This window comes from Delphinus delphis, chromosome 15 (assembly GCF_949987515.2).
Source record: "Delphinus delphis chromosome 15, mDelDel1.2, whole genome shotgun sequence".
NCBI lineage: Eukaryota > Metazoa > Chordata > Mammalia > Artiodactyla > Delphinidae > Delphinus > Delphinus delphis.
This window is the reverse complement of record NC_082697.1, coordinates 51,559,918-51,686,047: the sequence shown is the minus strand read 5'-3', so window position 1 is coordinate 51,686,047 and position 126,130 is coordinate 51,559,918. Positions and strand designations below refer to the sequence as shown.

General features: G+C 44.7%; 5 protein-coding genes and 1 long non-coding RNA gene across 11 annotated transcripts in view; 2 read left to right on the top strand and 4 right to left on the bottom strand.

The window, feature by feature from the left end:
* Positions 1–7,203: 7,203 nt before the first annotated feature.
* Positions 7,204–21,220, bottom strand: LOC132437953 (zinc finger protein 75A-like). Its single transcript, XM_060031620.1, has 7 exons — positions 21,031–21,220; positions 19,038–19,166; positions 17,030–17,225; positions 15,925–16,016; positions 15,513–15,639; positions 12,371–12,481; positions 7,204–12,192 (listed from the first exon to the last, which is right to left on the bottom strand). The coding sequence occupies exons 2-7, from the start codon at positions 19,056–19,058 to the stop codon at positions 11,594–11,596; spliced, it is 1,146 nt and encodes a 381-aa protein (XP_059887603.1). The 5' UTR covers positions 19,059–19,166; positions 21,031–21,220; the 3' UTR covers positions 7,204–11,593.
* Positions 17,118–54,123, bottom strand: LOC132437949 (zinc finger protein 75D-like). 4 transcript variants are annotated; one of them, XM_060031610.1, is made up of 9 exons: positions 52,899–54,123; positions 51,710–52,228; positions 49,981–50,176; positions 49,139–49,296; positions 48,735–48,861; positions 47,135–47,286; positions 46,720–46,846; positions 44,913–45,023; positions 32,376–44,733 (listed from the first exon to the last, which is right to left on the bottom strand). In XM_060031610.1, exons 1-9 carry the CDS (start codon positions 53,031–53,033, stop codon positions 44,051–44,053), a joined length of 2,208 nt encoding a protein of 735 aa, XP_059887593.1. In that variant the 5' UTR covers positions 53,034–54,123; the 3' UTR covers positions 32,376–44,050. The 4 variants fall into 4 exon arrangements, with proteins under 4 accessions (XP_059887596.1, XP_059887593.1, XP_059887595.1 ...); XM_060031612.1 differs by having other exon boundaries at positions 32,376–43,044; XM_060031613.1 differs by lacking the exons at positions 32,376–44,733; positions 44,913–45,023 and adding an exon at positions 17,118–17,225.
* Positions 54,124–67,048: 12,925 nt separating this feature from the next.
* On the bottom strand, positions 67,049–73,866 carry ZNF263 (zinc finger protein 263). Of its 2 annotated transcripts, XM_060031614.1 has the most exons (6): positions 73,183–73,866; positions 72,136–72,316; positions 71,614–71,687; positions 71,239–71,365; positions 69,581–69,697; positions 67,049–69,066 (listed from the first exon to the last, which is right to left on the bottom strand). In XM_060031614.1, exons 1-6 carry the CDS (start codon positions 73,567–73,569, stop codon positions 67,898–67,900), a joined length of 2,055 nt encoding a protein of 684 aa, XP_059887597.1. In that variant the 5' UTR covers positions 73,570–73,866; the 3' UTR covers positions 67,049–67,897. The 2 variants fall into 2 exon arrangements, with proteins under 2 accessions (XP_059887597.1, XP_059887598.1); XM_060031615.1 differs by lacking the exons at positions 71,614–71,687; positions 72,136–72,316.
* Positions 73,867–80,638: 6,772 nt separating this feature from the next.
* On the bottom strand, positions 80,639–89,857 carry LOC132438746 (uncharacterized). Its single transcript, XR_009522217.1, has 3 exons — positions 89,492–89,857; positions 83,706–83,813; positions 80,639–80,812 (listed from the first exon to the last, which is right to left on the bottom strand). It is a non-coding gene; the product is annotated as an uncharacterized lncRNA (long non-coding RNA).
* Positions 89,858–94,821: 4,964 nt separating this feature from the next.
* On the top strand, positions 94,822–108,458 carry MEFV (MEFV innate immunity regulator, pyrin). Its single transcript, XM_060033016.1, is given in 13 exon segments — positions 94,822–95,136; positions 97,431–98,249; positions 100,209–100,398; positions 100,432–100,588; positions 101,014–101,109; positions 104,177–104,407; positions 104,824–104,846; positions 106,693–106,808; positions 106,985–107,017; positions 107,373–107,405; positions 107,553–107,599; positions 107,601–107,636; positions 107,638–108,458. Coding segments are annotated over 13 exon segments (2,526 nt in total). The 5' UTR covers positions 94,822–94,859; the 3' UTR covers positions 108,106–108,458.
* Positions 108,459–117,878: 9,420 nt separating this feature from the next.
* The window catches only part of ZNF200 (zinc finger protein 200), a 13,133-nt gene continuing 4,881 nt past the window's right edge, over positions 117,879–126,130 (top strand). The window contains exons 1-4 of one of the 2 annotated variants that reach the window (XM_060033014.1): positions 117,879–118,017; positions 118,735–119,061; positions 119,692–119,783; positions 120,082–120,205. In XM_060033014.1, the coding sequence (XP_059888997.1) occupies positions 118,815–119,061; positions 119,692–119,783; positions 120,082–120,205 (463 nt within the window). In that variant the 5' untranslated portion in view covers positions 117,879–118,017; positions 118,735–118,814. Of the gene's footprint in view, positions 118,018–118,653; positions 119,062–119,691; positions 119,784–120,081; positions 120,206–126,130 lie in introns of both variants that reach the window. The other variant, XM_060033015.1, reaches the window with a different exon arrangement.

Here is a 126,130-nt window from a genome sequence, read left to right as displayed (position 1 = left end):
CAGGCTCTGGATGCGCAGGCTCAGCGGCCATGGCTCATGGGCCTAGCTGCTCCGTGGCATGTGGGATCTTCCCAGACCGGGGCACAAACCCGTGTCCCCTGCATCGGCAGGTGGACTCTCAACCACTTCGCCACCAGGGAAGCCCTATAGAGCTTTTTTAATAGATGCTCTTTTACAGGTTGAAGAAGTTCCATTCTATTCCTAGTTTCCTGGGAGTTTTTGTCATAAGTAAATGTTGTATTTTGCCTCCATCTTCACCACAGTGCTCACTTCTAGGTTTCTAGTTGTGCTGAGCTGAGGTAAAGGGATATCAGAGAACATAAATTGTAAACTCACCATCAGTTCAGTGGTACTTTGAACTCTGGTGTTCTTCTCCAAATCACAAACTGCTATTAATGCTTTGACGTTCTCGAATAGCTGCTCCGTACATTCTATCCAGGTTTTAGAGTTGTTTTCTATGTGAGAGAAAAGGTGAAGCATGCTTACTTCATCTTATCCAGAGATGGAACCCCAATACTTAGTTTTCCTTGTGCCTTTCCAACATCTATACATTTTCTTTCTTTTCCTGTATTACTGGTTCTCCACTCTGATACCTAATCCCTGCCTCCACCGAGGTCTTCCCAAATTAGTTCACTTCTTTTCAAAAGCTTTACTTAATCTTTTTTCTTGTCCACAATCTTCCTCCCTGTCCCACCTGCTACTATTAGTTACCTGGAAGCCAACTTGTCACTCTCTGTTTTAGTCCCTTCTAAGTCAGGTTTTTAAAATTCAGATATAAGACACATATCATAAAATTCACCACTTTGAAATTTTTAATTCAGTAGTTTTATTACCATACTTACATTTCATTATCACTATTTAATTCCAGAATATTTTCATCACCCCAAAAGAAACCCTGTATCTTTAGCAGTCAACCTCCACCTGCTGCAGCTTCCAGTCCCTGGAAACCACTAATCCACTTTCTGTCTCTATAGATTTGTCTGTTCTGGATATTTCATACAACATGTGACCTTTTGTGTCTGACTCCTTTCACTTAGAATGTTTTCAATGTTCATCTATGTTGTAGCATATATCAGAATTTCCTTTCCTTTTATTGCTAAACAACATTCCATTGTATGGATATACCACATTTTATTTACCCATTTATTAGTTGATGGACGTTTGGGTTGTTTCTAGTTTGGGGCTATTGTGAATAATGCTGCTATGTACATTCATATATAAGTTTTCTGTGGACACAAGTTTTCTATTCTCTTGGGTCTATATGTAGCAGTGGAATTGCTGGGACAAATGGTAATTCGATGTTTAACTTTTGAAGTTAGTGCCCAAGTGTTTTCTACAGTGGCTGAACAATTTAAATTCCCACCAGCAGTGTATGAGGGTTCTAAATTTTCCACATCCTCAATAACACGTTCTTATCTATTATCCACATGCTAGTGGATAGTATCTCATTGTGGTTTTGATTTCCATTTCCATGATGGCTAATGATGTTGAGTGCCTTTTTATGTGCTGACTGGCCATTTGTATATCTTATTGTGAGAAACGTCTATTCAAATCCTTTGCCCTTTTCAATATTAAATTCTCTACTACTGAGTTTCTTTCATGTAGTGTTAAATAATGCTGCTTGAGGTGAAGTTTCTGACCACTTGGGGGTTGATGGTTGTGAAAAGTTGAGACATAGACCAAAAAACCAAAAACCAAAAACAAACAAACCCTTTTAGCAAGTAGAATTGCTTATATACTAAAGTGCCTAAATTTTCGTAGGTGTTTTCTTTGTGTCTGAATGTATCTAGACTTCTTGTCTCCGCCTTTAGTGCTCTAATCATGTCATTCATAAGAATTTTAAAACTTAAAATAAAAATATCAAAATTAGAGGCTTCCCTGGTGGCACAGTGGTTGAGAGTCCGCCTGCCAATGCAGGGGACACGGGTTCATGCCCTGGTCCGGGAAGATCCCACATGCCGCGGAGCAACTGAGCCCGTGCGCCACAACTACTGAGCCTGAACTCTAGAGCCCGCTAGCCACAACTACTAAAGCTCGCACGCCTACAGCCTGTGCTCTACAACAAGAGAAGCACGCGCACCGCAACAAAGAGTAGCCCCTGCTAGCCGCAACTAGAGAAAGCCTGCACACAGCAACGAAGACCCAACGAAGCCAAAAGTAATTAATTAAAAGCTTAGGGCTTCCCTGGTGGCGCAGTGGTTGAGAGTCCGCCTGCCGATGCAGGGGACACGGGTTCGTGCCCCGGTCCGGTAAGATCCCACATGCCGCAGAGTGGCTGGGCCCGTGAGCCATGGCCACTGAGCCTGAGCGTCCGGAGCCTGTGCTGCACAACGGAAGAGGCCACAACAGTGAGAGACCCACGTACCGCGCAAAAAAATAAAATAAAAATTAAAAAAAAGAACTTATACAAAATTAATTAATGTAATCCATCACATCAACAGGCTAAAGAATAAAAATCAATACTGTCAAGATGGTAATTCTTCCCAACTTGATCTACAGGTTCAATGGAATCCCAATAAAATCCCAGCAAGGGCTTTCCTGGTGGCACAGTGGTTAAGAATCCGCCTGCCAATGCAGGGAACACGGGTTCGAGCACTGGTCTAGGAAGACCCCACATGCCGCGGAGCAACTAAGCCCGTGTGCCACAACTACTGAGCCTGCGCTCTAGAGCCCAGGAGCCACAACTACTGAAGCCTGCACGCCCTACAGCCCATGCTCCGCAACAAGAGAAGTCACTGCAATGAGAAGCCCGCACACTGCAACGAAGAGTAGCCCCTGCTCGTTGCAACTAGAGAAAGCCTGCGCACAGCAACGAAGACCCAATGCAGCCAAAAATAAATAAATAAAATAAATTTATTTTTTAAAAAATCCCAGCGAGTTATTTTCTGGATATTGACAAATTGATTTTTAAATATACATGGAGAGGCACAAGACCCAGAATAGCCACCACGATACTGAAGGAGAAGAAAAAATTAGTGGACTGACATTACTCAACACTGACTTACTGTAAAGCTACAATAATCAAGACAGTGTGGTGTAGGTGAAGGAATAGACAAATAGATCAATGGAACAGAACAGAGAGCCCAGAAATAGACCAACATAAATATGGACGGCTGACTGTTGACAAAAGGGCAAAGGCAATAAAATGGAGGAAAGACAGTCTTTTTAACAAATGGTCCTAGAACAACTGGACACACACATGCGAAAAAAAAAGAGAAGAATCTACATGCAGATTTTACACCCCTCACAAAAATAATTCAAAATGGATTCTAGATCTAAATGTAAACCAAAATAATAAAACTCCAGAAGATAAAACATAGGAGAAAACCTACATGACTTTGGGTTTGGTGATGACTTCATACAGTAGATACAACACTAAAGGCATGCTCCAGGAAAGAAATGATTGATAAGTTGGACTTCATTAAAATTAAAAACTTTTGCTCTGCAAAGACACTGTCAAAAGAATAAGACAAGCCACAGACTGGGAGAAAACATTTGCAAAATACTTATCTGATAAAGGAATTTTATATAACTTATGCAAAGAACTCTTAAAATTCAACAATAAGAAAATGATCAACTTGATTAAGAAAGGGGCAGAAGATATGAACAGACACTTCACCAAACAATGTACACAGATGGTAAAAAAACATGAAAAGATGCTCCATATCATGTCATTAGGGAACTGTAAATTAAAGCAATGAGACACCACTATACAACTATCAGAATGGTGAAAATCCAAAAACACTGAGAACTACAAATACTCATAAGAATATGGAAAAACAGAAACTCTTATTCATTACTGATGGGAATGCAAAATGGCACAGCTTCTCCTGTTATTCTTCTGCAAATCCCAGACCACTTTGTGCCTGCAAATGGTTAGAGGACAGACTGCTTCCAGGTCCCAGATGGTGTACAGGACAAGAAGTAATTTGGGAGGTCATAGTACCCAGGTTAACTGCAAGGGACTAGCCAAAGAGAAAACAGGGTTCTTTCTGAGAAAAAGAGACCATACTTAAGAAGGGATTCCTGTCACTTGTGGAGACAGGTGAGAGATCATGATTTAGTTGAGAGTGATGATACTTCCTGAGATGTCCGTGCCCTGGTCTCTCCTTTTCCTCCTTCTAAGACAGTGAGGGCTGATGTGAGTGGTCAGGATGGTGGTGGAATGGAGCCCTAGCAGGCTGTCTCAGACAGCCTAAGGAGAAGAATGTGTAATAAGGAATCAGTCAGGAGCCCTGACTCCTAAATCCTGCTCCACAACATGCATGGACAAAAATTTACTTTCTTCCTAGAACTCTTGTGGTATCTAAACTGGGAACCAGGAAATCTCAATTCTCTCCCTGCATCTTCTGCAACACATCTTAAGGCAACCACTTCCTGAAATTTGTCTTATATACCTGATGTCTCAAGTGGGACTGATGGTCCTTGTCCTTCACCCCTCCTGGGGAGTAGATGAGTTTTGAAGTTGAAAGATCTTATACTGGGTTGTCAGCTTTGTAAAAGTGAAGTGCCATTTTCCAAACCCTTGCGTGTAAAACACTCGTTGCATAGCAGACGCTAGAAGCAATTGAGAATGTTGTTGCTAAAACGTTTGGATCTTCTACTAGATACAGAAGATGCCAAACACAATTGCTTGCATTGACCTATGAGAAACAAATTCTTTGGCTGGGGCCCTTGCAAGAGAGGTCTCCAAGTTCTCTCCTAGAAAGAGAATGCACGGGTACTAGTTCTACTCTGCCCGCAATATCTAACCATGGGATCTGAAGCTTCACCTTCCTAATGTTTAATGGTGGTGCCTGTCCCCCTACCCAAGAGGCTGTGTGGTGTAGAGGAAGGGGCATTTAATTGCTAGTCAGGTGGCGTGGGATCTAATTTTGTTCCACTAATTCAGATACTCTCTCAAGTTTCCATAATGGTGAAAGGATTAACTAGGTCAGCGTTTCCCAAACTGGTATTCCACAAAACTATCTGAGAGATGGATGTTAGGTGTGAATGTCACACACCCACCACCACCACCACCACGATCAAAAAAGGCTGGCAATCACTGCATGCTTATACTCCTCTCCTTTGACCCGGAGTTTACACTGTACATTTAATTTTTTTAAATAAATTTACCTATCTATTTATGGCTGCGTTAGGTCTTCGTTGCTGCGCCTGGGCTTTCTTTAATTGTGTCGAGCGGGGGTTACTCTTCCTTGCGGTGCACGAGCTTCTCATTGCGGTGGCTTCTCCTGTTGTGGAGCATGGGCTCTAGGTACGCGGGCTCAGGAGTTGTAGTACGAGGGCTCTAGAGTGCAGGCTCAGTAGTTGTCGCACACAGGCTTAGTTGCTCAGTGGCATGTGGGATCTTCTTGGACCAGGGCTCAAACACGTGTCCCCTGCATTGGCAGGCGGATCCTTAACCACTGTGCCACTAGGGAAGCCCTGCAGTGTACATTTAAACATAAGCACTGAGAAGTCCTCCTATAACAAAACATTGACTTTAACCCACTGCCCCCAGATTTACTTGGGTGCATAATACTTTTTTCATGGAATAGCTCTGCATAGCTCACATTGTTCTCTACCTACGTTTGGTACCCACTGACAGAACAGATTTCCAAGGCCCCTTCCAGGTCCTTCTATACACCTCGGTGTTGAGACAGTCCTTGGGAAGAGATGTGCTGAGTGCCTGCAAGACCCCTAGGTCTGTGTGGGTATTCAGGCGCTTACTAATGGCAAGTGTTGGAGAGCAGACATGGTGGGGGTGGGTGCTGAGAGGACAGGCAACCTGAGTGGAGGTGCTTTCCTTGGGGTGCACATGGAATCCAGTCTTCTTATTCCAGGGTGAAGTTCCCTGAGCTCCAAGCTACAGCATTCATTCAGATAGAATGATAGCCTCACACATTCCAACGTCCCCAACATAGGAATCCTCTGTGCATTCCTTCAGAGGGCCTGCATGCTCTTCTCTTCCATCTCTCCTGATAAAGAACAAGACCAGGACTCATGACCATCACACATTTGTCAAGCACTCAATACCTGAAGAAAGGAGAACACTGGGCCAGGGGGTGCTCTGAGTAACCAAAGCTAATGTTCAGGTGGCTGTGGCAGTTTTTTTCTGTTTGATATAAGTGGACCCTTGAAGAACATGTGTTTGAACTGCAAGGCTCCACTTACATGTGGACTTTTTTCAATAAATAGGTACCGCAGCACATGATCCATGGTTGGTTGAAGCTGCAGATGCAGAGGGCCAACTGTAAAGTTATACATGGATTTTCAACTGTGTAGGAGTTGGCGCAACTAACCTACCCTGCGCGTTGTTGAAGAATCAACTGTATTTTCATCCTTGTATTTATATTATGTCAGTTTTGTGCCCAACACTGAAGTCTACACAAGACAGACAAAACCCCTGCCCTCCTGATGCTTATATTCTAATGGGTTAAGACAGACAAAAGCAACCAAACCAAATAACTCTGCCTTGTGATACTTCCTATGAAGGGAATAAACACAATACTCAGAATGGTTAAGTGCAGACATGACTGACTGGTATAAGAGTGAAGGTCAAGGGAAGACAGAGCCCTTGTGCAAGCTTGGATTTCAAACTGTGGGAGCTGTGGAGAGATCCAAGAGGAGAATACTGTAGAAGCGCCTCTTAACTCAAAGAAGAGTAAGACTGGAAATATGAGCTCCTCCTTTAAGGATGATGAATAGCTTTGATGCTGGGTAATGCTTACTCAACAGGAAGTTACAGGAAGAAGGAAACATTAAAACACATTTCCATAACTCCTCTGTGTGAGAAACTATTGTTCCTTAAGCTACTAACATTTTAAAAAGATTGTTCTGAAGCTTAAAATATCTCTTCTCTTTGTGAACATTAAAGATCCTCCACTTTTTCATTTTTTCACATGCTTTGAAACTGTTCTGTTTGTACAAGTCATGGACAAATGCTTAGTGTGAAAATCATGATGCTGGAAATATTATATTCATTGGTTAAAAACATTCAACAGAAAGATTTCTTACCAAGTTTTTCCTTGAAGGTTCAGGGTATTCAAATACTATAAACCTTATTTTTGTATTAGTGCTTAGATCTGTGCAATTCAAGATTCATAATCCTACTGTGGTGGAAATGAAAAGCGATTCTGATAGTTTTCCTAAATCTGAAACTGAGTGAAAGACAAGAGCTTGCTTGCATAATTCCTCTCACAAGAGCCAGATGGGAGAACTGCTTTGAGTGAAGTGCAGGCATTATCAGATATGGATGATTTATACAGAAGGAAAGCCTTATAGACGCTTGACTGCGGAAAGAACTTCAGTACAGCCCAGTACCCTTGTCCACTGGAGAATTCATACACAAAGAAACCCTACACATACATTGGGTTCGGTAGATGCTTTCAACAGTGCTCCAGCCTTGCTCTCCATTGAACCCACACAAGGAAGAAACTATAAAAGTGACAAGTGTGGAATAGATTCAGCAACAAATTGCTTCTGTACTTGTTTGGAAAGAACCCTAGAAACAGAATGTGGGTAAAGCTTCAGCACTTCCTACTCAGGGCACTTCAGAGACTGTACAGGAGATAACCCACAGAAAGAACGTGAGGCCTTCAGCAAATAATCCACTGTAAGCACTAGAGGGAAAGCTCCTGAGAGAAAAGTAATGGGCAGCCTTGATCCATTACACATGAGTGGGAAGGAGCCAGGAAATGCACAAGATGCTCGGTAAACACTTGTCTGTGGAGTGGTTCAACGAATGTCTGGAAAATCCTTTATGGTGTTCAAAGCTTTTTATTATCCCAACTGTCCAGCTGGATAGAAAAGCCTGCTTAGCATTCTTCCTCTAAAAATCTCCAGCACAATTAAACAGTTCTGTTTCAAAAGCTGATCGAAACCCTAGCAGTTTGTTTTATCCAAGCTCTCCTCCTGTACTTCCCCTCCAGTTAAAAGATAGTTGAGATTCTCAAGATGAGCTTGAGGTTACAGTCAGCTTAATGGCGAGAACTCTCGGTATACAATGGTCACAGGACCGTGTCCACTGGGACCCATGCAGAGAAGGGGTCGAGGATTTGGGGACAAGGCTAGGTCAGTGATCCAATTCTCAGAACCAACCTTGGAGCCACTATAAGGCTGTTAACTGGACACACAAAAACGAAGCACCTTCTGGTTTGTCCTAGAAATCATCTGATTTTGCAGGTCATATTAGTGAGAACTTTAACACTGTCTGAGGCTGAACCTAGGGTTGTGTCTGATTTTTTAAACGAAGCCTCACAGTTTTAGTTTTACCTTGCTGTTTTACTAATCGGCTCTCATCGCTGTGATGAGGTATAGAATGCCTTCTTCCAACCTGAATACATCCAACCCAAATTCCAAAACATACGTAGTAGTAAAACACTGTGCTGATTAGTGGCTAAGTTAGAACTTTCCCACTGGAAGTTTCTCATTCCCCAGCTGGAGTGCCCTGCTCCTGTTTTCCTGTCCAAGCTTCTTCCCAACTGTTACCTTTCAGTCCAGGAAAAGAAGCCACCTTCCTCTTTACAACAATCTGGGAAAACTTGGTGATCTCCTTCCCATTTTCTAAGGCACAATTCAAAGAAGGTACAACAGAGCTATTTACCAAACCATTCCTTGAAGTCTACTGCACTCACTTAGAATGGAAAGGAACCCCTAACCTCTCCCTAGCCCACTGATCAACAGAAGCCCTTCCTGTGCATGCAGGGCTGTGGAGCAGTGGAACAGAGGGCAGACAAAGACAACGAAATGGAATAAGGCCAGAGAGAGAGACAGATGGTTGCCTCATCCACTTCAACAACTGACCTCTACAGGATTTGTCCCTGGTAAGCAAGCAAGCAGTCTGTCTTTCCCATCACCTATAGTCTTATAAGCTCCTAAGTGTTCCCATCAGTGTTACACCAGCTCAGTGGAGCATCTAGAGGAAACTAGATCTCTTCCAAGGACCAAAGACCAGGTGGAATGACAAAGAAGTTTCCTGAGCTCTAGCAGAAGACGGTCTTACTGACAGGCCAGGTTATGCTGCAGAAACACATAGCACCAACATCCCATTGACTTAACACAACAAAAGTTTATTTCTCATTCCTACAGTCCATTATAGGTCTGGGGGACTCTCCAGAACAGATACTCCTCCCCAATGTGGGGGGCTCGGCATTCCAGACTGTTCTGATCTTGTGACTCCTCTCTATGTGCTTATATGACTGAGGCAGGAAAAGACACCACTAGAGAGTCCTGCAGCAACAAACAAATGCTACAGCCGAGAAGGGAAACTTTTGCTCACACCCATTGCTCAAAACTATCTCAGGATGCTAACTGCAAGGAGAAAAAAGTCTAACCACTCCCTTCTTACTGTTCACTAGGATACAAGCTCCATGAGGATATGCATTTTGTCTCCTTGTCCACTACTATATCCTTAGTTTAAAAGACTACCTGGGTACATAATAGCCCCTCATCAAATTGAATGAATGAATGCAGTGTCAGCAAGAAATCCACATGTATATCTTGGGAGAAAAAACAGAGTCCCAGGGGTGTAAGGCTGAGACTGTTGGGTAAGATCTATGCAGACCAGAGCTACAGAGCTGGCCGAGCTTAAAAAATAAGCACACTGGTATACTGGTACAGTTATCTTAAGAGAAGAAAATGAAATCCTGCTGACAGCAGCAGAAAAACCTCAGGTGACTTACACCATTAGGCACTGAAGCCAAGGACCAAATCAACCGAGCAAACCACCACCACGAGTGCTCAGCTCCTGGAAGGAGCTGCAACAGCCACAAATGCATCTGCTCCTTTAATGTAGTCAGTCCACCCAACATACCACTGGGGACCAGGGGAAAGGGAAGGACACGCACACTGACTGAGACCCTGCTATTTCCCAGGCCGATAGGTGTTTTTCCTTCATCAACCCCTCTCATCCCCAGAAAAACCCTGAGTTGAGTGTTATCTCTATTTCATATGGAAACTGGAGATTTAAGAGTGTTTCAGTAACCAATCAAGAAACAGGAATGTGTTACAAGCTAGAAATAGAAATAGATACAATACAGTGTCATCCAGGCTGGCTGGGCAGGGACAACATACAGATCAGTCCTGCTAATCCTGCCCTCAGGCCTGACTGATGCAGCTAAGTGACAGCCAACAGACCCACTAGCTATGGGGTCTTAACAAGCCTCTGGATCTCTTTGAACCTAACTTCCCTTTTTATAAGAGATTTGTAAGAGATCATTTAACCTCTTTCCTAATACTACCTGAAAGCTCTAACAGGAACACATCTGAATCACTGCTGTAGGTGTTATAAGAAAATCCACAGCCCATAGCTTTTTGGCATTCTATGCTATGCTGGAGAAAACAGAAACTGGAAGACCCTGCCTGTTTAACAGTTTACAGTGTAAGTCAACCAAGGCAGATGCAGGTTCACCTAGCCTTGCCTGCCACTCAACATCAGTTCCCAAACCTTTCCTTTTGGGAACTTGGTCTCCTGCTCACTGAATTCCCAGAGCACCATTCCCAGTGACCCACAGGATCCTCCCTACTGCATACAGTCCAGTTCCCAGACAAACATAACTTTCTTGTTGTTCTTAGTAACAAACAAAAGCCACGTTAAAATACAAACAGACAAAAACCTAAGAAGTTGATCCTGAATTCCCATTAATTTCCATGAGCTTCAGAAAAGTGCTCATGTTTATGGCTGTTTTATCCTATTGGCATTGTGAGGTAAGGAGTCCAGTTAATTGCAGAAAATTCTTCTTTTCATCTAAAACATACCAAATGGCTAAAAATTCCAACCCATGTCCACATGATCTCATTAGATATTCTTTTTTCCAACACCACAAATGAGAGGCAATGATAGTGCATTATTAGTTCACCTGGCAGATTCTCTAACAGTGAAGTAAATGACTGCATCACAGTAAAAACTGTGCTAACAGGACTAAAGAGATATAGTTGCTAAAATGTTCAAGAAGGAACTCAGAACCAGGTCAACTTTGTGAACACTGTCCAATGACAAAACAGAGTAAGAAAATCCAATTTGGTTCTTGGAAAACTTTATATTAGAATTCATTTCTACCTCATGAGACTACTGAAATTCATAAGTCTGCTAACTGGAAGACAATGGTATGCAATGAAACATGTATATTACTGCTTTTTGTTTTGGAAGACCATGCTACAAATGTTTCTATCATATGTGCTTAAGAGTGGCTGGGGAGGTCATTCTGTGACCAAAGAAGACTGATGATTCATGACTGCATCTGCTATTTTGAAGCTGATCTTGCTATTTTGCCAGGTACAATCCCAAAGCAGCTTTTTCCCTTACTCAGAATATTCTTAGAACACTATTTTTGCTAAAGAATTCAGTGAAAGTTCTAAGTAAAAACAGTAAGTAGTACAACTATTAACGTTTCCCCTCCACAGTCAACCCTGATTTCTTTCTGTGAAACATGACGTTTACATCTCCAAATTTTCCACTGGTGAAAAATTCTTCATGCTTCTTAATTTTGCATTTTTTCATAAACTTTAGGGTCAAGTGCCGCTTGGTATATGTCTGTAGGCTGAGGACACTGAACAAGCTTTCCTTCACTGGTGTCAAAGTCTTGAGCACTTATTGAAGATTCTCCTGCATGTGCTACAGGTGGGTTCTCCGGTGTTTAATAAGGTGGGAATTTTGACTGAATTTTTTTCCACATTGATGACATGTAAAGGGCTTCTCTCCAGTGTGAGTTCTTTGGTGTGTGTGGAGATGTGAATTTTGACTGAAGCTTTTCCCACACCATGAGCATTTATATGGCTTTACTCCTTGGTGTGTTGTTAAGTGCTTATTGAGATCTGACCTCCATCTAAACCTCTTATCACACTGTTCACATTTATATGGTTTCTCTTCAGTGTGAATTCTTTGGTGCTTAATAAGGTCAGAACTAACTCTGAAGCTTTTCCCACATTCCTGACATTTAAAAGGCTTCTCTCCTGCACGTTCTTTCTCATGAAGCTCGATAAGTTTCAGCAGCTCTTCTTCCCACCAGTTTGAAAATTTAATTCCTTCCTTCACTGGAAAATCTTGGTGCCATTTCCCCACCCTATGTGTATCACCATGATTTTCTTTGCCCATTGTTTTCTGATGAACATTCACACTGGCTTTTTTTGATACTATGTCTCCTGGTGCTTGTATTTCTAAGTCAGAAAAACATATAGGTTGATGATTTTCAGTGTCATTTTTCATCTTTATCTCTGTTGGAATAAACATAAGAATCAGCCAACTGTATGTCAGAGCAAGAAAACCATGGGAATAGAAAAAAACGCAATATTCACTGATTTAAAAAAAATAGGGAAGTAGAATCTTAAAATGTTAAGCCCTTGTAAAGGTTCCTACCAAGGCACATTTCTCCTCTTCCCATGGTATATTTACCTGAAAACAGCTCTTCGGGACTGTCTTTGAATATTGGGGGTCCTTGAACCCATGGCTCTTCCCCTTGCTCTAAGCAGCAGATCACTTTAGTTTTGGGGAGCACAAATAATGCTGTGAAATAAAAAACTGAAGTCAGTGACTGGAACTAACAATGGTTCACTAATTCCAGACTACTTCAGGAAGTGCAAAAGATACTTTAACAGTTTCTTATCCTGAATGGTTAAATGGAGTGTCTCATATCCAATATTAAGTTTACACTATACTGCATTTGTGAGTGGGTATGTAAAGACTGGGAAATAAATCTAAGCTAGATCTATGAAAAGGGTATGCGAATTCATTGCATGTTCCCCATCTTCTGAAACCAATACTCCATATTCAACTAAGCTGTAACCAAACTCCAGAGGCTACAGGAAATACAGGCTGGTCCTATTACCTCTTTAGGAAGACTCATACTGGATAAGGCCAGGTCTAGGGGAGTCAATGTGAAGGTCAGTGGGCTGGGTATCATAAATACAAGTGATTCCTGTTATATTATAGCAAGTTTCAATTGAGTTCTCAGGTACCAGACACTGGACCAGGAAAGATTTCTACTACTCCTATAGCTCACTGGTTCACATCCAGGTGGAGGAAACAGACCAGAATTACTTAGTGGACTTTCTTTAAATCATATTGCCAAGTATGGAAAGCATTCATCACTCAGTCATTCAATACATATGTGCTGAGTGGCTATGGTGCACCAGGCACCCTCTATGTGCTAGGGATACAGTGGTGAATAAGCCAAGCCCCTTGATCTCAGAGAGCTTATCTTCTAGCGCAGAGTGAGACAGTCTAATGTCAATAAACACGCAAATAAAATATCAGGAAGTGATAAACGTTTTGAAGAAAACTAGAGCAGGGTGAGAGAACACTTAAGATTCTGCTTCTGTGAAGGTATTTTAAATAAGGCTATGTGAAAAGCCTCTCTTAGTGATATTTGAAGGACTTCCTTGGTGGTCCAGTGGTTAAGACCCATGCTCCCAATGCAGTGGGTCCGGGTTCGATCCGTGGTTGGGGAGCTAAGATGCTGCAACTAAGAGTTCGCATGCTGCAACTAAAAATCCCGCATGCTGCAACTAAAGATCCAGAGTGCCAAACTAAGACCCTGCACAGCCACATAAATATATATTTAAAAAAAAAGGAAAAAAAGTGATATTTTGAGCAGAACCCTAAACTGAGTTTTGTCATATGGCAGAAAAGTGTGCCAGGCACAGGGAAGGAGAAAGAAATGAGCACACCAAGCCCATGAAACAACAAGATGAGCAGTGTGAATAAAGAGGCCAGAGCAAGGGCACGAGTGGCAGGAGACGACAGCAGGGAGATGAGGAGGGGCCAGATCGTGGAGGAAGCCTTGGTAAGGAATTTGGTTCTTATATTGAATGTGATGAGAAGTTATCGTAAGGTTTTTAAGCAGAAAATGTCATCATCTGATTAGGTTTGGTTTTTTTGGCCACACCCTGCAGCTTCCAGGATCTTACTTCCCCAACCAGGGATTGAACCTACACCCTTCACACTGAAAGTGCAGAGTCCTAACCACTGGACCACCAGGGAATTCCCCGTGATTAGGGGTGTTTTTTTTGTTTTTTGTTTTTTTAAATACCTTTATTTTATTTATTTATTTTTGGCTGTGTTGGGTATTCGTTGCTGTACGCGGGCTTTCTCTAGTTGCAGTGAGCAAGTGGGGGCTACTCTTTGTTGCAGTGTGTGGGCTTCTCATTGTTATGTCTTCCCTTGTTGCAGAGCACAGGCTCTAGACGAGTGCGCTTCAGTAGTTGTGGTACACAGGCTCAGTAGTTGTGGCGCACAGGCTGAGTTGCTCTGCAGCATGTGGGAACTTCCTGGAGCAGGGCTCAAACTCGTGTCCCCTGCATTGGCAGGCGGATTCTTAACCACTGCGCCACCAGGGAAGCCCCCCATGATTAGGTTTTTAAAAGACTCTGGCTGCTGTGTGGAAAACTGATTGTGGGAGGGCAGGAGTGGTGGCAGTTAGAAAGTATTGAGTGAATCTTGTGGCTGAGACAAGGATGGTAACAGCACAAGAGGCTGAGACATGATCTGATTCAAGCTACACTGTGAGGGTGGAGCCAAGCTGATTAGCGATGACCTAGTAGTGGGGTAGGATGGCAAGATCACAGTGAAGAATGATCCATAGGTTTTCTGGCCTGAAATACTGGGTGAATGGTAGTGTCCTTTAGGGAGACAGGAAAGAGAAGAGCAAAGCAAATTTGGACGGAAGGGAACAAAAATTCTGGATAAGGAATGAGCATGTGAACATGGCAAAAGCTCCCAGGTAAACTGGTTACACCTTTTCCCTGCCGAACCACTATCTGAGAATCAAAAAGCAACTGGTAAATATATCTGTGTATATAAAAAAGAAAAAAAAAAAAAAAGCAACTGGAAAAGAGACTCTCTCACAGAGAAAGCCAAGAATATGACAGATTACTCAACTCCTATGCAAAGGGAAGGGCAAAGAACTTCCCTGGTGGTTTAGTAGTCAAGAATCCACCTTCCAATGCAGCAGACGGGGGTTCAACCCCTGGTCAGGGAACTAAAATCCCACATGCCGCGGGGCAATGAAGCCCGCGCCAAAACTACAGAGCCCGCGCGCTCTAGAGCCTGTGTGCCACAACTAGAGAGAAGCCCACGTGCCGCAACGAAACATCTCGCATGCCACATCGAAGATCTCGCATGCCACAACTAAGGTCTGACGCAGCCAAATAAATAATTTTTTTAAAAAAAGATTCAGGACTTCCCTGGTGGCGCAGTGGTTAAGAATCCGCCTGCCAGTGCAGGGGACACAAGTTTGAGCCCTGGTCAGGGAAGATCCCACATGCCGCGGAGCAACTAAGCCCATGTGCCACAACTACTAAGCCTGCACTCTAGAGCCCACGAGCCACAATTGCTGAAGCCCACGTGCCTAGAGCCCGTGCTCTGCAACGAGAAGCCACTGCAATGAGAAGCCCATGCACCACAACAAAGAGTAGGCCCTGCTCGCCGCAACTAGAGAAAGCCCGCGTGCAGCAACGAAGACCCAACACAGCCAAAACGATAAATTAAAAAAATTTAAAAAAAAAAGATTCAATGAAGGGAAGGGGAGAATCTTTACCTAGAGAGATGACAGTCTCATAGTTTTCTTGCATTACATCATTGTAGAGGGCCTTCTGAGTAGGATCCAGTAACTCCCATTCTTCCTGGGAAAAATATATGGCCACTTCTTCAAATGTCAACAAGCTCTAAAAAGAGAATACGCTTTAGCTAAGTATTTGCCACTTCAAAAGCAGCCCAACCATCTGACCCATGATTTGTATATTAGGCCAGGAACTAAAGGAACAGCACATGATACTTTTTAAAGTGAGGAGGCAGAAATGGAAGAGGCAAGGGATCAGCAAACAGTCTGGGAGGTGTCCAGTTCCCCAGCAGGATCATCTGAGTTAACACGCCTCTAAGCACGTGCTGGGCAGTGTAGGTCAAGGGCAGCAGGGAGAGGCAGCCCTAAGAAGCTGGAAAGCACAGCTCACCTGGGACTCAGGCAAGATAGGCTCAGGTGCCACTGGCCAGTCTTTGGTGTTTGTCTGTTCAGGAAAGGCTAGGATCCGGTGAGCAGGCACCGCTGTGGGTGAAAGATAGCAGAGGTAATTTCTCTCACTTCTGTTTCTGAACGTGGTAGCCTCTTTTCTAAAATACAGAAGACCCCGATTTTTTTAGTATTGATGAGATACCTTTACAAGTACGTGTGCTGGACTTCCCTGGTGGCGCAGTGGTTAAGAATCCGCCTGCCAATGCAGGGGACATGGGTTCAAGCCCTGGTCCAGGAAGATCCTACATGCCATGGAGCAACTAAGCCCGTGCACCCCCGATACTGAACCTGTGCTCTAGAGCCCAAGAGCCACAACTACTGAAGCCCGCGCACCCAGAGCCCATGCTCTGCAACAAGAAAAGCCACCACAATGAGAAGCCCACGCACCACCTCGCTCACCGCAACTAGAGAAAGCCCACGTGCAGCAACGAAGACCCAAAACAGCCAAAAATAAATAAATACATAAATTTATTTATTAAAAAAAAAAGTGTGTGTGTTCAGAAATGCCTCTCTCATTATAAATGAAAACCATGGAACTACCAGCCTCTAAAACAGGTTCCCTAGTTTTCATGAGCAAATTAATGAAACGAAAAAAATTTTTATTACCTTCTCGTGACATAAGTTGAAAACAAAATACTCAGGGAATCCAGTGTACAGTAAGAGATGTAGTTTTTTTCTTTTTTTATCATTTATTACTTTTTTTCTGGTACAAATAGTGTTCACATTCTGCCACTAACCACCCATTCTGATCCCAATTCCTTCCATATTTTCAGCATGAGGTGAGACTGACCCTCTCTGCTTTTCTAAAAACAGAATTCCTGATGTTATTACCAGGGTTCTGTGGTTTGGAGATTTCTGAATCTTAGGCCAACCCCCACCTTCAACCACACCTGGTCTGCTCTACCATAAGCTGGGGGGCATCCTAATTGCTAACGTGGCTACATTAGTAGATCCACAGGGCAAGAAAGAAAATGGTAACAACATTCTGGCTTAACAAATTACTATCCCAGCTCCCAGGAGAAGGCAAGTAACGTGAAGCTCCTTACCCCTCTCACATACGGGCTCAGTTTCTTTGTGGGTATTCCTGATCAGCAGCTCTTGTAGACTCTGGTGTGTATTCCAAAATTCTTCATCCTGGGACATGCCCACTTGCTGGGCCTCTGCTGGCTTCAGCTTGAAGCCTAGGGCCTCTGCTGTCTCTCCCAAGAGCACTGCCTCCTTTCCCAGCTCATGGTCTGCAACCTAGAAATAATGCCCATCCTTGTTACCATGGAACTTACTTTTCGTTTGGGAGTTGGTGGGAGAGGGAGGAAAAAGCAGAGTGCAAACTGTGGGAAGAAGGAGACACTAAAGGAAATGTCACAAAGACTTAAGAGAGATACGGGACCACCAATTTCCCACAAGAACTATACACAAAATATAGGAAAATTGGCAGAAGAGGAAAAAAGGTGTGGTTACTGTCAGCCCTCCAAGACAGCAGCCCCCATCCTCTGCAACCAGCCCAGCTCAGACCACTAACAGGGCTGCACAGGCCACCTGTTCTCATGCTGCCTTGACAGACTTTCTCTCCCAACTTAGATTCTTGCCTTAGTGGTTTCCTGTCCTCTAACTCTCTCAAAAGATAAAGGAATTGAATTTAAAAGTTGTCCTGTCGGGCTTCCCTGGTGGCGCAGTGGTTGAGAGTCCGCCTGCTGATGCAGGGGACATGGGTTCGTGCCCCGGTCCAGGAAGATCCCACATGCTGCGGAGCGGCTGGGCCTGTGAGCCATGGCCGCTGAACCTGCACGTCCAGAGCCTGTGCTCCACAACTGGAGAGGCCACAACAGTGAGAGGCCCGTGTACGCCAAAAAAAAAAAAAAAAAAAAAAAGTTGTCCTGTCAACCAGATTTTCCACATTGCCAGGGAAGAGTCTCACAGAGGATTGGGATGAAATGGAGAAAAAAGTGGGAGGAAAGAGTCAAGGCTCCAACCTATCCCCAAATGATTTTGACACAAAACGTGTGCCCTCCCGGTATTCTCAGCAGGCCTGTGAAGCCAGCTGGTATGCTGCCACCTGCCCAAGGGCATGCCCTGGATCCCCACTCACAGCACAGCCAAGGAACAACCACTGAGGGAGGGCAGTGGAGGCCCTTGTCTACGGTACAGAGGACACTATCCCTCACGCTCTTTCTTCTCTCAGCTACTCTGTTGGGATTTCCAAATCTTTCTTTCCCTGTTTTCTTTCTACTTTTTCTCTTCCTGGGCAGTCTTCCTCTAGTTGTTTGGTTTCTCCCTCTCTTTCCTATCTTCACTCTCCTTTGGTCTCTGAGAATTACTGCTTTTTGGATCTGTCCCTTCCTCTCCAACTCCTTATTGCCTTTTGTTTGTTTCTAAGAACTTGAGGCTCATCTCTTTTGCCAAGCCAGACTAGGCTCATTACCCTCAACACACCCTTGCTCCAAAGAGGGCAAAAAGCAACTCTCCCTAAGGCCAGGGAAGTCTGCCAGGATCTCTGAAACCTGTGGACTGACTATGGCTGTGGGTCTGTGCTTTCACGTCCTGCTTTACATGTCCTAAAGGAACAACAGAACTGAGACTTAATTCATCTTATTTCCCAATTAACTGCCCCCAATACATCCACCTTCACCCTGTTTTACTGCACACATGAAGAATCTTTCTTCTCACCCCATTCCTCATTTGACCAGATTCCCTCTGTAAGTGTTCTACCAGGACCACAGCCTCCTCAATGCTCTGTAGATGGTGCTTCTTTATGCAAGTCTGGGTGTCCCTGGGCAGAATGGTCAGGAACTACTCTAGGACCACAAGTTCCAAGATCTGCACTTCTGACTGAATCTCTGGCCTCAGCCACCATGGGCTTAATTTCTGAAGCTGGTCAACAGCCTCCCTGGGTCCAGCTGCATCATGACAGAGGAAGCTCTAGAAGTGCTGGTGAAACCTCTTGGGACTGAGACTGTCCATTTGGGGGGCATATTTCTTATGCTGACTGGAGCTGTCTGTCACAGGTCCCTTGGTCTCCCACAGAGTCCTGATCTGAGGGTTCAAGTACTTACCCACCTTCAGATCTACTGTCATCATTCTGATCTAGGAACAATTTGGCTCCTGTGTTGGACACACCACCAGCACCATCTTTGACAACTGAGGCCCAGTCTGATCTGGAACAAAACCAACAGAAGGTTCTTCTTTCTAAGGCATTAAAGTGAGAAAAAAAAAAGTGCATGTCAATAAAAAAGTCACACGAACTTTACTACTTGTTACTTATTATAAGAGAAAAATGAACTTTAAAAATCAACTGCCAAGCCTTTGTTTCTCTCCTTTTCTTTCTATTATTCAACGGAATACAGCACGACTTATTGAAGACAAATGTAAATAAATTACTTTGCCTTAAAAAAAAAAAAAATAGGGCTTCCCTGGTGGCGCAGTGGTTGAGAATCTGCCTGCCAATGCAGGGGACACGGGTTCGAGCCCTGGTCTAGGAAGATCCCACATGCCGCAGAGCAATTCGGCCCGTGAGCCACAATTACTGAGCCTGCGTGTCTGGAGCCTGTGCTCCGCAACAAGAGAGGCCACGGCAGGACTTCCCTGGTGGTGCAGTGGTTGAGAGTCCGCCTGCCGATGCACGGGACACGGGTTCGTGTCCCGGTCTGGGAAGATCCCACATGCCGCGGAGCAGCTGGGCCCATGAGCCATGGCCACTGAGCCTGTGCGTCCGGAGCCTATGCTCCGCAACGGGAGAGGCCACCACAGTGAGAGGCCCGCATACCGCAAAAAAAAAACAAAACAAAGAGAGGCCATGACAGTGAGGGGCCCGCACACCACGATGAAGAATGGCCCCCGCTCACCCCAACTAGAGAAAGCCCTCACACAGAAACGAAGACCCAACACAGCCAATAAATAAATAAATAATTTTTTTAAATACATTAATTTTTTTAAATAAATTAATTAATTAAATCAGGAGAGGTTGGTGGGTGAAAAAACTAGTACCCACTGGCTCCAAGGAGTTTGGGGATTATCCAAAGATTTAATTGATGCACTTCCTATGCCATCCTCTCCGTGTAAAGGAAAGATCAGGAGAATATTCTGAGTTTCTCTTAAATTTCAACATATCGTCCTAGTCTGTCTTCAGTAAGAGGGTACAACTTCTATGACCTTTGCTCTTTTGGGAAGATGAAAGACTTCACTTCCTGGACCATTTGAGGTGCTCCTTTGCATTGTATGAAAACTGGCAGAAGAGCTGGAACAATGAGACCAGAGTGGAAGAACAGTAATTCAGAAAAATGGAGCCTTACTCTTCTCAAAAGCATCTCCCAATTAAGTAACTAGTTGCTCTACATTCATCTTGGCATTTCTTTGTAAGATATATAAAGAGCACCATGCAGAAGATTTATACCTGAATTTTTAATTTTCATTACTTGACTTAGGAAAAATTACAGCTGATCCTTGTTCACAAAATGTGTATCCAAATGTCAGTTGGGAAAAAGGACAGCATGTTAGTTGGTGATGATTACATTCAGCTGCTACATTTCTCCAGGGCTCATTTAGACCTCTAAGCGAGGCTGAGGAGGAGTGCCTCGTGAGCCTCACTTTTCCTGAGGTGATCCAGCGGAAAGGGCACCGAAATTCTGCCCAGGAAGCCACGGTGTTCACAAACGGCCGGCTCCCGATGCCCACCTGGCTCTGAGGAGCAGGGACACTTCCCAGGCTTTCGCATCAGAGGAAGCTGATCTCTCTGAGGCTGGACCACCCGTTTCTCCCACAGTAACATCAACCGGTAAAGGAAACGCCGGCGGAGGCGGGAAAGTGGACACGACCGCCCGGGCGCGCCCGCGAGCACTGTGCCTGCGGGCAGTGTCCGAATGGACTCCCGCAGCGCGGCCCCGGGCGCCACCCGCACAAACGTTGGAGAGAGCGGCCTCACGAGCCTGACGGCGGGCCTCGCCCTAGACAGTCCAGCCGCCCGGCTCGGAAATACCCCCGGCCGCCTTGCAGCGGCCGGCGTCTCTCGGGGGCTCCGGAGCCTGCGCTGAAGCGGAAGCCGCTTCTAGGTTACCTCGGATGGCTTGGCTTCGTGGAGGCCGCTCCCTCCTCCCGGGGCTCTACCGCAAGTCGCCGCCGGTCCGGCCACCGCTCTAAGGAGGACAGCTCCCCGCCCCGCGCCACTCAGAGGTGGGTTCCGAGGCTCAGGCCCGGAACCACTTAGGTTCGCCTGCCCCGGACGGTCCGCCCGGAGCAGTTCCTGCGCCGCGGGCTTACCCACCCCCACCCCTCACTCTATCCAACCGGAAGGGGAAGTGACGTACCTCCGGAGAGAGGCTCCTCGCAGGTCACTGTGTCTTCACCGCCGCGAACTGGCGTTTGCCAGGCGGCGAGAGTTGATGTCACGAAATCTCAGGCCCGCGGAGCCTGAGGGCCCTGCACAGTGGCTGTCCTCTCGCGGCCATTACTTCCTTCGTCGTTGTGAGTGGGTGGCGACTGGTAACCCGGAGTCCCACCGCGTGACGTCCCCGCCCCTGCCAGTGCCCGAGCTGTCCTCCCGCCGCTTCTCACAACCTCTTCCGGTACCTGGTGTTGACTTAAAACAATAAAATAGCCAGTTATTTTATCAGCAAAATGAGTTAATTTGGGGACAATAAAGAGTTGCTATTTGGAATATGCAAACCCTGGCAACCATAAGCAAGTCTGGAGAACATGGTTCTTGTACACAGGAGACCTGAGGAGTTCGGAGCGACTGTTGTAACCCAAGAATCCACTGGAGCAAAATGGGAGTGTAGTGGCTTGTCATTGGCTGAATTTTGACAGTCTCTCATTGGCTCACCTGTTGCTAGGTCAGGAGAAAATCTTCCTCCTGGTGGGTAGTAAAGTAGTAACCTGTTGCTAATGCAATTGATGTCTAGTGGTTGGGCGTGAGATCAACCCCTTTGAGCTCTGATTCCATTTTAAATGAGGTACCGTTTATAATTTTCACAAAGGCAGTTTCGTCTAACTAATCTGGCTTGTGATAGGTGTGACCCAGACACATGCAACCAAAGTTCCTACAGCTGGCTGAGCACGGCAATCCCTCTGTCTTACAACAGGCGTGTCAACAACCAAAAGATTCTCACTAATTAGAGAAATTAGAGAAATGCAAATGCAAATCAAAACTACCTCACAGCGTCAGAATGGGCATCATTAAAAAGTCTACAAATAACAAATACTGGAGAGGGTGTGGAGAAAAAAGAACCCTCCTACACTGTTGGTGGGAATGTAAGTTGGTGCGGCCACTATGGAAAACAGTGTGGAGGTTCCTCAGAAAACTTAAAATAGAATTACTATATGGTCCAGCAATCCCACTCCTGCACATATACCTAGACAAAACTATAATTCAAAAAGATACATGCACCCCTCTGTTCATAGCAGCACTATTCACAATAGCCAACACATGTAAACAACCTAAATGTCCATCAACAGATGAATGGATAAAGATGTGCTATATATATACAATGGAATACTACTCAACCATAAAAAAGAATGAAATAACATGGATACAACCAGACATTATCATACTAAGTGAAGTCAGACAAAGATAAATACTATATAATATCACTTATATGTAGGATCTAAAATGGCATAAATGAACTTATCTACAAAACAAACAGACTCACAGACATAGAGAACAGGCTTGTGGGTGCCAAGGGGAAGCAGGGTGGGGGAGGGAAGGACTGGGAGTTTGGAATTAGCAGATATAAACTATTATATATAAGATGAATTAAGTAACAAGGTCCTACTGTATAGCACAGGGAACAATATTCAATATCCTATGATAAACCATAATGGAAAAGAATGTTTAAAAAAAGAATGTATATATGTGTATAACTGAGTCACTTTGCTGTGCAGCACAGATGGGCACAACATTGTAAATCAATTTCAATTAAAAAAACAGAAAATTCTTGTTTACAGAACTGGCTCAGGTACTTACAACATGCAGAGGAGAAATCTTGTGTTCTACAGGGAAAAATACCTCCCTTCCTTTATTCTTGGCAGACAAGACCTACTGAAAACTCTCTACCCACCCTCCTTCCTTCAGTGGGGAAAGAAAATGTCTTCTTAAAAGTTGCCATGGACACCAATGAGAAAAACAAACATGTACTTAAGAAGCAGTAATTAAATCAAGTTTCTCCACCTTGTTTCAACTTCCTGTTCCCTTACCCAGGCCCTCTCCAATCTGATTTCCATTCTCTTTCCATACTCCCCTTCTCATCATTGCCTTCGTCTCCTGGGTTCTCACTCTAAATGCTGCACCAAGGTCACTGCCTTCTCAATGCTTCCTGGATGATGCGCCCTCACCCAGGCTTGGATCTCCCTGTGCAGAATGATCAGGAATTGCTTCAGCTCCAGGATCCTATACTTGAATGCAGCTTGGGCTGCAATGATCATGAGCAGAGCTCCCAGAGCTGGCTGAAAGCTTGTGAGTGAGGCTCAGCAGTTGCTGATAATGGGAGAGTCTGAAGAGCTGGTGGGAGATCTCCAAGTTGCCAGCCTCTCTGAGAGGTCAGAATCAGCCACCTGAGAGAATGTGAGCAATAAAGGGGAATTCAAATCGAACTGAGGCTGATCTTTGGCCCAAAATTCAATCCCTACAATGTGGGGATAATCAACCTGGTATATGAGACAGGAAATGGAAGTTGTTACCTGTTACCTAATGGAAATTGCACAGACTTCGACCATCAGGTGGATCCAGTTTCCAGTCCCAGCTGAACTCCACACTAACTGATGTGAGGCAAAATATTCAACCTCTCTTAGCCTCTTTTTCTCATCTGAGCATAACAATACGTACCATGCAGCAAAGAGAAAAAGATTAGAAATGCTATTTGTATAGCATCTGGCCCAGTGCTTCCCACTTAGAAGGTGCAGAGTAAATGGTCTGGGGTGGTATAAGAGAAGCTCCATCTTACAGGAATTTCAAGCATATCTCACTACTTAACATATATTAATTTGTTTAATGTCTGTCATCCCCACAAAAATGTAAGGTTCTTGGAGAGCAGGTAATTTGTTTTATTGTTGAAACACAGCTCCTCGAGAAGTGTCTGGTCCTAAAATAAATATTTGGCAAATGAATGGGTGAAAAAAGACAAGGAAGACTGGGGTCTTCAGACCTCATTAATTGCCTGGGTGTCCAGTACTTAAGCATTATAAACAGTATGAAAGGAGATGAAGACTGGTCTCTAGCTTAGATGTCTCTGAGATCTGTCTCCCCTTCGTTTCCACTCCTGTAGCTCTAGAGTGGGATTTCTGAACTTCAGAACTATTGACATTTGGGGCTGGACAGGTCTTTGTTGTCTGTGTGCGTGGGTGGGTATCCTATACACTGTAGGATGTTTAGCTGTACCCCTGGCCTCCACCCACTAGATGTCAGGAGCACCCACCAGTCCCGACAAGACTGACTCCAGACTTTGTCAAATGTATTTGGGCGGCAATCGGCCCCGATTGAGAACACCTGGTCTAGGCACATATCATTAGGCCAGACTGGTAGATGAGTCTCCCATCTGTTCACCTGGTCTTTGTACAGAGCAGATCTGGACTTCTTGACTTTCTAATAATCTAATTGCTCAAAAGCCTTTAAGACTTCCTAATGCCACTGAAATAAGCCAAGATCTCCTAACTCGCAAGGCTCCCCCTAGCATTCAAGGCCCAACCTACCCCTCCAGCCTTGTTGCACACTCTCCTATGCACAGTCTACAAACCAGCACAGGTGAACTGGTCTCACATCCTGGAACAGGATCTGTGCCTTCCAGCCTTAGTGCCTTTTCCCAAGGCCTGATTCATCCTTTCCATAGAAACTGAACACTAGCGGTACCAGTTTGCACTCCTTCCAATCAAGGGAGAAAGGGCAACTTTGTTTAGAAATTAGACATGTGGAAATAAGGAAAAAATTTCAAGGAGTGCACCATCAGAGAAGGCAAGAAACCCAGAGAATGAGGACTGGTAACACCACCACTATCACCTTCTTGGAAGCTCCTAACACTTTGAAGTCCTCAGTCCCGTCTTTAACTCTCTCTCAGAGTGCCTTCTCTTACTGAAAATGAGTCCCCCTAAAACTGAGTTTCCCTATTGAGTTTATGATTAATCACTCTACCCAAAATTTTTATTACCTTTCTTGTACCCTCTGACCTCAGTTTGTAATAGGGGTGGGGCGGGGCGGGAGCACAGCCATTAGTGCAAGGCTGTTAGTGGCCTTGCTATACTAATGGTCAGCATCATGGTAGTCCCGGTGGTGGCACTCTCCCTGGGTTGCAGTCCACAGGACCTGACCCCTCTTTGCAGGGCCTGAGGAGCCTGAGGGCCAGCTAGGTCCTGGGTGCCTTCCTCCCTCAGTGATGATGGCTGGGTAGGGTCTGGGGACCTGGCCTGGAGGGCGCCACCAGCTGAGATCTGCCTCTTCAGCTGGGCCTGGGCATTGGCGGGAGGACACAGGCTGGGTGCTGGATGAATGCTCCCCAGCAGGGTAACTGGCCCGCACAGGGACCCTCTCCTATTAGCCAGGGCCTAGACTTAAGAGAGCAAAAGTTGATCCTTGGGACCTTGAACAAGTAAAATGAGGGGTAATGATTTAGCTTTGCTTATGGGATTTGTAAAGTGTTAGTGAGGCCAAACAATTCAAAAATGTCGGAGTTTGGAGCAGAGAAAGGTTTACTGCAGGGTCATGCAAGGAGACGGGTGACTCATGCCTTGAGAAACCTCCAACTCCTCAAAGGCTTTCAGCAAAGCCCTTTAACAAGAAAGGTGAGGGAAGGGCGTGGTTAGTTGTCAACTTCTTGGTGTCAATCCTTTGTTCTTAATGTCCATGTGGGTCAGGTCACAGGTTCCAGCTACAGCATCTTCAAGTGGCCTTTCATGCCAGTGGAGGGTCACCCTAATTCACAGTCAGAGCGTCGCCATCTCCCCAGCCTGCAGGTCTACCTGTCAGTGCTCCTGCCCGGCCAGAGATACCCCAGACTCGCCCAAAGCCAGAAGCTGCAACGTGTGCACGCACCTGACTCTGCCGCAGCCTTCCCCTTAAGTCTCCCTCCTCTGGCACCACTCTGCCAGGCCTGGCGCCACGAATGCTCCGGAAGGGGGCGAGAGCGCAAACGTCGGCCACATCCCGGGGACTGCGACCTAGGGAGACTGCCACCGCGGGGACCACTGCGGCGCTGACCATTGGTGGAGCGGGGCCTCTAAGGCCTCACGCGCCTCGCCGCCCGTTACACTGCAAATACCTGCTATCGGCGTTTGGCTTCCTGCGCCGCAGGCACACAGCCCTTGCTCAGTTACATTACCCCAACTAACACCAGAACTTGTTTCTGCGGGTTTATCTACTCCACAGTTTGGGAGCTCTCTATGAGCGCAAGGAGCATGTCTGAGCTGTCTTCGTGTCCCCACCGCCCAGCACAAGGGCTCACAAGGACGCTCTAAGCTCTCCGTGAACCAGTGTTTTATTCGTGTAAAACACAAAGGTAAGAGGCTCAGGGCCTTTGAAAGCACACTTCACGGGGACACTGAGCGGACAGGGTGAAGGGCGACAGGCCCCGAACCCCAGGTACATCGCCCCTACACCTCTCTAAACAAAAGAAGGATGTCCCGGCTCACAGCCACTGAGAGACTTCCCGTCACGGGACCCAGGACAAAACAAGAACCTCAGAGAAGAGGGCGGGGCCGCGGAGTTAGGGCCCGCCCCCCGGGAAAACCCTACCTCAAACACACCACTCACCCGCCAGGCTGTCTTTTCCAGCGCGTGCGGCCGGAAGCTGCCGCGGGGCGAGCCGGGACTTCCAGAAGGCCTGACGCATGAGCAAGGGCTAAGCCGGAAAACAGCGTCGCCGGACACGGAGGCGGTGAGCTACAGGACAACCCTCCCCGCCATGGTTCCGCCCTCCGCTAATCGACAGCAGTGTTCCCCAATGAGAAGACGGGATCCTCCTTGCGTCATAACCTGGACCACTGAAGTGGCTCGAGAGCAGGGGGCCTTAGATCTGGGCGTTTGTTGATGCCTCCTATTGGTTACTGCTGTTCTGCTTGACAGGCGCTTCAGCTTCTCTTTTTTCGAAGGGTCTTTGCACCAGCACCATCTGGGCTCATACCCTGTTTGTAGATGTGACAACGACAGCAGTGCTACTCTGCTGTCGAAGCACTGTCAACGAAGCACTGCTCTTCCTTTGCTTCTTCCCACAATCAGACTCTGCTATGTTCCTCTCTCTCTTTCCTGTCAATGTAGCCATCCAGTTAACCTGCCCTCTAAAAAGGGAGGCAGCAAGAACGGTCATATACCTTAGAATGGTCATAACACTAGGACCCTAGAGACTTGAGCACCCTGGTTTACTCTGCAGATAGTCAGCTGTGGTAGCCAGTGGATCTCTCTAGTACTTCGTTACATCATCTATAAAATAAATATAATAGCTGGCAGGAACAATGTAAGGCTCAAGATAGACAATGTATGTGCCAGTGCTTAGAGAAAACTGCTCAGTGTTATCACTGATACTGGAGGTTCTATAGAGAGTACGTAGACAAGAAAAAGAATAAAAGGCCTTCAAATAGGAAAGGAAGAAATAAATCTTCCTCTATTCAGAGATGACATGATCCTACATATAGAAAACCCCAGGCACTTCCCTGGCAATGCACTGGTTAGGTCTCCACACTCTCACTGTCAAGGGTCGGGGTGTGATCCCTGGTGGGGGAACTAAGATCCTGCATGCTGCGCTGTGGGGCAAAAAAACAAAACAAAACAAAAAACAATTCATATAAAAACTACAAAAGATAATAAACAAATTCAGTAAGTTGCAGGACAAGATCAATATAGAAAATCAGTTGTGTTTCTGTACAGCAGCAATGAATAATATGAAAGAGAAATAAAGAAAAATATTCCATTTACAACAGCATCCAAAAGAATAAAGTACCCGGGTACAAATTTAACCAAGGGAATGAAAGATTTCTACGTTGAAAACTATAAAACATTGTTAAAATAAATTAAAGAAGACATATATAAAAGGAAAGACACCTCGTGTTCAAGGATTGGAAGACTTAACATTGTTAATATTGCAATTCTCCCAAAGTGATCTACAGATTCAATGCAATCCATATCAAAATTTCAATAATCTTTTACAATATAAATTAATATGGGATTGCAAGGGACGTTGATTAACCAAAACAGTCTTGAAAAAGAGAACAAAGTTCGAGGAGAAACACTACCCAATTACAAAAAATAATACAAATCTATAGTAATAAAAATAATGTGGCACTGACATAAGGACAGATATACAGACAAACAGAATAGAATTAAAACTCCAAAAATAAACCAATATATCTATGGCCAAACAATTTTCAATATGGGCTACAAGAACATTCCAAGCAGGAAAGAATAGTCTCAACAAATGGTGCTGGCACAAGTGGACAGCCATATGCAAAAGAAACAAGTTGGACCCCTACCTCACGCCAAACACAAAAATTCATGAGGGACTTCTTTGGAGGTTCAGTGGGTAAAGGCTCTGTGCTTCCACTGCACGGGGCACGGGTTCGATCCCTGTTTGGGGAACTAAGATCCCACATGCTGTGTGGCAAGGCCAAAAAATATATCATGAAAATGGATCCAGGACCTAAATATAAGAGCTAAAACTATAAAATTTCCAAAGAAAATATATGAGAAAATCTTAATGAAATTGGATTTGATAATGTCTTTTTTAAAATTTATTATTTTAATTTTGGCTGTGTTGGGTCTTCACTGCTGTGCACAGGCTTTCTCTAGTTGTGGTGAGTGGGGGCCACTCTTCGTTGTGGTGCACGGGCTTCTCATTGTAGTGGCTTCTCTTGTTGCGGAGCACGGGCTCTAGGAACGTGGGCTTCAGTAGTTGTGGTACGTGGGCTCAGCAGTTGTGGCTTGCGGGCTCTAGAGCACAGGCTAAGTAGTTGTGGCGCACGGGCTTAGTTGCTCCGTGGCATGTGGGATCTTCCCAGACTGGGGCTTGAACGCATGTCCCTGGCATTGGCAGACAGATTCTTAACCACTGCACCACCAGGGAAGTCCGATAATGGCTTTTTATATATGACACCAAAAGCAAAAATCAACAAAAGAAAAAAATAGATAAATTGGACATCACCAAAATGTAAATATTTTGTGTATCAAAGGACATTATCAGAAAAGTGAAAAGAAAATGTGTAAAAGGGTGGAGAATACTTACAAATCATACATAGGATAAGGGTTTAATATCCAGAATATATAAAGAATTCCTACAACTCAAAATCAAAAAGACAAACAACCCAATTTTGAAATGGCCAAAAAACTTGAATAGGCATTTCTCCAAAGAAGAGAAATGGCCAAGAAGAATCTGAAACATCAACATCATTAGTCACTGGGAAAATGCTAATCAAAACCACAATAAAATACCACTTCACACTCATTTAGATGGCAAAAATAATAATAATAAAACAGAAAATAGCAAGTGTTGTCAAGGATGTAGAGTTATTGGATACCCTGTACAAGGCTGGTGGGAATGTAAAACAGTTCAGCAACTATAGAAAGGTTTGACTGTTCCTCAAAAATTAAACATAGGATTACCACATGACCCTACAGTTCCACTTCTGGGTATAAACACAATAGAGCTGGAAACAGGTACCCCAGAAAATACTTGTACATGTATGTTTACAGAGGAACTATCACAATACCCAAAAACTACAAACAACTTAGATGTCTATCAACAGATGAATGGATAAACAAATTGTAATAAATCAATACTATTGAATATTATTCAGCCAAAAAAGGAATGAAGTGCTGATTGATACATGCTATAATGTGAATGAACTTCAAAAGCATTATGCTAGTGAAAGAAATTCAGGCCCAATAATAAATGTATGATACCATTTATATTAAATATTCAGAATAGATAAATCCAGAGGGGCAAAAAGCAGGTTTGTAATTTTCCAGGCACTGTGGGGAAATGGAAATGGGGAGTAACTGCCTAATGGATATGGGGTTTATCGGGAGGGGTGTGATGAAAATATTTTGGAACTAGATAGACGTGTAAAACATTGTGAATGTACTCAGTGTTACTCAATTGTTCACTTTAAAATGGTTAATTTTATTTTATATAATTGTTTATAAATTGCATATGATGGGAATTCCCTGGTGGTCCAATGGTTAGGACTCTGTGCTTTCACTGCCGGGGCCCAGGTTCAATGCATGTTTGGGGAACTACGATCCTGCAAGCAGGGCAGTACAGCCAAACAAAAACAAAAACAAACAAAAAAAAATTGCATATGAAAATTAACTTGCTGTATTTATGTGGTCTACTTCTGGACTTTTTATTCTATGCCATTGACCTGTGGGTCTATCCTTTTATCAAGACCACACTCTCTTTTTGAAAAAAGTATTTATTTATTTGGCTGCACAGGGTCTTAGTTGTGGCACACAGGACTTTTGTTGCCATGTGATCCTCACTGAGGCATGCAGGATATAGTTTCCTGACCAGGGATCGAACCCAGGCCCCCTGCATTGGGAGCGTGGAGTCTTAGCCACTAGAACACCAGGGAAGTCCCCAAGACCACACTCTTTTGATTAATGTAGCTTTAGAGAAAGTCTTATAATCAAGTGTTGTAATTCCTTCAAATTTTTTTCTTATTTTTCAGAACTATTTAGGCTCTTCGAATTCGTTTATCTTTCCACATTGCATTAAATCTATTGATCAGTCTGGGGAATTGATATCTTTACTATGTTGAGTCTTTCCAAACTATGAACATGGTATGTCTTCCCATTTACTTAGGACTTATTTCACCAGTGGTTTATAGTTCTCAGCATACATATCCTGTACATGTTTTGTTAGATTTATAACTAAATATTTCATTTTTTGAAGCTATTGTAAATTATATTGTTTCCAGTGTATAGAAATGGAATTTGTTTTATTTGCTTACTTTGTATCCTGTGATCTTACTAAATTTACTTATTCTAGAAACTTTGGTAGCATCTTAGGATTTTCCACAATAAAAATCATGTCATCTGAGTAGACAGTTTTGTTTTTCCTTTCAAATCTGGATGTTTTATATTTCCTTTTCTTTCATTATTGGACTAGCCAAGCCTTACAGTACAATGCTAAACAGGAGTGGCAGAAGTGGGTATTCTTGTTTTGTTCCTTATCTCAGAGGGAAAGCATTCAGTCTTTGCAATTAAATGTGATATGGACTATAGGTTTTTAAAATATAGATACTCTTTCGGAGTTCCCTGGTAAACTAGTGATTAGGATTTGGTGCTTTCACTGCCGTGGCATGGGTTCAATCCCTGGTCAGGGAACTGAGATCCCACAAGCCACACAGTACAACCAAAATAAAAATAAATAAATTAACTTAAAAGAACAGGTGCTCTTTTACCGGTTGAAGAAGTTCCATTCTACTCCTAGTTTTCTTAGAATTTTTGTCATAAATAAATGTTGTACTTTGTCTCCATCTTCGCTACAGTGCTCACTTCCAGGTTTCTAGTTGTGCTAAGTTGAGGTAAAGGAATATCAGAGAATATAACTTGTAAACTCACCATTATGCGAGCCACAACTACTAAGCCCGTGTGCCACAACTACTGAAGCCTGCGCACCTAGAGCCTGTACTCCGCAACAGAAGTCACTGCAATGAGAAGCCCACACACTACAAAAAAGAGTAGCCCCCGTTCGACGCAACTAGAGAAAAGCCCGCGTGCAGCAACAAAGGCCCAATGCAGACAAAAATTAATTTTTTAAAAATCCTATATAAACTCAGCATCAGTTCAGTGGTACTGTGAATTCTACTGTTGTTCTCCAAATCACCTGCTGCTATTGACGCTTTGAAGTTCTCAAATAGCTGCTCCATGCATTCTATCCAGGTTTTAGACTTGTTTTCTATGTGAGAGAAAAGGTGAAGCATGCTTATTACAACTTACCCAGAGCTGGAACCCCAATACTAAGTTTTTCTCGAGCCTTTCCTATCTTTATACATTTTTTTTCCTGTATTACTGGTTCTCAACTCTGCCACCTAACCCCTGCCTCCACAAAAGTCTTCCTAAATTAGTTTACTCCTTCTCAAAGCTTTTACGTAATCTTTCATTTTTTCTTGTCCACAGTCTTCTTCCCTGTCCCACCTGCTACTATTAGTTACCTGCAAGCCTACTTGTTTTTTTTTCTTAATTTTATTATCTATTTATATTTTATTTTTGGCTGCACTGAGTCTTCGTTGCCGCCCGCGGGCTTTCTCTAGTTGCAGCAAGCAGGGGTTACTCTTCGTTCCCGTGCACGGGCTTCTCATTGCGGTGGCTTCTATTTTTGTGGAGCATGGGTTCTAGGCGCGTAGGCTTTGGTAGTTGTGTCATGTGGGCTCAGTAGTTGTGGCTCGCAGGCTCTAGAGCACAGGCTCAGTAGTTGAGGTGCACGGGCTTCGTTACTCTGCGGCATGTGGGATCTTCCCCGACCAAGGTTGGAACCCGTGTCCCCTGCATTGGCGGGTTCCTAACGACTGTGTCACCATGGAAGTCCCTGGAAGCCTACTTGTAATTGGGGAAATGCAAATCAAAACCACAATAGAAAACAAGAAAAAAACAAACAAACAAAACAAAAAAACACAATAAAATACCTGCTTAGGTCCCTGCCAATTTTTAAACTGCAATATAAGACACATATAATAAAACTCACCTGTTTAAAGTGTTTAATTCAGTGGTTTATTAGTATATTTACATATCATCATCAGTATATAATTCCAGAACATTTTCATCACCCCAAAAGAAACTCTGTATCTTTAACAGTCAACCTCCACCCCCTGACGCTTCCAGTCCCGGAAAACACTAATCCACTTTGTCTCTATAGATTTGTCTGTTCTGGATATTTCATACAACATGTGACTTTTATGTCTAACTCCTTTCACTTAGCATGTTTCAACATTCATCCATGTTGTGGCATATATCAGAATTTCATTTGTTATAGCTAATAATATTCCATTGTATGGATATACCACTTTTTATTCATCCATATAACAGTTGATGGACATCTGGGTTCTTTCTACTTTGGGGCTATTGCGAATAAGGCTGCTATGTACATTCATATGTAAGGTTTTTTGTGGGCACAAGATTTCTATTCTCTTGGGTATATACTTAGCAGTGGAATTGTTGGGCCAAATGGTAATGTTTAAATTTTACAGTTACTGACAGAGTGTATTCTACAGTGACTGAACAATTTAAATTCCCATCAGCAGTGTATGATGGTTCTAATTTCTCCACATCCTTGATAACACGTGTTATTATCTTTTTTATTATAGCCATGCTAGGGGAGATAAATGGTATCTCAATGTGCTTTGTTTGGTTGATTTTTTGTTTTGTTTTCTTGGTGGCTTGTAGGATCTTAGTTTCCCAACCAGGGATCAAACCCAGGCCCTCGGCAGTGAGAGCACAGAATCCTAACCACTGGACCACCAGGGAACCAGCTTTTAGTTTTATTGATCTTTGCTATTGTTTTCTTTGTTTCTATTTCATTTATTTCTGCTCTGATCTTTCTTTCCTTCTACTAACTTTGGGTTTTGTTTTTCTTTTTCTAGTTCCTTTAGGTGTACGGTTAGATTGTTTGAGATTCTTCTTGTTTCTTAAAGTAGGAGATTGTATTGCTATAAACTTCCCTCTTAGAACTGCTTTTGCTGCATCCCATAGGTTTGGGATCGTCGTGTTTTCATTGTCATTTGCCTCTAGGTATTTTTTGATTTCTTCTTTGATTTCTTCAGTGATCTCTTGGTTATTTAGTAACATATTGTTTAGCCTCCACGTGTTTGTGTTTTATATGTTTTTTCCCCTGTAAATGATTTCTAATCTCATAGCATTGTGGTTAGAAAAGTTGCTTGATATGATTTCAATTTTCTTAAATTTACTGAGGTTTGATTTGTGACCCAAGATGTGATCTATCCTGGAAAATGTTTTGTGTGTACTTAAGAAAGTGTAATTGCTGTTTTCGGATGGAATGTCCTATAAATATCAATTAAATCTATCTGGTCTATTGTGTCATTTAAAGCTTGTTTCCTTATTAATTTTCTGGCTGGATGATCTGTCCATTGGTGTATATGAGGTGTTAAAGTCCTCCACTATTATTGTGTTACTGTAGATTTCCTCTTTTATAGCTGTAAGCATTTGCCTTATGTATTGAGGTGCTCCTATGTTGGGGGCATATATAATTTTTATATCTTCTTGGATTGATGTCTTGATCATTATGTAGTGTCCTTCCTTGTCTCTCGTAACATTCTTATTTTAAAGTTTATTTTACCTGATATCAGTATTGTGACTCCAGCTTTCTTTAGATTTCCATTTGCATGGAATATCTTTTTCCATCCCCTCACTTTCAGTCTGTATGTGTCCCTAGGTCTAAAGTGGGTCTCTTGTAGATAGCATATATATGGGTCTTGTTTTTGTATCCATGCAGCGAGCTTGTGTCTTTTGCTTGGAGCATTTCCCTCAATGTGGTTTTGATTTGAATTTCTGTGATGGCTAATGATGTTGATTGCCTTTTTATATGCTGACTGGCCATTTGTATATCTTATTGGGAGAAATGTCTATTCAAATCCTTCAATATTAAATTCTCTACTATTGAGTATCTTTCATGTAGTGTTAAGTAATACTTCTTTAAAAAAAATTTTTTTTAATAGTTTTTTTTTTTTTTTAATTTTTGGCTGTGTTGGGTCTTCGTTGTGCACGGGCTATTGCTAGTTGCAGCGAACGGGGGCTACTCTTCGTTGCAGCTCACAGGCTTATCATTGCAGAGGCTTCTCTTGTTGCGGAGCACGGGCTATAGGCATGCAGGCTTCAGTAGTTGTGGCATGTGGGCTCAGTAGTTGTGGCTCGCGGGCTCTAGAGCACAGGCTCAGTAGTCGTGGCACATGGGCTTAGTTGATCCATGGCATGTGGGATCTTCCCGGACCACGGATCCAACCCATGTCCCCTGCATTGGCAGGTGGATTCTTAACCACTGCGCCACCAGGGAAGTCCCCAAGTAATGCTGAAATGAAGTTGCTGATTGTTTGGGGGTTGATGGTTATAAAAATTTGAAAACAGGCTTAAAAAAAAAAAACGCCGGGTCTTCCCTGGTGGCGCAGTGGTTAAGAAACTGCCTGCCAATGCAGAGGACACGGGGTCGAGCCCTGGTCCAGGAAGATCCCACATGCTGTGGAACAACTAAGCCCGTGTTTCAAAACTACTGAGCCTGAGCTCTAGAGCCCACGTGCTGCAACTACTGAAGTCCATGCGCCTAGAGCCCATGCTCTGAAACAAGAGAAGGCATCACAATGAGAAAACTGTACACTGCAATGAAGAGTAGCCCCTCGCTCACTGCACCTAGAGAAAGCCCACGCACAGCAACGAATACCCAAGGCAGCCAAAAAAAAAAAAAAAAAAAACCTTTTGGAACTTCCATGGTGGTCCAGTGGTCGACTCCACGTGTACACTGCAGGAGGCACAGGTTTGATCCCTGTTCAGGGAACTAAGATCCCACATGTCATGTGACACAGCCAAAACAACAAACAAACAAACAAACAAAACTCTTTGGCAAATAGGATATAATTGCTTATATACTAAAGTGCCTAAATTTTCATAGGAGTTTGCTTTGTCTCAATATCTTACTGAGAATGTATCTAGGACTTACCTGGGGACGCAGTGATTAAGAATCCGCCTGCCAATTCAGAGGACATGGGTTCAAACTCTGGTCTGGGAAGATCCCACATGCTGCAGAGCACCTAAGCCCGTGCGCCACAACTACTGAGCCTGCGCTGTAGAGCCTGCAAACCACAACTACTGAGCCCACATGCCACAACTACTGAAGCCCGCGCACCTAGAGCCTGTGCTCCGCAATAAGAGAAGCCAACCCAATGAGAAGTCCGTGCACAGCAGCGAAGAGTAGCCCCCGCTCACCGCACCAGAGGAAGCCTGTGTGCAGCAACGAAGACCCAGTGCAGCCAAAAATAAGATAAAATAAAATAAAATAAAATAAATTTATATATATATAAAAAAGATAAGATGGAGTGGGAAACTGACCATGGAAAGCCAAACTGCTAAACAAATGAATAACAAAAATACACAAATTGTTTAAATGATGTACAGGAGCCTAGAAAATGCCCACTTCATCCTCAGTCCAGCTTTATTTATTTATTTATGTTTGGATGTGCTGCACAGTTTGCGGGAATGCCCGACCAGGGATGGAACCCTGTGCCCTCCTTCAGTGGAAGCGTGGCGTCTTAACCATTGGACCATGAGGGAAGGTTCCTCCTCCTTCTAACCCCAGCATTCTTTAGAAGCAAAAAGGCTAAGTGAAAATCTCAGCACGTAAAAGAATGCCTGGCACATAGAAAGTGCCCAATAAACATTTGCCCAATGTTGAATGAAAAAATGAACATTCCCAGTGCATATCTCTCCGAAAGTTTTAGGAAGCAAACATCCACAGGTAGAGATAAAGATGGAACCAGTTTTTGGCAGCAGGTTAATGTGTCAATTTGGGAACTGCAGGTGATAAACACTAGTTTATGGCACCAAGAATACTGGTTGCAAATACACTTTGTTGATTAAGTCGATATTTATAAATGATAAAGTATGGTAAGTTAAATTGGCCATAAAGGGATCTTTCAAAGCAGGTTATACCACACTTCTAGACTATTAGAGCACTGGGTATTGAAGCACAAAATAATTACCTTAGAAAAACACCAGAAGAGGATCAAGGTAAGGGGTGGACACCAACCAAAAAAAAGAAGAGAAAATTCCTCATGAAGAGGAAGTATGGCACCAAATGAGGAAGGAAATAGAAAAGGAGTATTAAATTTCCACTTCATTTTTCATCTTAGCAGTTAGTTAAATGTGATGGGTAGGTAAATGTGATGGGTAATACTAAGAAAAAAATATGATCAAGCAGGAATGCTTAGAGGGAAGTGAATTACAATAAATTCTAATTTTTTAGTATTCATTTACACATTATTTCAAGAAAAATAAAGATGAAAACCAATGAAAGTAGGTAAATGAGGGCACTTTGAGCTCCTGGGGAAATGTCCTATATGAACATGTTAGAGAGTACTTACTATTATTATTTTGTTCTTCAGTAGCTTCCAGAAAACCAACAATTAACTACTACCACTGAACTCTTAATGCATGAATCACTCTGATGTTTGTTAAAAGTTAGCAGTTGATCATGTAGTTTCAGCTTACTAATAAGTTGGTCTGATCATTACAGGCATCTAGTATTCCTTCTGGACCACCCTCATTATGAAGTATTTGGGTTGCCTGTTGTTCTCATAAATGAATACCCCAGTGGGGAGACCAAGAGGGTCCTCTTACAAGGTCACCTTGAGAAGTTGTTGGTCAAGTTCTGGTTGCCCTCTGAGGGAGGGAAAGGAAGCTCCCACGTTCTCTATTAAGCTTGCCTCTTGTGGAGAGAAGGCCTCCATAAGAGGGAGAATTCTTCTTTGAGAATTCGTTCTCAAATATGATTTAGGGCAGAGACTGTCAAGAATTGTTTATCTCTTATAATGAAACTATTCATGCATGAAATGTCATAATGTCTGAGATTGGCTTTAAATATTCCAAAACAACCAACTCACTCTCTCCAAGCAAAATAAAAAACAAAAAACTGGAGTTCCTCCCATCAGGAAACTTATGCAAGCCTCTTAGATAGACTCATCCACCAGAGGGCAGACAGCAGAAGCAAGAGGAACTACAATCCTGAAGCCTGTGGAACAAAAACCACATTCAGAAAGACAGACAAGATGAAAAGGCAGAGGGCTATGTACCAGATGAAGGAACAAGATAAAACCCCAGAAAAACAACTAAATGAAGTGGAGATAGGCAACATTCCAGAAAAAGAATTCAGAATAATGATAGTAAAGATGATCCAGGACCTCGGAAAAAGAATGGAGGCAAAGATCGAGAAGATGCAAGAAATGTTTAACAAAGACCTAGAAGAATTAAAGAACAAACAAACAGAGATGAACAATACAATAACTGAAATGAAAACTACACTAGAAGGAATCAATAGCAGAATAACTGAGGCAGAAGAACGGATAAGTGACCTGGAAGACAGAATGGTGGAATTCACTGCTGCAGAACAGAATAAAGAAAAAAGAATGAAAAGAAATGAAGACAGCCTAAGAGACCTCTGGGACAACATTAAACGCAGAAGCACTCACATTATAGGAGTCCCAGAAGGAGAAGAGAGAGAGAAAGGACCTGAGAAAATATTTGAGGAGATTATAGTCGAAAACTTCCCTAACATGGGAAAGGAAATAGCCACTCAAGTCCAGGAAGCGCAGAGAGTCCCATACAGGATAAATCCAAGGGGAAACATGCTGAGACACATAGTAATCAAACTGGCAAAAATTAAAGACACAGAAAAATTATTGAAAGCAGCAAGGGAAAAATGACAACATACAAGGGAACTCCCATAAGGTTAACAGCTGATTTCTCAGCAGAAACTCGACAAGCCAGAAGGCAGTAGCATGATATACTTAAAGTGATGAAAGGGAAAAACCTACAACCAAGATTACTCTACCTGGCAAGGATCTCATTCAGATTCGATGGAGAAATCAAAACCTTTAGAGACAAGCAAAAGCTAAGAGAATTCAGCACTACTAAACCAGCTCTATAACAAATGTTAAAGGAACTTTTCTAAGTGGGAAACACAAGAGAAGAAAAGGACCTACAAAAACAAACCCAAAACAATTAAGAAAATGGTCATAGTAACATACATATTGATAATTACCTTAAACATGTATGGATTAAATGCTCCAACCAAAAGACACAGGCTTGCTGAACGCATACAAAATCAAGAGCCATATATATGCTGTCTACAAGCGACCCACTTCAGACCTAGGGGCACATACAGACTGAAAGTGAGGGGATGGAAAAAGATATTCCATGCAAATGGAAATCAAAAGAAAGCTGGAGTAGCAATACTCATATCCGATAAAATAGACTTTAAAATAAAGAATGTTACAAGAGACAAGGAAGGACACTACATAATGATCAAGACATCAATCCAAGAAGAAGATAAAACAATTATAAATATATATGCACCCAACATAGGAGCACCTCAATACATAAGGCAACTACTAACAGCTATAAAAGAGGAAATCGACAGTAACACAATAATAGTGGAGGACTTTAACACCTCACTTACACCAATGGACAGATCATCCAAAATGAAAATAAATACGGAAAAGAAGCTTTAAATGACACAATAGACCAGATAGATTTAATTGATATTTATAGGACATTCCATCCAAAAACAGCAGATTACACTTTCTTCTCAAGTGCACACGGAACATTCTCCAGGATAGATCACATCTTGGGTCATAAATCAAGCCTCAGTAAATTTAAGAAAATTGAAATCATATCAAGCCATCTTTTCTGACCACTATGCTATGAGATTAGAAATCAATTACAGGGAAAAAAACGTAAAAAATACAACAAACACATGGAGGCTAAACAATATGTTACTAAACAACCAAGAGATCACTGAAGAAATTAAAGAGGAAATCGAAAAATACCTAGAGACAAATGACAATGAAAACACGACGATCCCAAACCTATGGGATGCAGCATAAGCAGTTCTAAGAGGGAAGTTTATAGCTATACAAGCCTACTTCAAGAAACAAGAAAAATCTCAAATAAACAATCTAAACTTACACCTAAAGGAACAAGAGAAAGAAGAACAAACAAAACCCAAAGTTAGCAGAAGGAAAGAAATCATAAAGATCAGAGCAGAAATAAATGAAATAGAAACAAAGAAAACAATAGCAAAGATCAATAAAACTAAAAGCTGGTTCTTTGAGAAGATAAACAAACTTGATAAACCATTAGCCAGACTCATCAAGAAAAAGAGGGAGAGGACTCAAATCAATAAAATTAGAAATGAAAAAGGAGAAGTTACAACAGACACAGAAATACAAAACATCCTAAGAGACTACTACAAGCAACTCTATGCCAATAAAATGGACAACCTAGAAAAAATGGACAAATTCTTAGAAAGGTATAACCTTCCACGACTGAACCAGGAACAAATAGAAACTATGAACAGACCAATCACAAGTAATGAAATTGAAACTGTGATTAAAAATCTTCCAACACACAAAAGTCCAGGACCAGATGGCTTCACAGGTGAATTCTATCAAACATTTAGAGAAGAGCTAACACCCATCCTTCTCAACTCCTCCAAAAAATTGCAGAGGAACACTCCCAAACTCATTCTATGAAGTCACCATCACCCTGATACCAAAACCAGACAAAAATACTACAAAAAAAAGAAAATTACAGACCAATATCACTGATGAATATAGGTGCAAAAATCCTCAACAAAATACTAGCAAACAGAATCCAACAACACACTGAAAGGATCATACACCATGATCAAGTGGGATTTATCCCAGGGATGCAAGGATTCTTCAATGTATGCAAATCAGTCAATGCGATACACCATATTATCAAATTGATGAATAGAAACCATATGATCAACTCAATAGATGCAAAAAAAAAAAAACTGGAGGGGATAAATGACAAAAGTTAGCAAAATTGTTAAAGCCTATATAGGGGCTTGTCATTTTACTTTATTTTAAATATGTTGATAATTTCTGTAATGAGTTTTTTTTAACTAATTAATTCATTAATTTTTGGCTGCATTGTTGCTCGCAGGCTTTCTCTAGCTGCGGCGAGTGGGGGCAACTCTTTGTTGTAGTGCGCAAGCTTGTCATTGCGGTAGCTTCTCTTGTTGCGGAGCATGGGCTCTAGGCACGCTGGCTTCAGTAGTTGTGGCGCTCAGGCTTAGATGCTCCGCAGCATGTGGGATTTTCCCCAACCAGGGCTTGAACCCGTGTCCCCTGCGTTGGCAGGTAGATTCTTAACCACTGCGCAACCAGGGAAGCCCCATAATGAAAGCTTTTAAATAGGCATATATAAGAACACTGTTTCTCTCCTACATATATTACCTTAAATCAGTTATTGTTCTATGTATTAGAATGATTTCTGTTACAATGAACAGAAACCCCAATCACTCTGGTTTAAACAATAAGAGGAAACATATAGATTTGTGTCGCTAAAAAGTCCTGGGCAATTCTAGGTGTCAGGTGATTCTTGATCCTACCGCTCAGTGGTGTCTCTAAAACCTGAGTATTTATCACTCTGCTCTGCCTTCTATGGTGTTAGTTTCATCCTAAGGTTCACATCTCTCCTATTTCAAGAAGACTGTCAACATCTGCTGGGTTACATATGTCATCCAGCAAGTGCTGGATCTGTTCTAGCATTTCCAACAAGACAGGCCACGTTATGCTGCAGAAACACACAGCACCAACATCCCAGTGATTTAACGCAACAAAAGTTGACTTCTTATTCCTACAGAGTCCATTATAGGTCTGGGAGACTCTCTAGAACAGATACCCCTCCACAATGTGGGGGGCTCGGCATTCCAGACTGTTCTGACTTGTGACCCCTCTCTCTGTATGTGCTTATATGACTGAGGCAGGAAAAGACAGCATTAGAGAGTCCTGCACCAAAAAATAAATGCTTAAGCTGAGAAGTGAGAGTTCTGCAGACAACCTACTGCTCAAAACTATCTCAGGATCCTGTGTAACTGCAAGGAGAAAAATGTCTAACCACTCCCTTCTTACTGTTCACTAGGATACAAGCTCCATGAGGATATGCATTTTGTCTCCTTGTCCACTACTATATCCTTAGTTTAGAAGACTACCTGGGTACATAATAGGCCCTCATTAAATTGAATGAATGAATGTAATGTCAGCAAGAAATCCATATGTATAACTTGGGAGAAGAAACAGAGTCCCAGGGGTGTAAGGCTGAGAAGACTGTTGGGTAAGATCTATGCAGACCAGAGCTGCAGAGCTGGCCGAGCTTAAAAAATAAGCACACTGGTATACTGGTACAGTTATCTTAAGAGAAGAAAATGAAATCCTGCTGAAAGCGGCAGACCAAAACCTCAGGTGACTTACACCATAAAGCACTGAAGCCAAGGACCAAATCAACCGAGCAAACCACCACCACGAGTGCTCAGCTCCTGGAAGGAGCTGCAACAGCCACAAATGCATCTGCTCCTTTAATGTAGTCAGTCCACCCAACATACCACTGGGGACCAGGGGAAAGGGAAGGACACGCACACTGACTGAGACCCTGCTATTTCCCAGGCCGATAGGTGCTTTTCCTTCATCACCCCTCTAATCCCCAGAAAAACCCTGAGTTGAGTGTTATCTCTATTTCATATGGAAACTGGAGATTTAAGAGTGTTTTAGTAACCAATCAAGAAACAGGAATGTTTTACAAGCTAGAAATAGAAATAGACACAATACAATGTCATCCAGGCTGGCTGGGCAGGAACAACATACAGATCAGTCCTGCTAATCCTGCCCTCAGGCCTGACTGATGCAGCTAAGTGACAGCCAACAGACCCACTAGCTATGGGGTCTTAACAAGCCTCTGGATCTCTTATTTCCTTGTTTAACTCCTTTCCTGATTACACCTAGATGCTCTATCAGGAACACATCTGCATCACTGTTGTAGATAAAAGGTGGAGCTACAAGAAAATCCACAGCCTACAGAGATTTTCTGCAATCTATCAAATGTGTACACTAAGGCTGTTACATGATACGATGGAGAAAACAGAAGGATGACCCTTCCTGTTTAACAGGTACAATGTAAGTCAACCAACATACATGTGTATTTGTCCGTCCTTGTCTACCACTCAGCATCCTCTCCCAAATCTTTGCTTTTGGGAACTGGTCTCCTGCTCACTGGATTCCCAGAGTAACATGCTCTGTGACCCATAGGATCCTGGTGCAGTAAACACTCCAGTTCCCAGACAAATATAACCCTCTCCTTGTTCTTTTTTTGTTTGTTTGTTTTGCGGTATGCCGGCCTCTCACTGTTGTGGCCTCTCCCGTTGCGGAGCTCCGGACACGCAGGCTCAGCGGCCATGGCTCACGGGCCCAGCTGCTCTGCGGCATGTGGGATCTTCCCGGACCGGAGCACGAACCCGTGTCCCCCTGCATCGGCAGGCAGACTCTCATCCACTGCGCCACCAGGGAAGCCCTCCTTGTTCTTAATGACATACAAAAGCCAAGTTAAAATGCAAACAGATAAAAACCTGAGAAGGTGATCCTGAATTGCCATTAATTTCCATTTAGACCTCGGAAAAGTGCTCATTTTTATGGCTGTTTTATCCTATTGATATTGTGACGTAAGTAAACAGTCTAGTTTCTTTTACTCGAGAAAATTCTTCTTTACATGGCTAAAGATTCCAACCCGTTTCCATATTATCTCCTTCTTAGAGGTGTTCTCCCTTTTCCATCCACCACCAGAGAGGCATACAATAGTGATTAGTTCACCTGGGCAGATTCCCTATTGGTGAAGTAAATATGATTTCATCACAGTAAAAACTGTACTAATAGTATTCCAGAGCTGAATTTGCTAAAAAGTTAAAAAAGGAACTCAAACAATGTCCAAATTTGTGAACAGTACCCGACGATGGGACAGTTAAGAAAATCCAATTTGGTTCTTCAAAAATTTTACATTAGAATTCATTTCTGCCCATGAGATTACTGAAATTGGTAAACCTGGAAGACAATGGTATGCAATTAAACATCATATTATTGCTTTCTGTTTTGGAAGACCATGCTACAAATGTTTCTAACATGTATGTTTAAGAGTGGCTGGGGAAATCAATGCAAACCAACAATATTCACCTCTGTGACCACAGAAGAATTCATGGCTGCATCCACTAGTTGAAGCTGCATTTGCTATTCTGCCAAATACAGTCCCAAAACAGCTTTTCCCTTTACTCTGAATGTTCTTAGAACACCTCTCCTGCTAAGGAAATCCCTGAAAGTTTTAGTAAAAACAGCAAGTAGTACAACTACTAACACATTCCCTGCAGACTCAACCTTGATTCCTTCTGTGAAACATGTTTATTTCCCAAAGTTTCCTGATGAAAAATTCCACTGATGAAAAATTCTTCATGCTTCATAATTTTGTACTTTTCATAACTTTAAGGTCCAGCTCCACTTGGTGAATTTCTTCAGACTGAGGACACTGAACAAGCTTCCCTTTACTGGTGGAGTTTCTGGTGTCTAAGAAGGCTTGAGCGTCTGCTGAAGTTTCTCCTGCATGTGCTACAGGTATAAGGCTGCTCACCTGTGTGAGTTCTCCGGTGTTTAATAAGGTGGGAATTTTGACTGAATTTTTTTCCACATTCATGACATGTAAAGGGCTTCTCTCCAGTGTGAGTTCTTTGGTGTGTGTGGAGATTTGTATTTTGACTGAAGCTTTTCCCACACCATGAGCATTTATATGGTTTTATTCCTTGGTGTGTCGTTAAGTGCTTATTAAGATCTGAACTCCACCTAAACCTCTTATCACACTGCTGACATTTATATGGTTTCTCTTCAGTGTGAATTCTTTGGTGCTTAATAAGGTCAGAGCTAACTCTGAAGCTTTTCCCACATTCCTGGCATTTAAAAGGCTTCTCTCCTGCACGTTCTTTTTTGTGAAGATCCATAAGTTTCAGCAGCTCTTGTTTCCAGGTTGAAAGTTTCTTTTTTTTCTTCACTGGAAAATCTCGGTGCCATTTCCCCACCCTATGCATATCACCATGATTTTCTTTGCCCATTGTTTTCTGGGGGACTTTCAATCTGGCCTTTTTTGATGCTATATCTACTGGTACTTGTATTTCTAAGTCAGAAAGACATAGAGGCTGAAGATTTTCAGTGTCATTTTTGAGCTTTAGCCCTGCTGGAATAAACATAAGAAACAGCTAACTATATGACAGAGCAAGAAAGCCACAGTAATGAAGAGAAAAACTGGATGAACACTAATTTTTTAAAAAAACAGATAAGCAGAAGTGTAAAATGTTAAGCCCTTGTAAAAGTTCCTATTAAGGCACATTTCCTTTCTTCCCATGGTGTACTTACCTGTAGGCAGCTCTCCAGAATTGTCCGTGAACTCCAGGGATCTTTGAACCCACGGCTCTTCCCCCTGCTCTAGACAGGAGATCACTTTAGGTTTGGGGAGCACAAATAATGCTGTGAAATGGAAAAACTGAGATCAAGGATTGGTAACAACAATAGTCCACTAATTCCAGACTATTTCAGGAAGAGCAAAGGATACTTTAACAGTTTGCAACACCAGATGGTTAAATGGATAGACTCATATCTGGTATCAGGTTCATAACATACTTCATTTGTGGGTGGATATGCAAAGTAGAGAGTGAGAAATAAACCTAAGCTGGACCAATGAAAAGGATATAGGGCATGGGAATCCGGTGCATGATCCCCATCTTCTGCTACCAAGAATACCCCATACTCTACTAAGGTAGGACCAAACTGCAGAGGCTGTAGGAAATATACCTGGTCCTATTAAGTCTTTAGGAAGACTCATACTGGATAAGGCCAGGTCTAGGGGAGTCAATGTGAAGGTCAGTGGGCTGGGTATCATAAACACAAGTGATTCCTGTTATACTATAGCAACTTTCAATTTAGATCTCAGGTACTAGACACTGGATCGGGAAAGATTTCTACCATTCCCATAGCTCACTGGTTCACATCCAGGTGGAGGAAACAGACCAGAATTTCTTAGTGGACTTTCTCTAAATCATATTGCCAAGTATGGAAAGTATTCATCACTCAGTCATTCAATACATATGTGCTGAGTGGCTATGGTGCACCAGACACCCTCTATGTGCTAAGGATACAGTGGTGAATAAGCCAAGCCCCCGATCTCACAGAGCTTATCTTCTAGTGCAGAGTGAGACAATCTAACATTAATAAACAAGCAAATAAAATGTCAGGAAGTGATAAATGTTTTGAAGAAAACTAAAGCAGGGTAAGAGAACATTTAAGATTCTGCTTCTGTGAAGATATTTTAGATAAGGCTGTATGAAAAGCCTCTTTTAGAAAGTGATATCTGAGCAGAACCCTAAAATAAGAATTTTACCATGTGGCAGAAACGTGGGCCAGGCAGAGGGAAGGGGAAAGAAATGAGCACATCAAGTCCATGAAACAGCAAGATGAGCAGTATGAACAAAGAGGCCAGAGCAAGGGCACGAGTAGCAGGACATGACAGCAGGCTGGTGAGGAGGGGCCAGATTTTGGAGGGTCCTGAGAGCCTTGGTAAGGAATTTGGATTTATTATGAACCTTACGAGAAGTTATTGCAAGGTTTTGAAGCAGAAAATGTCATGATCTGATCAGGTTTTTAAAAGACTCTGGCTGCCATGTAGAAAACAGACTGAGAGGGCAGGAGTGGTGGCAGTGGGTGCCAGTTAGAAAGTATTGAGGTGGACCTTGATAGAGATGTTGCTGGCTGAGACCAGGATGCTAACACAATAAGCTGAGACATGATCAGATTCAGGCTACACTGTGAAGGTGGAGCCAAGAGTGATGTATTAGACTTAGTGGGGTATTATGGCAAGATCAAGGTAAAGGATGACTGGATGTTTCTTGCTCTGAGCAAGTGGATGAGTGGGTATTCTTTTTACGGAGATGATAAGGGCAAGATGTAAGGGCAAGTTTGGAGGGAAGGGGAGATCAAGAATTCCAAATAGTGTAAGGAATGTGTACTTGGAAAAAGCTCCCTGGTGATCTTTTCCCTGCCTACACCATCTAGTTGAGAACCAGTCAGCTACTAGAACAGAGACTCTCTCACAGGGGTGCATTCTCAGTACGCCAACAACAGGATAGATTTGTCCACTCCTATGCTAACGGAAGGGGAGAATCTTTACCTAGAGAGATGACAGTCTCATAGTTTTCTTGCATTACATCATTGTAGAGGGCCTTCTGAGTGGGATCCAGTAACTCCCATTCTTCCTTGGAAAAATACATGGCTACTTCTTCAAATGTCAACAAGCTCTAAAGAAGAGAATGGGCTTTAGCTCAGGACTTGCCACTACAGAAGTAGCCCAACCTTCTGAGCCATCAACTGCATGGTAAGCCAGTCACTAAAGGAACTAACAGCACATGAATTTTTTTTAAGTGGGAAGGCAGAAAGGAAGTAGGCAAGGGATCAGCAAATAGCCTGGGAGGTGCCCAGTTCCTGAGGGGGATCATGTGGGTTAACACCTCTGTGCACCTGCTGGGCAGTGTGGGTCAATGGCAGCAGGGAGAGGTAGCCCTAAGAAGCTGGAAAGCACAGCTCACCTGGGACTCAGGCAAGACGAGCTCAGGTGCCACTGTCCAGTCTTTGGCATTTGTCTGCTCAGGAAAGGCTAGGATCTGGTGAGCAGGCACCGCTGTAGAAGAGTGAGAGGAAATTTCTCTCCCTTCTGTCTTTGAACATCCTAGGCTCAGTTCTGAAATATAGAAGATCCTGATCTTTCAGTAGAAATGGAACACTTTACAAGTGTTATGTGGTACCTAGAAGTGGCTATCTCATTTTAAACAAGAATCAAGCATCTACTCGCCCCTAAGATGGGTTTCCCAGTTGACTCTCTTCAGTTTTCATGAGTGAAGTCAATAAAAGGAAGTCTTGTTTTTTTCCTTACATGACATGAATTCTCCTGAGTTGGACAAAAATTAGAGGTGTTGGAAAATGTAGTACTGAGTCCAGTGTGCCAAGTAAAGGAAATGCAAAGGAAGAAATGAGCTTGGTGAGTTCAAGAAACAGCAAGAAGGGTTTCCCTGGTAGCACAGTGGTTAAGAATCCGCCTGCCAATGCAGGGGAGACGGGTTTGAGCCCTGTTACAGGAAGATCCGACGTGCCATGGAGCAACTAAGCCCACGCGCCACAACTACTGAGCCTGTGCTCTAGAGCCCGCAAGCCACAACTACTGAGCCCATGCACCACAACTACTGAAGCCCGCGGGCCTAGAGCCTGGGCTCTGCAACGAGAAGCCACAGCAATGAGAAGCCCACGCACTGCAGTGAAGAGCAGTCCCCACTCACAGCAACTAGAGAAAGCCCTCATGCAGCAATGAAGACCCAACACAGCCAAAAACAAACAAATAAATAAATTTATATATTAAAAAAAAAGAAACAGCAAGAAGACCAGTGTGGCTAAAGAGGACTGAGCAGGGCAGGAATGGCAGGAGATGAGGGCAGGAAGGTGAGGAGGGGCCAGAATTTGGGGGGTCCTGGGTGCCTCTACAAGGAGTTTGGATTCATTCTGAATGTGTGAAAAGTCACAGTAAGGTTTTGATGCAGAGAAGTGTCCTGATATGATCCAGTTTTTAAAAGATTCTGGCTGTGCTCTGTGGAAAACAGCCTGCGGGAGGGGAGGAATGGTGGCGGGGGGTGCCAGATAGAAAGTACTGAGGTGGACCTTGTTAGAGATGCCGCTAGCTTACATCACGATGCTAAAAGCACAGCAGGCTGAGACTTGGTTGGACTCAGGCTACATGGTGAAGGTGGAGCCAAGAGGACTAGTGATGCAGTAATACTACTGGGGTTTGATTAAGATCGGTGTAAAGGATGACCAAGTTTTCTGGGCTAAAATATTGGTGGTGGAATAAAATATTGGTGGTGGAATCGTGGTGTCCTTTGTGGAGATGGGAAAGTTAAGAGAAGAGCAATTTGGAGGGAAAGAAGGCAGGAAGGATCAAGATTTAGGATAAGGAATGATCATGTGCACTGGGAAAAAGCTCCCTGGTGTTCTGGATATACCTTTTCCCTGCCCACACCACCTAGTTGAGAACCAGTCAGCTACTAGAACAGAGACTCTCTCACAGGGGTGCATTCTCAGTACGCCAACAACAGGACAAATTACTCCACTCCTATGCAAAGGGAAGGGGAGAATCTTTACCTAGAGAGATGACAGTCTCATAGTTTTCTTGCATTACATCATTGTAGAGGGCCTTCTGAGTAGGATCCAGTAACTCCCATTCTTCTTGGGAAAAATACATGGCCACTTCTTCAAAGGTCAACAAGCTCTAGAGAAGAAAATGGGCTTTAGCTCAGTACCTGCCACTTCAAAAGCAGCCCAACCTTCTGAGCCATCAACTGCATGGTAAGCCAGTCACAAAAGGAACTAACGGCATTTGATTTTTAAAAAGTGAGAAGGCAGAAAGGAAGGAGGCAAGGGATCAACTAACAAGTGCCCAAAATCGTGGGGAACATCTGGACTAACAGCTCTGAACACCTGCTGGGGAGCGCGGGTCAAGGGCAGCAGGGAAAGGCAGCCCTAAGAAGCTGGAAAGCACAGCTCACCTGGGACTCAGACAAGATGAGCTCAGGTGCCACTGTCCAGTCTTTGGTGTTTGTCTGCTCAGGAAAGGCTAGGATCCGGTGAGCAGACACCGCTGTGCGTGAAGGAGAGCCACAGGAAATCTCTCTCGCTTCTGTTTCTGAATATCCTAGGCTCATTTCTAAAATACAGAAGACCTTGAGTTTTTCAGTATTGATGAGACACCTTTACAAGTGTATGGTGCCCAGAAATGGCCTTCTCCTTGTTAATGAGAACCAAATATCTACCAGCCTCTAAGCAGATTCGCCAGTTTTCATAAGCAAAATTAACAAAAGGAAAAACCCTTTTTATTTTCCTCTCATGACACAAATTGTTCAGAGTTAGACAAAGCTTAAACATATTTGAAAATGACATACTCAGGGACTCCAGTATACAGTAGGAGATTTTAATCATTTATCATTTCTTTCCTGGTACACAATTTTCTTCACATTCCGCCACTGACAACCGATTTCTGATTCCAATTCCTTCTGTATTTTATGAGGACAAGGTGGGCCCAACCCTCTCCACTTTTCTAAAAACCTGAGTTCCAATCGCTTCTCAGCCTTTTCACTGAGATCAAGTGTAAAAAACTGAGTTCCCAGTGTTATTAACAGGGTTCTGTGGTTTGGAGATTTCTGTATCTTAGGCCAACCCCCACCTTCAACCACAACTGGTCTGCTCTACCATAAGCTGGGGGGCATTCTAATTGCTAACGTGGCTGCATTAGTAGATCCACAGGGCAGGGCAACCAGAAAGTGCTCACGTGTTCTGGCTTAAATTACTATCGCAGCTCCCAAGAGAAGGAAAGTAACATGAAGCTCCTTACCCCTCTCACATACGGGCTCAGTTTCTTTGTGGGTATTCCTGATCAGCAGCTCTTGTAGACTCTGGTGTGTATTCCAAAATTCTTCATCCTGGGACATGCCCATTTGCTCGGCCTCTGCTGGCTTCAGCTTGAAGCCTGGGACCTCTGCTGTCTCTCCCAAGAGCACTGCCTCCTTTCCCAGCTCATGGTCTGCAACCTAGAAATAATGCCCATCCTTGTTACCATGGAACTTACTTTTCGTTTGGGAGTTGGTGGGAGAGGGAGGAAAAAGCAGAGTGCAAACTGTGGGAAGAAGGAGACACTAAAGGAAATGTCACAAAGACTTAAAAGAGATACGAGACCACCAGTTTTCCACAAGAACTATACACAAAATATAAGAATATTGGCAGAAGAGGAAAAAGGGTGTGGTTACTGCCAGCCCTCCAAGACAGCAGCCCCCACCCTCTGCATCCAGCCCAGCTCAGACCACTAACAGGGCTGCACAGGCCACCTGTTCTCATGCTGCCTTGACAGACTTTCTCCCCCAACTTAGATTCTTGCCTTAGTGGTTTTCTGTTTTCTCTCTCAAAAGATAAAGGAATTGAATTTAAAAGTTGTCCTGTCAACCAGATTTTCCACATGGCCACCAGGGAAGAGTCTCACAGAGGATTGGGATGAAACGGAGAAAAATGTGGGAGGAAAGAGCCAGGGCTCTGAGCTTCCCTGATGGCGCAGTGGTTAAGAATCCGCCTGCCAATGCAGGGGACATGGATTTGAGCCCTGGTCCAGGAAGATCCCACATGCCAGACAGCAACAAAGCCTGTGCGCCACAACTACTGAGCCTGGGCTCTAGAGCCCAAGAGCCACAACTACTGAAGCCCGCGCACCTAAAGCCCATGCTCCGCAACAAGAAACGCCACCGCAATGAGAAGCCCGCGCACCGCAACTAAGAGTAGCTCCCGCTCACCACAACTAGAGAAAGCCCACACACAGCAACGAAGACCCGATGCTGCCAAAAGTAAATTAAAAAAAAAAAAAGAGGGTCAGGGCTCCAACCTATCCTCAAGTAATTTTGACACAAAACGTGTGCCCTCCCAGTATTCTCAGTAGGCCTGTGAAGCTAGCTGGTATGCTGCCACCTGCCCAAGGGCATGCCCTGGATCCCCGCTCACAGCACAGCCAAGGAACAACCACTGAGGGAGGGCAGTGGAGGCCCTTGTCTACGGTACAGAGGACACTATCCCTCACGCTCTTTCTTCTCTCAGCTACTCTGTTGGGATTTCCAAATCTTTCTTTCCCTGTTTTCTTTCTACTTTTTCTCTTCCTGGGCAGTCTTCCTCTAGTTGTTTGGTTTCTCCTTCTTTCCTATCTTCACTCTTCTTTGGTCTCTAGGAATTCCTCCTTTTCTGGATCTGTCCCTTCCTCTCCAACTCCTTATTGCCTTTTGTTTGTTTCTAAGAACTTGAGGCCCATCTCCTTCGCCAAGCCAGACTAGGCTCATTACCCTCAACACACCCTGGCTCCAAAGAGGGCAAAAAGCAACTCTCTCCCTAAGGCCAGGGAAGCCTCTCTCAGGATCTCTGAATCATATGCACTGACTATGGCTGTGGATCTGTGCTTTCACATTCTGCCTTACATGTCCTAAAGGGACAACAGAAGTTACCTATTTCACTTTATTTCTCAATTAATTGCCCCAATACATCCACCATCACCCTATTTCACTGTATACAACAGGAATCTTTCTTCTCACCCCATTCCTCGTTTGACCAGATTCCCTCTGCAAGTGTTCTACCAGGACCACAGCCTCCTCAATGCTCTGTAGATGGTGCTTCCTTATGCAGGTCTGGGTGTCCCTGGGCAGAATGGACAGGAACTGCTCTAGCACCACAAGTTCCAAGATCTGCTCTTTTGAATGAATCTCTGGCCTCAACCACTGACGGCATAATTCCAGAAGCTGGTCAACAGCCTCCCGGGGTCCAGCTGCTTCATGATAGAGGAAGCTCCGGAAGTGTTGGTGAGACCTCTCAGGACTGGGACTGTCCGTTTGGGGGGCATATTTCTTATGCTGACTGGAGCTCCCTGTCACAGGTCCCTTGGTCTCCCACAGAGTCCTGATCTGAGGGTTCAAGTACTCAGCCACCTTCAGATCTATGGTCATCATTCTTCTCGAGGAACAATTCTGCTCCTGTATTGGACACACCTCCAGCACTACCTCTGAAAACTGAGGCCCAGTCTGGTCTGGAACAAAATCAATAAAACGATCTTCTTCCTAAGGCATTGAGGGCAGAAAAAAGTGCATGTCAGTAAGAAAGTCACATGATCTTTACTACTTGTTACTTATTATGAGAGAAACATGAACTTTAAAAATCAACTGCCAAAAAAACCCAAATCAACTGCCAGGCCCTTGTTTCTCTCATTTTCTTTCTATTATTCAGCTGAATACAGCACAGCTTATTAAAGACAAATGCCAATAAATCACTTTGCCTTTAAAAAAAAAAAATCAGGAAAAGTTGGTGGGTGAAAAAACTAGTACCCACTGGCTCCAAGGAGTTTGGGGATTATCCAAAGATTTAACTGATGCACTTCCTATGCCATCCTCTCCGTGTAAAGGAAAGATCAGGAGAATATTCTGAGTTTCTCTTAAATTTCAACATATCGTCCTAGTCTGTCTTCAGTAAGAGGGTACAACTTCTATGACCTTTATCCTTTTGGGAAGATGGAAGCCTTCACTTCCTGGAACATTTGAGGTGCTCCTTTCCATTGTATGAAAACTGGCAGGAGAGCTGAAACAATGAGACCAGAGTAGAAGAAAAGTAAATCAGAAAAATGGAGCCTTATTCTTCTCAAAAGCAACCCCCAATTAAATAACTAGTTGCTGTACATTTGTCTTGGCATTTCTTTGCAAGACATATAAAGAGCACCATGCAGAAGATGTATACCTGTATATTTTTCCTTTCCTTTCCAAATTCACTTATGTATGTATGTATGTATGTATGGCTGTGTTGGGTCTTCGCTGCTGCGCGTGGGCTTTCTCTAGTTGCAACGACTGGGGGCCACGCCGCATTGAGGAGCATAGGCTCTAGGCGCTCCGGCTTCAGTAGCTGTGGCTCGCAGGTTCAGCAGTTGTGGCTCGCGGGCCCCAGAGCGCAGGCTCAGCATTTGTGGCCCATGGGCTTAGCTGCTCCGCCGCACGTGGGATCCTCCTGAACGAGGGCTAGAACTGTGTCTCCTGCATTGGCAGGCTGATTCCCAACCACTGCGCCACGAGGTAAGTCCTATACCTGTATTTTTAATTTCTCGTTACTTGACCTAGGAAAAATTACAGCTGATCCTTGTTCACAAAATGTTTATCCAAATGTCAATTGGAAGAAAAAGGACAGCATGTTAGTTGGTCATGATTACATTCAGCCGCTACATTTCTCCAGGACTCATTTAGACCTCTAAGCGAGGCTGAGGACAGCCTCGTGAGGCTCACTTTCCCTGAGGTGATCCAGCAGAAAGGGCACCGAAATTCTGCCCAGGAAGCCACGGTGTTCACAAACGGCCGGCTCCCGACGGCTCTGAGGTGCTGGGGACACTTCCCAGGCTTTTGCATCAGAGGAAGCTGATCTGACTGAGGCTGGACCGCCCGTTTCTCCCGCAGTAACATCAGCCAGTAAAGGAAACGCCGGCGGAGGCGGGAAAGTGAACACGACCGCCCGGGCGCGCCCGTGAGCACTGTACCTGCGGGCAGTGTCCGAGCGGGCTCCCGCCGCGCGGCCCTGGGCGCCACCCGCACAAACGTTGGAGAAAGCGGCCTCACGAGCCTGACGGCTGGCCTCGCCCCAGACAGTCCTGTCGCCCGGCTCGGAAACACCACCGGCCGCTGTGCAGCGGCTCCAAGCAGCGGCTGCAGTCTCTCGGAGGCTCCGGGGCCGGCGCCGAAGCGGAAGCCGCTTCTAGGTTACCTCGGACGGCTTGGCTTCGTGAAGGCCGCTCCCTCTTCCCGGGGCTCTACCACAAGTTGCCGCCGGCCCGGCCACCGCTCTAAGGAGGACAGCTCCACGCCACACGCCACTCAGGGGCGGGCCCCCGAGGCCCCGGGGTTTGGGAGCGCAGGCCGGGCACTATTTAGACCCACCTGGCCCCCTACCCGACCTGAAATCCTCCCTGCGCTGCTAGCTACCCGCGCTCCAACCCGAGGCAGAAGTGACGCACTTCCGGGGAGGACCCGCTCAGACCCGGCTGGGTCCGTGAGCGCCGCCGCTCCAGGCCGACCTGGGTGACCGGCCTCCTCCCGGGTTCAGCCCTGGCGGCAAGAAAGAGTTAAGGCCACCGAGTCCCCAGGCCCGCCCAGCCTAGAGGGCCCTGCGCGCGGCTTGGCGCCCTTGTGTCGCCGTCTCGCGTCCCAGCTCTGTGGGGCGCGTGCGTCCAGGTCGTTCCTGTGTCGCGTTCGGGCTGCCGGCGGAGCCTGGTGACCCAGGCCCCGCCCTGAGGGTCACCGTTCCCTTCCGTGCGCTGGGCCCCCGACCTTACCGCGGCTCAGCCGGCCGTGCCCGAGCTGCCGACCAGGGCCCTGTCGCACCCTCCTACAGTACGAGGCCGTTTTGTCCCGGTCAGGATCGACGGCCCCTGAGGGGTGTGTACTCATTTCTGGGCCGTGCGTGCACACACGATTCTGTTTTTTCTTGTGAGGTAGGTTTTTACTTGTGAAATAGGTTCCTTTTATAGATCTCCTTGACAGAGAATTGAGAGATAAAGAGTGACTTGATCGAGGTCACATAATTCACCAGTGGCAGGTCCTCCAGTGGAATTTAGGGCCCCTTTGTCCTGTCTTCTGCTTTTTCCACCACAGCGTGCTCCCTGGAGCATGGGAACCTTCTTTTCATCTTGTCCTATAGTGTCTGGTAGAGTTGCCTGGGTAAGGTAGGCATTCCATAAATATTTACTGAATCATATTTATAAGAATCTGAGTATTTCGGTTGTTGGCTTCCAGTATTTCCAGTTGTCAGTGTTTTCATAGTGTCAGCCTATACTAGTCAAGGGATTATTTATTAAGTCTACTATGTGTAGCCAGTGTTATAGAGTCGATAGGACAGAGCCTTTGATTCAAGGGATCTGGCAAAAGGACTGAGGCAATTTCACAAATATCAGCAACACAAGGTAGGAAAGGGTAAGACATAAGCTGAACGCCATGGGAATTACAAGGAAATGAAAGTCGATTTGGGGGTTGGGGAAAATTATAAAAATCCTTGAGGGATTTGCCCACAGCAGGGAATGAGGCCACATTCCAGGCAGAGGGTAAGGTAAGAGCAAAGCCTTGAAAGCTTCAGAGATGAGCATGTGAGAAAATCTGTAGTACTTTTTTTTACTAAATGTAATTTGGGTACATTTAGAGAAAGAGAGAAAATAAGTTCTTGTGGACCTACTGTGGAGCGCTTGGAATAGAAGTGAAGAGATTGCATTTAATAAAGTAAATAAAGAGCATCATTTGAGGGTTTTTGAGGGAGCTTCTTTCCAGGGCAGTTCATCTGGAGCTGAGTTTAAGGTGGGAACAAAAATGGAAGACCATTACAAGGTCATTATGCTATTTTTGCTTTTAGGTAGACTGGTGTTACACTCCTCTGAGGTATAGATCTTGATCCTTTTTGAGGGGGAGAAAAGGATTAAGCAGAGGTAATAATAATAATAAGCATCTGACGGGAATTCCCTGGCGGTCCAGTGATTAGGGCTCTGTGCTTCCACTTCAGGGGGCACTGGTTCTGTCCGCCAGGGAACTAAGATCCCACAAGCTGCGCAGCGCAGACAAAAAAAAAAAAAAAAAGCATCTGCCTAAGTTGCTTGAATATATTTCAAAGCAGGTTCATTTTCTTAGAATCTCAGGTTGGGACTTAGTTTCTTCAAAAGTAACTACCGCTTCCACAACCTAAGTGTCCATCGACAGATGAATGGATAAAGATGTGGCACATATATATGATGGAATATTACTCAGCCATAAAAAGGAACGAAATTGATTTATTTGTAGTGAGGTGGATGGACCTAGAGTCTGTCATACAGAGTGAAGTAAGTCAGAAAGAGAAAAATAAATACTGTATGCTAACACATATATATGGAATCTAAAAAAAAAAAAAAGCAGTGGTTCTGAAGAACCTAGGGGCAGGACAGGAATAAAGACGTAGAGAATGGACTTGAGGACACGGGGAGGGGGAAGGGTAAGCTAGGATGAAGTGAGAGAGTGGCATGGACTTATATAAACTACAAAATGTAAAATAGATAGCTACTGGGAAGCAGCGCATAGCTCAGGGAGAAGGGAGATCAGCTTGGTGCTTTGTGATCACCTAGAGGGGTGGGATAGGGAGGGTGGGAGGGAGACACAAGAGGGAGGAGATATGGGGATATATGTATATGTATAGCTGATTCACTTTGTTATAAAGCAGAAACACCATTGTAAAGCAATTATACTCCAATAAAGATGTTAAAAATAAATAAAAATAAAATAAAATTAGACTATGCAGGAATAAAGAATTATTGTGATAAAAAAAAAGTAACTACTGCTTCCAGTCAGAACCAGTGGGCAGTAAAGCTCTTAGCATTGAGATCCTCATCATCTGGACCAAGGCTGAGCATATAATTGGAACTTGAACTGAATAAATGGAGTTCTGCCAGCGGTGCCCCTGAATTGGCAGGCCTGATTCATAACATAGGTAGGGAGCTGGTTAGTGAACAAGGGGAGAAGAAAGTGGGAAAAGAGACCCTATGAAAGGAAGAAGAGGAAACAAAGCACAAAATGGTGAATTGTGAATTAGGGTCACTGATGATTGTCATCATTTAAAGTTTGATGCCATAGTTCCTTACCCTTGCTGTGGAGCCCACAGAAGTCCCCCAAGTCTTTCCTTTTGATTTCACCTTTCCCTGCCTGGGCACAGTTTGAGAAATAATGAATGTCCAGCTGGAAAGCAATGAAAGCAAACACATGTAGTTTATTTTGAGATACCACACAACTGCCATAGTGGGCTGAATGGTTTTGCTGGGTGACTGGCTGCTTTAATGGTGTTGCTACTGGCTAACAAACACTTTCTTTTTCCTTTTTCCATTTATAATAGTAATTGCCTTAGTTAGAGCTGCCTCTTTTAGAAGGTTGCTTGATCCTAGCCTGTCATTGGCTCCACACCCTATTAACTATCGTACTTTCATGATCCTCTTAGTACTCTGTAAAGCAGTTGACATTTTTTGCAACAAATGTTAGAGGAAAACTAATGGTCTGGACACTTCTGGGTTTCTAGGTGAGAGGCTTTTGAGAATTCTGTGTAGTTGAGAAATGAATGAAAGTCAGTCAGGCTCTGCCCTAAAGGAGAGGAAAAATAACTGAAATACCATTTTTCTCATTTCTCTGACATACTTTTCTTTCTTCATAGCACCTGGAATGGATAAAAGTGGCAGTTTTTGTTACTTCCCATGAGGTTGTGTATCTGGAATAAGAACCATGAAATTAATCTAGAGTAGGACATTTCTACAGACATGGAATGGCACTGGGTGGCACCAGGAAGACTTGAAAGGAATATTTGAGGGTGCAGAGCTATAGAAGAGTTTGCCAACAGAAGGACTTATGGGAAACAAGTGATCAGAATCACCAATAGAGAAACCTTTAAAATTTCTTCAAGCAATGGAAAAATTGAGTCTTAGGTCAAATTAAGTAAAATCTATAATGAAGAGAAATCAGGTAAAGTCTCAAATATAAAAAGTATGTTACTTAACACTAAGTGTAAATTTAGGAAAAGAATCACAAGGACAGATCTTTTTAATACTTTTTTAACTACTGTAAAATTTTTATAAAACTTTTGGACTCATCTCTAAGAATTGCCATGGTTCTGAAACTTGATTATATCCCAAATATGGAACAATTCAGTGGAAAATAACACTTGAGAATACACCAGATGTACACAAGGAAGAAGATCTGAGAGTGGAAAAGTGCCAGTAACAAATACATTATTTACATACTTACAGATTACCTTGGTAAACATAAGAAACACTCAAGTTAAAGCTTAGTCTTTGAGAATGCTGTATTGAATGCAGTAAAAGTTGGATTTCATTCATATGGACAACAGAACCTACTAACTTTTTTCTTCACTGAAAGATACAACTGTTCCCGAATTCCAACTCTCTAGACATCCCACTGTCAGGGTAGCTTGGAGTATTTATCCAGGTGGATGGACTGCTGCCCAGCGAACACTACATGCAGAGCAATATGAGCACCATTTTCCTTTCTGGCAGTGAGGTAAAATCAGCTTGTTTTGGAAGAGGAGAAGCCACACTGCATCTTTGTTACACAATATTATTCTGTCCTTGCCTTTAAGGCTTTCACACTGCTTTGTGAAGCACCACTTTTTATTGAGATTTATCTTACCTGAGTCTGTCCCTCTTGTGAGCACATCTCACCTCCTCTCTTCCTTTTGTGTCTTTTCCTGTAATCAGTTAGGGAGAGTATGCAGGTATTCCTGTTATTCCTGACTGGTGCTGCTGCATCTGTCAAGGGAGAGAAGAAAAAGCGTTCAGAAGGGGGGTTCTGAAGACTGACCATCCATGTCTTGCAGGAGCAACAACTAGACCGGACCTTGCAGTGGCAACTTTCTGAGTTCAGACCTTTACCTCTAGACTAGCATTTCAATCATGAGCCCTTATCCTTTTTAGCCCATTACCCTTCAGTATAAATTCCTATGCCTTCTGGGGGGGCGTTGTGCTAGTTGGGGGAATGGGGAGTTGTTTCGTTTTTAATTTTTTTTTTCCAATTCAGTAATGCTTTTTCCTTTTTACCCCTGTTGATTGCCTGAAACCAAATTCAGTATGAATAAGAGAGGGAAATATACAACACTGAATTTGGAGGAGAAAATGAAGGTTCTAAGTAGGATTGAAGCAGGACGATCTCTTAAAAGTGTAATGGATGAATTTGGAATCAGTAAATCAACATTTTATGACATTAAAAAGAACAAGAAATTGATTTTGGACTTTGTACTGAAGCAGGACATGCCATTAGTAGGGGCTGAGAAGAGAAAGAGAACAACAGGAGCCAAATATGGTGACGTGGATGATGCAGTCTACATGTGGTACCAACAGAAACGCTCAGCTGGTACCCCTGTGAGAGGTGTGGAGCTTCAGGCTGCTGCCGAGAGATTTGCACAGTGTTTTGGGCGAACAGACTTCAAAGCTAGCACTGGTTGGCTTTTTAGATTTCGAAATAGGCATGCAATTGGGAACCGAAAAGTATGTGGGGAACAAGTCCTACGTTCAGCTTCAGAAAATGTTGAGCCGTTTCGACAAAAACTATCCATGCTTATCAAAGAGGAGAAACTGTGTCTTGCTCAGCTGTACAGTGGGGATGAGACTGACCTCTTTTGGAAGTCAATGCCAGAAAATACTCAGGCAAGCAGAAAAGATATCTGCCTGCCAGGGAGGAAAATAAACAAAGAACAATTGTCTGCTCTTTTATGTGCAAATGCAGATGGTACTCATAAGGTAAAGTCAATTATTATTGGAAAATCAAAGCTGCCCAGAAGTGTAAAAGAGGACACATGTACATTACCTGTGATATACAAACCTAGTAAAGATGTTTGGTTCACCAGAGAATCGTTTTCAGAATGGTTTTTTCAAAACTTTGTTCCTGAAGTCAAGCACTTTCAAGTTAATGTTCTAAGATTCCATGAGGAGGATGTCAGGGCCTTGTTACTTCTGGACAATTCTCCAGTTCACCCTTCCACTGAATCACTAACCAGTGAGGATGGTCGAATAAAATGCATGTTCTTTCCCCATGACACTTCAACCTTGATTCAACCAATGAATCAGGGTGTGATCTTGAGCTGCAAACGACTTTACAGGTGGAAGCAACTTGAGGAGAGTCTTGTAATTTATGAAGAAAGTGATGATGAGCAAGATAAAGGAGAAAAAGGAGTTTCCAAGATTAAAATCTACAACATAAAAAGTGCAATTTTTAACTGGGCAAAGAGTTGGGATGAAGTAAAACAAATAACCATAGCAAATGCATGGGAAAATCTTCTTTACAAAAAGGAACCTGAATATGATCTTCAAGGCTTAGAAGATGGAGATTATAGAGAAATTCTTGAGAAATGTGGGGAGTTGGAAACCAAGCTGGATAACGATAGGGTGTGGTTAAATGGGGATGAAGAAAAGGGCAGCCCCCCGAAAGCAAAAGGTGGAATTACAAAGGAAGTTGTTCAAAAAGCGGGAGCTGAGGAGCAGACTGCTGAATTTAAGTTATCTGCTGTAAGAAAGAGTTTGGACTACCTTCTTGACTTTGTTGATGCAACACCTGAGTTTCAAAGGTTCCATTTTACACTGAAAGAGATGCAACAAGAAATAATCAAGAAGCAGTTCCAGAGTAGAATCCATTCTAGAATTGGTAGCTTTTTGAAATGTAGGCCTCATAATATTAAGGATTCCTTCAATATGCCTTCAACTTCTGGTTGTAGTAAGTAGATATTGTGTTTAAAGATTTCTGCAGTTATGTAATGATACATGAATTAGACTTGTTGTGAACTGTCATTGTTTTTATCAACTGACCTCACTTTGCACAGCAATGCCCATTTATACTGTTTATAAAATACACGATTTGAAAGTAATAAATTTGGGGCTTTTGATGTATAAATATGTTCATTAATCTATATTTTTTTCTATTTTAGACAAGGACTTGAATAATGAGGAACTATTGTCCCAGATTATCTAAGGTGAAATGGATGTGGGGAAAGCATTAAAGTCTAAATGTATTCACAGCATATAACAAAGAAGCTATATATATGCTGACTAGTTATTTAAGAAGATAAGGACAGACTTGGTTTTCAATTTAATGGTATGACATACTCTGCTCTTGTAAATGAGTTACCACCTGTTTAGTGTTTGTTTTCTTCTTATTGTGGAAGTGACATATGCTGATTATAAAAAAGATTTATAAGAAAGATAAAAAGCACCCAAATTCTGTCAACTGATGATAGGCTCCCTTAACACTTTGGTATATTTCATGTATTTTAAAAAATAGGTAAGTTACATTGTAAATACAATTTTATATCTTATTGTCTTAGTATTTTTGTTACTTATAAAATTAGCATTTGTGAACTACAATGAGCTATCACCTCACACTGGTCAGAATGGCCATCATCAAAAAATCTACAAACCATAAATGCTGGAGAGGGTGTGGAGAAAAGGCAACCCTTTTGCACTGTTGGTGGGAATGTAAATTGATACGGCCACTATGGAGAACAGTATGGAGGTTCCTTAAAAAACTAAAAATAGAACTACCATACGACCCAGCAATCCCACTACTCGGCATATACCCTGAGAAAACCATAATTCAAAAAGAGTCATGTACCACAATGTTCATTGCAGCTCTATTTACAATAGCCAGGAAATGGAAGCAACCTAAGTGTCCATCAACAGATGAATGGATAAAGAAGATGTGGGGACTTCCCTGGTGGCACAGTGGTTGAGTCCCCCTGCTGATGCAGGGGACACGGGTTCGTGCCCCGGTTCGGGAAGATCCCACATGCTGCGGAGCGGCTGGGCCCGTGAGCCATGGCTGCTGAGCCTGCGCGTCCGGAGCCTGTGCTCCACAACGGGAGAGGCCACAACAGTGAGAGGCCCGCGTACCGCAAAAAAAAAAAAAAAAAAAGAAGATGTGGCACATATATACAATGGAATATTACTCAGCCATACAAATTGAGTTATTTGTAGTGAGGTGGATGGACCTAGAGGCTGTCATACAGAGTGAAGTTAAGTCAGAAAGAGAAAAACAATACCATATGCTAACACATATATGTGGAATCTAAAAAAAAAAAAAAAGGTTCTGAAGAACCTAGGGGCAGGACAAGAATAGAGACACAGACTTAGAGGATGGACTTGAGGACACAGGGAGGGGGAAGGGTAAGCTGGGATGAAGTGAGAGAGTAACTGACATACATACACTACCAAATGTAAAATAGATAGCTAGTGGGAAGCAGCTGCATAGCACAGGGAGATCAGCTCAGTGCTTTGTGACCACCTAGAGGGGTGGGATAGGGAGGGTGTGAGGGAGACATAAAAGGGAGGAGATATGGGGATATATGTGTATGTATAGCTGATTCACTTTGTTATAAAGCAGAAATTAACACCATTGGGAAGCAATTACACTCCAATAAAGATGTTTAAAAAAAAAAAGCATTTGTGGAGCAAGCCTAGCATAGAATGGATTGTGGAAGAAGTTGAGGGGGAATGTCATATGATCATACTGGACAGCACTCTACTTCAATGCATTAAACATCTGTTTTTCCCCCAATGGTCATAAAGTCCCAGAATAAATGACTGGCAGTCACACCCTTTTCAAAAGTATTCATCGAGGGAGTTCCCTGGTGGCCCAGTGGTTAGGATTCCAGGTTTTCACTGCCGGTTCGGGGTTCAATCCCTGGTTGGGGAACTGATATTCCGCAAGCTTCGTGGCACAGCAAAAAAAAAAAAAAAAAGGATTCATTGATTTTGCACATTTCACGTTGCTAGGCACAGAGTGTGGTGTTGGGCGTTTAGAATTACAAAGAAAAGGAATAGGAACAAACCACCGTTGGATGTGTGAGAGCTGAGTACAGAGAGGGCTTTGCGAGTGCTTGGGTGGTAGGGGACATATCTAAGCCGGGCAAGTGTGACTTCTGAGCTGGCCTTTACAGTGTGGGGGGAAAGAGGGAGAAGGGCAGTCCGGGCAAAGGGGAGCGTCTGCACAGGCTGTTCGGTGTGAGAGTGCATCTCCCCTCGGAAGCGGCAAGATCCCTGGATGGGTGCTGTACGGCCCGCTAGCAGAGAAGAGGAGCAAAGACAAATAAGGGCCAGATTTTCAGTGCCATTGGAGGTCATCCTAAGATTTTAGACTTCGGGCTGGACCCACGTAAAGTCCTGTCGGCTCTACGTCCTGAAGGTCTCACCTCGTGTCCACTTCTCCCTCCTCACTGCTCGTTTCCTGGTCCAGGCGGCATCACTCTCTGCACCTGTCTCCTTAGTCTCCCGCTCTTTCTCGTCCTCTCCCATCCGTTCCCCGCCTTGTAGCCAGACAGAGCTAACACAAAATTGAAGAGGTGCCTCGCGTGCTTAAGAGCTTTCGTGGGCTTCTAGGCCCGCCCTTCCCCGACCGTGAGACGCCACTTCCCACTTGCCCACCCCCGCCCAGCTCTGTGCTCGCCGCCTGAGGGAACACTAGGGCGGGCCCAGACACCCGGCCCCGCTGTCGGCCCCGGGTTAGCGCGCGCACCTGCAACCAGGGAAGTTTCGGGGAGTATTGTCGCGCCGCTGGTAACCGCTCGTAACCTCCTGGGTGGAAGGAGAGCGAAACCCTTCGCCGCGCCGCCCGGCCCAACCGCCGGAGTCGTAGCCCGCAGGCGGCGCAAGGCCAGGTCTAGCCGGGGAGGGGCGGGGCCTGCGCGGAGGGTGGGCCTGAGGAGGGGGCGCGCCCCGGCGCAGCCGTGGAGCGCGTGCCCGCGGGCCCCCGCGTGCGGTGCGAGCGTAGGTTCTCCGGGACTGCGGGCGGAGGGCGACCTTGAAGGGAGACGCTGCGGGTGCGTGCGGCCGGGGCGAGGTGGCTGCCGAGCGCCACCACCCCCTAGCCGTTGCTCCTCCCGGGCCGGCTTGGGAGCCGTCCTCCATGGGACCAGCCGGTGGGGCACGCGGGCGGTTCTACGGGCGCGGCGCCCTGTCCCAGATGCCGCCAGAAGCTAAGCTGAGGGACGCGCAGACTCGTTGGCTTTGCCCAAGCCTGAGAAAGGACTGAAGTTTTGGGTTCTGGAAATCATTCCTGAAGATGAAAGCTGCTCGGAGAAACCCAGGCACCTCGCTCTTGTACCAGTGGCTGGGGCAGGATTCCCAAACTTAACCTGGACCCCCTGCCAAGAGGACGAGAAATCCCCTCAAGAGCAGCTTCACCCTCTGAGTGGGGAACCACACCCAGGATTTAGAACGTTTTCCTGCCTAGAGGGAAAGTGGGGATGGAGAGGCAAACACAATTCCTCGGTGTGTCCAAAACACACCCTAGGATTTCAGAAACTTCTTAGTATTTTCTTTTCCCATCCTTTCTGCCTGAAGAAATCTCACTATCTCCCTGAAGCAGCTTTGGATCCTGGTGAGTCACCAGTTTTGATTTCTTAACAGAAGCTTCTGGGACATTCAAGGTGTCTCAGTGATGAATTGAGGACATTAACTGGAAGGTTTGTCAGAAATGGGGCGGGGGCTGTGCCATTTTTCATTAACCATTTTGTCATTGTTGAATTCACCTAGACCATTACTTCTGCCTCCTAACTGCGTTATTGAGACCTGTAAGTTCTTTCATTACTGCAGTAAAAATTCTTAAAAGTTATTTCTGATAGCTTTCCCCGGAAAAAAACTAAACAACTTGGTACTGTTTTAACACTTCCTCTGGTCTCTGGCGTTAAGGGGCTTTGTCCCCATTGATGTCGGGCCTGCTGCTTTTAGTCTGCCTCTGCCAGGCTTCTGCTTACAGATTCTCTGCTTACTGATTCTCCACCCAGGAGCCTTTCTGCTGGTCTCATGTGCTACCTTTGCTACAAGGGTGTGTGGCTATTGCTCAGGGTCAGTCCACATCTCCCAGTTCTCCTTTGTACCCATTTGGACTGAAGGGGCAGTGGTCTTTATTGCCCCCAGCATTAGTCTCCCTTTGACGAAAAAGCCTGTTGGAATCTGTTCTGGTTTCTTTTTCAAGAGGACTAGTGGGGTAAAAATAATAATGTAAAACATATGTGTGTAGTGTAAAAGTATATATACTAGGCCCTCCCTTGCAGTGCCTTCATGGGACCCTTTAGTAAGGGCCTCTGACCCGCTTTCTGAAATATGACTATAACGATGAAGTCATCAATCCTGACTGTCAATAGTAGACTGCTCCCCAGAATTCCTGCCAGCGTGGTTTTTTTTTTTTTTGGCTGTGCCACATGGCTTGTGGGATCTTAGTTCCCCAACCAAGGACTGAACCCAGGCCAACTTGCCAGTGAAAGCGCCGAGTCCTAACCACTGGACCACCAGGAAATTCCCCAGCGTGGTCTTACATTGCTTTTACTGCCAGGTACTTAAGAAGAAAGGCATGGTGGTGTGCTGAATTGGGCAATTGGGATTGACATGTATACGCTGATGTGTATAAAATTGATGACTAGTAAGAACCTGCAGTATAAAACAAAACAAACAAACAAAAAAAAAGGCGGGCTTCCCCGGTGGCGCAGTGGTTGAGAGTCCGCCTGCCAATGCAGGGGACACGGGTTCATGCCCCGGTCCGGGAAGACCCCACATGCTGCGGAGCAGCTGGGGCCGTGAGCCATGGCCGCTGAGCCTGCGCGTCAGGAGCCTGTGTTCTGCAACGGGAGAGGCCACAACAGTGAGAGGCCCGCGTACCGCAAAAAAAAAAAAAAAAAAAAAAGGCAATTTGCCAGTTTTATCTACCCCAGGTGGCACAAATAGATGAGTATTTTCTATGTGCCAGGCTCTGTGCTAAGGGTTTTACATGCAATATTTTGTGACATCACCTCATGAAAACAAGGCCGAGAAGAGCTCTGCATGTTAAGTTTGTTAGAAGGGGAGTTAGACTGGGGACTGGGTGAAGTCTACGATTGGAAAGCCTTCTTAGTGCCAGGAGTGAACACCTGGGGGTCCTCTTGCTCTGGCTCAAACTGTAGTACTCCAAGTAGGAGCAATGCCAGTTAGACCACATCCTAAGATCTGTATGGATAGTATTATGGGGGATGAGGGATAAGGATCTGAAGGGGAGGGGTGCTTTCTATTCTCATGAGGTTTACAGTCCACATAAGTTGCCATCTTAACCAGAATGCTTACTAACATCAACTTTACACCACCCACCCACTTCATGGTATTGGCAGCCACAGCAGCCCTACCACTGTCCATTCCACATTAATCTCTTTCAAATCCTCATCTCCCTTCCCTGACCCCCAAGACCCGCAATACCACTGCCCTCTTGAGGGTAAGAGAATGGTACAGAAATGAGAAACAGATATAACCAAGGGTGGGGGGCACGCAGGGTTATTTCCTTTACTTAAAAGTGCTATATTTAATAGCCTGTTGCCAGTGGAATGTTTCATCTTTTTCTCCCAAAGAACAGCTAGTTAGATATTTTCCTCCAGGGCCAAATCCTGAGATGTTTTCCTAGCATCAGAATTTCCTACTCCTAGAATTCTCCCTGGTATTCTACCTCTTTTCCATAGAAACACACTCCTAGAATTCCTATTCCTGATTCCCCATTCTGAAATGTAATGCTGTCCCCTAATAATTTTGCCCTCTCCTGTATCTCCCTCCACTAATGGGCAATAACGCAGTTATATCAGAACCATCTTTTCCTGGGAACCATTTGCTCGGCCAAAATAACTTGTCTTTGACGAGCCAGATCTTCCTTTACCTACTTTGCAAGAAAGTAAACATTCTAAACAATCAAAAGAATGTTCAGGGCTTCCCTGGTGGCTCAGTGGTTAAGAAATCGGCTGCCAATGCAGGGGACACGGGTTCGAGCCCTGGTCCAGAAGATCCCACGTGCCGCAGAGCAACTGAGCCCATGTGCCACAACCAGAGACTGCGCTCTAGAGCCTGCGTGCCACAGCTACTGAAGCCTGCGCGCCTAGAGCCCATGCTCTGCAACAAGAGAAGCCACTGCAGTGAGAAGCCAGCGCACTGCAATGAAGAGCAGTCCCTGCTCGCCTCAACTAGAGAAAGCCCGTGCACAGCCACGAAAACCCAATGCAGCCAAAAAAAATAATTTTTTTAAAAATTAAAAAAAAAAAGACAATGTTCACAGCTGTACACCAAAGGAAAAAAAACCCTTCTAGAACACCCTTATGACATCACCCCAAGCAGCCACTGGACTTGACCCTTTGTTACCACATAGCAGTCCCAGCCTGGAGCCAGCCAGGGCCACACCTCCCTCCCTCAGCCTGTCTGTCGTCACCTTTGTCAGAACCCTCCTTAGCAACCAAGTAAGACCACAAAGAAAGCCAGGTTCTCTACCCAAAGCAGGTGGAAGACCGATCAACACTGGAGGCCAAGTCAAAGGCCCTCAATGATGAGTCACACACTCATGTTTCCTGAAGATATTTATTACCATCCAAACATATTTTCAACAGGGAAAGGCTTGATTCCTAATTTCCCCAGGATCCACGTTTTCAGAGTCTCCCAGGGAACCCATCTTTCATGGAACCCTCTGAGGACTTGATCTCTGCAAAGGGTAAGCTAATTAAGACCCCGGTTTCCTCTGCCAATTCCTGGGCTGACCTGCAAATTCCATCTTACTATTTCCCGTAAGTCTCTGGTTCCTTTTTGTTTGAGGTGACAATCACATGCATGACCTACCAATGAGCCCTACTGTCAGGCCACTGAGGGCACTGTGGTGGCTGCCCGGGATTGCTTGTGGCTTCTCAGCCAGGCCTTCAGAAGAGCTGCAACTCACCACCAGTCTTTCGGTGCCTCCAGCTGGTCTCCCAGGAGACCTGGCCCCTCTTCTTTGGTCTCAAGGGCCTCAGGAGCCCAAAAGCTCCTGATGAATGTCCCAAGTGAGGAAGCAATACCAGGAAGTCTGTGGATTCCCAAAGTTGTTGGGATACACACTGGACACAGTAAGGCACCCAAGTCTCAAGTTGGCTAAATATGCTGAGGGGGTAGGTGTGCCCTGAGACTGGAAGAACTTTAGAGGGGATTCCACCCTGAGAGGGTCACTTCAAAGACTTGCCATCCTCACTAGTTCCAACAGAATTCCTTTTCAGTTTTACGCTAATCCTTTGCTGCCTCTGCACCTCCCTCACAACGACCCTCCCCTGGTTCCTCTTTGGAGTAATTACCCTAAAGATGCAGATCATGCTGGGTAAGGAATACCAGCTCTTAACAAGAGGCCCCTCTGAATATGCCACCTTATCTGGGCCCAAAAGAAATCCCATTGTTTCTATCCAGTGTGAGTTCTCTGATGACTCATAAGGCGTGAACTCCGAGAAAAGCTTTCTCCACATTCGGAACATTTATAGGGTCTCTCTCCTGTATGGGTTCTCAGATGACGAATCCGATTGGAGCTGTGAGAGAAACTGTCTCCACACTCATGACAGGTATAGGGTTTCTCTCCCGTGTGAATTCTCTGGTGTCTGATTAAGTTGGATCTATGAGAGAAGTTTTCCCCACAGAGGGTACATTTATATGGTTTCTCTCCTGTGTGTGTTCTCTGGTGTCTGGTGAGGTGCATGCCCTGCTGGAAGCTTTTCCCACAAGTTAAACACTGAAAGAGTTTCTTCTCTGCCTTGTGGGTCCCATGATTGGCAAGAAAGAGGGTGCTGTCACTCACTGCTTCCCCACACTCAGAGAAGGGGTACAGCCTCTCTTTCTCGTGAGTTCTTTCGTGAATGACAAGGTGAGAACTGCGAGAGAAACTTTTCCCACACTCGGAACACTTATAAGGTCTCTCTCCTGTGTGAATTCTCTGGTGCCTAAGGAGGTTGGAACTGTGAGCAAAGATCTCCCCACACTCAGGGCACTTGTAGGGCTTTTCACCTGTGTGCGTTCTCTGGTGCCTGTGGAGGTTGGAGTTGCAAGAGAAGCTCTTTCCACACTCGTTACATTGATAGGGCTTCTCACCTGTGTGGGTACGCCGATGCCGAGTCAGGTGGGTATTCTGACTGAAGCTTTTTCCACACTCAAGGCACTTATGGGCCTCCTCTCCCAAGTGTGCTCTGTGTAGTGACAAAAAGTGTGGATTCCCGCCAAAGATTTCAGCGCACCCCACACCCATACACAGTCTTTCTGCTGCATGTATCCTCTGGTGCCTAATCAGGTTCGAGTTGTTAGAGAAATTTTTGCCACACAAGGGACATAAATGGAGCTTCTTCGGCTGCAGTTCCTTTGGCCGCCCCAGTTCTCTGCAACTTGTGGCCCCCACTAAGGACTGCTCCATCCGAACCTCTGGGGCAGGCTCCCAATGCTCTTCTGCCCTGTCATGAGGCCTTCCCTGCTCAGGACTCCAGGGTACCTCCCCTCCGGCCTGGCCAGGCAGCAGCGCCCGAGGGTGGATGCTCTCAGGGCAAACGGACTGAGCACTTTCTTCCAGATTGTCAAATTTCTCTTCCCCTGGAAGATCGAGAGAAACCAAACCCATGTTATTTCTACACCAGAGAAAAGGAAATCCCATGTGTGCTACTGCCTGTAGGTCAGAAGTCCAGAAGGGCTGGCTCTACCTCAGTTTTCCATCTTCCCCATATAGGTAAAGCACGGTAGACAGGGATCCACATAAGGGGTGGGGCCATCACTCAGGAATCAGAGCTCAAACCAGTCTTGAATTCCCTTGTAGGGGCCCCAAACTCCCTCTCCAACTGAGCCTCTGGCTTCTGCCCTTTGGGAATGGGTGAGATGGAGCAGGACTGGGACTAGGGTGGGCAAATGAGCCCAGGAGTGAATGCCTCCTTACACTTTGCACCCTGGGTACCTCACCTGCCATCACTGGGATGGAAGTGGGCAGTGGAGACACTGGAAGAATGTACCTCCCTGGCAGTGGTGATGGGCTACCCTTACACCAAGACCCTCAAATGCCTCATTCCCAACAGCGGGAGGCTAGCTGCGCAGGCTGCTCAACTGCGTTTCTTACCGGGAGCTGGGCTCCTGCGGCTCAGGCCCTCCTTGCAAGTCTGGACACTGGGATCCCAGGGCTTTCCTTCTTGTTCCACCTGGGTGCTCAGGGCCTCCTGACTGGGAACCTGAGACTCTGTTCACAGTGAAAGAAAAGGATTTCTATGTCACCATTTTCCTCTACCAGGCAGGGCAAACAAAGATAGTCTTGTTCTCTGCCTTCAGTGAATGGATACAGAAATCTGACAGCAATTACTTGGAACATACACTAAACTCTTCCCACTGGTTACCCCTAGAGAAAGAAATTAGAGGAAGGAGACTGTGGCTTTTTCTTTTTACACTTTTGTAGTACTTGGGGGGTTTTTTGCAATGAGAATGTAAAACTTTTGTAATTAAAACAACAATCAAACAAACAAACATGGTCAGGGTGGTCAGTTCCATGAGGAATCAGTTTAATACTGTGAAAGAGCCTTGACTCTTATGGATACATATCAAATAGAACTAAGTTTGACTGGGCAACTCCAGAAGGAGAAAATGTAATATGATGGACAATCAGAAAAGGACCTGGGACTCTGAGAGGACCCTGAGATTAAAACCCAAAAGTGCTACCCTGTGCTACGCTCACTCCAACTCTAGCAAACACGGACTTTAAAAAGTTTAGTTTCAAGAACTTGTGATCCGAACTCTTCCTATTTAGCACTCACTGAAACAGCTGTGCTCAACTTAGGGCACCAAGCCACAGCACAGTGACAGAAAACCTGGAGAAGGCCCCCGTGAAGGCAACCAAACCCAGCAGTGACCCCCTTGCAAAATTAGTGCAAGTGAGATGATAGCTGTGCTTCTCTTTATGAAAACCTCATGTATGAAAACAAAGTGCAGTGTGACTCTTCTACCAGGTGTGCATCAATATAGCTATAATGGTAACATACACAATCCTGTTTTATGTTGTTTTTTAAGACTCTCCCCAACTTTTTATTATGAGAATTTTCATACATGCAGAAAAAATGAAGGAATTATACAATACCCACACACTCTCCACCTAAATCCATCTATCAGTTTTTGGTGATATTTCACAGACCTCATTTTTAATCTCTGCATAATAGTTCAACACATAGATGCATCTTAATTTATATATAACTTACTTAGACCCTGTTTTAGATATATATCATTTCCAAATTTCCACAAAGCCTTCCCCCTTCCTGAATTCTTAAGGACTGGGACAGCCACTGAGCTGGAATGTTGATGCCAGTGCTCCTGAAATTTGTGCCTCTGGGGAAGAGCCCAGAAATACTAATGGAGCATAGAAAACATAAGTGAGGTCAGAAGAGTAAGCATTTTGAACTTGCAAGGCATCAAGAACTTAGAGCCCTATAGCATCCTGTGATCTGTGTGTGAGGGGTGGGAAGTGGGGATGAGGTGGGCACCATTGGATCTGACCTCTTCTGCCTTAGGAAGTTCATTATGGCTCAGACTCCCCGCCCTCAGCCCTGGCAGCTGGGGCCCTTAAGTGTGCCAACTGTGGCACCTGGCAAATATTTAAGTGATCTTAGTCCAAGGGACTTTAGACAAAGGCAGGTCTGGCTAAACTCAGAACTTATACCCAGGAGGTGAGCACCTAAGGGACAGGACCCTGGTCAGAAATGGCTCAGCCTTCATCCCTGGAAAAGAAGTCCTTACCCAGTGAGTCCACATTCTCATAACTCTCCTGCACCGTGTCCTGGGAGAGGGCCCTCTTACTAGGATGCTGATGCCCCCACTCCTCCTGGGAGATGTACATAGCCACGTCCTCTAAGCTCTCAGGCAACTGAAACAGCACAAGATCACCTTTAGGCCCTGAAGCACCAAGAACAATTCAAGCAGAGTCATGGGTTAAAGGGGCAAAACCCAGGTGTGCTGAGGACACATTTCATGGGGAAGAAGGGGGAGGCCTACAAGTGAGGTGTGGGTGGGAGAGATGCATGTGGTGAGGTAGAAAGGATCCTCTCCAAGTGGTAAAAGGACCCCACCCCCACAAGAGCAACTTCGGGGAGACAATGGGAACTTCCACATCACCTGGGGCCCAGTCAGCTCCTTGTCTTCCATGTTTCCTTCGGGAGGAAAGAGAGAAAGCCAGGGAGCAGATAATGCTAAAGGTGACAGAAATTATGATGAGAACGGCATTCCTAATTCTTGGCAACCCAAGGACTGTCACAACACAGTATCCATTCCCCAACACCCAGTCTCTGCTCTGAGGATGAACACTGAACAAAAGAAGGCAACCGAGGAATAATAAAGCGATATTCCAAACAACAGAGTACCAGCAGTCTTCCCTGCTGGCCCAAGCATTAAAGCCCTCAATCATTCACCGAGCTCTAAATGTCTCCGTTCTGCATACAAAAGGGCTTACTAAGAGATTCTCCCTCCCTCCACCCACTCCAAGAGGAATCCAAACCACTTCTAGGTCTTTCACACCACATCTGGAAACCCTCAGGTCAGAAATGCCCCCTCCTTGGCAGCCATGCTGCATTCTGCTGGTGTCAGGGGCAACCCCAAAGCCCCTCCTCCCTCCCACTTGCCCAGAGAACTGTTCCTCACCCCTCTCCTTTACAGTCTGGGGATCCCTTTTGGGGCTGGGGCCTAGCAGCTCCTGCAGCCTGCGGCCAGGGCTTCTCTCAGTCTCCATTGGCTCCAGCTTGAAGCTCGGTGACTCTCGTGCTGTTTCCAGAGGCAAAGGCTCCTCCAAAAGCACTTCTGTTCCCCGCCCATGGTTTGTCACCTGGGAACCAACCCACATCACTCACCATCATAACAGGGCCCGAGAGGAAGGGAAATTAGTACAGAATTCTGAGGGCAAGCCTTCAACGGAGAACCACTGGCAATCCCTTTGGGCCCACCAAGAGAGAAGAATGGTTTACACTAAAACAAAACTTTTCTGACCCCGTGTACACCTGAGAAAATGTGTGTGAGAGCTGGGGGGAGTTCACTTCCAGTGCACACCTTCCCCACACAGCTCTTCTGACACACCTCACTCCCTCTCGCTTTCCCCCACCTTTTCAAGATGCGTCTGTTCCTGACTACTGGGTAAGTTAAACTTGGGTGGCCCTGGGGCAAGTGGCCTCAGAGATTCAGTGCCAGTTTTTTAAGTCCACTATTAACTGCCACCCAGCTTTGTAGAGATTAGACTGCTGACTGTAATATAACAATAGCTAACAACTATTAAGCACTAACTGTAAACCAGTAGTGTGATCAAAACTACATCCTGCTCTAATGCTCAAAGCCACCCTAGAGAGATCTTTTACCATTCTTATTTTACCAAGTCTGAGGCCCAAAGAAATTAAGTAACTTGCCCAAAGTCCCAAAGCTAGTACGAAGCAGTGAGCATTTGAACCTAGCGAGCTAACTCCTGTGCTCACACTAATGCAGAGACACTGCCTCCATGTGGAAACAGGGCACTCTTCACTGCTCGCTCTGTCCACTTGGGGAAAATCTGGAGAATGAAAGTTCCTCGCTAAACTACAAAAAGGCTTCTTGCCCACCTAAGGTCTACTCAGGGCAACCAAGTAAATTCGTAGGGGTAACTGGGCCAACGCGATGTCCCAGTCCTCAGGGCCAAACCGCAAATAAAACAGCTCTTTCTCTCACCTGTTGCCTCAGTCTCCCAAGCTCTTTCTGCATATCCTCCACCAGAGTCACCGCTTCCTCGCCGCTCTCCGGATGCAGCTCCTGCACCCTGCTCTGGATCTCCTGGGGCAGGATGGTCAGAAACTGCTCCAGCACCAACACCTCCAGGATCTGCTCCTTGGTACGCATCTCAGGCCGCAGCCACCCATGGCAAAGCTCCTGGAGCCGACTGAGGGCTTCCCGGGGCCCAGCGGCCTCTTGGAAGCGGAACCGTCTGAAGCGCTGATGGGAGGCCTCCGGGCTGGGTCCTGGGTCTGTCGGGGGCAGCTCCTGGCTCCAGGCGCAGTCCTCCTCCAGTTTCACTATCAGGAGCCCTTCCCGGTCCTGGAAGCCCGGACCCGACGCCATCTTCAGGTCCCCACACCGCCTTGGCCCCGAAACCAGCTGCGCCCAGTTAGGAAGGCGCCCCCGGCCCCGCGCAAGGATGGCGGGCGTCCACAAGAGCCGGGGGCCCCGAAGCCCCGAATCCCGGCCGAGGAGCCCGGCTCCAGGGCTGGCGCAGCCGGCTCCGGCGCCTCGGCGTCAGTAGTTTGCGGGCGCCGCCGCACCACCCCCTGGCCCGCCCCCGCCAGGACCGCCCCAGGGCAGGACCTAAGCACCGCGCTTTCCCCCTTGCAGCGGACTCACGCAGGACTCGAAGCTCGGCTCCCACGCCGGAAGTCTCAGAGCGCGTTAGGCGTCAACAACCAACGGCGCCTGCTCCGGACCAACTTCCCGGTCTCGTTCCGAGAACTCTAGCGCCCATTGGGTCAGGTCTCGCCACACACTCACCGCTGACCAACCAGAAGAAAAGATTTGCCTTCAGGGGCGGGACGAGCGAAGGGCCAATTGGGGACGAGAGGCGGGGCCATCGGGCGAGCTCCGGGATCTCAGAAACCCCTGGGAGCCAGAGTCTGTAGGTTTGTTAGTGGAAATTAAGCCCAAATCGGATGTGACCGGCGGACTACCAGGGTCCGAATCCCTCGGAAAGCTTACTGAAGTTCAGATCTCCGAGTCACGCGAGATCCTGTGCTTCTGAGTGTCGGGGTGGGGCCCGAAAATCTGAATTGTTAACAAGCTCCTCCACAGACAAGTGGAAAAATTCTTCCCCCACAGACAAATTTGAGAATCGCTGTCCGGGTCAAAACGGATTTCAAGGTGGTCCCCACCCGCTGCAGTTGGGCGGAGCTTCAGGAGAGGGTCCACCCGCCCGGGCAGCCTCCGAGGCATTTGACCCAGGGTCCACTCGGCCGCCTGCTCGGCGCCTGGAAGAGGCGGAGAAGAGTGGGCCCCGGCCGGGTCAGCGCCGCCGCAGGGCCTGCGGAGAGATGCCGTAGGCAGCGCGGCCCGCGCCTGCGCCCTTGAGGTGCTGGCGCTGCGGGGCCGGGTGCGGAGGTCGTCAGTGGGGAGAGTGGGCTTGTGGCCCGTGGCGCTCTCACGTCCGCTCAGGGTCCGGCTGCAGGCGGCTGGACGTCCCCCAGGGCCGCTGCGGACCCAGCCCGCACCACCGGCTTCCGATTTTAAACTTGCCGGGGGCGTGCCTTTTATTGTCCAGCCCTGAGGGGGCGAGATCCTTGTTCATCTCCCTCCTTGGTCCGCCATGAAATTTCATCGTGAGGGGCAAGTGGAAGGAAACCCGGAGGGTCGATTCCCTGGCCGGCGCAGTCGAGGCTTTGTGCTGGTGAGGGGAGGGCTTCCCAGCTGTGAGACACGGCCCAGGTCGGCCCACCTCCTCCATTCCCGCCAGCGACGGTCAGGCCCGTGGTCTCAAGAGATAAAAGGGTCGTGGGGTTGAATCATGACAAACAGTAATCGTTTATTGAGCGCCTGCTTACATGCAACTGGATCCTCACAGCACACAAAACTGTAGGAACGAGACGCTATTATTATCATCCCCATGTTACAGAGTGTCAGTTAAGTCACTTGCCCAGGATCACACTTTAGTCTGTCGCTAAAACCATGATGGTAAAGGGTGATGTGGGGACGGAGAGGGTCAACTTTCAATGACGGGGTGGAGAGAGTCCTGAGTACTGTATCTTTTTTCTTGTTCCACTTGTCTACTTCAAAAAAGAAATGCACAACGTGAGAGTTGTGAGTTAAGTTTTATTTGGGTCAAAATGAGGACTGCAGCCCAGGAGACAGCGTACCAGATAGCTCTGAGAAACTGCTCCAAAGAGGCGGGGGGAAGGTCAGTATATAAATGATTTTGGTGAAGGGGGAGTACATGCAATCAAGCACATAGTTTTTACAGAAGGTTTCTGCTAGTCTCGTGTAGGTTACTGCTAGTCACGAGGAGCAGATGTCACCATGAAGAATTTTAGTGCTTTTCTAGATATGAGGAGATACAAGAATTGGGCTCATAAAATTGGCTCCTGAAAATATCTAACTATCTGAAGACCTGTTCTGCCAGTTTTTCCCAGAGCACAGAGTGCCTCATTTCAGCTCTCCACCCTGAACTCCTTTCAAGGGGTGTTGAAAGTCAGCAGCTGTAGCAGCACGATTTAATCTTTGTAGAGGTAGATGGCTAGTGCCAATGGAAAATGCTAATTTGTAGTTGACACCCTCCAGAGAAAAGGTCCACCAGCTGTTGTGGCAAATTCAGACCCAGAGGCCTCACAGCGCACAGGCTGGTGCAGGTCCATTTCAGAAAGCCTTGTTGAGACACGTGACCTCAGAGTCCTGTAAGACCATTTTTTTTCATGTTTTAGATCTTCATATTTCAGGAGAAAATAGATTCTAACCTAATAACCACCTCTCTGGCATTTTATAAGTTATTCAATCTCACTAAGCCTCAAACCGCAGTTCCTTCACCTGTTTTGAGGGGATAATACTATACCCACCTTATAACACTGGGTGAGGATTAACCGGTCTAACATATGTAGGATGCTTAGAATCATACCTGGCATTTAGTATGAACTCAATATTGGCTGTTACTAATGCACAGCAAATTCCTGAAGGCTTACCCTATCTCACAGAAAAGCCACTCGGATTATTATTGCAGGATGTGGAGCATGGGAATGTTTGCAAAACTACACATACCTTGAGATGGTAAGAATGAAGGATAAACCAATTTGCTATCTTAAGTTCCTTTTGATTTTAGGTTATTAACAGGTACTTAAAGCTAGATAGACTTTCAGAGTTATTCAGAATTACTGATAGTATTCCTCCATTTCTTTGAGGCCTATCTATATTCAGGCAGAGAAAATAACTTTTATAGATGGTATTTTATAGTCAAATACCAATTTGACTGGGAGTGGTGTTACAGGCCAGCAGAACTATAGGGGTTCATTTGGGGCAGGAGTTCTTAACCTAGGGTCTAGAAATTCTAGAGCAGCAGTTCTAAGTACAATAGAACTTACTGTGATGGCGGCTACTGAGCACTTAAAATGCAGCTAGTGTTGCTAAGACCCACCAGGTAGTGGCTACCATCAACACAGTTCTAGAGGGTCACATGGGTGGATCTGGAGATTTTTAAAACCTTTTGATATTGTACACAAAACTGCATGTGTACATGTATTTTCTAGGAAGTGGATCCATGGCTTTCATTAAGTTCTCTAAATGATGAAAAAGATTAAACCCACTACTTTAAGCCTGGGTGAAATGTAAGTTAAGGGAAGTAAGTATGCCCTCTAGTAACCACTGTTGATTTCACTTTCTTATACAGTTGACCCTTGAACAATGCAGTGGGGGTTTGGAGCGCTAACCCTCTGCACATTGGAAAATTCATCTGTAACTTTACAGTTGGCCTTCCATATCTGTCGTTCTGCATCCACGGATTCAACCACCATTGGGTTGTGTAGTACTGTAATATGTATTTATTGAAAAATTTCCATGTGTAAGTGGACTCACGCAGTTCAAACCCATGTTGTACAAGTCAACTGTATTTTCTTGTCCTTAGCTATTGGTGGCTCCCTATTATGTAGAAGAGAAAACAATTTTGAATTTCAGATTAAAAAAACCCTACTACTCCTGGTCTTAGTTCTCATGGGTACTAAATTCTGTCTCTAGAGCTACTTTCAGTCCTTACCTGAGTCTTATAGATTCCCTTGCACTCAAGGGGCGGGGTGTAGCTGTCTGTGCCTGGTTTTCAAAATGACATTTGATGAAATCTGCAGCGTTAAGAATTTCACATCTGTGCTCTTTGGCGTAGGAGCAAATAAGCAGCTTCTGTCATTCTGAAATGCTTTTCCTGACTCTCATCTTAGGATATCCTGGCCTCCAGGTTTCTACCACCCTAAGCCTTTGCTATTTGCAACTCTCCCCAGTTTTGGTTTCTTCCCACTTTACTTGACTACAGTTTTCCTGTGATCTATGGCTTCAGGTTTGCTTTTACCTGTAACACATTACTCTTTGATCCCACAGTTAGCTTTGAAATCCAAACATAAACAAAATAGTGACTTTAAGTGGCATTTCATTTGAAACACATTTTCTTTTTTAAACAATTTTTTAAAGGAATGAACCGTTTATTTTTTTTAATTTATTATTTATTTATTTATCTTGGCTGTGCTGGGCCTTAGTTATGGCATGTGGGATCTTTAGCTGTGGCACGCTTGTAGGATCTAGTTCCCTGACCAGGGATCGAACCCTGGCCCCCTGCACTGGGAGCGTGGAGTCTTATCCACTGGACTACAAGGGAAGTCCCAAAAGACATTTTTTTTTTAATTGATCTGAAATATATTGCCCTTTCTCCTTGAAAATATAAGGCATTTTGATAAAATGTTCTGGAATTTAAATTATCCTTCAGATTAACGTTAAACTAACTTGCTAATATTGTTTGGTAACGTTAATATTTAAACATTTTCCTCTATTTGGATCTTAAATCACTATTTATCAACTCACAATTTACTTCAGACCAGTAAAGTTTGTTAGATGTGAGGAAGGAGAGTAAGGGACACAGAAAAAGGGTACAAACCATAACTGCTCTCAGTGAGAAAAGGAATGGTAGGACATGGCAGGAAATTGAGCTGGAGAAAATTTTACTAGTTGTCCTTAGATTGCCAGAAACACTGTTAGATAGTTGTTTTGGTTAATTTCAAGATAATCCACTTCTAGACTTCAGCTGAAACATATAAAGACATTTTTTGCTGGTCACCAACCAACCCAGTTCAGATACCAATTTTTATTTGAAAATCTCTTAACTGAAAATAATCCAGGACATAGTTCCAAAACTCCCACTTTTACCGCTCTCTCTTTTCTTGGGACTCAATAAGAGAATGTTTCTCAGCCTTAAAAGAGTCAGAATTTTAGGAAAATTACTTACATTTTAGTCCTAACTTAGATAATTCTATTATCAGAATATTCAAAAGATAATATAAAGCTAATTTAGTTTATTGACTTTAACATAGAATTCACTGCTCTTCCATAGACTGGAAGATGATGGCCTTAATTAACCACAAAAGGAGCTTTCTCCTCATTTTAGTTTTGTCCTAATGTGGAAAAACTGCCTGACAGAAGTTCCAGATGAAATAATCCTAACTGAAAACAGAACTAGATATAGAGAGGCTGTCTGCCCCAGAAATCAGTCTGAATTCAGAAAAACCAGTGGTGACCCAAACTAACATGCCTCCTGTCACGGCCAAGATATCCAGTACCAAAGCTGGCCTGAGATTCCCTGTGGAGCACAGAGAAGAGTCACGGGTGAAGGAACTGCAGGATTTCAAAGAAATCCTTCCAAAGAAATGAAACAATGATTTGACTTCAAGATAGTTGAGTTTTCAAGGAAAGAAAATTTCTTAATTGGAGCAAAAAGCTTTGGGATCTACTTAAGAGTTTCTATCATCCCATGACTGGTTTAGCACAACTCTTTCCCCCACTCTCTTTCTCCGTGGAATAGTGTGACACGTTCAACTTCTGTTTCTTCTCTCAGATTTTGAGATCAGAAGAGAAAATGAAGAAGCTTCTTCAAAGCAGAAAAAAAACCTGTGAACTCTGCATCCCTTCATTGTTACTTTAGAGGGGGATGCTTCCCATGGTTCTATTTTACAAAAAAAAAAAAAAAAAAAAAAAAAACTAAAAACATTTAGAAAGTCAGAGGAAAATGTTTAAATATTAACATTACCGAAAAATATTAGCAAGTTAGTTTGGTTAACGTTAATCCAAAGGAAAGTCAGTGCTAAATCCTCAGACTTAGCAAAGCTTATAGATCATCATAACCGCTATATATAGAGAGAACCCTAAGAGCTCCAACGTGGAAGAACCTCTCGACATTAGACCTACTGAGCACCAGAGGACTCATTCAGGAGAGGAGCCTCACAAATGCCCTGGCTGGGAGAGAAGCTTTCTTCATTCAGACCTTTATAGATACCGATGTCTCCACATAGGAGAGAGACCCCATGAATGCACTATACTTTATGAAAAGCAATTTGACAGTGTGTTTTAAGAATCTTAAAATATTTCTCCTCTTTTATCAATCAGTTCCACATCTGAGAAACAATTCTGAAGGGAAAAAACAAAATAAAACAGAATTGCAGCAATAAAAGTAAAGTCCATGGGCCTCCCTGGTGGCGCAGTGGATATGAATCTGCCTGCCAATGCAGGGGACACAGGTTCGATCCCTGGTCCGGGAAGATCCCACATGCCGCGGAGCAACTAAGCCTGTGCGCCACAACTACTGAGCCTGTGCTCTAGAGCCTGCGAGCCACAACTACTGAAGCCCGAGTGCCTAGATCCTGTGTTCCGCAACAAGAGAAGCCACCGCAATGAGAAGCCCGCGCACCACAACGAAGAGTAGCCCCCGCTCGCCGCAACTAGAGAAAGCCCACACGCAGCAACGAAGACCCAACGCAGCCAAAATATAAATAAATAAATAAAAGTCTTTACATAAACATCCACCCACACAGACAGAACCTCCAATGGTGCCTCACTGCCCTGATAATAAAGCACAGATTCCTCAACAAGGCTGCAAAAACCTTCATGGTGCAGGCCCTGAATTGTGGCAACAAGTACTGCAGTTGACTCCTGCCCCCTCTCCAAGTCAGAATTACATTTCTTTTGGGCTCCTTCAGTGCTTTGTTTAGAGATCATTTTTAGCACTTAACACAGTTCTTCTTAACTGGGAGGATTAACTGCAATCATACTATGACCTGTGTCCTCCCCTGCCCTTCCAATATACATACATCAACATCACACAGATGACTAGAGTTTCACAAGATTGAGAACAGCAGTAATTCATTTCTTTATCCCTTAAAGTACCCTGAGCTTTAATTAATAAAGCTTTAATTAATAAATGTTTGTAGCTTTGAATTAAGAGATGTAAAATAGCTCTTGGAAATTAAGAACATGGAACATTGCATGGATATGCCTTATAACTTTTGAGCATTTTGAAAAGATAAGGGCAAAAAACAGTGCCCACCTCATAAGTACTATAAAGGTTAATGAAATATATTTAAATGCAGGCTCTATACAAAATAAACTTTCAATAAATATCATTGTACTTTATTTCTAGTCTTTGTTGTTTAATGGTAAAAGTGGCGGCTTCCCTGGTGGCGCAGTGGTTGAGAGTCTGCTTGCCGATACTGGGGACGCGGGTTCATGCCCCGGTCCGGGAGGATCCCACGTGCCACGGAGAGGCTGGGCCTGTGAGCCATGGGCGCTGGGCCTGTGCGTCCGGAGCCTGTGCTCCGCAACGGGAGAGGCCACAGCAGTGAGAGGCCCGCGTACAGCAAAAAAAAAAAAAAAAAAAAAGAGTTAATCGTAAAAGTGTTTAAGGTTATGAGTTTTCCTCTAAGTGCAGCTTTAGGTACATCCCATGATTTCTATATAAAATATTCTCCTTATTGATGATTTCAAAATAGTTTGTCACTACAGTTTTCATATTTCCTTCCTTCCTTCCTTCCTTCCCTCCCTCCCTCCCTCCTTCCTTTCTTTCTTTCCCCATGCAGCTCATGGGATCTTAGTTCCCCAACCACTGGACTGCCAGGGAATTCCCATCATTGCAGTTTTTATTATTTCCTCTTTAAGCCAAGAGTTGGTCAACTGGTCAAGCTGGTCAAGAAAGTTCTCCTCTAAAAAAAATTTTTTTTACTGCATTGATTAGAAAATGAGATTCATTCTATTTCTTCTTTGAAAAGTTCATTTTGGTTTTCCTGTGGACTTATATTTAATAAAGTGTGTTAATTATCCCCCAAAGCCCTAGAAAACAAGTGTTCTATCTATAGGACAAAATCTAGAATAGTCTTGGACCTCTCAAGTATTTTTATATCTTTGGAAGCATCTTTGGTGCTGTGTGAAGGGGAAGTGAGATGGAGGAGTTTAAGTTGCTTCCCAATTCTGCCTTCTGTTTTTTTGTTTTGTTTTGTTTTTTGGCTTCCTCTTCCCTTGCTAAGAGGTTTTAAAAACAAACAACAAACAAAAAATTACTGTATGGATCTTTTTTTTTTTTGGATGGGCCATGTGGCTTGTGGGATCTTAGTTCCCTGACCTGGGATCAAACCCAGGCCCTCAGCAGTGAAAGCACAGAGTCCTAACCACTGGACCACTAGGGAACTCCCTGTATGGATTTTATATAGCAATTGTTAATCACTGCCTAACTATTAAAGCTGGCAGTAAAAATAGGATACTAAAGGACCTAGGAGAGGCTCATCCCTTTCTCTAGCTGAGACAGTCCTCTTCTTAAGATGCCATGTTTTTTTGTCTCTTGAAATTAGAGAAATCCTGCAGGGGCCACTTTAAGATTTTTTTTTCAATTGTGACTTTCCAGAATCTGCAGTAATTCTTTCACAGTGTATTGAGGATATTGTATAGGCTAAAATCAAGGAAGTCAAGGAATAGACTGGTGAATCCACCTCCAAGGGGCTCACAGTATGGTAGGGAGTGAGATACAGTACACTTAGCCCTGCTTACCTAGTCATTTTCACATTCCCAAAAAAAACATCCTATGGGCCCTCCAGGAAACTTCATGATCTTTCATTCTTTTTTTAAAAAATATATATTTACTTATTTGGCTGTGCTGGGCCTTAGTTGCAGCATGCAGGATCTAGTTCCCTGACCAGGGATTGAACCCAGGCCCCCTGCACTGGGAGCACAGAGCCTTAGCTACTGGACCATCAGGGAAGTCCCGCATGATCTTTAATTCTGAAATGAGTACCCACTGTGAAATCCTCTGACATTTCTAGCCTAGTGATCTGGGTAGAATAATCTCAGAAACACCCAAAGCTCAGACTTAAGCCTCCAGGCTTGGCTCCCAGCTTCCTCTCAAGTCTCCTGTAAAGATGTAGAACGGGGTGGGAAGGGAAGCTCAGCTATTGGCCTCTCCTTAGCACTTATAATCAGTTTATTCAGCCCCTAAATCTGGGCATTTGAACAACTGGAACGAGGGAAATTCTCCCCAGAATGATATAGGTTAGCCTCTGTCCTGTCTTTTCCAGTTGTCAAGACCTCCCGGAGGTCTAGCAAAGCCTATTCCCACATTTTTAAGGCTCCTAAAAAATTAAAATATTATTAAAATTGTGATATATTTTACATATTTGCATTTAGCATCTTTAACACTCAACACAAGAATACAACTCGGGTGTTCTACTAGAGATAACTTCAAAAATCTAAAACTTGAGGCCCTGGGACTTCCCTGGAGGTCCAGTGGTTAAAGCTCCACGTTTCCAGTGCAAAGGGTGGAGGTTTGATCCCTGGTAGGGGAACTAAAATCCCACATGCTGCGAGGCCAAGAAAAAATAAATTAAAACTTGAGGCCTTTCATAAAGGTGAGACCATACCAAGTGGCCCCAGTAGAGGCCTATCCATCCCTATTTTGCATTTTATATTAACTGGGGCTCCTCCTAAGGGGGAGGGAGAGTGAAGGGCAGCAGCAAAGAACTAGCGACCCTCACGTTGGTCTGGTGTGGGGCATACTTCCATTGCCTTAACTCCCCAGAAATACAGTTCACCCTGGACAAGGTGGCACTCCTCCTCTAAGATGTTCCTCTCAGGGTCCTCCAAATGCTAGAGAGCCCCCAACAATGACCAAGGCAAGGTGGTAAAAGGCCTTGCAGCTTCCATCTTGTTGGCTAGGAGAACTCGCTCTAGAAGGCCATGAAAGACATCTGACTACCCTGCCAGCAATACAAGTAGATGGTCCAGAGATGCGTTGTTTCTTATAAAATAGAAATAACAAAGTCAAGCAAATAGACATCATAACATTAATTATGAGTGTGGTTACATAGGTATTTATGTTCTGTGTATTTGAACTAGTTCATTAAAAATATATCCACCTCCAAGGAAAGAGGCATAATGGCATGACTAGCAAGGTTATCCCAGGCAATCTCGCTGTTGGTTTGAAGCAGGGCTTGCACTCCAGCCTCAAGAAAAACTCTCTGCCAGAAAGGAGAGGAAGAAAGTTGTAGGTTCTGCTAAGGCGAAGGCGCAGGAGAACACAAGGGGCAGGGAGGGACCTGGGGCCTTGGCCCTGACAGGTCTTCCTGTCGGTTCTGTATGCTCTGAGATGCTGGGAGTATGCCTTGAACCTTTGTATTTTTTTTTTCAAGAACTTGCTGGCAGAAAAATGAGCCACTAACCTGAGTCTTTCTCCCAAAGGCTCCACTCTGTGTTCTTCTCCCAGAAACTCAGGGTTTGCCAAAATCCCTGGCACTGTATCAGGCAACTCCAATGCGGTAGAGCTTCCCCTGGGAAGTAAACAGGCAGCTTGTAGGATTTATGTTATTCCCCAAAGTGCTGTTTTCTGTCCTTAGAGCCATTTTGTTCAACAAGGCCCATGAGCAAAGGACTTACAGGGTAAAAATCAGACAAGCACAGGCAGAACCTGCTCACAAGTTGTTTCATCCTTGCAGCTGGCTGTAGCAAGGGGGTGAAAGATGCCACCTCCTTAATTGTAAAGTCAAAGCGGGGCTCCATGGGGAACAGGAGTCATCCCTGGAAAGGGAGGACCCAGCCTTTTACCACCAGTCAAGGCTTCTCAAGGCTTCCTGCAATTCCATGACCAGGTCCACACAGCCGCTCCACTGCTTTGCCAACAATGATCACTGGCTGACGTGCTAAGGCGCTGCTTCTGGAAACTACTGGTACTGGAATAGTTATAACCTAGACCAGTGCTTCCCAGTCATGTGCACATTGGAATCACCTGAGGAGCTTTAAAAAAACTCTCTGATGCCTGGTGTGTCTTAAGTCTATTAGAGCTTCCAATCCTTGGTAGCTTAGAAACAACAGAAATTTCCCACCATTCTGGAAGCTGGCAGTCCAAGATCAGGATGCCAGTATGGTCAAGGGAGTGTCCTCTTCCAGGTTGCAGACTGCCAACCTCTGTGTCCTCAAATGGTGACAGGGGTAGGGAGCTCTGTGGGGTCTCTTTTATAAGAGGATTAATCTCATTAATGAGGGCTCCACCCCCATGACCTCAGCAACTCCCAAAGGCCCCACCTCTTTTTTCTTTTTTTGGCGGTACGGGTCTCACTGTTGTGGCCTCTCCCGTTGCGGAGCACAGGCTCCGGACGCGCAGGCTCAGCGGCCATGGCTCACGGGCCCAGCCGCTCCGCGGCATGTGGGATCTTCCCGGACCGGGGCACGAACCCGCGTCCCCAGCATCGGCAGGCGGACTCTCAACCACTGCGCCACCAGGGAAGTCCCGGTCCCACCTCTTAATACCATCACATCAAGCATTAGGATTTCAGCATATGAATTTTGAAGAGACATAAACATTCAGAATATAGCACCTGGTTACCACCCCCTAGAGATTCTGATGTATTTGGCATCTGGACATCAGGATTCTTTACAGCTCCCCAGATGATTTAATGTGCAGCCAAAATTGAGAACCACTGATCTCAACATTAATTTGAAGAATTAATAGGAAACTTGGAAGGAAGCAATAGGACTGGCAGAGGATTTCCCAAGAGGCTCTACATTTGTAATGACCGATGAAAGACATGTGAGAGGTGGGTGTGCTCTGTTTCAATGAAGGTTACTATAAATCATGGGTCAGGTTGAATTTCCTGTTAAGAGTCTAAGTGTAGTAAGTTAAAAAATGGCTTCAACTTCATGATTACTTCTCCTATTGACAGGGGGTGTCAAATCCTCTTCCCCCGAATCTAGGCTGGCTGTAGTGACTTGCTTAGGCTATAGAATGAACTGGAAGTAACTTTCTGGGACTTCATAAGAAGTCTTGAAGCTGCCATCTGGGGCCTCTTGGAATGCTAGCTCTGGGAACACCAGCCACCATCTAGAAAGTCTGGTTACCTTAAGACTGTCATGCTTCGAGGAAGCCCAAGCTATGGAGGCATGGAGAGAGATGCCTAGTCATCTCCAGCTGTTCCAGCCATCCTAGCCCAGGCACCAGACACAGGAGTGAAGAAGCCATTTTCAACATTCCAGTCCCAGCAGACACAACAGGGAGAAGAACCCAAGAATCACCTGCAGACAGCCAGTACTGATGCCTCAGACACACAACCCCAGTCGATTACAGCCATTCCAGTGATCCCCAGACATCTGAGTCACCCTAGCTGAAGCTCCGGTCATGGGGCAGACATAAGTTGTCCCTGCTGTGCCCTGATCAAAATCCCAACCACAAAATCATGAGCTATAATAATAAAAAGATTGTTTTTACACTAAGTTTTGGTGTTATGCAGCAAAAGATAACCAGAACAACAGTAATACATGAATGGTCATGGTACAAGAATCAAAGAATAGAGATAGATACAAAGAAAATGAGGAAATTTTTCCATCACCCCCTCGCTTCACTTCTGCTCCCTTTTTTATAGGTAACGGTTGTACATCCTACCGGTCTCCTTCTGATGTGTTTACATATGTATATGTATTCATTAGATGTATTTATAATGCTACATATATAATATTTTCCCAGACTTTTTTAACTTCACAGTGTGCCTCTGAAATCTCTGAATCTAGATGAATAGGCCTTTCTTACTCTTAACAGCTGCACAGTATGGCACAGTATGGGTGTAACATAATTACTATTTCTTCTGTTGATGGACATTCAGGTTGTTTCCAATTCTTGCTCTAATGAACAATTTTGCAATGAACATCTTATAATGCAACTTTTGTGTACATTCAATAATTTCTTTAGAATAGAATCCTCGAAATGGAATAACTGAAGCAAAGGGTATGTGCATTTTTCAAGTTTTTTTTGGGGGGGGTGGTAAAATATACATAACATAAATTTTACCATTTTAACTATTGTTAAGGGTACAATTCAGTGGCATTACATGCATTCACATTGTTGTATAACCATAACCACCATCCATCTCCAGAACTTTTTCATCATCCCAAACTGAAACTCTACCTATTAATAACCCCCCATTACCCTCTGCTCCCAGCCCCTGGTAATCACTACTCTATTTTCTGTCTCTATGAGTTTGACTATATTCTAGGTACCTCACATAGGTGAAATCATGAAATATGTGTCTCTTTGTTTTTGGCTTATTTCACTTAGCACAATGTTTTCAAGATTTATCCATGCTGTAGCATGTAACACAATTTCCTTCTTTGTCAAGGCTGAATTAAGTAGGTACATGACTTGTCTAGTGTCACACAGCTGCTTAACTGTAGGGACATTATTCTCACTCAGGCAGTCTGACACCAGAGCCTGTGCTATGAAGGCATATAAAGCACTCACATGACACTTGGTATATATAAAGTGCTCAATATATGTTATCATTCATTGCAGTTCCAAAGGCATGACTTTTGGTATTTTGATACCCCCACCCACCTCCACCATCACATCCGCCTTGGAAGATACTTTTCTGTGGTCTTTGATGTCCAATTTTAGCTTTGACTCACATAGTCATTTTCTCCTACTTCTTGCAGCATTAAGAATTGTTTCCAGCTGCTGGCTTTGGTGGAGGCTTGTACTGTGGGTAGGGATGGGAGTGGGGTGGTGTCTACTGTGCTTCCAGCTGCAGCCCCAGAGACCATGTGCGAGGGCACCCTCTATAGGACAGCAGGTGAAATGCCACCTGAGTTTTGATACTAATCTGTGCGTGAAGGAACTTGTCCAGATACTAAGGCTTTGCTGAGCAAATATCCTTTCAGTCATTTTAGCTTATTTCAACCATATTTTTAAAATGTAAGCTTCTGCTCTATATCTTCAGGGGAGTTAAGGCATAAGCCCTTATGCTCTTGTTAAAGACTCTTGTGTCTGCATTAATTTGATGCCTGCAGTGTTGTATGTATGTCTGTTTACTTTGGAATTAGGTCTGTTCTGTGTTTCCTTCAGTATTGGCAAACCTCACATATTACTTGAAGACTTCACATATTTGTTTCTCTATGGACACAGACTGCTGTTTTTTTTGTTTTTTGGGTTTTTTTTTTTGCGGTACGCAGGCCTCTCACTGTTGTGGCCTCTCCCGTTGCGGAGCACAGGCTCCGGACATGCAGGCTCAGTGGCCATGGCTCACCGGCCCAGCCGCTCCGCAGCATGTGGGATCTTTCCTGCACCGGGGCACGAATCCATGTCCCCTGCATCGGCAGGCGGACTCTCAACCACTGCGCCACCAGGGAAGCCCCAACACAGACTGCTTTTTAAAAACCATTCCTAATCCTCTTCATTCCAGTGAAAAATATTCCTGTTAATGAGATTTTTGGAAAGTTTTTATTATAAAAATAATGAGCAAAGCATGAAAGTCTTCCTCTAAGACTGAGCTTGGTATACTTTCTGTTTTCCCTTATTATTTTACACTGAAAATAAATTCACAGACTATGTTTCATGTGTCATAAAATGTTTACTCATTGAAAACCACACAAATGTATAGAGGACATAGAGTAAAAAGCACAACCCCCAACTCCAATTCGACTCTATAGAGGTTGCCACATTATTCCTTGAGTCTATCTTCAGATATTTAAATTAAAAAAATATTTTTCCCATTATTTACAAACATGGGATTATACTATCACAGTGTACGGTAAACGTGCTCTTATTTAATAATATATATTGACCATCTTTGCACATTAACACATGGAAATCCACTGCACTGTTTTCAAGGGGTGCAGCGCAGCACACAGGATGGATTCACCAAAACTTACTAAGCCAGTCCCCAGGTGATAGCCATTTAAATTATTTACAGTTTCTGGTAATTCCCTGTCAGTCCAGTGGTTATGGCATGTCGCTTTCACTGCCCAGCCCAGGTTCAATCCCTGGTGGGGGAACTAAGATCCCGCAAGCCAGGCAGCCAAAACAGAAAAAAAACTGTTTACAGTTTCAAACTAATTGGCAAGTGTGGTAGGCAGGGGAATGTTCCAGAAGAATGACAAAGATCTGAATGAGAAGGTGCCCTTCACACCACCATGCTGGTGAATTCAGTCTGGTTATGTTTACCTGAGACTAGAAAGTAGTCTTGATGGGAAGGACTTAAACAAACAGAATGTTGGAACTAGAATTACAGCTAGACCGTCTATTTGGGTATTCCTTCTTTTTCTTTTTCTCCTGCAGTAGATTTAGATCAAAGGAAATCTTTCTTGAGGGTGAAATATGTAAAACAGTTAAAAAGCAGGGGCTGGACTTCCCTGGTGGCACAGTGGTTAAGAACCTGCCTGCCAATGCCAGGGCACACGTGTTCCACCCCTGGTCTGGGAAGCTCCCACATGCCACGGAGCAACTAAGCCCGTGTGCAACAACTACTGAGCCTGCATGCCACAACTACTGCAGCCCGTGCGCCTAGAGCCCATGCTCTGCAACGAAGAGAAGCCACTGCAATGAGAAGTGCGTGCACCGCAACGAAGAGTAGACCCCGCTCCATGCAACTAGAGAAAGCCCGTGTGCAGCAACGAAGACTGAAGGCAGACAAAAATAAATAAATACATAAATTTAAAAATAAAATAAAAAGCAGGGGCTGCTCTAGCTGACGTGGGGGGGGGGTTGGGGGGAGGAGTGTCTGTCGAAAGACCCCTGCTAGATTTCTCCAGGTGGACTTCAGAAAGTCCATGAACCCCCTGAAATGATATACGAAACTGTAGAACTATAGATGCATGTGCTTTTTTCTGGACACACACACAAGAAAAACAAACAAAAGGGAATTCCCTGGCGGTCCTGTGGTTGGCAACTCAGGGCTTTCACTGCCGGGCTGGGCTCAGTCCCTAGTAGGGGAACTAAGATACCGCAAGACGCGTGGCGTTGCCAAAAAACAAACAAAACCCCCCAAAACAAAAAACACTACCCTTATGGTCCATAAACATATCACTAGATTTTTCAAAAAGAATCATGATACAGAGTAGTTTAAGAACCTGCACTCTAGGGTTCCTAGGGGTAGCGTTTGAAAACCGAGAAGACGGCAGTGCTGGTGTTGGGTTCAATGATCCATTTCACAGCTCTTACCAGGACTGGAAATTACCGTTTACCCACCTCTCTCCTTCCCAGGAGATAAGCGCCTTGTGGCAGGGATACTGCCTGCCGTGACCACCCTCGCCGCTGTTGACACAGTAAGAGGTCCACAGTAGGCCCTCGGTAAATATTCGCCGTAAAACATGAATGATCTATAGGCTTGTCAGGGGCGGAAGACTGGGGATTTACGGCCCCAGTGCAGCCCCGTGGCGCCGAATACCGCGAGTTGGGGTCTTCACGTGCCGCGCTGACTCCACTTCCCGCTGTGTCCGGGATACCAGCAGCTTCGGCCGCTCCTTCTCAGCGCCTGGAGTGCGGCCGCTCGGGCGGGAAGCAGCTATAGGCCATTGCGGTTGCCAATCTTATCAACGGCGGCTCAGCCCAGCGCCCCCTAGTAGACGTAGGTGCCGGAGGGCCCGCCCACCCGCCCTCCGATTGGCTCTTCATACTCCCGGAGCCTCCTGGGAGACGTAGTTCAGAGAGTCATCGCACAAACGCCGACGCCGCGGGTACAGACCCCGGGGTGAGTCGCGCATCTCGGACTTTTCCCTCCCTCCGGCAGGCCCCACGGGGTCCCGGCTGGGATGGTGCGCCGGGCGGGTCTCCACCCCAGCGCCTGCCCGCCTGTCACTGCCCTGCGCAGACACTTCCCCTTTATCCTGGGGCCGTTCTTCCCGCAGACAAACCTCTCCTGCCCCAAGCGCGGGGTTTGGGCGGAAGGGGTCCTGGAGGTGATGGCAGTGAGGGGCAGGGATCTGCTGTCCACCTTTGTAGACACCGCCCACGACGTGCCAAGCGCTGGACACCAAAGAATGAAGCTGGCACTTCTCCCACGGTGCCAGGCGCGCTTGCAATCATCTCATTGAATTCCAGAAACGACCCGTTTGACAGACAGGAAAACAAATTCAGAGAGGTCGAGTAATTTGCCCAGGTCACACAGGTCCTAGATCTTGGATTCCCATATCTCCTCACCACTCCGGGCAGCTTCCAAACTCATAAACAGTTTCAATGCAAGGTGGTGAACAGGAATGACCGGAGCACCAGGCAAGAGGGGTCAGCTCTGCCAGCGGTGGGAGGTGGGAGTTGGGAGTGGGGGCAGGATTATGTAAACCGAACCTCAAAGGGTGCGGGGAAGGGAAAGCAGTTGCCTTTGGCTGTCAGGGACTGTATGCTCAAGGCGAGCCTCCTAATAGGGTCCGTATAAACACTGGTAGAACAAAACATTTTTTTTCAATTTTTTAAATTGTAAGATGTTGGGACTTACCTGGCGGTCCATGGTTAAGACCCCACTTCCACTGCAGGGGGTACAGGTTCCATCCCTGGTCGGGGAAACTAAGATCCCAGATCCCGCATGCCATGTGGACAGACCAAAAAAAAAAAAAAAAAAAGTTTAAATACATAGGAAAATTTAAAGAGTAAAATGAACACCCACTTACCCTCCATCTAGGTTTAACAATCAGAATAATGTGTACTGCATTTTATAACTTATAAACGCTCTTGCTTAAGGTTACCATAGTGCAAACAAAGCTCTCATTTGGTAAGCCGATTGGAGACCTATTCTGACACCACTACTGCATCACCTGGGACAGGTCAAAGCCACCCACCGCAACCTACTTTGGGAAGTTGGCTTCCTCTCCCTGCTTTCCCATTCTGCTCAGGAGGTCGGAGGTTGTCCCTGAATTTGGTTCACCCTCAGAGACCACAGTTACAGTATGTTTCTCAGAGGGAGTTCATTGCCTGGAAATTCTCTTTGAACTTGAATGGTTAGCCTCTCAAAGTCTCAGATTTCTCCCTTAAAATTCAATATACTGGTGGGTGAGGGAGAGTTTGGGTCACAGAGGGATCCATTATTTTCAGTTCCAGGTTAACACAGGAACTCTTCCACGATCTTCTCAACAGGTCTTTCCATTCTCTTAATAAGAGACATGTATTATATTCAAATACAGTAAACCTCCTTTATCATGATGGTTGCGGGGACAGGACTGAAATCAGCTTTGAAGCTAAGCTAATTATAAAATACTTTTTAAAAACTATCTTTTTTATTATAAAATACATATTGATTTTAAAATCCCAAAATGATAAAAAAATGAATGTGGTAGAAAGTGATACCCCTGATGACCAGGAATGGAGAAAAGATCCGGGTGTCTGAGCTGTGCATCACTTAGGAGGAGAGCAAAAGTTGGACCCTTTGCAGCAGTTGCATTGGTTTTAGATTTGTCATGTCCCCAAATAAAGGCACAGAGGTACAGGACTGAAAGCTGCTTTGAAGGTTACAGAGGTATAGTCACAGAGGTACAAGAAAGAAGAGTTCATCAACAATCCATTTTACTTGTTAAATCAAACATTTAAAATGCATCCCAAGGACTATAATCCTATTTTCACATTTCTTCATTTTAAATCACTGGAACCTCAAAAAATGGAAGCTCTGTGAACCTCTCTTGACCTAGAAAGGCCTCAGTGGCAACAAAACACTGCCTTTCAAGAAGTCCCTGCTTCAGAATTGCCCCTGTTGCAAAAAGTGTCACTGAAATTGCAAAATATCCTGCTGTAGACTGGAAAGCCCCACTTCCTACCCGATTCTGTCGTAGCTGCCTTAGTCTTAGCTTAGAGGAGTTTCCTGGCCAGACAAGATAGTGTCAGAGATCCCAGGAACACGAAGGATGCTTTGTGGCATTGCACGATTTCATCATTTCTGTCTCAGCAGTGGGAGACTGCCTTCCGGAATCTTGTACAGGTCCTGGTCCCAGAGAAACCCCAGTTAAAACCCTTCTGGCCCAACGTGAGAATTTCACACATCTGACATTTGCACCATAAAAGTGCATTTGGGTTCATTCATTTTTTAGGGAAGTTGTTGGGTTTGGGTATTATTTTCTCACCAGGATCCAGAAAACTGGATGCTGTCAGCTGTTAAACCCCAAACACTTAATACTCTGTAAGATATAAAGCCCATGGACCAATTGGAAGCCTTGATCCCAGGTTGGTCATACAGAGGGGATGTTTGTTCAGCCAGGCAACAGAATGCTGTCACTGACCTGTGGGAATGGTCAGCATGGCCCATTTTGAGCCTCGTTGGTCGCTGAAAAGGTGACATCTACAGTTAGTGGTGAATAGTAAAATAACAAAGTACCATCATGCAGGGAGACAATACTGCAAAGTGGTTAACAGAGTGAGTTTGAACCCTGGCTCTGGGCAAGTATCTAAGCCACTAATCCCGGCTGTAAATGGAGATGATGAATCCTGCACTGAAGGGATACTGCAGAGATTTTAGGGAATAATGGATATAAAGCACAGAGTTAAAAAAAAAAAAAAAGCACAGAGTAAGCATCGTTGAAGGGTAATTGTATTACCAACAAAACATCTGTAAGCCAAACATTTCATGAGGAACACACAAAGTTTAATCCAGGATGTGCAAATGATGCCAACTAAGTGATAGAAATACCACCATTTTGCAACCACCACTCTAGCAACTGATTTACGAAAGGATCATCTATTAAGGCTAACACCATGGGGTGAAAGATTGTGAGGGAGCGAGACCTTTCCACACACCGAGGTTCCATATTAATTACAAAGAAAAAAATGGCCTTTTACAACGGAGAGATCTCAAGGAGGCGTGAATGGACCCTCAGTCTAATGAGGAGACAATCACACAAATCTACATTGAGGGACACTGTGCTTGGAACGGACTTTTCAAAAACATTTTTTTTTTTTTTAATAAGAGGGCTTGACGAAGCAAGCCTCCAGGTCTGAGACCTCACCCACTGTCCCCACTTTATTTTTTATATTTATTTATTTATTTTTGGCTGCTTTGGGTCTTTGTTGCTGCACAGTGGTTAGGACTCGGCGCTTTCACTGCAGAGGGCCCGGGTTCAATTCCTGGTCGGGTAATTAAGATCTGACAAGCTGAGTGGGGGCAGCCAAAAATAAATAAATAAATAAAATTTAAATAAATAAATAATAAAGTAATATCCTTGTATCCTCATTCTTAGTATTTAGGATAGCTAGGGTATTTGAAGTGATATCTGACATGCTTTCAATTTATTACGAAATGCTTCAAAAAAACAAAAAAGTGTGTGCATGTGTGAGAGAGAGAGAATCACCAAACATGAAATGTAAATTGTTGCTGAACCTAGGTAAAGGGTATATAAGTGTTCATTGTACTATGCTCTCAAATTTTCTGTGAATTTGAAATTTTTTTTTTCTTTCAGTACGCGGGCCTCTCACCGTTGCGGCCCCTCCCACTGCAGGGCACAGGCTCCGGACACGCAGGCCCAGCGGCCATGGCTCACGGGCCCAGCTGCTCCGCGGCATGTGGGATCCTCCCGGACCGGGGCACGAACCCACGTCCCCTGCCTCGGCAGGCGGACTCCCAACCACTGCGCCACCAGGGAAGCCCTGAAATTTTTTGAACCAAAAAGTTGAGGATAAAAATCAATGTAGCAGAAAGACACAGCCGTTAACAGAGGAAGCAGTCAGCTCCCCCCATACAAACTCCATTAGCTTTGGAGCCACCGCTGGGGCCCCATACTGGGCTGCAAGCCCTAAGAACGACTATGCCTTTTTCACCCTTGTTTCTCCAGCATCCTGGTCCAGAACACGTGTTCAGTACACGTGCGTGCATGACACCCTCCCTCCGGAGTCTGCTCCCAGGAAGCCACGGCAGAGTTAGCGCTGGGACAAATAAATCAGGATGGTGGTCCCAGGCGTCGCGTTTTGAGGCCTTCGTGTTGCTGGAAGAACCAGACAACTGGAACTACATCAACAGGGGCGACCCCAGGGCTTGTCTCCTGGTGGTGCCCTTCTGGCCTCACCTGCCTTCTTGGGCAGGGAGGGGCAGAGCTTGCAGGGCTGCATTTGCTGCTCCCCATCCCCCTGTCATTGGCTCCAGAGGGTCAATAAAACCCCAAGAGTCTGGAGAAGAGCAGTTGGCCAGAGGGGCTGACCCTTATCATGGTTCTCTCCAGCATGGGACCAGGGGCTCTGTTCCCCACACTCCCACCCCCGTATCCTGGGAGGGGAGAGGGAAGCATCTGACTGCCTGCCCAAAGATCCAGAATCTGGAATCCAATCCCAGACCCTTCCTCAAAGACTCATCCACCACTATGCAGTCCAGCCCAAGTCAGTGAGAGCTGGGTGCTGACGACCAGGTGTCTGACAAGGCATTGAGTCCTCCCAGCTGGAAAAGCCTCTGAATCTGTAAGAAAGAGAACACAAACCAACAATGACATACTCACAGCCTTACTCTCAGTTCCCACCAAAACACAGAGCATTTCCTGTGCCTTTTCCGTTATTTCACAAGCTGCTTCTTAGTCTCCCTCTGGGCTCCAGGACAGACAGCTGCTTCTCCCCTCAGAAGCCAGACAGTTGCCTCCAGCCTCTCCTGGTCAATGCCATGGCCAAGACCCGTAGTGACCATCTGCTGTACTCCCTGGAAGAGCTGGTGCCCTATGACTTTGAGAAGTTCAAGTTCAAGCTGCAGAACACCAGCCTGGAGAAGGAGCACTCCCGGATTCCCCGGGGCCAACTCCAGACAGCCAAGCCAGTGAAGCTGGCCACTCTGCTGGTCACCCACTATGGGGAGGAGGACGCCGTGCGGCTGACCCTGCAGGTCCTGAGGGCCATCAACCAGCACCTTCTGGCAGAGGAGCTCAACAGTGCAATCGGCCCAGGTAAGCGGCCCCATGCGCCCTCCTGCCCCACTGCGACTGCTGGCTGTTTGCAGAGTGGGGTGGAAGGTACAAGAGGGACCAGTTCGGCCAGTGCGTCCTGACTTGGGGGTTAGGAGTCCGAGGTCTGCAACAACCCTGGTGACTTTAGCCAAGCAAGTCCTTTCCCCCTCTCTGGTCTTGGAAGCTGGAGTAAAGCTAAGGCTCTCAATGGCTTTTTTAAAAAAACCCAGAAGCATGAGGTTCTGACTATGGGGCAGAATCAGGAAAGGCAGGAGCTGGATGTCTGTTGGTAGAGAATTCCTCACTTCATTTGTCATTAACACTTACCTACAGATGAGTATCTTTGGGTGAGCAAGAAACTAACCACTCCTGTCAAGAGGGTTGATGGGTAATCTCACTGTTATCCACTTCATTTCAGTTTTGAGTTCTTCTCTAACACGTTACAAAGATATTTTAAAATTCTAAAAGGACTTTCTCCTTCCTTATCTTTTCCTTCCTTCCTTTCCTCTTTGTCTTTCTTTCTCTCCTTCCTTCTCTCTCTCCCTTTTCCTTTCTTCCTTCCTTTTTTTTTTTTTGTGGTACACAGGCCTCTCACTGTTGTGGCCTCTCCCGTTGCAGAGCACAGGCTCCGGACGCGCAGGCTCAGCGGCCATGGCTCACGGGCCCAGCCGCTCCGCGGCATGTGGGATCCTCCCAGACCGGGGCACGAACCCATGTCCCCTGCATTGGCAGGCGGACTCTCAACCACTGCCCCACCAGGGAAGCCCCTTTTCCTTCCTTTTATCTTATATTTCTTTCCTTTTTTCCTTCCTTATCCTTCTTCTGCTACTCTTTTGCCGTAACTTTCTAATTTTATTACATTGTGATCAAAGACTGTGGCCTATTTGATTTCTGCTTTTAAAGACTTTTTTGGGGACATTTGGGGTGGAGGGGCTAATCTGTGATCAGTTTAAAAAACTATTTTTCGATGTTTGAAATTTTCTTCTATTTCTAGACTTTAAGAATACATTAGGAATGCTTTCCATGTGCTTCTATGAGGTAGAAGAGTTTACATAACATAAAAATTCTCTGCTCTTTGAAAGAGTGATAAAGCTAAACTGTAATCTGAGTCTGGTGTAATTTGATGAGTAGAATTTTAAAATTAATTTTTTGTATTTTAAAATCTGGTTATTCATCTCTTCAGGGTTTCTTACCAGTTCTTGAACCAGTTTTCATAACATATTTTTCCTAGAAAGCCAATAGCAAAGTGTTTTAAGCAACTTTAATTTTAAAAGGGCTTTTCAAACCAAAAATTAAGGTGCTAATTATAGGTTATTTTCATTTCTTTATTAAAGTAGTGGTTTTCAAATTGTATCCCAGGAAGACATTTCAGGGATTCTTTAGAATGTTAGCAAATACTTGATTCAAATTTTATTAACTAACTTACAAAACTAACAAATTCATATTAAAATGAGTGATTAACCAAATTTTAAAATATTGGAGGCCATCAGTGTGACAGTTCATGCTTGAACTTTTTATGGAGACCCTAGAATTCAGCCCTTCCTGTCATTTCTGTTTAATTAAACATTGTTCTGAAATTTCCAGGCAAGCTGTCTTTTATAAAAAATTACCATTGGGCTTCCCTGGTGGCGCAGTGGTTGAGAGTCTGCCTGCCGATGCAAGGGACACAGGTTCGTGCCCCGGTCCGGGAAGATCCCACACGCCGCGGAGCGGCCGGGACCGTGAGCCATGGCCATTGAGCCTGCGCGTCTGGAGCCTGTGCTTCTCAACGGTAGAGGCCACAACAGTGAGAGGCCCGCGTACCGCAAAAAAAAAAAAAAAAAAAAATTACCATTTACACTTATCTGTGTGAGTTAGGATTTTCTTCACTTCATGAAACCAAAGGGGGAAAAAACCCAAAATAAATTAGTTTCTGAAGTTTTCACTGTCCTTCATGACCCCGATTTCAATTTTTTGTGCTGATCTTTATTGACTGATAAGTGAGTTTTGTAGATCTGTAAATCGCACACAAATGTATACCCATAAACTAGGGTTTTCACTTATATATTAAGAATTCTATGTAAGACCTTATATTGGAAACAAGTTCTCCTGCCTAAAAAGTTTAAAAAGCACTATTTCAGAAATAAGATAGCAGATAATTAGTATGTTCTTATTTAATGGTAATTGACTGCTGTTGTCTAGAATGTCCTGAGCTTCTCTAATTTCCAAAGGGATTCTGTCTTCTCTCCCTTCCCCCAAACCTTGAACCTGAGCACTGGACATTTTCATGCCTTTCCATCTCATTGTCTTTTCAGGGTGTCAGGTAAAAGAAAGTGACACAGACAGTTCAGCAATGTCTGGTTCCTCTGGGGAGATTAAGCCCAAGAGTCTGAAGATACCAGATGGCCTGGAAGGTGACAAGCAGCGACAAAGTGGTGATGGGGCTGGCTGCCCACCATCCATCCAGCCCGAGGCTGGAAGGGGGCCCCAGAAGAAGCCTCTGGGCAAACAGAGAGATCAGAAAGGCTCTGAGCGCCTGGATGTGCAGGGCAAGCCAGGGGCCAGGAACACAACTCTGTCTTCCAAGAGAAGCCCCTTTCCCAGCAAGCCACAGGGGGAGAAGGGGAGCAATGTGGGGGTCAGGCTGCGCAGGAACGCCAGCTCTGCAGGAAGGCTCCAAGGACTCTCCAGTGGGTCGTTTGCTGGGTCCCTGGGAAGGAGAGAATTTAAGATATCTGAAGCATATTTACCTTCAGGAAAGAAGCGACCCAAAAGTCTTGAATTTACCATTTCTTCAGGAGAGACAGAACCTCTCAACCCAGAAACTCTTATGCTTCAAGAGAAAATGAGATGTGAGAATCCGGGCTCAGCAGCCACTCTGAACACAGGGGCTACTGTGGCTGCAGAGAAAGGATCCAGGAAGCCAGAACACGCCATGACTCTGGAGGGGGTAGCACTCAGGAATACACTTTCCAGTGTATCGTTGGCTGGAAAGAAGATCTGGGAGCATCCAGAGTCCACAGTACCTGCAGAGAAGAGTGGAACTGAGGCTCCAAAGACCTCTAAGGCCTTGGAGGAGGTGGTAGGTGGTGTGCTCCATGATCCTTCAAATCCAGAAGTCCCTCCATCTTCAGGTAAGAAAGGACCTCAGAATCCAGAAGACCTGGCATCCTTAGGAATGATGACCTTTGCAGGTTTCCCCCTGCAAACCTGCTTTTATCCCCACTGTATTCATTTCACTGGATCTCTGGGTCCCCCTTGAGGTCCTCCACCCTTTGAGAATCTGATGTAGGCTCTGAATCCTGAAAAATGCATATCTGCACATTTTCATAAAAATGTTGCATACATTTCAGTTAGTTAGTTCTTAGACACTCTGAAGTCCTTCTTTAGAATTCCCAAGGGCTTCATGGACCCCAGGTTGAACATCTGAGAAAGATTGGGTACAGATATCACCTTCTCACAATACCTCATGGCAGTATGTCATGGGGCTGCGATTCTGCTATTCGCCTCTGTCTGGGCAGGGAGGGAGCTGTTGGCTAAAGTCCTAGGTCTCTTTTACTAAAGAGGCAGAAATTAGGATGGTGATGGGTTGTGAATGACAGAAACGCCAAAATAACATAACTGAAACAAGATAGACGTTTGTTCCTCTTTCACATAAATGACACACAGGTGGTCCAGGACAAATGTGGTACACCGTGGTCAGGAACCCAAGCTCCTGCTGCTTTTCTGCTCTACGGAGTTTGCTCTTAAGGTTGTGGTCTCAGATGGTGGCATCCTCATTCCAGGCAGCAGGATGGAGGGACAAAGGAGAATAGTATCACTTAGGGAAGGTTTTCAGAAGTTTCTAGATGCTGCTCGTGATGCCTCCATTTACTTCCTCTTGGCCAGAATGTATAGGCACGTCGTGGGTTTGGTTCCAGACCACTGCAATAAAGAGAATATTGCAGTAAAGCAAGTCACATGAATTTTCTGGTTTCCTGGTGCATATGTTTATACTATACTATCATCTATATTAAGTGTGCAATAGCATTATGTCTAAAAAGAAAAATGTACCTACCTTAATTTAAATATACTTTATTGCAAAAAAAAAACTTTATTGCTAAAGAATGTTCACCATCATCTGGCAACACAGCGTTGCCACAAACCTTCATTTTCTTAAAAATGAAAGAGTCTGTGAAGGACAATAAAGTGAAGTGCAATAAAGTGAGGTGTGTCTGGAGTCACATGACCACATCTAACTGCAAGGGAGGCTAAGAAATGGTTTTTTTGGGTGGTGGCGGGGAGCAGCCATATGGACAGCAATCAATACTATCACAAGGGAAGGAGAGGAAAATGGTCACTGGGGAGCTCGCAGTCTCACTTGCAGATGTGATATGAATTCCTGGGACCCTGCAAGAGGAGGAGGCAGGAGGGGACTCGTGGATTGAGTGCGTTTCTATTCCTCCTGTATCTCCTGTCATTTCTGCTTTATGAAGCTGTGCTATGGTCTTGGGGCAGAGCTGGTCATAGCTGTAGGTCATCATGGTGGGCTATACCCTTCAGCCTGTAAAGTCCCCTTCTTTACTTTCACTTCATGCTTCCTGAATCTGGATGTGAGCAGTGGCCCATTCATTCCTTCATTCAACACGCACTTCCCAAATGCTCACCACATGCCAGGGATTCTGCTAGGGGCTGGAGGTCTGGCCATGAGCAAGTCACCATCCCTTGGGAGCTCTACTCAAGTTATGAGCAGTCTAGGTGGTGGTTAAGTGGCAAACACCAGTCAGAATGTCTTACTGTCTTTATATCACCTGTTATCAGTGTGCGTGCAGGAGGAAGGCATAGAATTTGTAGCAAAAGGCCTTTCTTTAGGATAAATGCCCAAGAATTCCAATCCTCAGGACTGGTATGAAATCTATCCCTTAGCCTTCAGTCCCAGTGGCTCCTTTGCTACTTCGCTGGAGGGAAGTCGGGGGAGGACAAGCTAGGAAGGGGCCTCAGTCTAACCGAGAATGTACGTATCCCAGGCACGGACTCTCGCTGTGATTTGCAGCATTCCTTGGTAACATCTTGGGTTTGTCACTCATGAGATTTTTCCACTGCTATGTCCCCAGGGAGACTGCAGGACAAGGCTGTGTGTCCCCTTTGCTGTGCCCAGGAAGGAGACCCGGTTGGTGGCAGCTGCGTGCATGTTTCCTGCAGCTGCCCCGTTGCTTCTAGGGATCCTGAGGTCTCACGTGGCTACTCATCCAGCTGCCCTCAGTGCCAGGACTTGCTCCCGGGGAAGAGCCATGGAAGCCTCGAGTGGCAGGAGGGCCTGCAGATGGCCAGCCTGAGCCCCAAGTCCCTGCCACAGTGTGAGCGTCACATGAAGCAGGTCCAGCTGCTCTTCTGCGAGGACCACGGGGAACCCATCTGCCTCATCTGCGGGCTGAGTCAGGAGCACCGAGGCCACCAGGTTCGCCCCATCGAGGAGGCCGCCCTGGAATACAAGGTAGGGCTTTCTGCATTGGGGTCCTTCTCTGCTGGGCACTTGAACACATCGGGGCTTGCTTCATTTCCCCCAAAACCCTGGGAGTTGGTACATTGGCCAGCATCTTTGGGCTGTAAATGGCAAACACAATACAAAGTAAGCCAACAAAGAGGGATTTACTGGTTCATGTAGCTATGGGAATCTAGCTTTAGGTATGGCTGAATCCAGGTGCTCACAAGAGGTCATTAGAAATCATTCTCACTGCCTCTTGGCTCTGCTTCCTTTGGTGTGATGGATTCATTCTTCCTCTTTCCTGCGTACCTCTCCCTGTGCTCTTGGCTGCCTCACCTTCAGCTTTATTCCGTGAAGCAAGTTTTCCCATCTAGAGTTGGCACCAAGATGGCAGGAGCCAAGTTCAAGCTTTGACAAGTGCTCTTTTTTTCCAGAAACAAATTCAGAAGCAGCTGGAGCATCTGAAGGAGTTGAGAAAATCTGGAGAGGAGCAGAGATCTCAGGGGGATAAGAAGACAGCAAACTTCCTGGTAAGGCTAGGGTGGTCTGTGGCCAGTCTTTGCCTGGATTCACCCCTGCAGAAGGAGGGAGGGAACCGAGAGTGAGCAGGGGTCCCTGATGTCCTGTACTGGTTCACAGGGAAGCAGAGCCGATCACATAGTTAGAATCACCTGCTCTTGGGGGGCAGGGAATAACAGGTATCAAAGGATGAGCTTGTCCCTGGGGAGGGAAACTACCTCCAGCAAGAAGTGGAATCTCCCAGGACCCTATCATGCTTTCTTAGACTCACCACAAAATGGTTTAGAGAAAGGAATGCCAGTGGCTGTAGCTGAGGAATGGGACTGAGGAAAGGGGAGGAGAGACTATTCAACTTTAAATACTCCTCTGTATTGTTTTTATAATTGTTGTTGTGGTCTATTGTTTTTTTTGTACAAAAACCATGTTGATTTTTAAAATTCAAATGCTTAAAGTAGACATTTTCTTTAAAACTGTGGTTTTAAAGAAACGCCACAGATCTCAATAAGTACAACTTAGTGGCCTTCCTGTTAAGCTGTTGTCCAGACTCGGATGCATTAAGTTGCTCCTGTTTTCCCTGCATGCGAAGGAGCCTACCCCCAGAGCCTTGATTTATCTGGTGCATTTCTGTTGGTTGGATCCTGTCTCCCACTCTGAGTTCCAAACTTCTTCAGGGACCCACCACACTGCAGTGGCAAACAGGCAAAGATAACAAAGGGCAGAAATGGGAGGAGGGTGGCATTGGTCCAGGTGTCTGACTTTTGGGAAACTCTTGAGTTGTAGTAAAATGAAAACCCTTTCCTATAATCCCAGGTGACTTGGAACTTGTGGATGGAGCAGAGGTCAGGGGTGCCCCCCCAAGGAGGGTGAGGCAGGAGCCTGGGCTGATCAGGGAAACCCAGGGAGACAAGAGGGTTCAGCCTTCCCTTAAGATACAGTGACACGGGCTCTGTGGAAAGGAGATGCTGTTTTCAGGTCTTCGCCTTCTCCTCCTCCTTTTTACAATAATTAAAAGAAATATTTTTAATCATAGGGAAGGGGTTGGGAAAGCTCTTCTTTACAGCAGAAACCCAGATAAAACAAGTATAGAAGAATAATTGAATTAGAAAATTTCCACTATACAATTGACACCGACAGGGATCAGCAACAGATACTAAAATTTTTAGAGAAAATCGTTAGAGAACAGGATATTTACACACTCTCAAAGTACCACTCCCCAAATTACTTAGGAATTATAAAGGAAATAATATATACTTACAGTAGCGATATCTGGTAGACGCTTCCTTAACCAAGCATCAATCCTAGTATAACTATAATGATGATGGCAAACTGGACAGTCTTTGCCTCCCAGTGGGGTATGCTAGAAAGAGCATGGCATTAGGTCTATGGTATTCTTGCCCCAAATGTTTCTCCTGAATTTACTCATGAGAAAAATTATAGAATTTTAGAATATAGGCCATTGAATGAGACAACTGACCCGTCCTCTTAAAAAAAAAGTCCACGTTACTGCCGTCAACAACAACAAGAAGTGTTCCAGACTCCATGTTTAGGAACATCACATTGGAAACTTGAAACTGGCCACGGTGGGAATATCAACACCACAGAAATGGCAAATACCACAGCCCAGCCTTGGCTGATTGTTTTGTTGATTGTCTAGACTTAGAAAGTGTTGGAGAAAGTGTGACTTGTGCAGACCAGATGCACAGGTGCATGTCTGCGGTGCTCCATTCTAAAGACTGAGAGAACACTCTTCTGCACCTGAAACACAGGACGTGATTCAGCAGGGCTGCTGATGTCACAGAGGAAGGAGTGAGATTCCACACACATCGAGTTTATAGTCTTATTCCTTAATTACAAGAAAATACCAAGCAACATCAGAACCACTCTCGTGTGTCGACTAAGGGACTACAGTGGGTGGAGGAACAGGAGCCGGGCAAACATCCACGAAGCATCCTGTGAGGCCCTGGGCTCTCTGGAATTTACACGAGAGTTCTGTCCACTAGTATTTTTTGTTAATTGTGTGTATCAGTTTAGCTAATAAATGAATGTGCCCATATTAAAAACAACGACAAAAGGTGAAGAAACTTTTTTGGTTCAAAAGAACTAAAGACTTAATCCTGTCCTTTTGAGCCAAAAATGAGATTTCTGCTGTCCAGTCCTAGTAGATCTGAAGGGCCCTCTCCCTCCTTGGAGGAAGGAAAGATGCCCTAGAGCCACTTCACATGTCCACAGAAGCTTTTTAGTGATGATGAGAAAGAGGACGGCAGAAGAGGTCATGGTTGGCCAGTGTGCAAGAATATTGGAAGTCAAGTTCACTTGCGTTCAAATAGATGGACTGACTGACCCCTTTCAGGGCAGTCTGAGACTGTCGCGGAGTGGAGAGAACTCTCCCTCCTGGAGACTTTGTGGTCCTGACCTTGTCTGTTTATGACTCCAGACATATGCAATCCTCACGCTGCCTTTCAAGGAAGGAAGAAGGTGACACCAGTTATCTTAGTGTTCTGGGGCTGCCCTTGCAAAGTACCATAAACTGGGCGGCATAAACCACAGAAATGTATGCCTCCCACAGTTCTGGAGGCAAGGTGTTGGCAGAAATGCTTCCTTCTGAGGGCTGTGAGGGAAGGCTGCTCCAAGGCCTCTCTCCTTAGCTTTTAGGTGTCTCCTTCCCCCTGTGTCTCTTTACATGGCATTCTCCATGTGTGTGTATCTGTGTCCAAATTTCCCCACTCCAGTGGCCCACCCCACTCCAGCACGACCTCATCTTAACTAATTGCATCCTCAATGACCCTATTTCCAAATAAGATCATATTCTCAGGTACTGGGGTTAGGACTTATAACACATACATTTTGGAGGGGACACAATTCAATCCATTTTACCAGGTTTTAGGGCATTTTCCAAAAGCCAACCTGTTCTGGAAGGTTCCAGCTCATTTTGCCTCCTACTCTGGAATTCAGGCCTCCAAGAGGCTGAGGAAGCCTGCTCTTACCCACCTCCAGGAGGTGGGCTTCTGCGGGTTCCCTGGGCACACACGTCTACCTCACCGCATAGGCCCCTACACCTCCCTGACTTCTGTTCCCCAGAAACAAGCTGAAACCCAGAAGCAGAGAATCCAGTACCAGTTGGAGCAGTTATGCCAGTTTTTAGAGCAGCAAGAGCAGCTCTTTGTGGCCTGCCTGGAGGAGCTGGGCCAGACCATTGGCCAAGTCAGGGAGACATATGGCACCCGGGTGACAGGGGACATCGCCCTTCTCGACAAGCTGATTGGGGAGCTGGAGGCCAAGCAGTGCCAGCCAGAATGGGAGCTTATGAAGGTAAGTGTGGCTGGGCCTGGCCTTCCCCCATCCACTGTGTGCAGTAGGGTGACATGGGCTCCCAGCACTGCCATCAGCTATGCCCAAGCCAGTGGGTGAGGCTCTTAGGGCCAGGGGCGGGACTTGGTCTTGGTGACCCACAATGCCCAGGCCCCTTCAATGAATTCTCAGGAGCCCAGGATGGCCCAGTATCTAGGGGATCCTGTGACATCTCCCAGAAGAGACCAGCAGAGTTTGGGTACAGTTATGTGCAGGCCCCAGCCAGGGTGCCACCTCAGCAGATTAGAATTAGAACTGGGGAGAGGTGCCCCATTTTTGCTGACACTGTGGGGCTGGGAGCCCAGGAGGAGAGGCCAAGGAGTCAGCACAGCCCCTATGAGACTGGTAATAGAGAACTTCCCTCTTTTCTCTCCTAGGACGTCAGAGTCACCCTGCACAGGTACCAAGAGGTCCCCTGATGATCCCTTGGGTGTACTGTAGGAAGTATTTGGGGAGGCAGACCTAGGAGGGAGATGATCCCAACCCGCGGCCTGTGGCTCCTCCCTGGGTCCTCCCATCTCCTGCAGCTTCCGAAGGTGAAGGCCTTTCTGGACTTGTGTAGCAAGAATGGGAGCACAATCAGGAGGGGGAGCATGGGGTCAAAGACTGGACCAAATGAACATGGCCTGTTGTGTGGTGGTGGCTTCATAAGAACCCCCCCCTAACAGACTGTGTCCCATGCAATTCGCCTTATGAAAACTGTTCCTGCAGGAGTGCTCGTGGCCACAGTGAGGGAAGCACTTTCCAGGAGTGGATCTGCTAAGCCCAGCAAGCAGCGGAAGGGAGGGAAGAGTAGGGGAGGGGAGGGGAGGGGAAGAGGCTGGACCTTCCAATCGCCTGGGGGAGCTTTACAAAATCCTGACATCCAGGTCCCCGCAGACAAATTAAACCTGAATCTTCAGGAGTACAACCCAGGCATCAATTTTTTAAAGTATTTTTTTGGTGGTAAAATATACATAACAAAATTTACCATTTAAAAATGTACAGTTCAGGGCTTCCCTGGTGGCACAGTGGTTGAGAGTCCGTCTGCCGATGCAGGGGACACGGGTTCGTGCCCCGGAACAGGAAGATCCCACATGCCGCAGAGCGGCTAGGCCCGTGAGCCATGGCCGCTGAGCCTGCGCGTCCGGAGCCTGTGCTCTGCAACGGAAGAGGCCACAACAGTGAGAGGCCCACATACCGCAAAAAAAAAAAAAAAAAAAAGTACAGTTCAGTGGCTTTAAGTACATTCGCATTGTTGTGCAACCATCACCATGATCCATCCCCAGAATTTTCTCATCTTCCCAAATGGAAACTCCATACCATTAAACAACTCCCCAATCTCCCCTCCCCCAACCCTTGGCAACGACCATTCTACTCTCTGTCTATATGAATCTGACTACTCTAACTACATCATATAAGTGGAATCATACAATATTTGTGTTTTTGTGTCTGACCTACCTCACTGAGCATAATGTCTTCAAGGTTCATTCATGTTGTAGAATGTGCCAGAATTCCATTCCTTTTTAATGCTGAATAATATTCCATCATGTGTATATACATTTTGTTTATCTATTCATCCATCAGTGGTACTAGGTTGCTTCTACCTTTTGGCTACTGTGAATGATGCTGCTATGAATATCGGCATACCTATATTTGTTTGAGTCCTGCTTTCACTTCTTTTGGGTATATCCCCAGAAGTGGAATTGCTGTATCATACAGTAATTCTATGTTTAAGTTTTTGAGGAACTAGAGTACTATCTCCCGTGGTGTCTGCACCATTTTACATTCCCACCAGCAATGCTCAAGGGTTCCAATTTCTCCATATCCTTGCTAACACTTGTTATTTTTTATTTTTTTAAATAGTAGCCATCCTAATGGCTGTGAAGTGGTATCTCATTGTGCTTATTTTTCTCACTTAATATCATTTTTATTTCAATAGAAAGAAAAAGACTCAGGGAAGTGTAATTAATTTGACATAAGTAATTCTGGGCTGAGCATTTCAACATCAGTACCACTTTATGGCCATTATCAAAACTCACTGTGATTTTGATACCAGTGGTTTTTAAAACTCCCCCAGGTGATGCCAATCCATGGCCAGAGTTGAGGACCAGTGTTTAGAACTTGAAGCCCAGGGAGAACTTTCTTTGAGAAGCCAAGGCTGGACTGGATGTGCCCTGTGGAGGCTGCACCTCCCTTTCAGCTCATGAGACCCTGGGCTACCCCCACGCTCCAGGCCTCTTGGGCCAACAATCTTTTGTCTCTAGGGCCAAGAAGGTGACTGTCCCTGAGCTGTGGGCCACCCCTCCAGAGGTGAAAGAAAAGATCCACCTGCTCTACCAGAAATCAGAGTTTGTGGAGAAGCGCATGAGGCACTTCTTGGGTAGGTGGGCTTGTGGGAAGATGGGAGGCGCCTGCTCACCTCCTCCCTGAGAGCCACGTAGCCTGGAGCCCCCTGGTGTCCCTTCTCCATCCCCCACGGCCTTTCTGACTCTGCCTTCAGCCCCTCCCACACCTGTCCCTACCTGGGAACCTAACTCAAACTCCTTCTCCTTTTAGAAACCCTGCGTTCAGAAATGGAAATGTTCAACGGTGAGTCCGGTGGTGGTAGTATGTGTTGGCCAGGGATTACTGCAATTTTCCCTTGTGCTGTTGATTTCTGGGAATTATTTAGAAAAGAGAAAACACCTGTAACAAAGGTGGGAGCAAAGTCATGACAAGTCCTCACAGGCTCTGTGCCAGGGTCACTGACTGTCAACTCACCAGAGTACAGAGTATCCAAGGCAGGCCTGGGTACCAGAGAGGAATGGGGTTATATCCAAGCAGAGGAAGCCGAGTCCTGAGCAGGGAGAGGGAGTCACTGTCTTTCCTTGTTGTGGGGACCAGGGTATATTTAGCCCTCTGAATGGGAATGCTCAGGATTTTTCCCATCTCCTTTTCTCTGTAGTTCCAGAAGTGACTGGTGGTCAGGCACCCTGAGGCAAGTAGACCTGGCCTGCTGGGTCCCTGTGCTGTCCCCCAGTACATTCCAGAAGAATGACCCTGTCCACGTTTCTTGGATGTGGGGAGAACCCTGTGGGGATGTTGCCCATGGACCTCAAGCTAGGAATTCTAATTCTCTCTGCAGTTAATGTGATTCTGGAAGCAGAAGCTGCCCACCCCAACCTCATCTTTCATCTTCTCTGATGACTTGAAGAGTGTGAGACTTGGAAAAAAAGTGGGACCGTCTACCTGCTAGTCCAGAAAGATTCTATAGCTGAATCATTGCCCTGGGCTCTCTGAGTTTGCTCTCTAGCTGCCACTACTGAGAAGTGAAGGTGGGAGACAAGACAGGGTGGGTCCTGGGTGTCTGCAAGGCAGCCACGAGCAGCAAGGAGAATATGGCTCTCTCACCAGAGAATAGTTATTGGGTAGAAATGATGATGAAGTAAAATGAGTGCCAGGCGTCCAACTTTCCCTCCACCCGGATGAGGGAGCCCCCCAGGCATGTGGGCATCTTCCTGAACTACAAGACTGGGGACATTTCCTTTTACACTGTGACAGCCAAATCCCACATCTCAACATCCATTGGCTTCTTTTCCTCTGGGCCCCTTCAACCTATCTTCAGCCCCAGGACACATGATGGAGAGAACATGGATCCTCTGAATATCCGTCCAGTGGGTGGCCAGGGGCCTCACTGAATATCCAACACTTTGCATCTTTCTTCAGGCTCCTGCCCTGTATCTTGAATCCATACATTCAACAGTCATTATTGAACACCTACTGGGTTCCAGCTGCTGTGGGGAATATAATCAATAAGAGAATAGGCCCTGTGCTCAAGGAGCTTATGGAACAGAAGCAGAAGTAAGCTGGGTAAACAAATATTGGTAAACCAAGGGTAAAGAGAACACATGTATTGATGACATGCCATGGATTTCAGAGAAGGAAGCACACAGCTGTTGCTTAATAAATCCTTGTATGAATTAGCACTCTAAGATGCTTCTGAGACAGAGAGCCCACCCTCGTTTTCCCTCAGGACTCCATGGCAAGGATGTGTTCCCTCATTCTATCCTCCCTTTTGTTTTTTATAAATAAAATTATTTATGAATAATAACATCATAGAGCTTACATAGATGATCATTAACCATAACTTTTTAATTTTACAAATGAGAGTTTTGAGGCCTGGAATTAATGCATTTTGTTTATTTACTTATTTTTCTACCAGTGTTTGGGGACTGATTTTGGGCTAAAAGCAGCACCAGTTGCTGAGATTACAGAGAGAGCAAGATAAAACTTCTGCCTTTTAGTGAAAACCTTAACTGTAGTAAGGATCTGAACAGTAAATGTGTAAGCCCAGAGCAACATAGGTACTAAAATATAAATATATATTGGAACAATATGTGAGCATGTTACAAGTAGTAACTGAATAGAGGATTCTGAGAGAATTTCACAGAGTACTTTAAGTGAGTCTTAATGACTAAGAATTATTTTGAAAAGGAGTGGTGAAAAGGCATTTTAAGTGAAGAATGGCATATGAAGTGTCACAATATGAAGCAGCATGAGATTTACAATTTAAAGTGCTTGATGGGTTTTTGATGGTATGTCAGTGTGGTATGAGAATGGAAACTCAAGACTCATATTGTCAAGAGCCTTATGCACTATGCATAGGAATTTGGACCTCATTGTGCTGTCAGGGAGAGCTAGTAAAGTGTTTCAGGGAGGCCAAATAGAGGTTAAGTGGCTTGTTATCATTCACAGGAAGTAGAGTTCAAGTCATGATTGAAATCCAATGTTCTTATTCTTATTAACAAGTAGACTATAATAAGAGTATAATATATGATAATAATATTTATTATACATTTACTACGTGCTTAGTTCCACATTTTTATTTTAGTTAATCATCACCATAAAGCTATGGAATAGAGAAGAATTCTGCCTAGAATGACTTGCTGATTATAAGTAGGAAAGAATACTTTTGAGCCACTACGCTTTGATCTTTGACCAAACCCTATATATATGTCTGCAGTTTCTATTTGCCTGAGAGCTGGAAGAGTGAGTAAAAACAACTATACCTTTATCACTTCAGGAAACTGAGCGATTATTCTGTGACTTTGTAACAAAACCCATTAAACTATCAAGACTTCTCAGCTAGATTAAAGTAGGTGGTAAGGGAAACAAAATCGTTTATGGACAGAAAAAGACCTTGAAAAAAATCACATGAACGCCTTCAGTAAGTCATTACATAGACCAAAACCATGCCGATGTCAGTCCATATCATGCTGGAGCCACCACAGAGCATCAGAGTTTAGGGTACAGGGATGCAGGAAGAGAATGTCGGCCTACAGGGCAACAGTGAAAGATTTTAGCATCCACCGAGGAGACGGGATGAACCATTTTGAGACTCTGCCAGGGGTAGGTGGGCTTTTATAGGGTGAGATTAAGATGACTTTGCTTGTATTGTTTTCTCTAGTGGGTGTCTAAACTACTATTAATAAGATCCATAGTTTTGGTTGTATTCTCCAAGGTTGCAGTGGAAATCAGAAAGCTATAAGACAGTTGAGTCTGGCTAAGTAAGAAAATTACCAATTATACTCAGAAAAGAGGAAGCAGTATGAGACCATTAGTTAAGTGCTACAAATATGACTTCCTTTAGTTGAGCATTTCTATTTCATTTATTGTTAAAAATGTCTTTTGAAGTCTCAAGATGAAAAATCACTTAGAAGCAGAAATTTTTAGGGCTTCCCTGGTGGCGCAGTGGTTGAAAACCCGCCTGCCAATACAGGGGACACAGGTTAAAGCCCTGGTCCGGGAAGATCCCACATGCCGCGGAGCAACTAAGCCTGTGCGCCACAACTACTGAGACTGCGCTCTAGAGCCCGCAAGCCACAACTACTGAAGCCCATGCGCCTAGAGCCCGTGCTCCGCAACAAGAGAAGCCACCGCAATGAGAAGCCCGTGCACCGCAAAGAAGAGTAGCCCCCACTCACCACAACTAGAGAAAAGCCCGCACGCAGCAATGAAGACCCGACACAGTCAAAAATAAATTAATTAGGGCTTCCCTGGTGGCGCAGTGGTTGAGAGTCCGCCTGCCGATGCAGGGGACACGGGTTCGTGCCCCGGTCCGGGAAGATCCCACATGCTGCGGAGCGGCTGGGCCCGTGAGCCATGGCCGCTGAGCCTGTGCGTCCGGAGCCTGTGCTCCACAATGGGAGAGGCCACAACAGTGAGAGGCCCGTGTACCGCAAAGAAAAAAAAAAAAATTAATTAATTAATTAAAAAAACACTTTAAAAAAGAAATCATTTTTAACAGAGTCAATGATTAAGCCTGCGGGTGCTAACAAAGCCTTTTGTTACAAGAGTCTGGTATATAAGATGGTATTCTCTGTAGTATATTTTTTCTATAGATCTAAAGGACTAATCATTTCAGCAAAGGCTGGAACTCTAAAGCACTAGAATTTGTTTTGATCATATATTGCATTACTGTTAAATGCCCAGGCGATAGATGTTATCCATTCTGTCTTCCTGGAATATTAAATTGATGGAATAATTGTGAATTTTTGTAGAATGTTCATCTGTTTGATGTTACACTGTCTGGTGTGTGCATTTAAAAGTGACCTTCTGTGCACTCACATTATGGATACTGCCCAGTAATATTCTGTTTGCTTAGAGGGAAGAAGGAGGACACCACTATATGCTCCAATTTTTTTTTTTTAACTTTTTTAAAAATACATTTATTTATTTATGACTGCATTGGGTCTTCATTGCTGCACACAGGCTTTCTCTAGTTGTGGCAAGTGGGGGCTACTGTTTGTTGTGGTGCACGGGCTTCTTATTGCGGTGGCTTCTCTTGTTGCGGAGCATGGGCTCTAGGCACACGGGCTTCAGTAGTTGTGGCATGCAGGCTCGTAGTTGTGGCTCGTGGGCTCTAGAGTGCATGCTCAGTAGTTGTGGCGCACAGGCTTAGTTGCTTCGTGGTATGTGGAGTCTTCCCGGACCAGGGCTGGAACCCGTGTCCCCTGCATTGGTAGGCGGATTCTTAACCACTGCGCCACCAGGGAAGTTCCTATATGCTCCTAGTTTATCTCCAGGTTTCTCCTGTTTTTCTGGAACTGGGGGTTAGTGCACTGGGTTAACCCAATTCCGGTCTTTCAACATTTTCCTGTTGGCAGGCTATAATCAGAGTCAACCTGCCTGCATCTCCAAAAACTGCTCTGATTATCCTCACCTCCCAAAGGAACAGAAACAAGACACTTTAGGGTTTTGAGGATTTTATACAATTCACCTATCAAGTTTCTATCGATAGAGCTACTACCTAGCTAGTGAGCTAGTCTTTGAGGAGCTGCCTTGTTAGAACTTCAGGGATATTATACTAAATGGCTAAGACAAATCACTTGGAAAAATATCCTTAACACATAATTTTATGGCCAGACTAAATATCTGTTCTATGAATAGTCCAAAGGAGATAAGACAGTGGGGAGAGGAAGATTAGAGAAAGAATGAGAGATGAAGCAAAGGGAGACAGAGAGGAAGTTTAAATCAAGTTGATTTATGGGATATCCTCCCTATCTTGAGGACTTAGGAAGCCTTAGGAAAAAACAAGCAAACTGGATTATTATAATACACTTTTGTACATGTATTAATGAACTGTGGTTCTTAGAATTATTGGCTGGGCCCCATAAATAAGTCCATTAGAAAATGCAGTTGTAACTGCATTTGTTGTCACTCATTTGATTACTGTGAGATCCCACCTCCCTACAAGAGACCAAGAAAAAGATGGGGCTGCTGTCATGGAAAAACATTTGACACACATCCCAAGTGTCACATTATTCTGTACTGAGCTGTATCTGCAAATCTGTGGGCCTGTGGAATATTAGGTGTTCTAGTTCACAGATGTCCCTCTATCACCCTCCATTTAAAGAGACATAAAGAGAGGGGGGAGGGAGAGGGATGGACTAGAAGTTTGGGGTTAGTTGATGCAAACTATTACATTTAGAATGGGTAAACAACAAGGTCCTACTGTATAGCACAGGGAACTATATATATCCAATCTCCTGGGATAAACTATAATGGAAAAGAATATTTAAAAAAAGAATATATATGTGTACAACTGAGTCACACTGCTGTACAGCAGAAATTAGCACAACAGTGTAAATCAACTATACTTCAATTTAAAAAAATTATCACACACACACACACACACACAAATAAAGAAACATAGAGAGGGATGTAAGAGAAAAGGAGAATTGGGAATTCCCTGGCAGTCCAGTGGTTAGGGCTCCATGCTTCCACTGCAGGGGGCATGAGTTTGATCCGTGGTTGAGGAACTAAGATCCAGCATGCCACATGGCATGGCAAAAAAAAAAAAAGGAAAGAAAAAAGGAGGATCAAATGAAGATTGAACCCCAAACTCCTCCTACCCCAACTTCTCTTCCCATCTTCACACTAAGCCTAGATTGGACTTAGGTTCTCCATGGTTGTGACCAGAGCACAAAACACACGCTTTGCTTTCTTCATGGAGCTTTGTTCTACATGCATAATCCACATGCTGGCACAGCTCACGTTCCCTATTTGTTTAGCTGTTCCCTATGGTTGGTGATTTGTTGTTGCCAATTCTCCCTTGCTATCGTTCCATAAACAGCTTGGTGTACATATATATATATATATATATATATATATATATATATATATATATATTTTGGCGTACATTTTTTGCCACCTCCTCCCCATACACATATATTTTCTCCTGTTATTCCTAAAATTGTTCCAGAATGTGAGCTATTTGATAACACTTGCAGTAGTTGGCCATACAATATTTTGGAAAGAATGTTTCACGCCCAAAGCAATGTTTGTCGTTTAAAATTTTTGCTGATATAATAGAGATGTAATGAGGTCTTACCTGTTTTAATTTATTTCATTACCTGCTAATGAGGCTATGAATTTTTCCATGTGTATTTCTACTTTTTTGCTTCATTCTGTCAACACATTTTTTTTTTCTTTGTGGTACACGGGCCTCTCATTGCTGTGGCCTCTCCTGTTGCGGAGCACAGGCTCCGGACGCGCAGGCTTAGCAGCTATGGCTCACGGGCCCAGCCGCTCTGCAGCATGTGGGATCTTCCCAGACCGGGGCACGAACCCGCGTCCCCTGCGTCGGCAGGCGGACTCTCAACCACTGCACCACCAGGGAAGCCCAAACACACATATTTGATAAACAATTATAATAGTAATAGAAAAGAGTTTTATTCAAGCCAAACTGAGGACTACAGCCTGGAAGATACAGATTTAAGAAGCACCTGAATTGTGTTCCATCAGACTACAAAATAGGGGAGGCTCGTATAGGCAAAAACCGCAAAGCTACATATGTTGTTTGTCAAGAACCACAATTGAGGACTTCCCTGGTGGCGCAGTGGTTAAAAATCTGCCTGCCAATGCAGGGGACACGGGTTTGAGCCCTGCTCCGGGAAGATCCCACATGCCGTGGAGCAACTAAGCCCGTGCACCACAACTACTGAGCCTGTGCTCTACAGCCCGTGTACCACAACTACTGAAGCCCGCGTGCCTAGAGCCCATGCTCTACAACAAGAGAAGCCACCGCAATGAGAAGCCCACGCACTGCAACGAAGGGTAGCCCCACTCTCCAAAACTAGAGAAAGCCCGCGTGCAGCAAAAGACCCAATGCAGCCAAAAATAAAAAAAATTAAAAAAAGAACTACAATTGAAGCTGGCAAGAAGTAAGAGTGCTTTTTAAGTATGGACTGGTTGGGGTCCAAAATAGTTGCAAAGTTACAAGGGGAAACGTTGGACCATTAGGTTGCAGCTGGCAGCTACTAGCAGATACTGTTTTGAAAATGGCTTGTGGTATCCTTGAGTTTGATACAGTTCAGAAAATTCAGGGTCTCAATGATGCAGGCACATGTCTGAAACTACATCTCAATCGCCACCCGGCTCTATTTTTCTTTTAATATTTATTTTTTAATTTATTTTGGCTGCGCTGGATCTTTACTTGCAGCATGCAGGCTTCTTAGTTGCAGCATGCATGCAGGATTTAGTTCCCCAAACAGGGATCGAACCCAGGCCCCTTGCACTAGGAGAATGGAGTCTTACCCACTGGACCACCAGACAAGTCCCACCTGGCTGTATTTTGGATATCTGAACCACAGTTTTATATCTTGTCAGAACAAAGAAGAAACATCAAACATGACAGAGGTACATTCCTTCAAGGTTTCAAAAGGGACAGATTAGCATGCACACAGCTAGTTAGCATGACCTTGGTGTCTGGGAAGAGAACTTCATCTTCAAAGGAGTACCAGCACTGGCATCGTGGGGGCGGGGAAGGGGGGGCACTTATCCCTATCTTCAAAGTGGAATTCTAAACAATCTGGTAACTGCATTCCTTTTTCTTTTTTCAAATGGTTAAAGCAGGGCTTCCCTGGTGGCACAGTGGTTGAGAGTCCGCCTGCCGATGCAGGGGATACGGGTTCGTGCCCTGGTCCGGGAAGATCCCACATGCCGCAGAGCGGCTGGGCCCGTGATCCATGGCCGCTGAGCCTGCGCGTCCGGAGTCTGTGCTCCGCAACGGGAGAGGCCACAACAGTGAGAGGCCCGCGTACCGCAAAAAAAAAAAAAAAAAAAAGGTTAAAGCAGATGTATAATGTATGTTTGACAGGCCATAAGACAGGCCTATTCTAGTTAGTATAAAGGTCAAGCCAAATCACGTATAAGCCAGAATGACTTCCCTATACTTCAACATGTGAAAATTGCTTCAATCAAGTCTATAAAAATGGTACAGGTCCTTTAACTACTTGCCATGTGGACTCTAGATTTTGAACTTAGTTGTCTGTAGTACTTCTTCATAAATATTTTACATACTAAGCAGTTGTATTTGTAGGACATAATTTTCCCTGTCTGGCGGTCTTTTTTAATTGAGATATAATTCTCATAGCATAAAATTCACCCTTTTAAATACACAACTAAGTGGTTTTTAGTATATCCACAATGTGTACAAACATCACCACTAATTCCGGAACATTTTTATCACCCACAAAACAAACCCTGCACTGCTTAGCATTCACTTGCTATTCCTCTCTGCCCCCGGCCCCTGGCTACCACTAACCTTTTTATCTCTATGGATTTGCCTATTCTGGACATTTCACATAAGAATCACACAAAGTCTTGTGTCACTGGGTTCTCTGGCTTAGCACAATGTTTCGAAGTTCATCCATGTTGCAGCATGTATCACTGCTTTGTTCCTTTTTTACTGCTAATAACCCATTATATGGATATACTATATCTTGTTAATCTGTTCAATAGACCGGTTGTTTCTACTTTTCAGCCATTATGAATAATGCTGCTCTTCAGGTACAAGTTTTCACTTCTCTTGGGTTTATACCTAGGAATGGAATTGCTGGATCCTATAGTAAGTAAATCTATGTTAACATTTTGAAAGACTGCCAAACTGTTTCCAAAGTGGCTAAGCATCTTTTCATTCTTTTTCTTTCCTTCCTTCCCTTCCTCCCTTTCTCTTTCTTTCTGCCACACTGCATGAAGGGGCATGCAGGATCTTAGTTCCCCAACCAGGGAGGGAACCCATGCCCACTGCAGTGGAAGCACAGACTCCTAACGACTGAAACACCAGGGAATTCCCATTATGCATCTTTTCAAATGTTAATGATCATTTAGTTTTCCTCCTCTTTGGAATGACTTCATAGCTTTTGCCTTAGTCTTTGGTCAGTTAGCAGGAGCTCTTTGAATGCCGGGAATGCCTTAGTCTTTATCTGGTTTATCTTCTACAATTATGTCCCAGTCTACTGCTTGATTTTATTGTTTTCTAAAGTTTTTTTTTTAAATACAGTCACACAAGCTTATATTTTACTTTAAGGCACCTCAGTTTCCTATTTCGCCTCAATATTAAACTTAACCTTCTCTTAAGCATTCTTTCATTGGCTATTAAATTCCATCTTTTTGTATGTAGTGTAAAGACAAGAGCCTTTTTTCCCAGAAGAATCATTTCTGCTAGCACCAAGTTAAATGCTATCCTTGCATACAGGTCGACATATATTCAGATCAATTTTGGCTATACTGTTCTATTTATTCACGTGTAGTTCAAACTACACTGCTTTGATTAAAGAAGGTTTTTTTTTTGTAATTTTGATGTCTGGAAAGACAGGTATTCGTTTTGTTTTTTAAGTTTTGTTGCCACACAGTTTTTTCTTTCTTTCTTTCTTTTTTATTTTATTGATTGATTGACTGCTGTGTTGGGTCTTCGTTGCTGCGCGAGAGCTTTCTCTAGCTGTGCTGAGCAGGTGCTATGCTTCATTGCGGTGTGTGGGCTTCTCATTGCGCTGTCTTCTCTTGTTGAGGAGCACGGCCTCTAGGCACAAGGACTTCAGTAGTTGTGGCTCAGGGGCTCTAGAGCGCAGGCTCAGTAGCTGTGACACACGGGCTTAGGTGCTCCGCCGCATGTGGGATCTTCCCGGACCAGGGCTCAAATCCGTGTCCCCTGCATTAGTAGGTGGACTCTTAACCACTGCGCTACCAGGGAAGCCCCTGCCACACGGTTTTGACACTACTCTCTTTATAACATGTTTTAGATCACAGCTGAGTGAGTCACCTACAGTTACCGTTAATAAACACAACTCATTTTCACTTTAGTCATCCTACCTGAGGCTGGCGTTTACATAGAATAAGGCAATCCCTGCTCTTGTGTGGCCCCAATTCCTGATCACTGCCTCACTGGAAAATGAACCGAGTATGGGAACAATGCAGAAAGAAAAGACGAATTGAGGACGGTAACGGAGATGGACAGCTAGAATTCCTGAGAAAATAAGATGGCCGGTCCAGACCTCTGTGTAGAAGTTGGTCAATAGAGGAGGGGAGCTTCGCCCGGCTCTGACCGAAGGGCCGCCCCTGCCGAAAGGGACGGCTGTAACAGGACCCTAGAACCGACAAAAACCACAACCTACCACCACCTCGCCGCCACCGCAATTTTTTAATAGACCCAAGGGTCTGGGGCGGAAACTGCGTCGGCCTCTCACAGACCTTCCGGTCCGTCAGACGTCCCGCTTCCGGTCGAGCCCCGGCCCTGCTCCGCCCCAACCGCGGCGCCTGGCGATCTCCCATTGGCTGTTTAGCACCGAACTACATTTCCCAGTAGCCCTTGCAGCTAAACCGTCCGTACCTGGAGTGGTGCCAACCTGTCTTGGAGGGTTTGAGCCAGCCTTCTGCTTTCCATCTCCCAGGTACAGCCGCAGAGAGAGTGGCTGCTGCCAACCTGACCTCCCTGCGTCCCTGAGAGCTCCGCCGGCCGGCCTCGAGCCTCGCCTTCCCAAGCGCAGACCGCTCGCTCCAAGCGAGGAGACCAGGCTTCCGCACCGGAAACGGGGCACCGGGCGTGACGTCACTGCTGCCTAGGCGCCCGGCCTCCCAGAAGGCACCGCGTCCCTGCCGTCCTCCCCAAGTGACGGCGGCGCACGCCAGTAGTCGCCGGCAGCCTGTGAGGACATTCCGAAGGGCTAGTGGTGGGCTTGCCCTCTCGAGCCTAGTTTCCCGGTCTCTCCCCGAGTCTGGGTCTTTGGGCTGTCCCCAGTGAGCGCCCAGGGGCGGCAGAACCCCAAGAGGTGAGGGGCTCCGGGAGGGCGGGAACCAGGCTGAGGCGGCCTCTGGGGAGCGGAACAGAGTCTGTTGCTAGGGGAGCCTGGCTGGATAGGTAGCCGGGAGCGCACCCCAGGCAATGCCACCAGCTGGGCTTTGCGGTGAAGGTGCCCCTTGGCCACTGGGAGAGGCTGCAGAGCGGGCCTGGCCTGGTGGGCCCTACTGGGATGTCCCCTGTCGCTCTTACAGGGCTTTGAGGGCGGAAAGGAGTCAGCAGGCCGCACGTAGACACCTCATGCGGCCTTGCGTTTGCTCCTTGAACCATCAGCAACCCCCGGAAGGGCATCCGAGGGACCTGCGGTCCAAGGGACGCAGTGAGGCCAGATTCGGTGGCCAAGTTGACTTGTAAACAGATGCCCTCGGTATTGGACCCCGGATTTCCTGTCTTCTGGCCCATTGCTTCTTCTACCAGCATGAGTTAAACCTTTCTTCCCAGTGGAGTTTGCACTTCATTTTCTCATGAGGATGGCCCTTGAGGTTTGAACATCTTATGCTTTCATTCTCAGGATATTCCTTTCAGGCCTTGCTAAGAGTATCGGGTCAGGGATCTTCCTTACGGTTGTGAGTTCCCTACCGTAGTTTATCTTTCCTTTTTGATTTAGATCTCATGTGGCCTCACTTTGCAAGACACATACTGGAGTGCAGGCATCTCCAGCCTGACTCATGGTTTCTCTCATCTGCAGCGTGACTGACAGGTTTCCTCCAGTAAGAGGTGCCTCTTGAAGCTCTGCAGAAACAAGTGTGTGTGTGATTTCAAGGCACGATGGCTGCAAAAGTGGTTCCTATACCCCTAAAGCCAAAGAGGTCCTTTATACTGAGAGTTCCTCCTAACTCCAAGCTGGGCCAAGATCTACTCCGAGATGCTACTAGTGGGCCCAAGACCATTCACCAGCTGGTTCTGGAGCACTTCCTCACCTTCTTGCCCAAGCCAAGCCTAGTCCAGCCCAGTCAGAAAGTCAAGGAGACCTTGGTTATTGTGAAGGATGTGAGCTCAAATCTTCAGAACAGAGGTAAGAAGCACATACTGTTTTACTAGAAGAGAAGGGGATGGTACTGGGAGCTGAGCTAGACTTCCTTGTTAGTAATGAATTCAAGTTAGGTTGGTGGGTGTCGGAAAAAAAGAGTTGATTCCAATAAGTCAACGTGCCAGGGAGAGGGAGTATTTTTTTTCTCAAGCTGGAGCTTGAATGGTTTGCTAAGTGTATGTAAAGCCACAGAATAAACAGTGTGTATCTTTTCTGTAGTGTCAGTTTTACCCAGACATTGGGGGAGGGGGAGTATCTTTTTAGGATAAAGGAATGTGGATGAATTATTGAATTGACTTCAGCTTATGTGGAATTTTGTTAACTTTTGTGCTTGCTGTGGGCATCTTCAGACTTTACCTTTCCCCATCCTTCCCCTTAGTAGTAATGGGAATTTTAAAAGGTGCTTAGGGGAATATCCTTTTCATAGTGAAGAGACCCCATATAGGTTCAAGACCCTGTGGTTTGTGGATTGATCTCTGACTGGGCTCATAGGAACAGAAAAAGCCTTGAGTTACCTACCAAAGGAATGAGGACAGCCTGGATTCAAGGTGTGGGTAGAGTCTCCATATTAGAGTCACTGACTTTTCTATTAACTACAGCTTCCTCTTTCCCCAGTGCAACCTCATCCCTTAGTGAAGCTTCTACCCAGAGAAGGAATCCAGCAGAAACAGGAGACAGTGTCTCTGTGTTTGAAAGCTGAGTCTGAGGTGGGTTCAGTTTTCCTGTTCACTGTTTGAGTGCATCACCTTCTCTACTCTTGCAGCCCTCCCGTGTATATAAACCCACTTTTGGGAGTCAGCAGGGAGATGGGGCTCTTTCTTCACTGCCTCCTTGGACAGTCATCTTTTTTTTTTCCCTCTGGCTCCTCTCTGAGCCAGGCTTTCCTGTCTGCATGGGACTTCTAGATCCCTTTTGCCATCCCTTCCCTGATCTTGGTCTTTCTTAACAGCAGGGCTGTCAAGGAACCTCTGTTACTAAGAGGAAGGGGGCCTGTTGCTCTTTCAGGAGCTGGTGGTCTTTGAGGATTTGAATGTATTTCACTCCCAAGAAGAATGTGTAAGCTTGGATCCTGTTCAGCAGCCCACCTCAGAGATTCAAGACAACAGCATTGGGGAGATGATGTTACTGGGTAAGAAATCAAGTCTCTTGTGTGTTCAGATTGAAGGCTATGGGAAAAGCATGTTCTATTTCATCTCAGACTTTTTTGAGACATTGTTCACACCAGCTAAGTACATGTTTATGCACATTTAATTTTTGATTTATTCCATGTGGCAGAGCCTTCTCCAGCTGTGAGTGGCCATTTTCCCTGTATCTTGGGGGCAGTAAGGAGGGGACTTCTCTTGGTAAGCAAGACTTGAGGTTGATATACTCACATCAAATATTTAAACAGATAGAAAATGCGAGTATACTGTTTCTGAATCTCTGCACCCAGTGGTATTCTCCCCACAGATATATTTTACATCAGTGTATTTATTGGACACATGACTAATTCTTTTAAGTCTTTTTTTTTTTCTTGATGTTCAATAGCTGTGAAGCCTACTAGTGAAAGAGAAAATATATCCTACTTTTGATGGAAATAACATCTGGTACTTATTAAGCACTTGTGTGCCAATATGTGCTAGACACTTCTAACTACTTTGCATGCATTTATTATCTCATGTAATTCTTATGATAGTACTGTGGTGTATAGGAATCATTACTATTTCATAGATGATGGAACTGAAGCAGAGAGAAGTTAAGAAATTTGCTAAAGGTCACACAGCAGTAGGTAGTAGAGCAGGGTTTTGGACTCAGGGAATCTAACACCAGAGCACAGTCTTGGCCCAGTACAGTACTGCCTCCTTGCTGCATTTCTCTTAGTTTCATCAGTGAATTTCCTATATGGTTGGTGAATGAAACCTTCTTCATTTGTACTCATTTCCCAGTAGTGGCTAACAGGTGCTACATAGGAACTCATCTGGCAGCAGCTTCTCTGTAAGCTGCTTAGAGATGCTTCAGTTTTTCCCTAGAAATATACTGCTACCCTAGAGCCAGGGTCCCTCAAAAATCATTTTGCTGAGTGCCTAATACTTTTTACCTTGCCTTCAAGACTGGTTCTGAGGCTGAGGTTTTGTGAGTTGCCTAGGGTGACAGAAATACATAATGATTACTCAACTCTGTAGTTGTCTTATCCTGTATGGTTGGGGTGGTGGTACATAATAGGCCTGGTTAATTTCCCATAGATTATTATATGTAATATTTTATTTTAGGAAACTGTATAAACAGATCAGATTTATTACACTGAGTTTTTCCTGAGTCTTAGGCAAAGCTAGCATTTATTTTGGGTGACTGACTGTTGGGCATGTTGCCAACTCCAGGAACACTTTGGTCCTGCACGTTGAGGACCTGAGACCCAATCCTCACCCTCTCCTTTCTTCTCCCTTATCCATACTGTGAAGCTGATGATTTAAGCTTAGAGTCATTCACCACATTTAATAAATGCTGTTTTACCTTCAGGCAGGGTTGGGTTTTGGAGTTGATATTCAGGAGGTTAAAAATATATATAAGGCTCCATTTCTACTCTCTAAGAGCTTCTAAATTACAGCTGTAAAGAGCTTTGATACGTCAAGGCAGGATTTGGACCCAGGAGCAGAGTTTGGAAGAACACGGATTTGATTTTAAATGAGATTCAGTCCATGGCAGGAAATAAAATGAGGTTATCCTCTGGGCACTTGGACATTGGGGATTGGAGCTCAGATGTAAGGATGTAAAGATTTGGGAGTCATCAGCATATAGCTGATAGTTGAAATAGTAACATTTGGTCGGTTTGCAAAGGGAAAAGTGTAAGGGAATGAACCTCGTGGGGACAGGAATCAAAAGGAAGGCCCTTGACAGAGGAAGACAGAATTTGTGTTTCAGTCCAAGTAAACCACATGAAAACAACCAAAAAGGTAGAGCACTTAAATTCTCAGTGAGATAGTTCTTATGGTTGTTTCTGCCCTCTACTGTGGTAAGAGAATATACCTTTCCAAGATTGATACAAATTGACTACATACTATGCAACAAAAACACAATAGAGTCCAAAGAGTAGAAATTATACATTAGGATCTATCACAATGCAATACAACTAGAAATTAATAATGAAATCAGAGAAAACAATTTCTTTCTACCAGTAAAATTTAAAACTATTAAGTAACTTTGGGTCAAAGGAGTAATACAAATTAAAATCGCATAATTTTTCTGCATAACACTATCAGAATCTATGGTATAATCTAAAGTGGTACTCATAAGAATATGCAGGGATAAAAAAAATGTATACTGGTTTACAGAAATTAATTAAGCCTCTGATTTACAGTTAGGAAAACAAGGTAAGGGAAAACAGGAACAAAATATTAATAAATACAAACTTAGAAATCAATAAGGTAAAAATAGAAAAAGTAGAGGAACTAATAAGTAGAATGATTTACACACAAATAGATAAACCAATTTCCATAGAGGAAACTGAAATTGTCAGAAAACTAGTCCCACACACAAGAAAAAGGACCAGCCTTAGTTTCACAGAAAATTCTTGTAAATCTTTAAAAATCTGACAGTTCAAATTCTGTGAGAACTTTCAGAGTATAGAAGAAGAAGGAAAACTTCCAGGTTCTTTTTATGACATTAGTGTAACAAAGATATCACAATCTGATGAAAATTGCAATGACCAAATAAGATTTATTCCAGGAATACAAAAATGATTTAGTCATAGAAAGTCTATTTGTTATAAGTCTATCCATCTGAAAATAAAAAGAAATAGCCTATGATCATTTTCATAGTTATTGAAAAGATACTTGACAAAATACAAACCTCTTCATAAGAACACTTAACAAACTAGTGACTAATGGATACTTCCTTAATGGGCTACATATCCTTTCAGCCAGCATCATCTTTAATGGGAAACACTGGGGGCATTCCCACTAGAATTAGGAATACAACAGTGAAGCCCACTACCACTACTACTGTCTAATATTTTGTTTCAGGTATTACCCAGTGCAGTTAAATGAGAAGGAAAATAGCCGTATTATAAGAACTTAAGAGAAAGATAAAACTATACCTATTTACATATGATATAATTGTGTAGCTGGAAAATCCTAGAGAATGTCTGAAAGCTTATTCCAGATAATAAGCATTTAGTAAGGCAATGAGATGTAAAATTATTATACCGAAATCATTCATGCAAACACAATCATTTAGAAGGTATACAGTAGGAACAAAAAAGATTAAACACCTAGGAATAAACTTAAGAAGTGCGCAAAAATTGTGAGGAAAACTTTAAAACACTTCTAAAGGACACAGAAGTAGATTTGAATGAATGGAAAGAAGTATCATGTTCTTGGTGGGGAAGATTTTAACATAAAAAAAGGTCAGTTCTCCCCAAATTGATTTATGAATTCAATGTAATCCCTTTAACAAAACCAATAGGATTTTTTCCCCTGGAAGTAGGCAGTCCGATCTCAAATTCAAATGGAAAAATAACTACAAGTAACGGAGAAAATTGAAGAGAAGAGCAGTGGTGCAGGAGGGTTCTAGCCGTATCAGGTATTAAAGCAGCCTCTAAAGCCTGTCATGAAAACAGTATATAGTATTGGCATGTGACTAGATAGATCAATGGGATGGAATAAGAAGTCCAGGGACCTCCCTGGTGGCGCAGTGGTTAAGAATCCGCCTGCCAGTGCAGGGAACATGGGTTCGATCCCTGGTCGGGGAAGATCCCACATGCTGCAGAGCAACTAAGCCCATGCGCCACAACTACTGAAGCCCGTGCGCCTAGAGCCCGTGCTCTGCAACAAGAGAAGCCACTGCAATGAAGAGGCCGCAGACTGCAACGAAGAGTAGCCCCCGCTCTCTGCAACTAGAGAAAGCCCCACGCGCAGCAACAAAGACCCAACGTAGCCAAAAATAAACTAATTAATAACAAAATTAATTAAGTAAAAAAAAAGTGCAGAAATAGGTTCAAATACACATGAGGACTTAGTGTGTGATAAAGTTGGAATCTCCAATCAGCAAGGTAAAGAGGGACTTTTTGATAAAAGGTGTTGTGACAACTTAGTAGCCGTTTGGTGAATCATACCTTATTTTGCACACCAAGAAAAACTCCCAGTGGATCAAAGGGTGAATTCCTTTATAACTGTGGCCTAGGAAGGCTTTTCTAATTAAGACTCAAAAATCCAGAAGTCTTGAAAGAAAAGATCAATAAAGTAAATACATAAAAATTTTAAGGGCTTCCCTGGTGGCGCAGTGGTTGAGAGGCCGCCTGCCGATGCAGGGGACACGGGTTCGTGCCCCGGTCTGGGGAGATCCCACATGCCGCGGAGCAGCTAGGCCCGTGAGCCATGGCCGCTGACCCTGCGCATCTGGAGCCTGTGCTCCACAACGGGAGAGGCCACAACAGTGAGAGGCCCGCGCACCGCAAAAAAAAAAAAAAAAAAAAAAAAAAATTTAAAACTTCTGTATGACAAAATAAAAAATATCTGAGCAAATAAAATGCAGTAAATTGGAGGTAAATATTTGCACCTTATATCAGACAAAAGCCTAATTTATTAAGAATTTCTAGAAATTGGGAACAGAAAGATCAACAGATTTTCTCAGAAATACAAATTACTCTAAAATACATGAAAGAGGGCTTCCCTGGTGGCACAGTGGTTAAGAAACCGCCTGCCAATGCAGGGAACATGGGTTCGAGCCCTGGTCCAGGAAGATCCCACATGCTGCGGAGCAACGAAGCCCATGCGCCACAACTACTGAGCCTGTGTTCTAGAGCCTGGAAGCCACAACTACTGAAGCCCATGCGCCTAGAGCCCGTGCTCTGCAACAAGAGAAGCCACTGCAACGAAAAACCTGCACACGGCAACAAAGAGTAGCTCCTGCTCATCGCAACTAGAGAAAGCCCACAAGCAGCAATGAAGACCCAACGCAGCCAAAAATAAGTAAATTAATCAATAAAAGAAATTTTAAAAATAAAATACATGAAAGATGTCCAGCCCTTCTCATAATTAGAAATGCAAATAAAACCTTTACTGAGTTACCTTTTTTAAAAAAAATCTATCAGATTTATAGAAATCAGAAACAACACATTGGTGGTGAGGTTGTTGGGAGATGGGTATATTGCTGGTGGGCATGCAGAATGGTACAGTTCCTGTTTATGAGAATCTGTAATTACCCATATTACAGATGCATTTACCTTTTGATCTAGCAGACCCACTTCAGGGAATCTGAATTACAGATAATAGCAATAGCACACATTCAAAATAATGTACAAACAGGGTTTATTCATTGTGGTATTGTTTGTAAAAACAAAGTTGAAAACAATCCAAGTGTTTCTGCAGGGGGCTGGTTGAATACGGTATGTTTCCACACATCATACCATGATAATCTCTGTGCACTGGAATATAGTGACTGAAGTAAGGCAAGTAGCAGAAATATACATAGTGTACTACCTTTTATGTAAGAAATGGGGAGAAAAAGAAAACGTATTGCCTAAAGAAACAATGGGAAAACAAAAAGAAATTAATAAAAACTGCTACCTGTCTGGGGAATGAATAGACTGGATGGAGAGGTATGAGAGTAATGCTCTCTGTGTATACTTTTTCATGTTTTGATTTTTTGAGCCATATAAATATATTAGCTACTAAAATTATTTTATTTTTAAAGTTAGTACAGTAAAGGAAGGTAAAATACAGTTTCCCATGAACAACACAGGGATAAGGGGTGCTGACCCCCCCAGCAGTCAAAAATCAATGCATAATTGATAGCCCTCCATACCCGCTGTTCCTCTATATCCATGGTTCTGCATCTGCAGATTCACCCAACCTTGGATTGCACAGTACTGTAGTACTTATTGTTGAAAACATTCTGCGTATAAGTGGACTTTCACAGTTCAAACCTGTGTTGTTGAAGTCGACTGTATTTTCATTGACCCTTTCAGAAAAATCTTATGAGTTTCAACTAATTGTTCTGAAAACAGATATTTAGCTCTTTAATATAACCTAATGTTTATAATCATTCATAAAACGCTGATGATAATTCCTGAAAACTG

Bases quoted from the DNA above. Each gene is read 5' to 3' on its own strand.
- LOC132437953 (XM_060031620.1), bottom strand. From the start codon at position 19,058: ATGATGACAGTAGATCTGAAG. The intron at 17,226-19,037 runs GTGGGTAAGTAC...CATTATTTCTAG, and splicing joins TGATGACAGTAGATCTGAAG to GTTGCAGACCATGAGCTGGG. The intron at 12,482-15,512 runs GTAAAGATTCTC...TTTATTTCACAG, and splicing joins TGAGACTGTCATCTCTCTAG to CATTATTTGTGCTCCCCAAA.
- LOC132437949 (XM_060031610.1), bottom strand. From the start codon at position 53,033: ATGCTCCTCAATGCGGCGTGGCCCCCAGTCGTTGCAACTAGAGAAAGC. The intron at 50,177-51,709 runs GTGAGAAGAAAG...CATTATTTCTAG, and splicing joins CTGGTCAAACGAGGAATGGG to GTTGCAGACCATGAGCTGGG. The intron at 45,024-46,719 runs GTAAAGATTCTC...TCCATTTCACAG, and splicing joins TGAGACTGTCATCTCTCTAG to CATTATTTGTGCTCCCCAAA.
- ZNF263 (XM_060031614.1), bottom strand. From the start codon at position 73,569: ATGGCGTCGGGTCCGGGCTTCCAGGACCGGGAAGGGCTCCTGATAGTG. The intron at 71,688-72,135 runs GTGAGGAACAGT...TGTCACCTTTAG, and splicing joins CCAGACTGTAAAGGAGAGGG to CATTATCTGCTCCCTGGCTT. The intron at 69,698-71,238 runs GTAAGGACTTCT...CACTGTGAACAG, and splicing joins TGAGAATGTGGACTCACTGG to AGTCTCAGGTTCCCAGTCAG.